This window comes from Gavia stellata, chromosome 1 (genome assembly GCF_030936135.1).
Source record: "Gavia stellata isolate bGavSte3 chromosome 1, bGavSte3.hap2, whole genome shotgun sequence".
NCBI classification, from domain to species: Eukaryota; Metazoa; Chordata; class Aves; order Gaviiformes; family Gaviidae; genus Gavia; species Gavia stellata.
In genome coordinates, this window is record NC_082594.1 from 128,943,039 (window position 1) to 129,087,217 (window position 144,179).

At 45.8% G+C, this 144,179-nt stretch overlaps 2 protein-coding genes across 2 annotated transcripts; one reads left to right on the forward strand and one right to left on the reverse strand.

Moving 5' to 3' along the window:
* Positions 1-30,356: 30,356 nt before the first annotated feature.
* On the forward strand, positions 30,357-35,691 carry UPK1B (uroplakin 1B). The gene is made up of 7 exons (XM_009809540.2): positions 30,357-30,425; positions 30,966-31,166; positions 32,730-32,804; positions 33,555-33,677; positions 33,960-34,139; positions 34,920-35,003; positions 35,641-35,691. The coding sequence occupies exons 1-7, from the start codon at positions 30,357-30,359 to the stop codon at positions 35,689-35,691; spliced, it is 783 nt and encodes a 260-aa protein (XP_009807842.2).
* A 6,633-nt stretch (positions 35,692-42,324) lies between these two features.
* On the reverse strand, positions 42,325-103,068 carry ARHGAP31 (Rho GTPase activating protein 31). Its single transcript, XM_059816320.1, has 12 exons — positions 102,969-103,068; positions 67,297-67,399; positions 66,653-66,797; positions 61,806-61,888; positions 61,069-61,176; positions 59,219-59,361; positions 57,255-57,453; positions 55,359-55,483; positions 52,887-52,946; positions 51,586-52,212; positions 50,940-51,253; positions 42,325-50,065 (listed from the first exon to the last, which is right to left on the reverse strand). The coding sequence occupies exons 1-12, from the start codon at positions 103,066-103,068 to the stop codon at positions 47,600-47,602; spliced, it is 4,473 nt and encodes a 1,490-aa protein (XP_059672303.1). The 3' UTR covers positions 42,325-47,599.
* Between the last annotated feature and the right edge of the window lie 41,111 nt (positions 103,069-144,179).

Below are 144,179 nucleotides of genomic sequence, written 5' to 3' on the forward strand. Positions count from 1 at the left end.
GTTGCTCAGTTTGGGGGTGTAGAGCCTCTGCTGCTCAGATGCTCTGAGCACAGGTTATACAGCTGGCAGGAAGGACACCAGAGAAGCTGGTACTGCCTTTTGGAGGGAAATTGATTAGGATAACTTCTCAAAGTCTGTTAAGGCCTACGCTTCAGTAAAAGCTACAGGATCTGGTCAGGATCAAATCCCCACAAGCAAGCATCGGTAATTCAGGCCAGACAGGATGGTGGATGAATTAGTATGAGACCTGCATCCTGCGCTGCACTGACTTCTGCATTCCAAAACATCTGCTGGAGACAGCAGGAGTTCTGATGTGCAGGAAAGCAGGACTGGTCCTTGATATTCAAACAGTGAGAAGCTCCTAGGATTTGGGCTGAAAAGAGCTCTCTGTCTCATGCAAAAACATTGTAAGACCCTTCACTTCAGTTACTTGATGCAAAATATCTCTGCCCATTGGTGCTGGAGCTGCTAAATTAAGTGTGTTACTTTCTATAAATCCTTCCTGTTGTCAGTGGGTTGCCTCTTAATTATGGCCATTGTCCCTTTTGTTGCTACCAAGGAAAGAAACATAGCAGAGAGCTTTTGTTTAATGAGCCATCACATTTAAACATCATTTGTCTCAGTTGTTTTCCTTTTCTCATCTACCTTTGCTCATTGAACTCCACCCTGCTTGGCTGTTAACAGCATAATCATGGGGAGCAATAGCATCACAAGATTCCTTGTACCAGTGTGATGCTGCTACTCCCGCTGTTTTCCCCCTATTCACCAGCTCTGATGGGTCTGTGCTTGCCTAGCATTAAAGTCATGGTAGCAGCAGCTGCAGAGTCAGCTTACTCCAAAGGCCGAACAGCTGGAGCTATGCTTCCCCATATGGAGCAGGGTTTCGGATGGATTTTCTTGGTGCTGCCTGTGACGTTCACCTTGTCCTTTTGCATGTCTGTCACAGCCAGTCGCGAGCCCCTTGCCTCTGCAGAGGGTGTGGGGTGAGGGAAAGTCTGCTCTGTACAGATGGCATATCAGCTGTGGCAACACTCAAGAGGGACAGGGGACAAAAACAGAAGAAGTGAGGTAGAAGGGTGGTGTTTGTGCCCCTCTGCAGAGGTGCTGCAGGAGATCCTCCAGCATAAGGGTTCTCCTTCCTTCCCTGGCCAGGAACTGCAGCAGTCCTAAGCCAGGCAACCAGGGGAAGCAGCAGCCTCACTAACAAGGCAAGGCAGGTCCTCAAAGGAAGTGGCCATGTTCTCCCATCTGCATCACCATTAGCTGGCTCTGTATGTTTCTTGCCTATACCAGTCAGACTGAGGGTTTGTGTGGGATGTCATCAGAGGCTAAATCAAAGACCCTAGGTCAAATAAACCAGGGATGACTGGCCATGAGGAAGACATTTCTGAGAACATATCATAGCCTCAAATCCCTGTAGAGATGGTGAAATTTGAGGCTTCTTCCCAGACCACTAGTAATGCTCAGCAGACACCATGACCTCCCACCAGTGGGAAAGCTCACATCAATCTCAAATCAAAGTCCATCTGCCATTTCTCCAGTCATTCAACCTTCCTGTGAGCCGAAGGCAGCCAGGTCAGAAGATATGCACGTTTGGGGTGTGCATATACCCACTCTTTGCCAACCCACTTGTGTGGCAACTCTGCCTTGACCCATGGGTAACCCTGAGCATCTTTTCTTGGGCTTAATTGGCCATCCCAACTACAAGGCCCACAAGCAAAAGTATTCCTTTGGCAGAATGAGGAGCCAAGAAGCAGCATTTTTCTAATGGGTGGTAAGTGTGCTTCTTTGTCAGCACCCAAAGCATCCCCCCCCGCCCCCATGCACACACAGTGCTGAGCCCATCTTTCCCAAGGCAGACAGGCTGTGGCTGCTGTCTGCAGACAGCTCAGCCCCAGAAAGTCAAAGCTGAACATCTAATTCTCCGAGGCTTAACCCAGTGAGCTCTACAAGCAGGGCTCAACCTCTTCCATAGTGCAACCCTACTCCACTCTTGCAGAAGGGCAGAAGAGCTGCAGCTCCCCCGTACTCACAAGATGTTCCTGATCTTCATCTTCCCTTTTTTCCACCCACCCAGGTTGGAAAACACTCTTCCAGCCTTTGTTAATTATTCTGTGTACCCTTCCTACACACGGAAAAAAGGCACTTTCATAATATCATGTTCGACACTGGCACAGCAGAACTGATTCCTCTTTTATGAAGGGCTTGATCCAGAGCCAGGGAAGTCTCTCCTGCTCCTCTTTGATTCTTGCTGTCCAGATCCAACTTATTATTTTAAAGCTACGCTCTTTATTCAGCAATATCCTCTAGATTTTGTCAGCGTGGGGAAATTTTACCAGTGTAAACTAGGTTATGAGATTGAAAACTAAGTAGTTTTACTAGCAAATGTATGGATAGAAATCCTTTCTCCTTTTGTTTTACTGATGTTTTGGAAGAGGCTTAAATTAAAACAAAAAGTCATTTATTCTAAAAGAATGCCTGCAGGGGACATAAACCAATAGCGCCTTAATTATTCTTGTATGCTCATTTTGATTGCTTTAATGTTTCTAATTACAGTGGTAACACTTCTCCCGTTTGACAAGCTGGGAAGACAATTTGGCTTAACCAAGGAAGCTGGAGAATGGGTTATGGGAGACGTACATCACCTTCCAAAATGGCTTGCTCCTGCCAGCTTGAAAAGAAAGGATGTTCTCATTGGCATTCTGTTATTTCAGCCTGTTCTTCCTTTGGGGCGCTAATGGAGTAGTGTTTTCAATCACAATGCAGTGGCAATGAAAATGCTGCTAGTGCCACTTTTGGCAAGAAAACTTTGTGGGCATATGCAGAATCATAGAAAATAAAGTTGAAAGAAACCACAAAGAATGATCTCTGCTTTCATTCCAGGAGAAGACAAGATCATTTCAGTGTGTTCATCCAAAATGCTCTACAGGCAGAAGGCCCTGAGCCATTTATTCCTGTGCTTTATTACTGTACCATTAGTAAAGGCTTCTTAATGTCTAACCAGATCTTCCTTCTGTTTAAGCCAATTCCATATTGTCCTATCCCCCAGGAGACACAGCACTGATTATTACTTCAAAGCATGTTAAGGCCAATACAAATTTAACAGTAAACATTGGCCTGTGAGTGAGGTATCTAAAAACTGACACTTATGTACATCTGGATGGAAGCCACAGCCCGGACAATTTTTAAGGGGTCTCCACAGACAGTGTAAAGTGCTAAATAACCTCACTGCAGAGAATTTAAATCCAATTTGTTTAGATGAAAGAGAAGGATGGGAGCTTTTTCCTAATGCCTGCAAAAATGTGTTTCTCTTACATCCAGAAGAATGTTAATTCAGATCCCTTAATCACATAGCCTGAACTATAATTTAATTGGTAAGCAATAGATGATATTTATATCTTAGTAAATTTAATCCCAAGTATCTAACTCCATTTGAATGCTAGAAAGCTTTGAGTTCAGTGCTACCTAGCATCCTCTAGCGATATCCTGAGTAGCAGAATGACCTCTACTCGTGTTCTTTTCCAGCACATCCTATGAAATGGTACTTCTAGTCTCCAAAAAAAGGTCAGTGGGAAGTGGTTACTCCCAGATCTAACAGCACACCAATCTAAAATCTGCTCCTAATTCAAGAGCTGGGCTGGGGCTAACAAACTAGAGTGTACTACTCTATGCCATTCATGGTGAAGCAGATGAGATCTTCCAAACAGTGACCCATTTCCAAAAGTCAGCCTCTGAAAAGCCAGCATTTCCTCCAGTTGACAATCTATTTCTCCCTCTTTCTCCTCTGTGCCACAGATACTGCTCCCGTGTATTTAAATTTGTGTATTATTTCATATGTCCCCACACGCATTCCTCCCCATTACATTAATTCTACAGTGAGGACTGTAGAATTGTTCACACCTTTCAGGAACATGTAGTTGGTGAAGAGCAGAATATGGCTGTACTTTCCTCCTGTGCCCCCCAGCCTCCACCAGTTTGTGAGAAACAGCTTGAACCAGAGCTAGCATCTTCATATTTAAAAAGACCTCAGTGGATTGTCTTCCAAGAATTGGATGTGGGAAGAGCTTCTAGTTTGTCAGCTCCAAGAAAGCAGTACCCAATATTTAGGCACATCCTCATGGCTGGACAAGGGTTTTGTCACCATGTTTTTCACTGCTGAGCCAAGACACCCAACTAAAAGCGCAACAAGGGCAAGAGAAGGGAAAAAAAGGCAGAAGTCAACAGAGTAATGCTTCGGATAAGTGTATCACTCTGTAATCAGCTCAACCCCATTTTTAGTCTTAGACCCAGACTCTCTATGTGCCCAGGTCCAAACACAGAAACCTCTTTATTTCCTTCTGAAAACACTGAACTCATGTCTTTAAAGGTCAGTGGGAAAACTCCTCTGGAGTGCTCTCTTTTCCTGGTTCATTCTCTAATGCTCTCTTTGATCACATCCAGAGAAACTTGCCAGTGTCCATCCTGCCCTATTCCACCCACCATTTTAGAAGATCACCCCTGCCTAGCCACCAGCTCCCTCTGCTCCCAGGAAAGCACATCAGGTCTGATTTCTGTAGGCATCAGACCACTCCTGGTTCTGCAGAGAACAGTAGTTATTCAGAGCCAGGTGGAGTACACACTTGTCCAAGACCTGCAGGCTAGGACGTTCATGAAAGTTAAGGTAAATTAACCAAAGACGTGAAATGAATGCACATGAATTAAAGCTCTGCATGGACATTCGGGGGTAAACTGACCTTGCTTTGCTTTTGTTTAATTGTCACCACAGTGAACTGAGGCCATTTTCCTTCTGTATCAGAGCACCCACACAGAGGTTTAATGCACTTCGACTTCTGCATATTAACTCACACCTCACACTTTATCACAAAGTGAAACGTGTTGGAGAAAACCACTTGCAGTGAATTTTCCCTCAGTTGTGCCTGCAGTGACATCTTTGTCGTGAATTGCTGCAGAACTTCTCCCTCTGCCTAAGCTTGTCTGCTTTTTTCCTCTTTAAAACAGCTATATTGGAACAGCTTATAATTAGTAAAGCAGCATCCCTCTACCAGGCAGATAGGGAACTGTTGGCCTGGTCTTCAGGTAGGGTATGGAGGTGATCCAGGGAAATTAACTGCTGTGCTCTGGGTCACACAGGATATCTGCAGCTGAGCATAGAAATTGTCTAAATCCAGGCCTCTTTTGCCCTTGGAAATGTCTTATCTCCTCCCCCAGTGGATTTTTCCTCCTTAGAAATAGTCGACGAACTTCTTCAAACCTCAGTATTGTGCCAATTGTGTGGGAAAGAAAAAGAGAAAAATTACTGCCATCTGCATGACTCCGGTGCAGGGACAAATCTTTTCCTCTCCCTCTCCTCCTTTTCCTCCATCCCCCCTTTTTACTTAAGAGCAGAAGGAGACCTTCACATTAAGATACTGAACCCATCACAGTTGGAACAGACAAAGCCAGAGTGAGGAGGGAGGTGATGGAGGCTGAGACAATGTATTTTTAGTCATTTCAATGAATTATGAAGACGTGAAGTTGATAATTTATTGAAGAAGGGAAACGGGGGACTCTATGTAAATGTTTTCAGATGAATAATTAATGTGGCTTTCTAGCATCAGGGGGTCTTTAATTAAAGCCTCTGTTAAACAAGGCAAGGCAGACGGGCCGGCTCCTTGCAGCAGCTAATTGCACCTTTCCCATGTACAGCTACGATTCAGAGATGAAGCATCATTTGCATCAATAAAGAAGGACAGATCTTACCTAGGGTGAGTGTCGGGAGGCTGTGGAGACCAGCTCAGTGACCCCAGGGCTGAGGTGGTTTGCATTGCATTTTAGATTAGCTTGGCATACAAGCCAAATGAGGGGGGGTGGGGAAGCGAGGACGGAGGGGGCACTCTGTGGATTACAGCCTCTTCAAGAGGGACTTAGGGATAGGTTGTCCAGGGTCTTGCTGTCACTGTCTGATACATTTGCCTTCCAAAAGCCTGTCCCATACCATGCCTGCCTCCCTGTCCCATGGCAAAAGATGGGTTCACAGCAGAGGGGAGCACAGCAATAACAGCATTCCCAGGGTGGAGTGAAGAGGCAAACCTGTGCCTTCCCACTACCCAGCTGCTATCCTTATCCCCAGCATCCTCCACAAGCACCACTCCCTCAGGTGAACATCACACCTGGACTCTTACTTCCTTCAGGGATTTCACAGCTAATGTGGAGAGGATGGGATGAAGGTTCGCTGTCGAAGTCAGTCAGAACAGAGCATCTGCTCCCTCTGGTGCCATGTGATGGTGAGACCAAACTGAAGCCTTCTCCCTCCCAAGGACCGGGCCTCCCAGAAGGTCTAGGATTATTTCCCAAGAGAATGTATAAAACCGTGATAGTTTCAGGAATTAGAATGGGACAATTAAGGAATGACAGAAGCTGCCCCAGTTAATATCGCTGAGGAGCTTCCAGTATAATCCCACATTTGGCCTATTTAAACTCCTAGGGAACAGCAGGTAAGTTCAAACAGGGGACAAAGTCTCGTTCTCCTGGAGAACATTCTCTAAATTAGACACAGATTAATTAGTTTTGACACCTTGGCAAAGAAGTACTGTCTCACATTTTTCATTCATTTTTATCATCAGTAACATTCATGATAACATTATAAAGTGAGGAGAGAACAAAAAAAGAGACAGCTGAAACTTTATTTTTAATAGAAAGGGTTAAATTTAAAATAGGCTAAACAGGTTCCCAAAGCAAATATTTCCGAACACAGAAGCTAATAACGTTTCTTTCCTGCATTGCCAAAGATGGGGCTGAAGGAGACCTCAAGGGGTTACCCAGTCCATGCCAGTCACCTGTGAAAGAGGTTTGCTTAACCTGGTACAGGTATGTCCCCACTTTATGAAGCCATACTTGAGGCACTCCCTTTTGGCACTGAGCACAAAGACAACCTGGAGACCATCCCCTCAAGAAAGGTTTCTCTGTTCTCCACAAAAACCTTGGTTTTCAGGAAAGCACTGAATCTTCAGGACAGCACCGAATCTTCAGGACTGCACCGAATCTTCAGGACTGCGAGCATGCGTTTTCTGTTCACCCACATCAATGCTCTTGACAGGTCTGACATGCGCCTGCGAGCTCAGCAAAGGTTTATTGCTGTATTTTGTGGAGGCAAGTACTGCAAGAAGGTTTTGGAGGATGCACTCAGAGACTCTGCAAGCAGCTACAAGGCTCTGCTGCTCTCTGCTGGGAAACGCTGACAGAGCCCTAGCAAGAGGCCGTACCGTGCCACAAAACTGCCGTTTGCTCACCAGATCTCAGGAAGGCTTTAACTATGTCTGGCTGCAACTGTGCAAAACCACAGGTCAGAGAGTCTCTGAGCCGCAGCGTGCAGGGAAGCGCGAGGCCATGGCCTCGGGTATCAGCTGGCTGGTGGCAGCCTCGTGGATCACACAGCTGGTGAGCCGGCCGCTCCGGCCAGCAGCCTCAGTCTGGGAGAAAGCCCAAGCCCCGACAGCAGCTCCGGCATGAAGGAGGAGGATGAGTTCCCCAGCCTGGTGCCGACCAGGGCCCTCTGCCCCTTCAAGCAATGATGTTTAATTTTCCAACATGTTTCATCTCATGCATCTCATTACGATTCTCAAGTACCGGATGAGGTCACAGGAGTTTAAGAAGACAGGCATTTTCAGGATTTGGCTATTAGATATATATTTACAGCTCAATAAAATAAGAAGAAATATTCAAAGTGAACAGACTGAAAAGTGATTTGTTTGAACTCTTCACTGCAGACTTGCAAGAAACCAATCAAAAAGGCTCAGGAGTGGTTTGAGCATAATTTATTAACCCAAAAGGGGCCGCATTGTTAACCAACATCATTATTTATAGTGAACAGCTCAACCATCTCTACTGAACAACTGTGTGATACTGCAGGGACAAATGCAATGAGTTACTACACAGATAGGACAAAACCAGCAGTAGATCTTTGTTACAGCTGTTAGAAAAAGTGTCCCCAGGAGACAGACACTGAATCTCTAATGGCTATCTTACTTCTCTGACAATTTATTTAAGTTTTAACTTAACAGCAGGAATGATAGCCACAGTTACACAGTGACTCCCAATAAAGGAGCATATTGCTGATCTGCAGCTGGTGTTTTCTTAATTTATTTCAAAGTCTTTAAGTTCCAGACTTAACATATGGTGCCATATAAATAATGATATAATAATACGTTTTTGCTTTCCATGCGCCTGGATAGAAAAAAAGCCATGTGATTTATGGTGCATAAGCATTGTATATAAGGCATTATTTCGCTCAGAATTTTAATGCATTTAAAATGCATCTTCTGCTTTTTGCAATCTGCTCTTTTGAAAGAATAAACAGAGCAGTGATGTTTATTTAATGGAGCCATTCATCTTACTTCCTTGTGCAAAATCCTAGCTTTCCAGCCCCAGCAGCCAGATCCCTGTAGTAGGCAGTGGGGTTGGAAATGGAGAGATCTGCTGTTTACCAATGAGGCACAGATGAAAAGAAGACAGGGGGCTCAAGATCTACCCACAGCAGGACACTATTTGAAGCCAGCAGGCAGTTGAGAACTGCTTTGTCCCGTCCAGTAAAGGATGGAGAGAAGAAACCCAGGAGAGACATTCTGCAGGGAGTCATGCCGTGGAGAAAACAGCACTAGGATGGCTCAGCACAAAACTACCCATACACACACAACGGAAAGCAGGTGCCTACTTCAGCCAAAACTTTTAACTGCAGTTACTAGAGCAAACACCGTCCCCCTGAAGTATGACAGGGATCTAACGGTTTACAGCTTTCCTTTCAGACCCTCGATAAACTAGCTCTGTGAGCACTACAGCTGTGCAGAAATACCCAGATGCAGGGCAGGAAAGATCTCCTCACTCACACCTCAACTGTTGCTGGACATTGCTGTCTTAGTTTCCAGACTGACTGGCAGCAAGACCTCATCAAGCAAAAACATCTTCACAGCTACAAGGGTTGCAAATGTGAGTTTAAAGATGCACAGATCACTACAGAGTATTTCTAAGGCATGTACAAGACAAACCAGTGAATATTCTGCCTACAAACTTAAGCCTGCTCTGTGGTCCACAGCTCCTGGAGGAAATCTGTCAGGGTCCACAAATCAAAGACTGACAATCCCAAGCACCAGGCAGTATGCTGCACCATGTCCCATCATTTGAGGACAGGATAATCAGCAGAGGTTGAAGAAGTCAGATCCTGAAATCTCCATGAAAGTCCACCCAACCAACTCCCTAAGACCTTTCAACAATTTTACAGATTTTACCCAGCATCTTTCAAGATCTTTCAAAGTGAACACAGATCAAAAAAACCCCTACACTCAAAAAGCCAGAAGTCCCATGCTGTCCGGGACCATCACAGTCACATGGGGAAGTGGGAGAAGCAAGATGGTCTCAGAGGAGTTGAGTAATGACCTGGCGTGCCTTGAGTGCAGACAGCAGTGCTCCAGTGCAAGATGATCTGAGTGGTCAGCGTGGCTGATGATACGGACAACACTGTCATGAACCTAGTACTGGAGCAATAGGGAAACTGTTTCCCTTAAAATGTCAACAGTGTAACCTGAAAAACACACACAAACTCAGCTGCTCTGCATGGAAGTGACATCTGTTAGTCTAGCACAGGTTTTGAAGTCCTGTATCTCCCTCCGTCTCACTCCCCATCAACCCCCATGGCAGTTTCAGTCACTTCAGTCTCAATCCCCATTCTTGTCATGCTGGAGCGTGAACCAGAGCATTTCAGAAGCTGGTTACTGTGGTAACCCAGCACAGCTTTTATCTTTATTCCTTTCATCTCCTCTTTGGGGGAAACTGGCAATCTGTTTATTTGCTTTTTCTGACGAAGTTCATCATGCAGCACACTGTCAGGATCTGTGTAGAAGTGAGGAGAGGAGAAAGTAACTCTCACATAAATGTGCACGTAAACATTTCTCTCAGCGCTCTACTACCCCACCTCTGGCTTCCCTGCTTCTCTTTACAAGCTATTTGCCATGTCCTTTTCCATCTGGCCCTCCGTGGACAGCTTGCCTCTGCCCTTCTCCTCCAGGCCTCCTCACTAGCATGGTACTTACCAACAGGGCCAACAAGAGGAAATGTCTACCGTGGGGGAAATGTCTACCGTGGGCTTTCTCGAGTCCTTTATAGGAGCGTGCTAAGGCTGAAAGGCCACAGCCAGGCCACGTTTTGCCAAAAGGACACTGCAATTCACAGTGAAGTGACTCCGCTCCCTGCAAAACGAAAGGCCGGTGGCAGGCTGGGCTACGGGCAACCCCCAGGCCCTTCCCTCTGCCAAGGGACCCCTGGCTTCTACCAGGCCAGTGGCAGCCGGAGGCCCCCCCAGAGGGCTCGCTGGCTGCTGACACGCACCAGACGACCTCCCTAGCTGCTGCAGGGGGGAAGAATAACGCAGGCGAGGGGGCAGTCGCCAGGGTCAGGCCCAGGGCCGGGCCCAGGGCCAGGGGCCGGGCCAGGACCAAGCGCAGGCGCCGCCGCGGCCACTCACACAGTCACCTCCACCCCCGCCCGGCGCTCCTGCCCCACCCCATAATGGCCGCGCGGCCCTCGCTGCCCACGTGACCCCCGCGGCACCGCCTACCGAGACACGGCGCAGCGGTTTCCCCGGCAACCACCCCGGCGTCTTCCGCCTCCTCTCCTGCCTACGGCGAGCGACGAGCGGCAGAAGGGGCCGGCGCCGGGGGGAGGCGAAGCGCGCCCCTGCCCCGCCATGGAGAGCCGGGGGCTGGTGAGGGCGGGCGGCGGCGGCGGCCCCGGGCCCGGAGACCTCTTCCCCCGCGTACACGCAGCCCCGAGGGTCGCCCCCACGCCCTCTCTGGCAGTGCTGACCTGCGCTGCCCCCGGGCGCCCCGTCCCAGCCTCCCGCGACCCCAGGCCCACGACCCCCGCGGCCTACTGCCCCCCCCCCCCGCCCCGCAATGAAGCGTCCTGCCCCCCTGTCCCCAGGCACAACACCCCTTTTCCCAGTTACAGGGAAGGGCACAGGTCGTGCCCCCCCTCTGGCCTCGCCCCGGCACCCCGCTTTAGGCAACGCAGCTGCAACCGGGAACCCCAAAACTAGCGAGTGGCTGACATGCCTCCTCTGCCCCAGGGAGTATACGATAAACAGCTAGAGTCCCTCTGTGAAAACCAGTCAGTAAGCAAGGATCGGGCACAGGTACACCCACTGCATAGCTCAGACCAGGTCTGAAGGCTTGGGCCTGAGCTTATACGGAGCTCTTGGGCTCGTGGGCAGAGGGTGTGGGTGGGATCAGTCACAGAAATTAAAGCCTATTAGCGCTGGCTGTAAGAGGAGCTGAAGGACTTGCAGAAGGATGCAGTAATCTGATGTATCTAGTCTGTGTGGCTACATGTTAAAAACATTTTTTCTTCTTTATTTGCTAAATATTTTAGCAAAAGCCCAATGATCATTCAGAATCCGAAGTGGAGGAATCTAGCATGCCACCAGCTGCTCAACCGTTTGAGGACCAGACACCTATAGTTGAATCCCCACCATCACTGGATGACTTACCTGGGGTTAAAACACCAGCATCTGCAGACCAGCCATCTGTAGTGGAATTGCCAGTGTCTGCGGACCAGCTCATTGTTGAGAAACCACCAGGTTCGGAGGATCAGTTACCTGTTGTTGAATTTCTCCCATCCAGGGAAAACTCACATGCGATCAGGTCACCTGCGGGTGAACAGCCAGGTTTCAAAGTCAAGATGTACGAGTCCGACTCCACACAGGCTGGCGGTAAAACACCTGGGGCTCCGTCATCAGCAACTGTAGCCAAGCCAACAGAGACTACATGTGAAATGTCAGAGCAGCCAACAGTGTATGAAGACCCCTTTGAAGTCTCCATTGAGTACATGGAGAAACACAATATTCTGCAGATATTTCAGGTGAAATTTCTCTCTTCCTTTTCCCTCCATAGGCTTACTTGAGAAGCTTGGCCTAAAGTTAGCTTGGACTAAATTATCCCTTCTCCGGATCCCTCCTTGTCCTGTGCTTTCTTAAGTGTAAATGTAAGAAAAGCAGTAGAAAAGGACCCTTAGGTCATCTTTGGGGATTGAAACAGATGCTTGCTTTTTAAAATGCAGCTAGGATTGGAGCAGAAAGTGCATCCACCCATCTGTCTAAGGATCAATACTTCTTTCCTTCTGTCTGTCTCTGTCTCAGGAGATCACAGAAAAACTGGTGTACCAGAAGCCTGATGACCCCTTGCAGTTCATGTTGCTGCAGGTATGGTGTCTTGCTGGCGCTCAGCAAGGACTGTCTGTTATGGCCACAGCAGAAAGCCAGGTTTGCTGAGCACACCAGAAACATGGTCAACCCATGACTATTTCTCTCAGTGTGTGTCCGCTCACTTGGGAGGAGAAGGACGGGGCAGAGTGCCCAGGGTGCAAGGGACCACGTGTGCTCTAAAAGGAGAGGGACAAGAGGTGTGGGAGGGTGGATGTGTGGAAGAGAAGGGTGTGGGGGGAGAATGGGGTGGATGTGCCCTGGAGGACTGTTATCTCAGAGGTGAGGGAAGCTTAGGGCCCCTCTGTGTCCCTGTGACCCTTCTCTAGCTCCCTCTAGCCCACACCGGGAGGGAACACTTTTCCTGCCCACACACCCCTATTCAGGAGAACTATCTCTGCTGATCCTGCAGAGTTTTAAAATGCAGGAAATTCAAAGTCAGTGGAGTGAATGATAGTTTGGGAGTGAGTTAGAAGAGGTGTGGGGAGCTCCTTGGGGAAAGGAGGAGGTGAGAGGAAAGAGAGCAGGCAGAGGGTCCTTCCTTTCACTGCCCTCTAGTCAGTCAGGGGAAGCATCACCTTCGTGATTTGCCGTCAGATTCATCCCATACCGAATGCAGAACCTGCAGAGGCATGGCAAGGTCAGTTCTGGGCACCAATGGTAAGGAAATAGGCTCCTAAATGACCCTTTTCCTTTTCTTTTTGCCCAGGTGCAGTCTATGATAAATGCCAGGCAGGCAGAAATGGAGGGAATATTGGAGGAGAACGAAGATGCGGAGGTGTTTCTGGAAGAGGTCCTGTGCACTCCTTTTGGCCCGTACTGACCCTGCTATTGTGGTATTACATGGAGCTTCGCAGCACCATACTTTTGTAGTCATTGGTAGTAATTTAGAACAGGTCTGCTGGTGTCTCTGTTTCCTGATTTTTCTGTTATGTATCTTGTGCTTCCCCTTGGCTTTAAATCCTGCAACCAAGCATTGGTTTGGATGCACAAACTCAAATCTTATAGTGTGCATGGACCTGCATGCACATATGGCACATCTTGAAGAGACAGGTCTGCTGACTCCTATGCGGTCTGTGCATACAAATGCATAGATCCCACATTTAGGCCACCCCATGACTCTGCTTTTCTCTGCAAAGAAAGCTCACAGCTCAGATAATGCAAGCACAAAAGCAAGTAGAATTAAAAAGCAGCCCTGGACGACCCACAGTCTTCTCTTTTTTCATGCTGCATTGGTGGCTTACTGTCTCCAGCTGCGCAGCAGCACCAATACCCATCTAACAGTTTGAGAGGCTGGGTCTGTGGCTTTCCCGCTGCAAGAAGCTGTCTGCCTGCCTCATCTACACACTGGGCACAGCTGTCTCACCCTTAACCATCCCTGCTGGGTTCTGATCACTCTGCTTGTTGGTGTTGCCCTGCTTGTATCATTGCAAATACAGTGTATATTTTGATAAACAGAGCAGTAAAGCAACAGTTGCACGCACCCTCTGTGGCTTTCAGAAGACATTGTCCCTCAGGAATGCGGGAGGTGACTAAAACTGTACAAGCACTGGTAGCCCAGGAAATTCAGAATCAAGGTACACTTTGCATCATGTCATTTGAACTGCTTTTGATTCTCAAAATGCTTACAGTCCTCATTTTCATACTATCCAAGTGCCTGTTTCCACACTGTAAAGAAAGTTTGTTTTTCTTTTTCTTTTTCTTTTTCTTTTCTCTTGCCTGAAGATTATTGAAAATGTGCAACAGAGCATACTGTTATTTTGGCTTCATTACATGTGTATGTGCAGTAGGTGCCAAAAAGTTTTTTGTCACTACAGACTTTTCTCTTTTTTAGGCAAGTGCTCTAATTTCATGACGGATGGTAGTGTATTCCCAAATGACTTTGTCTATGGCTATGAAAAGAGCACCATAGAAACTTATCTTCCATCTATCTATTTTCAGCTAAAACTCTGATGATTAGATTGTGTGATACTCCACAGCAGAGCTTGGGCCCAAAAAGCTTGGGAATAACAGAGGCAAGTGTTTGGCATACAAATTCTGTGTCTGAGAAGAGTTGCCTTTCTATCCAAGGTTCTCAAAAAAGATCAGTTAACTCCTGTGTTTCCAGGTTAAAGGCAGGTAAGCACCCCTGTCATTCATAGGGCAGGAAGGTTTTCACAGTTATTGTGAGCCTAAAGATGGCTCAAGATTCAGAAAAAATCTTCATGGGTTTTATAAGAGGTTTGATGTAGACTTAGGCATCTAGGTCCCACTGAAGCAGTGAGGTGCTTTGAAAGCCCTACTTGTCTTCAGTAACTGGAAGAATTTGACACTTAATAAAACAGAGAGAGTGGTTGTTTTTCAGCCTGATATGGTTTTGATCAAGAATTTATAAATGGCCCTGTACATACCTGCGCTGTGAATGTAAGGGAAGAGCTAATGCACCTCTGTGAAACAGGCAGTGAATGGAAGATGAAGATACTGGCTGAAGCTTTTTCATCTCTATGGTCACTCGTCAGCATGTTTTCCCAAGAGACGGAGATGTTGGCATGTCTTTGAATTTTGTTGTAGAGCAGGATTAGGGTGCTTTTGGGTATAGCTTTAGCTGTGAATTTCCTCTTTCTATCATTTGTGTATTGTATTTTCTTGTTCTCTTTTACTTACGAAAAACTTTTGAGTTGTAATATGTTTTTGGACTATAGGTGTATGCCCTCAACATCATGTCAGCATTAGGGGAGTTATGCAAGGAAAGATCCTTAATTTCTCTCTCAGGTAAGTTGAAGTGAGCTGGAATGTAGTCTTCTTACAGATGACAAAAGTTTTGCAAGAGAAGCCCTACTCAGAGTTCCTCAGCAATATCAAGGCCAAAATTTTCCTTTGGTGGCCTGGCCACATTATCTCATGCTACCAAAATTGCTGCACAGTAGCAAGAAGTCCTCCTCCGTGCATGTAAGAGAGAATAGCTGTCTTCTGTTTCTCAGGGTCAAGGTCCCTCTCCTTTGAGGAGCAGCAGTTGTATAGAAATGAATGCGGCTGCACTCAAGATGGCTGTGTGAGCCTGCAATTGGCTTGTGTAGATGGCAAGAGACTGTGGAAGGCAGTAGGCCAAGGACAACCCTTCGGCTTTCACAGACTTAGGGTGGAGTTGATCAGCTCTGAGCAAGGGCTTTGACTGGAAATATTGGGGAACCCATCATGAGCTGTCTGAGGAGAAATGTCACTTCCTTCTCCTCAGGCCTCTCAGATGATTGAATTGTATTTTGAACTGTATTACTGAAGAAAAATAAATCCAGGAACTTAGTTTTATGAAAACAAAAAAACATCTTCCAGAAGGTGTGCAGATTATTGTGTTTAGGCTAATGCAACACAGCTGTCCTTTTTTATTTGCTTCAGAGTTTTGCTGAAAAATACATCTTAGTTCTAGAAAAATTCTACCTCACATTAAGGCACCACTGCTGTTTGTGTGTGTGAAGGCTTTTCTGTGGTGAAGAAAAGGAGAAAAGTTAGATTTAAAATTGAAACATTTATTGTAGTCTTAATTTCAGAGTGACTGTCCCTTTTCCATAATTTCTTTCCCAAACCATTGGATCCATGTTTCTTCTTCATAAGTGGACATTTATCAATGTGGCATTAAACTGTCGTTAAATTTCTTGCCTTGGGTGCTCTGAAGGAATTAACAGTTCGTTGTGTGTACCCGAAACTATTCCATATAAGTCCTTATAGCATGCAAGTCACAGTATATTTGAACGCCCTCCAGTAGTGTGCTAAGCAACGTGACTAACATCTGTTGTTTGTTCTTTCTCCTCTCCACGAGGGAGATGTCTGTGCACTGAAGTGCATTCTTTTTAAAAGGGTGTTTTATTTTTTCTACCCACACCTGTGTATTGCTGTGTGCTTCTAATGGATAGGGATAGGTCATGGAGTGGAAGGTGGGGAGGTTGGAGATAGTTTGTAGTTCCCAAGGGTGTTTCCTCTGTAGTTTGAGCTGGGCACTGAGAAAGCGCAGTATTTTCACAGGTGAGATATTTTGGTGGTCCATAGACTGGCACAGAAGCATGACATCCAGTTCATCTGCCAAATAGCATGGTCTTATGGTGCATAGACTGTTTCTGTTGTCAAACTTGTACTCCCACAGAAGCAGGATGTGGAGGGGCCAACCGGAAGGAAAGTGTACTCACCATGAGACAGGTGTCTTGGATCAGAACATCAGTTTCTTTTTCTGCCATCTCTGTACAGAACTTAAAATGACTCAGATGCCTCAAGCAATACTAAAGTTGCCTGTGTACTGCCTCTGACCAATTAAAAAAAAAAAATAGTGTTGTAACTGCTCATTAAAGATCCTTTGAAAAGTTCACACAGACTCTGCTCTGCTTCTTAGTTAGGTGGAGGGCACAAGCAGATAGCTCTTCAATGGCCAGCTCCTTAGAGCATGAGACATTTCATTGTGACTCACTGGATATGAATCATTGCTACATAACACCAATTTTAAGCTAGTTTAATGCCATTGATTTCAAAGTTTCACAATCTTGTGAAACTTGAAGTAGGCAGCAGCAACTATTGAGGGCTTGCATGTCTGAAATGTAAGAAATTAACCTCTGTGTAAAGCCTGACAAAGAGCTTAGCTCAAGAGAGCGCTCAAGCTGAAGCCTGGAGAATGTGGGAGTGCTTAAAAAGGGAATATACCAGGACAAATTGATCAATCCCTGTCTGACATGCTTTCAGGTTGTATTCAAGGGAAAGCTCCCCTTGACCGTTCTTTCAGCCAGATGAAATGCAGAAGAAAAAGAAGAAACATTCCCTTAAGGTCAGGCATCAATATCCATGGCTGCATTCCTTTTTTTGGACTGTCTTCATGGACAACATTGATGTAGCAGCATCACCAAAAGTTCACGGCCATGCCTCAACATACACAATTGAAAAGGGGAACTTTGTGTTGTTGAGGTGACATAGGTTCGATGAACAGTCACTTGCCATCTTCTCCTGGGGAAAGGTGGTGGGTTGGAATGTCACTGCAGAACAGCTGAAGATAGGCAAAGCAATCCCAAGAGATTTCTATACACATCATTCAAGACTGGAAACTGACTGCAGACACTGCAGTACTTGTTCTGTATTAGAAATGCCTGGTATGAATGAATGAAGTGGCTCTCTCTTTCTCCCTCAAGGCTATCACTCCAATTCGCCATGCAACTCCTCTCCCAGGTGGGAAGAGCTCACCCTCCTTTGCTGCTGTCATTTCATAAACTGCAGTGAAATAATACCAGGGAAGAAACAAACTATGAGGTGGACTCACTTGCTTTATTTGTTGTTACTTGCTTTGAGACCAAAATTAACCTCTTGTTCATTGTCACTCATTAAAGTGGCAAAAGATGGAGGAACACAGGGCTACACAGAGCCAGATTTATGAAGGTGCACAGCTATCTAGTACAGTTCGCAAAGTAAAAAGGCAGGCAATGTAGCTAAGGGAGTGCAACACCCAGCTTACACTGGCTGTGACAAATTCACTATTAACATAGCAGCCTTTAAGGCAAATGTCTTATTTGGAATCACCTAGTCCAACACCTAAAAATTCTTCTTACACTCTAGGAGCCAGGATCCATATTAGGGTTAGGGAGTTTGTAAGATCAAGAGGTGACCTCTGTCCTTCCTCCTTCTGATCCCTCAGTTTATCTTCTAGTATAAAACAGGAAACTGAGGTGAATAAAAACATGTGGAATAGCACATTTGTTTGTTAATGGGAAAAACGCATGTCATACCAGCCCTTGAAGAAAAAACAGTTCCCACCTTGAGGAACTTGTGGTGTTTGGACAGTTGAATAGACATGAGGGAGAAGGTTATATTAAAATGCAAGCAAGTGGTCAGAGAGCCAAAGATTTTTAACAGTGACTCGAAGTTGCATAAACACCATGAACACCACAGGAGTCGCTCTGAAGAGCAGAGCAATGCCTGCTCTATCCCACTATCGTTTAAGTACCCCCTTGAGTCTAGCATAATATCCTGCCTCTCTGCAAGGAGATTCAGGGAAGGGCAGTGTTGCCAGTTTGCTGAAACCCCACAGTACTGAAAGCAAGTACCACTCATTGGAGAATCCAACGTTTGGCCCTGTTGTTTGGGCATAACTGAGCTATCTTGAGAGACTCCTTGACCATGGTATGATGCCATGTTGCTGATATATGTTTGACATGGCAGATGGTAGTGCATATGGGAGAAGCTCAGCCCATTGTTGGGAGCAACGGCTCCCTACTCTTTGCCCTGTTAGATGCCAAAACATTCCCAAATGAAGAGCAAAGATCTTTAGGAAGGTAAGGGCTGGGGGGAGTCCAGAACAACTGTAGATAGAATTACTTTTTGTAGTTACATTTCAGAGACCTCTTAGAAGTTGTTCGTAAACCTTCCGGGCATTTCAGAAATCGTGTGTTAAAAACCGGTGCTTGAGTCCTAAGTAGGTTAAAAAGCATCTTGAAGAAAACGAAGGGTGAAGCTTAACCTTTCCTATGTGTGCCCATGAGAGGGCAGCACAGACCGGCTGAGCCTTCGCTGAAGGCTGTTAAGAGGCAGGGAGACAGAGCGATGTCCAGGCGCGGAGTAGCTACAAGTAGAAGAGGAAAGGTCCATATGAAAGGGCTTGATGGCCCAAAGCGCCGCTCCTCCATCGCCCACCTGAAACTAAAACCCAGGTACATCTGGGTACAGGGTTGACTGGGTCAAACCCAAGGTCTACGACAGGGTCTGAGTCTCACAGACTTCTCAGGGAAGTTTCCAGCTAGTTACTGAAACTTTAGAAGAGAGTTTCAGAGGAAGAATATTGGACAGTGCCCACAGTTCTGTCAAAGCAATGAGTCGGCGTGAGACATCAACCACACCCTTGCCAAGGCAGAGGCTGTCACCCCAGGAGCTCTATAAACTCGCCCAAGGCATGCATGCTATTTATTTCCATCCCAATGCTCCTAAGCACTGCACCAGCCAACACCCCTCTGCTATTCCCCTTTCGTCCAGTTGCTGAGGCTCTTGCGGTGCAACTTTAACTTGACTGTCCTCCCTCTTTCTCTTGGGTGCTGCAGCCCTCTGGCAAGGTGGATGGTGGAGATACTGAGATAAATCAAACATATGCTTGCAGCACTTGGCTTATAGCAAGCACGTTGGAAACTGGATAGTGACAGGCAACCATATGTAGATGGCAGTGCTCCACTGCCAGCCTGTTACAGCCTCCCAGAACAGAAGCAGCTAACGCAGAGGAGGCAAGCAGAACGGATTTGGGAGGAATGAGGTATCCCCAAACACCCTTCAAGAATTAGCTTTAACAATTCATGTGAACAAATTTCTTTGGCCCCTTGCAAACAAGCAGTAAAGGTCCCCAAACAAGACCTCTTCTTTCTACCACGTTGTGGCTCGTGACTGACAGACAGGATTTTGGAGGAGAGCTTTTTATCCATCGGCAAGAGCAATGCAGTCACTGGGTCCAGACAGAACAGCTTGTTTCCAGTCTGTTAGGTGAAACTCAATTGAACCACCAGCACCAAAGGACCATCACAGTGCCAAGGTAATTCACGAGCTGGGATCACATCCTAATAGATATATCGACACTGATGTCTGCAGTCTTCCAGAGGCCAGAAAGCCCTCAAATTCACAACCAAAATCAATACAGAGACTTTCTAGCAGACCTTCCCTGGACATGGTCAGTCTTTTAAAGGAGACATCTAAAACACAAGCAGAAAATTTCTGTCTTCTTCAAAAGACTTTTTCTCCTGCTATTGCAATATCCCAGGCAATCCTTTGCCCAGGCATAGTGAGATTTCTAGCCTCCCTGTGGTCAGGCTCCTCTTCAGAGTGAGCTGACCTGCCCTCATCTGAGGATGAGATTCAAGAGGAAGCCACGTCCCATTTACAGACCCTTTTGCGCCATCAAGGGTGTTGGCTGGGGAGTGCCACTCTTCCAGGGCTTGGCTCCCCATCCCTGACAGGAGAAACTCCTGCCCATGGGAGGGTAACCAGGGCAGGGCTTGATCTCGGGGCTCCCCCAGGCTCCTCCGTGATTCTTTTATCTTCTGGTCTCTGCGCGTACAAAAATGTGGCCTGTAGGTTGCTGAAAGACCTAGACGAGGTCAGCAACTCTAAGATGCACATATTTTGGTCTGGGTTTTCTTTTGCAGCAATTAGCCTCAGGCCTGCAATGCAGGTCTCCTCAGAGAGTAAAAGAGGCATCCTTAGGGGGAGATTTAGAACCCAAATCTCTCTCACAGTATACAAGAAGGCACTCTGAGGGTCTTCTTTATTAACAGTAGTAGTAGCCAATAGAGATTAACCTTTATAAACATCCACTATTTCTCTAAGCTTTTGGGTTGAGACCACTGAGGAAGGGAGCCACAGCAGCTGCCTAATCGTTAGCAGTGGGCTACAGATGTTTAATTTGTTACTGCCTTTACCCACATGTTCAAATTTCACTATGAGCACTAGTTCAAAACTCCCTAGGGAAGCAATTCCCCACTTCAACCCAGTTCTTTACCAGACAGAGCAGCTTCCTCCAAGTTGTTTGTCCTTTCTGCCTGCTCACTTGTCAGAAGGAGAAGAAATGGTCTGTTCTGAAAGGCTGAAAGTACAGATTTTCATGCAATCACATGATTCCGGTAGCTTGGGGTTTATGCAAACACGCAAAATTGCAAGTTTTAACAACAGGAAAATACAGTCGTGGTTATAAGCTCATGAATAAAACCACCCTACAAAAGTAGAAAAATAAGGTGTATCCCCCTCCCTCCCCAAAATATTAAGAAACCCCAATCCTTGTGTGCTTTATGGCACTCTTCTTAGGAATGAATGCAATATGCAATGCCGTATTCATGGGTGGGTTATGTGTTGCCAAATGCAAAATACCAGGATTACCGGCGTCACAAAGATGCCTGTATCTGGGTTTTCTGTAATGCTCTTCACCAAGGTATCTGAGGTTTTAGAAAGAAGAGACTTACTGCATTCCACATTATACTAAATATATACATACAGTTCTGCTTTTCAGCCTATATGTTTGCAGGCTTAGATGGAGTGGCTAGCCCAGCGACCCGGTGGTTTACCCTAACTCACTATAATTAGCCCATGGTTGTTGCTAATGGTATGTCATTTGTCTCCCCACACTCAGCACTGTTTGGTAAACATTTTCAGGGGCAGAGTTGCTCTCCCCTGATCTCCCTAGGTGGTGTTCAGTTATTTATTCTCCGCACCCCACAGTTATTCCTCTCTCTTGAGGTTAAGAGGTACAGAAGTGGCAAAAAAAGGGCAAAAACATTGCAGAAAGGGGGAGGCAGCTGTAGCAAAAGCCACAACCCAGCTGGGGAGGCAGGAGGCAAGGCTGGCCTGGGGCCAGGCCAGCTGCAAACCCGAGGGGCACGGCGGACATCTGTCCCCCACGGCCTGCATCCCTGCGCAGATGCACCAAGATGGGAGAGGAGGCGACCGTGAGGAATTCCCTTCTCCTGTGGGGAGGAGCTGGCTCCCGGCCACAGCACGTGGAGGGCTTGGGTGGCAGGACCGAGCCTCAAAGCCAAATCTGGCCGAGGGAAGGAAGGTCGAACTGCGGACTGGGAAGCAGCTGTTCGCAGCCCTCCCTGGAATGCAGGAGCAAAGCTGGGTGGCAGGAACTGGGGATGGGGCCGCTGGTGGCGGTGCCCTCAGGGAGAAGTCGCTGGCCTGGCCGGTGAGGTGGGGACTCTGCCGGGAAAGGCGGCAGCCCCTTCGCTCACGGGCAGCACCTTTGCAGCACGCTGTGGCAGGGATGCTTGGCCTTGCCTCCAGCAGCGCGGCCTGCGCAGGAGGGACGATCATCAAAAATGTCCCCCTCCCTGGGACAAACAGATGGTGTGTGTCAAGCTGAACCTGTGCACGGGTGCATGGGCACGGCCAACGCTGCAGGCACACTGCTAGGGATGTGGGATTTCCTGAGCCCTCTTCCTTAACTGTGAGATCTGATCTTCCCATGCAGCATCGCAAATGCAGTTAGCATTTGCATGCTACGAAGAAAGAAAATTCAAAGGATGCAGGAAGGTGAATAACTGTTCTTAGAGGTTAGGAGCAGGGCCAGCCCATTGGAATTACCCACAGCATCTAATCAGCCCTTTTCAGCATCTTTATTCTCACTGGACATCCTCCAGCACCCCTTCCATGCCAATTTTGAAAAGCCACAGCACACGTAGTGACAGGCATGTTCTCACATTGCCCTGTCACCTATAGAGCACATTGCCATAGTCAAGTGATAGATCCCCTGTGAAATTTCATTTTCCACCTCCATCTGAAAATCATCCAGGCTGTGGCCTCAGCATCTGACTGTGCCTCCAGACGAAAGCCCAAATTGCAGCGTGTCTTCACTCCCAAGCCAGCACTTTGCCTTTAATCCCATGCAATAGAGGTGTGCACATATGCAGACCTATGTCTGGATACACGCGAGGAAAGCACATACATGTGTGGATTTGTATGTGTGCATATACATGTGTGTGTACATATGGCTCTGTGAGGAGGTGTGTGCACTTGTGAGTCTGTAGCATTCACAAGTGCAAGAGCTTGCACAAGTCTATGGGTCTGGCTATAGAGAGGTGTTTGGCCCATTCTCATCTGAAGTATGCAGCGCAGCCGCAGACCTACAGGGGAGGTTAAAGCGACTGTAGGCACCTCACTGGAGGTACCCAGCGTGGCACCTGGGCTTCCCACTGCATGGTTCGTCAGTCCCACTGCACTCCCTTGCTCAGGCAAGGTCTCTGCCTGACCCTCTGCTGTGCACACGCATTCATGCAAACTCATAGTCTGACCTTATTAACACACACCAAAAAAAGTGCAAACAAACAAAACCCCCATCCCAACTCTTTCCTTCCCAATACCAAATTTGTCCCCGTATATCAGCAAAAACATTCTTACACACTAAAACAAATTAACAACAAACTGTTAGCAGCCAAATGGTGATTGCAGCTCAGGATTGACCATCATGCTCCCAGGCCTTACCCATTCTTCCAGCCCAAATAAGGATTCATGGTAACATCTGTTTGCAGCTTCTCAGACGGGGTTATGGAGCAGCAAGAGCTCAGCAGCACTAGGGCCTTCTCCCAACAGCCACTCTCACTGTTGGTGACTGGCAAGACCACAGACTTCACTACCAGCTTCCCCTCACCTCTGTCCTCTTCCATAATTTTCTTCTCCCAAAACATTTCCACACTCGCTGCCTCTTCTCTCCTCCCAGGTGAGACGTGGTAGGGTGTCTTACCACGGCAGGCTTGTGTCTAACCACTGCCCCTTGACCTGCTGTGCTGTTATGCTCAGGAGATGCGCTGCTTGTCCTGCCACCGGCTGCTCTCCATATCCAGCAGCAATGATGGGAGCCTGCCTTCCTAGACCCCAGCACACGAGCTGGTGTGAAACACATGGTCCCCAGCACTGCTAAAAGATGGGGTGGTGACTGCACCAAAATAGACTTCACGTGTTGTAGGGAGCACAAATAATGGGCAAGCAGGTCTGAGATATTTAGGTCTAGACAAACCTGCGTCCCTACTCTTGAGCACCGAAGTGACAAATTTCTTGTCCCTGTCTACTAGATCAGGCTGGCTGCAATGGCTGGGTCTTCTTTTGCTTATCACTGTGATACGTCATGCAGATGGAATTGCCAAAAGCACTGTCCTTTCCTCAGGGTAAAATCTCATGGAGATCTCATGGGAGAGCTGGATCTCTCTTCAGTTGTCTCCAAGTACCAAGGGGATCCATAAAACATTAGAACTATTGCAGTTCTCACTAATTTCCCACAAGATATTCGCAAGGATGGCTATGAAGGAGATTATATGTATTCCTTTGATGTTTGCTTTTGACTTGTGAAGGGCTCTAAAAACATGAAGCTCCCATGACCCTTGCCAAGCCCATTTTTCATTTGGCTGGGTTTTGCACCAGCAGATGAAGAACATCAAGCACAAACACCAGCGCTTTTGCCAGGGACTTGCTCAAGGCTCCAGTAACGGGAATCATGACTTTTGGCAGACTTATGCTGGAATGGGTGAGGGAGAGGAAGGTGAGAGACATTCCTTTTCTGCTGTGCTCTTCAGCCTCAACCCCTTCCAGTTCATCACAGGCCAATTAATATATGTGCTTGACTGTACTCAGTCTTAATAAGGCTGAATGTGTTAAAAATTCAGAGGGCCCAAGGAAATGCAATAGTATCCCCACTTTTCATGTTATCCATAGTGTCTTGCAGTGTAGCCAACGCCTACACTTCTGTTTCCAAAAAAAATCCCAAGCCAAATAAAAGGAAAATGGATCCAACCCAAACCACTGGATTTTCCCCATGCCACGTAATTAAATGAAAACTTTAAAATCAATTTACTGTCTTTTTCTAGTCAGTACATTCTTCTTACAGCCATGCTCAAACACTAGTCCAGCAATCCTAATATTTGTATTTATGTCTTTCCAACTTGCCCATCCTCTTTAAAGTTCAAATATCTCGTATGAGTGAGTCATTTGTCCACCCTTTAAAGAGTATAATAGTAGAAATTCTTTAAAGCTTTGTGTTTTCAGCACAACCACATTCCGATCCGATCTAAGGATCACAGAGACACCCTCTGGTCTCACGGAGGAGCGGGGAACAGGTTTGGCTAGAAAAAAGTTATCCTCATGTGATGGGCACCCTACCAATCACATAGCACTTTCCGCAAGCAACCTGGGCTCTTTAAAGCCTAGCGGAGGTGGGAGAAAGGGGCTTTTTTGGCTTTGCAGGTGGGTCAGGATTTCTGCTGGGAAGCATCACGAGAAGGGAGGGGTGAGTGCCTTGCTTTGGTCATTGTCTTCCTCTTAATGAGGCATATGAGTGACAAGTCTCTGTTAGAAGAAGAAGAAGCTTTTATGTTTAATGATTTTTATTTTAGTCCCTGGGCTGTGTTTAGTATGTGGGAGTCTGGTACCTGGAAAAGGTTAACTCCAGAAGATTATTAAGTATTTCATTTTTCTTACCTCAGGCTGTATCTTCTCCATGGATGTTTTAATTTGTTTCATATTTTTTCTCCTAAAGATTGGGGAGGAGGGAATGGGAAAATTAAATCTGTTGCAAATATATCTGAGTGTAAAAAAAAAGAAGAAAAAATGTTCAGAGAGAAATGAATTCTGTAATTCCCCCTCACTTGTGAAAATAGGAAAGGCAAAAAAAAAAATCCTCTTGTTTTGGCTGTGCTGAACTAATGAGGGAGAGAGGAAAAACCTACCTCCCAGCTCTATTTCCGAGGTAATTATGCCTGATGATGATTTAGCAGCCACTCCACTGTTCACACAGGCTTCATTTCATAGCAATCTCTCTCGAAAGGAAACTTAATTAGTCTCTGACCCCTGCTTGATACTGAGCTTTGGTTTTGCTTTATTTTTCCTCCTTTGGTAGCACAAAATAACTGGCTGGCCTTTCCTTTTCTGAGTGTGGTTGACTTCTGATGCACAAGCTGTTCTTTGTCAGACATGGCTGCATTTCTGGGCAGGTAGATAGAGCAATGGGGAAAGTCCGGCAGGGCAGGAGGAGTGTGTGGTTCTGTGTGCGCTGGAGGTGTTTGCTTTAAAATAAGTAAACGAATGATGAATTGATGTTTGTAAAGCATTTGGCTTCTTGCAGCAGAGTCCAAGCGATTCATCAATAACATATTTAATTTCATCCTCTTAAAAACTGTGTAACTCTGAAGATGTCCGAAGCACTTGGAAACTACCTTCTTTTTAAGCCCCTTGGGGCTAAATTTTCCTCTAAAGCCAATTGAAAAAAAAAAAAAAAGTAGGTTTATTGCTGTCTGGACCCTCAAGCCTCAATGCATCAGAGCCCACAGCAGGTCAGGGTGTGGGCAGGTCTGTGGCTCGTGGAGGCTTCTTGCAGCACCAGCACCGGCTCCGGCACCAGCACAGCACCTCTGGCAGTGGTTCCACCCCGCTGGCTTCCCTTCGGCAGCACCCCAGCCCTAGCCCAGCCATCTCACGCCTCTCTGTAGAGACAGAGCCGGGGCCGGGTGAGTGCAGGGCACAGCAGGTGTGGTGCCCGGGCTTCTGTGCCGGAGGGTGTTATCAGCAAGGACCAGGTTTCTGCCGTTGCATGGCTGAGTTTGTTTAGTTGTGCTTGAGGGGTTTGGAGCCCTTCAGCCAAGGCATCTGGAGGCTGCAGAGCCTGTAAGTAATAAAACAAATGTGTCCCTTGTCTCTGCCTCCTTACACCAGGGGATGAGAATGTAACACCCTGCACAGGGACGCTGAAGCAAAGGTGGGTAGCAAGGGGTGAGGTGAAGCCCCTGTAAGCACCACCACCACACTGAAAGACCTCCAAGAGCAGGGTCTAGAAACAAATGATGCTCACAGGGGGTTTTTTGGACATTCCTTGGTCACAGTGTGGTGACTCCACCATGACAACTGGCGCAAAACACAAGGCAATCAAAATGGGACCTGCTTCTGCATGGGGCAATGCCAAACCAATTCTTATCCGTTGGCTTTTTTTGGGTATAGATGGAGTAGGACTAGGCTAAGCAGGGAGCATTTGTCTGTAAAGCTACTGAAATCCTGTCCCAATCTATAGAAAGAGGGTGCGGAGGCTTCAGAAGATCAACCAGCCCAATGTATGTGAGAGAGAATGTATGTGTTCAGAGACTGAACCCTGCCTGAATCCATGCACTGCTGTGAGCAGGGCTTCCTTTAAAACCCTGCATGAGGTTGGTCACCTAAAATACAAAGGCAGAAGCCAGCCTCTGCAGAAAGGAGCTTCCTTTTTGGCTGCCACAGTCATGCTGCAGGTCTTTCAGAGCCCCTGTGAGTAGAGGAAAGGAGGAGAGGTCAAGAAAGCTCTAAGGGCATGGAAATAATAGGTCTGTGGGCAATCTGTGGAGTGCTGGGGGAGGCAGGACTACCACTGCTCCTGGGCTCTGACAGGCTCAGCTGGATCCCCATGAGTGGCAGGAGTGTTTTGGGAGTGTGAGGGAAGACGAGAGGGGAGAAGTTGCAGCCAGGGTGTAAGGAAGGGGAAGAAGGATGTGCTTCAGGAGGGGCATAGGTTTCCGTGATAAAATGGGAGCAACAGATACCTTTCCAAAGCTGCTTGGAGCATGCAGCAAAGTCTGTAGTAGTGATAATTGAATAGCTGGGACCTAATGGGTCACGGCTAAATTGCAAGGTGCCCAGGATGTGCTGAGGAACACCAGGTCCATGCAAGCTCCAGGCTGAAATCCCAGGACCTGGCCACCTTCTTGCACAGAGGTTTTGGATAACGGTTGCAGCTGAAGCTCCAGTTTCCTCAGGAGTTTCCCTGAAGCCCCAGGAAACTGTATTTGGGTTGTAAAACTAATCTTAACCAGCCAGCACAGAAGGCTCCTCTATCTCCAAACTGATTTGTGCCCATAGGCTCGAGCTGCTGGCGCCTGTCTCTCTGGGGGCTGGGAGGAGTACTGCCTACTAGTGTCACAACCCAGGGGTGGTTGTGAGACATACCAGCGTGCAGCTTGCCTCGGGCAAGCCAGCCAAGGTTTGCCTCACGCTTCTGTAGTCATGCACCTGTGCCAAGTGCTGTGCAAGTTGCTTTTGCTTAACGCAGCTTGCCTCTGAGGTGTGAGGGGCAGGCAGCAGGTGGAAAGCCACAGATCTCCCATGGCTTCTCCTCTGGGGCGTGTTGGAGGGTCGGCTCTCCAGATGCATAGATGTTGTCGTGGCCTTGGAGCACCTCCCCAGTCTCTCATCTGTGATGTTGATACTAGACCCTCTATGACAGAGAAGGGGCCAGACAAAGGGTTGCCAGATGTGGCACAGGGGAACAAAGCGGTCACCGAGAAATGGACTCCCTCAGTGCTGATCACTTGGAATCAGAGGGAGAATTCATACTAATGTGGCAACATCATGACACTTGTTCATTTATAGGCCTAGAGTAAAGGCTCTTCCTTCCCTTTTCCCCCTCCCGATCTCTCCGTTTCTGCCCGCCCTGCAATCCCATTGGACTTAGGTAAGGTATTGGAGAGCCTTAAGTTGCCTGGAAGTTTGCCACTCTCCAGTTGATATCTGAGTGGTGGTGACCGTGTCCAGCTTTCCTCCCAGCTACAGTATCCTTGGAGATGGGCTTGCCCCAGGAGAAGAGGCTTGCTTTCTAAGGCTGGCATGCCTGCACTAATACCTGCCTAAGGAGAGGCAAAGGCAAGCTAGGTCCTGCCTGCCAGGGAGGAGAAGAAAGCCAGCTTGCGGGGATCCAAGCACAAGGGCTGGGTGGACAGCCCGCGTACAAGATGTGAGTGCTATCGTTACAGTGCCTGGGGGTCTGTAGGAGAGAAAAGGAAGGAGAAAGAGGTTCCTGCGATGTTAAGGAAAGGGTTGTGACTTTGTTAATCATGCTTGGTGTGATCTGTCATGCAAGCCACATGGCACACTCAACCCTGCTATCCACGTGGCAGCTGGAGCAGACCTGCTTTTCTATGTAGTAGTCAGAGTTCACACGCCTGCATTTGAGCAGGGAAGATTTCCTTGCTTTTTGGACTGCCCTCTGACTTGTGATGTCTCTTAGCCAGCAATAACTAAGGGCTTTTCGAAAATCTCTGGAGCTTGCAGCATGAAGATCCATGAGCCAGGCAGTGGCCTCTACTGCTTTCAAATGAGTAGAGGACCTGTGTCATTCTCAGGTTTGGCAGACTGTGGAGTGTTGTATTGCAGACCATATGTAGCCAAACATCGCCGGTGAGGCAGTTTTATGTGGCCCCTGGGCATGCTGGTTGGTCAACAGGTTTGGTAGGTACAGAGCTTCAGGTTGACCTCTTGAGCCTGTGATTTTCAAGTACAGAGCTGTACGGCTTCAGATGTATTGGGCTGGCCTCCAACAACCTGTCTGGGAATAAAAATGGCTTCTGACCTTCAAAATAATGGCCATCCTTATTCACGCTGTCATGCAAAAATACTTATTGTGTTCTGCTGCTGGTATCACGGTGAGAGCACTGGAGATCTCTCCATGCCTAACCCTCAAACTGCTGCAGAAATGGGGGTAGGAAATTCTGGTTTTCCCTCTGTCACTGTTGGAAGTCCTGACTAACCTAAAAGGGCAGCTGCTGAGGAGGCTAAAGGTGGCATTGTTAGAGAGGTCCCACAATGGTCTGTTCCTCAAGAAACTCCCCTTCATTGACAGATGTGTCTGCTCTTGTTTTCCAACAGCTTCTTTGAAGAATCCCAGAGTCAGTAACCCCAGGAAGAGAAGGCACTAGTGCAGGTACTTCAGCAGAAGAGGGGTGTTCAAGCTGCTTTTCCTGTTGTCTGCTCAAGTTGGGCCCACTTCAGCTTTTCTTTCACAGCTTGTATTTTCTTAACCACTCATCAAACGCAGCTGTCTCAGGGCTGGGGGTTTTTTCCCTCCCCATGCACACATGCACTCCATCCCTTTGAAAGAAGGGCTTCGTTGGTGCTGGCATCTGGGCTTGTTTCTCCAAGAGGTCTCACACCTCTGACTACTGCCTTTATGCTGCTCTCTCTGGAAGGGGATGAATTTGACACGGGGCACCTGGCCCCAGCCTGCAGGATATAGCGCTCTCAGGAATTTGGTGGGAATGCTACTTGGCCCAGTTCCCGTGAGCCAGCTGCAGCCTGAGCAGCTCCCTCCCTCACTCCCTTGCACCTGACTGGGAACGGGGGGCCCAGCTCCAGTTCCCAGCATGGGGGGAGATGGGGCTACCCTTAGCAAGGTGCTGCCAAGCGATGAGCCGTAGGTATGTGTGTGGGATACAGCTAAAGCGTCGTGGTTGCCAGTTTGGTCCCATGGCAGTGCTGGCTGAGATGAAAGGTCCAGCGGGGTGGATAGCATACTCTGGGGTAAAGCTGGGTCCTTTGGAAGAGGAGTGAGATGAGGGTACTGAACTGAGTTTGCATGGGTACTGTTGTGATGATGAAAACCCTACCCAAAAGGGAGCCGAAGACACCAGCTGCCCCCAGAGTAGTCCCAATCTTCTGTAGCTCAAGTATCAGGGAGAGTTTGAGTTACCAGGTTCACACCTGGGGAAGTTTCTCCTCTGAAACTACTATGAAGCAAGGGGTGGTAGGTGTACAGACAGGCTGGCAGGTTCTGTCTATCCTTCTCCTCAGGGATAATTTCTATTTCTGAGTGTAGCCTGTTGTACTGGTCTAACAAAAGACTGTCTTTGTTATTCCCAGGTTACATGAAGAATTAAAGATGGCAAAAAGTGATGATGGCATATGCATCTTGCAGGGTCTATTAGTCTTTGGGAATGTGGTCATTGGGGTAAGTGAAGTGGGACAAGTATGGGTGGAGGCTTCCTTCCAGTATGACACTTCTTAAAACAGCAGTTCCCAACCATGAAATCCCTCTTCACCTGTAAAGTCCACATATAAATAGACCAGTAAAGGGTGAGAGGAGGGGTAAAGGAGAGCTGTGCTAGCTGATCGGTTGGGTGGGGAGGGGACAGCAAGGGACAGCAGGGGCTGATCCACAAGACCAACATGAGTTCTAGGGGAAGAGCCCTTGCTGCTGACCAACATCTTTCCAGCCACCTCCCTCCATATAGTGATGGGAAAGGTTCTGTTAATTCTTTCTTAATATCTTCAAGTCCTAGGCCTGACCTCTCAGGTCTAGGCTGGGTGAGTTTTGCCTGCAATTTTTCTGTGAAGGCACAATACAGGAGTTTGTAGAGTTGAGCAGAGGAGGAGTTGAGTAGCTCCTGTTTGGCAGGAGGCTGAATGAAAGGAAAGCAGTCTCCATCTTTTTCTGTCTCTGCTATTTCTTTGGGGAAGATTGATCTAATTGTTTTCCCAAACTTCTCAGATGTGCGGCATTGCCCTGACAGCAGAATGCATCTTCTTTGTGTCCGATCCCCATGGTCTCTACCCTTTGCTGGAAGCCACAGAAAATGATGACATCTATGCTGCCGCTTGGATTGGCATCTTTGTTGGCTTTGCACTCTTTGCTCTGTCTATCCTTGGCATCGTTGGAGTCATTAAGTCCAACAGGACCTTGCTGCTGGTGGTAAGTATAGCAAAGTTTGTCCACCCATTGCTGCCAAACTGAAAAAAAAAAAGCTGCTTTAGTTTCCCTGCTCACCCTGGTAATCACCCACTGAGCAAAGACAGCTTTTATTAGTGATGAGGAGCCAAAGGTTCTTCTTGACCATGGCTGTGGTCTCCCACAAGGTGAATCCTGTGGGGACACATGCATGAGACGCTCCTGAACCAGGTTGAGGGAATTAATGGTGATAGCCACAGTGGAGGTTTAAGCTGACTTGCCTGACCCTGACCTTACTCTGAAGCAATGCAGAAGCACTTGTGCAATCAGATATAACTGGGATGTGGTTTAGATCTTTGTTTCTCCCCACCCCTTACTGCATTTCAGCTGTCATGTACAATTCAGTTTAGGAGCTGATAAATAATGGCTTCTGTACAAGGCATTAGTATGTGTTAGTATACCAAATATGGGTGCAATTGAGAACACTAGACATCTGCAGGCAGGCAGAAATTACAGGGGTGGGGACAGAGAGCTTTGGATAAGCCAAGGACAATGATAAGATCTGAAGAAATCTCTGTATGATTTCTTACTTAGTCCTTCAGGTTGACCGTGGTGAAACTTAATTGGCGATTGCGTAAAAGATGAGTTGAACTGAAAACTCTGGAATTGGCTCTCTCTTGGATTAATATGGGATGGCAGGGTGTCTGTTTTAAGACACTTAGAGGTCTGAACTCTTGTGCCAGGGAATTTGCCAGCAAACAGCTGATGAAAGAGAATTCCCTTAACTGAATTTTGGTGTCTTGGCTGAAACCCAAGGCTGAGGTATAGGACAGAAGAGACTGTACAAGGGGCAGAAGCTGGGGGAAGAAGAAAACAAATGCGTTGAATCTGAGAAGAACATTATAAAATGTGGGAGGAGAAATAGAGGCACAAGAACTGCGAAGGGAATATGGGAAAGGTTAAAGGGGTTGTGCCGAGAAGGGAAGAGAAACAGTGAAATAAACTACGAGAGGTGATCCTCAGGATCTGCTTTCATGAAGGATCTTTGCTCACAAAGTAGGAGTACTAAGGAAATCTGACAATTCAAAATCAGGAGGATCTGAACGACACCCTAAATTGCACCTTCTGTTTCCCCAAAGTACCAGCTCTCCTGCTAGGAGTGAACAGCTTCTTGCTGAGAAATTTAGAGCTGGCAAGTGGAAGTGGAAGGAGGAGACATGGAACAAGCATAAGTTGCCAATGAGATGCAACAAAGGAAAGGGCAAATGTTATTTTAGGACATATCAGGCTAAGTCTTTTCCATAGAGGCAGGGTGGTATTAATGCCATGATGTTCTGACGAAATCTTGTCTGTGAGATGGAGAACAATTCCAGTCATACACCTTCAAGAAAGCAGATTGCAAACTGAAACAAGCACAGGGAAGGGCTACATGAATGTTCAGGGAAATGGAGAGGACTGAGGAGACCAAGAGAGCCTGGCCTTCTTTGCCCTGAGCAGGGTTTTGGGCTTAATCTTGAAAAATACAGAACCGGAAGAAACTGCTTAACTGTTTCTTCAAGAGCTAACTCTGCTGTCTTTCTCCCACAGTATATTATTCTGATGCTGATCACTTACGCATTTGAAATGGCTTCTTGCATCACGGCAGCGACTCACCGAGACTTTGTGAGTATTGCTGTCCTCATGTATTCTTGTAACCACACTGGGAAATGTTGCACTCATGGGGCACGTGGCTGCCCTGTTCAGCGTAGTAAATGGCCTGTGTGGTGGTACAGTGTAAACTCAAAGGACTACTGCTGAGTTAGAATAAGACCCCAAAAGGAAAGTCTCCAACATCATCATTCCAATCAAGGAAACGACTTTGTTCTCTTTAACATAGTTTTGGTATTTTTAACATTTTACAATGTTTACAACCTTGTAGTTAAGGAAATAATAGCATGGGTTAGCTGAATCATCAATACAGTGTTTAGTCTTTCACCTACAGACTGATTAATCTATCATACATGCAGAAGACAAATCTTCAGCATTGCCCCAGGCAGTGTTACTAGTGAGGGAAAGACTACATGGGTTATTGGAAATATTGGCAGGGGGAGAAATTAACTTGTGGTGCTTTAGTTCCAAGCAAGATATCAAATGTAACCTATAGCGTCTGCTCATCTCCTGTGATCTGACATCCGGTAGGGCCTGCTTAAAAGTCATGCTCAAGTTCTACATCTTTGTTGCTCCTGCTCCTCAAATCCTGCTCTTTAGTCTCCTGTGTCTCCTAAAACTGGGGGAGATGCAGCATTCTTGTTCTCTAGCAGGACACTGAAACAAGCAAACAAACCCACCCAAATAACCTTATATTTGCTTTACATGGCCACTTATTTACACAGTTTCTGCATTCTTCTGTTTTGTTTTTTTTTTTTTCTGTAGCTCACTCCAAATCTCTTCCTGAAGCAAATGCTGGAGAGTTATAAGAAGACAGAGACAGTAAATAACAATGACAAATGGATGACTGAAGGGGTCACAAAGACATGGGATAAACTCATGTTTCAGGTAATAACAACACTGAAAACTCTCACTAATTACTATATGCTCTGCAGCCCTGGAATTTCAAGTCCTCCTTGGGGCCACTTGGTAATAAAGAGGACGGCATCTGCCTTGAACCTTAGAGAAAGTCCTGCCACACTCCCTGTTTTGCTCGTTTATCAAACGGCAGACTGTCAAAGGCAGGCACTTCAAAAATCTCTCCCATAAATCTGTGGTTAATGCCTAACCAGCCACGTGCAGCGCTGTGACCTGGGCCCGTAAAGACCATTCCCTTCTCTCGCCCCACAGAACCAGTGCTGCGGGGTGCAGGGCCCCTCCGACTGGCAAGAGTACATGTCCGCCTTCCGTTTAACACACAGCGACGCTGACTTCCCTTGGCCCCACAATTGCTGTGTCGTGGATGCCCAAGGGTCTCCCATCAACCTTGATGGCTGCAAGCTTGGAGTCCCCGGCTACTATCACAGCAACGTAAGATCCTCTGCACCTTTTCTGGTTAACATATGTTGGTCAAAAGTGCCTTGATGGAAGAGAAGGAAACAGTGAATAGCCTTCCTTCTCCACTGTAAGCTACAGGTGCTCAAAAGCTTTCTGGAGGAGAAGCAATGCCTGTAGGGTCCTGGCCATGTTGCTGAACACAGGATAGGTTGCAATAAAGGCTTTCCTGATGGAGAGAGAACTATCAAGAAAACTCTCCCAATGCCACCAGTAAGAAGCGACATCTCCAACATGTAGAGGGACAGTAGCTAAATCAAACTTAGCCCAAAGATGAGTTCAGACAATATGAGTGAGCAAGTCAGCAGTTCTCCTCCTCAAGGTAGAACTTTTCAGTTCTTCTTCAGACCAGCTTGTCCTTTTCAAACAGATTACTGGGTCATAAGCATCAACTTCTGCGCTAGCAAACATTTCTAGAAGGCGTTCAAGCTTCCAAATTTGCCTGCAGTTTCTTGATTTTGGAGGTCAACTCTGTGTTGGCTGTGTTTGGTTATATATGTACACTTGGCAATTGGATGTTGCCCTTGAAGTTTCTGAGATGGGTCTAATTTGTATTTGGAGCTAGAAACAGGTAAGCTGTCTGCAAGTTGTCAATAAGCAGTGTAGCTCTGGCTTGTGTTCTTGAGATTCTGTGAGCTACACAAATTGCAATAAGAGAGAAGCATGCAACCTCAGTCTCTCTCAGAGGTGGATAAGTGTGTCACCTTGCAGTACAAGCTCAAAGCTGGTGTTGATCCATTCACGGTTGTCTTACAGGGTTGTTATGACGCTATTTCTGGGCCAATGAACACACATGCCTGGGGTGTTGCCTGGTTTGGTTTTGCCATCCTCTGCTGGACCGTGAGTACTTAATATTTGCCTTTATTTCCTTTTCTCTTTTCTTGCTATTCCACACCCAGTTGGGTGGAGGTGGATGACAGGACTGACGCATTTAAAATGTCTGTAGATGATAGTTATTCATTCATCACCAATCTGCCTGTAGCCTGTTCCACTAACAGGGCTACATTTACAAGTTGCCCTCCATTCTGGCTTCCACAGGCAAGGAGCTAGATGGCTTTCCAGCCTGCTGTGACCTGCTGCCATCTCAGCGATACAACACAGCAAACACAGCTTGCAGACACTTGTTTGTGAAGGGTATTGGATCATCTAAACAGTAATCATGACAGATAATTCAGTTTCTAGTTCAAAGACTTTGTATGAGTGTTTTAAGTACTCAGGGTTCAGCAGCTTCGTGACAGATAATCCCCAGTGAGCTGAGTGATTCAGTCAAATAGTTATGGCTGCATATATCTTCTCTCTTCACTGTGAAGCTTCTGGGCAGATAAAAAGCTTTAAGCTTCCTCTGCCTGAATGGACTTTGCTTATCAATAATTTCTGTTGCGCTCTCATACCTAATGGTATGGACTAAATGGCACTGGGGGACAGGTGGGGAGAAGGAAATGGGAAGCGGAGAAACTTATCAGTCTTGTTGTTTCAGTTCTGCGTCCTCCTTGGTACCATGTTCTACTGGAGCAGAATTGAATACTGAAGGCCCAGTGTCCTCAGCGCTGTCCTGAAGCACTGTGTGAAACTGCATTCGTTCGTCTCCTGCTCCATTCTCCTTCTGCCATGGAGGATTTGAAGTTTTCCCACTACCTCTCCCATATATACTTTTGCCTCTCCAAAAACTTGACACACAGAACTGCTGACTCCAGGAAAGAATCTTCTTGTCCCTTCTTTGCCCCTTGTTCTGCATCCTTAATGCCTCCTGGCTGAGGCACAATTCTTCTTTCACTGTGCAAGAAATCCTTGGCGCATAAGATAAGAACTGATCTGATTTGTTCTGTGATGACATCAGAAAGGAAAATGTCCATATATGCTTGCTCCAGAAAAATCTCTCTCTAAAACTAGGTTGAACATAAATCATAATGCTAAAGGCACCAGCAAGGGCTATGTGAGCAAAACTGTAACCTCCTGTGGCCAATAAAGACAAATGCTGCAAGGGAGAAGACTGTAGACCTCTCTAATATATTTTATCGTTGAACTTCTGTTCCTGGTCTCTGTCACCCCTTGCCTTAGAATAAGGCAGATTCTCTAAGAGTTTAAGTGTGTCAGCAGTAAAGACATATCAGACAAGAAGTCTGTTGCTAGTCAAGCCCAATAAAAGGCTAGCTCACTCCTCTGCAATATGCTGCCTATATTGAAGCCTACCTCCTGTCACTGATGAAACTACTGCGTGCGCTCCTACCTTCAGAAGTGCCAGTCCAGAAAAAGCTCCTCTTGCTAACAAGCGACTCCTTCAAAAAGCTGCTATGTACTTCACACAAGATATCACACATCTACGGGCTAGAATTTGTGCAGAATAGGAGGGGTCCTGTGCTGTAGTTGGCTTTGTGAAAGTGGCTGTCCCACGCCCCTAGATCACTATGGTTCTTCCTTCAGCTACCTGCATGTCACATCCCCTGTGTACTCCCCTTCCGCATCCCCAGGTCACGTAGGACAAATGGCAAATAATGGCAATAGGTAACTCTTGTGAAAAATGCAAGCAAGGAGCTAACTGAACCAAATCCAGTCCTTGCATCAGCAGTTACTGTTCTCAGTCAGTTCAATAGAGGATGTTTACTTTGGCCCAGACTGATCTGGTGTCTTTCCTAGTGAACACTTCAGCAGTTACATGTGTCATGTGAAATATGGTCCTGTATAGAGCGTTTTAAGGTGAAGCCTCTTCCAAAGGTGTACTGGTTGGTTCAGGTCCTGACACTTGTCAGCTGCCTTGATTCTTTGTTTTTGTATACTCACCAAAATACTAATTAAAAGGAAGTGGAAGTGAGATTTTTTTCTTGTTCAAGATTGTGTCTTTGGGAAGGAGAAATGATAAAGTTCTGTATCTGGGACATCTGGGGCAGTGCAAAGGCAGGCTTTCAAGTCCTGTAACCCCGTCCTGAAGATCTGAGTGCAAAGCACCATGGATGCACGGTGCTACAGAAAATCTGCATCTGAATAGTCCCTTGCTAAAGTACTGACTGGGGGAGAGAAAGAAGGAGCTATGAGCATGAACATCTTGAAGGAGAAACAGGTCTCTGCAACATAGTGGGGTTTTGCTGTATGAGTGTGCCTTCAAAAATGAAAATCCCTATGGATCAGCCACTCTACTGGTTCAGTGGGATCGTGACTATCTTGGAGATCCTGAACTCTCAGCAATTTCCATAAAGAAATGAGTCTTCAGCAGTTTTTGGTGAGACTCGGGGACATGGATAGATCATAGGGACTGTGTATGAAAGTTGTCTGGGTTTGGTTTTTGATTATTTTTGTGTGTGTGCATATGTTGCTGAAAGCTACAATAATACCTAAATCTAAAGAAATATAAAGAGACTTCATGTCTGCCTAAGTTAGGCAGCAATAGCAAAGGGTTCTCTGCTACTTACTGTGAACTGAAATGCCTGCCAACTGCAACAGCAGAGAGGAGAGAAATGGGGGAGGAGGGACAGTGCAGGCACACAGCCTCTGTCCTTGCTTGGACAAACCCCTCTAATAACTCCTTGGTCATGGCAGCCTTTGTGGATAGCTGCACACCTGTGCAAAGGTCTCTTGCTCGAGTTATTTTTGAAACTCCTGTAACTATGCAAATGGGTGAAACAACTGGCTATGGGACTTTCTAGAGACTAGCGATGCCTTCTGCCTACAGACGTGGGTGGAGATATGGCCTGTAGAAAACTTAAGGGCCACAGAAACAGGTAATTTCAAATAATATTTTCCTCTTCTGGTCTTTTGCTTCAGACCCAGAGGTCTCTTCCTTCCTGCTACATCTAAATGTGGTGTGGTTATAGCACTGCACTCAATATAGAGAAAATGCTGCAGGACTCTGCAGAAGAAGAGGAACTGAGGCTACTTTGAATAGACTATTGCAGTAGTAACTGCTCCAACCGGTTGCAAATGATACCATTGACGTATTGCATAAACAGCAGCTTAAGCCAATTAAGTTTGGGTTCTTCAAATTTGCCTTCTGCTTCCTGAGCCTTTCCTTCACGTTGCACATTATAAGTTATGTTTTACAAAAATAAAAGCTGCAATGAACAAGTGATCTGGGCAATGGTGGATCTATGCAGAAGCATGCAACAATGCAACCAGAAAAACCCAGCTCTATCCGCCTGAACTAAGGAAGAAAAAGACTGGACTGGTGGCAGAAAGATGTTGAGCAGGCTTGTGAAAAATCCTGCACAGCTTTTTCTGGTTTTTCAGCTTCTGAAGGATGATTCCAATCTCTGCAAGCTCCCTACCTGGGATGCCAGGGGAGGGTGAGGAAGGGATGGAGTCCATGACAGGAATGGTGGTGAACTGGTTCACGTGTTGGCTGAAGCTTGTAAAGAAATCCAGTTCATTCTCAGCTGTTTAAATTGCTGCCTGAAGGTATGGATGTATGTGGTCTTCACTGCAGGCTATATGCACGGATGCATAAAAACTGCTGGACTAAGACAGGGTGAAGAAAAAAATTCTCCAGATGGAAGCTGTGCAGTTTGTTTGCAGATTTGCTGTGTATTCCTTCTCTGTAGGTGTGAATATTCACAGTTCTCTGCTGGCAAAAAAAATCATGTTTCAATTCTTCAACAGATTTACCAACTGTATTTTTAGATTATTATTCTGTTGTAATATTCCCAGCTCTGAGAAATCTGAGTCTCGCTGAGAAACATCCTCTGTTCATACTTGACAGAGCAGCCTGGCTTCCAAGCCAACAAGAATCCCAAACCCTCAGCTGCTCCCCTCCCGTACATACACAAACATAACCTGATGTCTTTCATGTTCTTGAATGTTTGTGACTGGCAGCACTGAAGGTCTCTGTTCCTTCAGGCAATGGGGCAATGTGGGCTGCCTTTGGGTACTCCGTGACTTGCTCCCATTTTTCCAACAGGCTTTTCTGCCCCTTCCATCTTTCCCCTCACTACTTCTTCTTCTTCTGCATAAGATCTCTTTGCACAGACTCTCTCAGGCCCTATTTCTCCTTACCTTGATGGTTCATACATGACATACGATGCCCACTATGTGCCATGCTTGCATCTGGCTACCCACCTCACTGTGACAACCGGCACCAGGCTGCCAGTGGCGTTCACTGTCCTCTGACTCAGATGATTTATTTCCCATCCTGCTCACTGTCCTGGCATCTTATTTTTTCACATTCCTTACAACAGGGACTTGTGCCAAGCAAATGTTTATTGGGACCAAGTATGACCTAAAACTAGCTCATAAATGAAGCCTCCTTCTCCCACTCCTTGGCAGCCCTGCCCTCTTTGGCAACTGGGGAAAGCCTCTGCAACTTGTGGTATGCTGGGAACCTCCTGCAAGAACTCTCCCTGTAATCTCAGGCATCTATCTTTAGGAGATCCTGCTGCGTGAGGAGTTGAGGATGACTGCTGAGGGTTTACCCTCAACAGAAAAAAAAGGTGAGGGTGTTTCTGACTGTGTTAACTTGCACGCGAGGTGAAATTCCAGCATAGACAAGGTCATCTGCAGTTCTTGCACGTTCACTAGTTGAGATAAACGCTGCAAGAGAGCTAAATGGTGAGCAGAGAGCTGCTCTGACTACCCAGGATTCTTACTGACTGTAAGTGAATGCAGGATCGAAAACCTTTCCTCTCTATTTTTCCCAAGGCAACTCTCACCTTTAGCAGGGTACTGTGGCTGGCACAGAGGCTGGAGAAGTTAAAGCCAAGCCACTTCAAATAATCCCTGCAAATAACCAGCCTAGTCTTTTTACATGTCTCTTCTGCCTCCACTGTCTGATCCTTGATGTTTAAAGCAAATTATCTCACAATATAAAAAAAAAGATGAGTAAAGCAATTTGTGAGCACCTATATTTTCTGATCTAAACTTCTGCCTGAATCTTATGAAGGAGGAGGGAAAGAATTTACCTGATATTTTTCAGACTGGTTCAACGGTATCTTATGGCTGGTTTGGTTTTGGGGTTTTTTTCCCTTTTTGGGTTTTATTTATCTGGAGACTTTCCCTGTTTAATAACTGTCATGTGTGTTATTCTCCTTTCTCTAGCTCTGGTTGTTCCCATGTTCCTGTTCCTTGTGGTTCATTGTTAAGCAGCTACTAAGTTTTCTTTGAAAACATTTCCTCTCACTGAATTCAAATATTTCCTGGTCTTTTCAGATAAGGGATTTAAATGATAGAGAGATATGTGCTCCCTGTAGCAGATGTGCTATGGGAGAAAACAGGTCCAGTTTTAGGATGTATCTGGACCCAAAGTGCATCACATAATTCCTATGGATTTTCTAGGTTTGCAAAATGTAGTTCATCTCGCACTGCAGTTTGCAAAGAAGACGTGAGAAAATAGCTACCCTTTTTTATTACAGAGTGAACAAAATGCTCTGGTTTTAACATTCATACTGTAACTTTTGGGGGCATCAGGACTTGGCCAGGTCTGAGCTAATTCTTAACTCTGAAAATGTTCAACCTTTACTCTTGTGGGTTCTTTGTTCTTTGAAAAGTTTATCCTGCTCACACGGAAAATGAGCTTGGAGATCTCACTGCCTTTCTCTATCTTGGCCATCATGATCCTGTTCTTTTTGCTGTTGTTGATGCCTTGTGCCAGCTTGGCCTAAGTCTCCCCCACTGGGCTAAATTTCCTTCCCTGCACTGCCTGCCTTCCCTTTGCTGCCAGTTGACCATTAGCTCCATTCAGTGGGATACCCGCTAGATGTGTCCTGTGTCCCACAGCTGCTGGACTGTGTTGCAAGGAGGATGCATGAGACATTGGTATCAAGTGCTCTTTGGCGCTGGGTTAGATTGTTTCCTGGTTAACAGCCAGTTTGGGAACTTGCTTAATCCTGGTTTTAACTTAGCTGAAAGGATCCAAGATGTTATAGCTGGTGCTTCCAATACAACCTACACAGATGTTTATCGTGAGTCAGACTTTCAAACCTGTAGTGATGAGAAAGCAGGCAAAAGGAATTGGATGAAATTGTGTTCAAGCACGTCCACATGTTTCAGCACCCTGATTTAGTGTGCAGTCCCGAGTGGAACATGACCAGGTCTGCAGTGTGCTTTATGCTTGATTTTCATAACCATGGGAATGCTGCGGGGCAGTATGAGATTCTCCTCTTGTTTTATGGCCAAGTCATTGCTAGAGTCTGTGGCACAAAGAATACAAAAATACTGTTTCTCGTACAGCACTAATAATTGGCTACAGCTAACAACAATTCCAGAGTTCAACAGAAATGGTTTTCTCCCTCACTTTGTGTGCCAGTTGCCATGGTAAGCAGGAAGCACAACACAGGCATTTTCCTAAAGGGAAATTGAAGTCATGAAGGAGGTAGGAAAGGGAGTCAAGCCCTGAGTTCAGCTGCTGAGTAGAAAAAAGTATTTCATTTAACCTAATGATTCATCTGCTTTTTAAGGGGAACAAAGAGCAGGCTGAACTGCAGGTATGCCCACTGAGGCCACAACCACAAGAATCCCTGTCTTTTTTTTCCAAGGTAGAATAATGGACAGACACTAATAATATTAACTTCCATGCTACCACTCAGAGATTGAATCAATGATGGCACTGCAAGAATGCAGAGAACCAGGAGGAAACGTAATTTGTAATTTTTTTACGTTCTTGCTTGGCCTTTATAAATCAACAGAAGTGCATACATGATGCAGCAGAGGCTTCATAGATAATTCTCTTGTTCCAGCATGGCTTCCCCTCTACAAGCACTGCGATCCCAAAGTATTCCCATAGTCTGTTCTGCGTTGCTCTACATTGTCACAGGCAAGGCAGAATTCTGCAGGAGATGTGCTAAATGGGAGGACATGGTTGTGCATCACTGAAACTTCAGCCTGGTAGAACTAGAACAGAAAAAAGATTAATTTTACCCTTGGAAATTTTAAAGCATTTCAGATAATGGTAATTCTACAGAAGTTTCCAAGCCCTCACTTCATTTTCAGAGCTGCGGAGCCGCTGCTGCAGCCCTCATAATCTTCAATCAGAAAAGTGTGTGATCAGGCTCTAACCTTCATCCCCACACTCAAAACCCAGACAAACACAGCTTAATGCCCTGGCCACTCACACAACAAAAGAAGGGCTCAAACTCCATGTCAGAAGAAGACAAATGCATTTGCAGCACGTTCATAAACCAAATCCAGGAAAAAGAAAATGTTTCAAAACATCACTAGGGCACAGGTCTGTTTTTATAAAAACTCCAGTTTAATCTCATGGCTGAGACCTGGCAAAACATCTTTTTTTGTGGCTGTTGTTTTTCTTTCTTTTTTTAAAGCAATAAGGCACAAAGGCAGGCAAGTCCACAATGAGAACAAAGCTTAACAAAAAATACAATCCATCAGAGTTAGCAGGAGAAATAATCACAAACCAGGGCCAGTGGGATGGGGACAGTCCTTTTCACAGTGTCTGACTTCCAGCCCTTCCCTTGACCTGGCAGCAAATAGTATTTCAAAGGGGACCAGTGCCTGCAAGAACAAGATCTAAGGTCTGGGCTGCTGCAAGGATCCCTCAGGAAACACTTGCCTCCTGCCATCCTTCCTTTCCAGGGCTGTTAAAGTCCTGCTCCATCTCCAGTTGAACTCAGTGGCAAGCTTTCCTTTCCTTGCTTGGAGCAGAATTAGTTATCATCAAGCCTTTACACTGATTAAGAGCAAGCAAAAGCTAAACCAAATTGGGATCAGCTATAGCTTCTCCCCCCCCCCCCCCAGATTATTTTTTTTTTCTAGAGATGGAGAGAAGCAAAAGGGACAACTGCAAAACCTGGGCGTGCCTGAAAGCTAATGTATGCTCCAGTAGGTCGTTTGCATTTTCAAGGACTGGGGAGAAGCTTGTGGTGGAAAGCTAAATCAGTTCTTGCACTCTGGTCTCCCCTGATCTCATGCCTCCTCTCCCAGGACGTGATCCCACTCAGGAAGGCGGATTCAGGCCTTCTGCCCACCACAGATTAGCCATAATTAATTAGCTTCTCCTCTGTGGGCAAAAAGCCAGGTGATCTTACACCCTCAGTGCAACAAAAGTTGCAGCAGAAAACAGTTCCATGCATCAGCCCAAGTTTCACAGATGTGCAGGATTCTATTTAGGTAATTCCTTCATTTTAATTACATATCCTTTTTAATATATTTATATAGAATGTTCTTTTATATATATATATATATAAAAATTTAACACAATATTCACCACTGCAGGCATTTCAGAATTCATAAAGAAAGAAAAAAGACTTTGATTGCACCATTTGGACTCTGGATGAGGGAAAATGTAGCAGGGCTTTATGGATGCTCTCTCATTTAGACCTAAGTTCCTCTGAAGTTCTAGAGGTGAAAAAAAGAAGTGCTTCAGTCTTCCTGAAGTGATAACATGGGATGGACAGCCCAGAGGAATGTGGTTTATGAGGTAAAATACAATCCTCATTTCTGTTTACCCTCTCACCAATAAGGCAGCTCCCACATGAGTTAACATCATCCATGTCCCTCCTTTTCACCAGGGGATTCCCATCTTTGCCAGCCCAACCGTTTCACTCTGAGCTACACTTAACAGAAGCTATACAAACCCCTTGACTACATGGGAAGAATAAGTGAAATTTAGTCACTGGTCTCCCATTGGTAAAAGTCCACAAGCAACACATGCTGGTGATACCATATCATGACTGAGACTGGGGCCATCTGCAAACTTAGGGAGTGGCCTTTACACTCTTCACAGTCTCCAGGGACTCAAATGTATTGCAGGGTCCCTGAAGTGATCCTTGCCGAGCTGCAAATGACGTGACAGTGCATTTAGGAAGGTCCTTTCCATAATGCCAAGAACAACTGACTTAAGCTCTCCCGTACACAAACTTCAAATTCTGGGCCAGACCCATCTCCCATAAATCTGATCTATCCCTCTCCATAATGCGTCACAGGAAAAAACAAACAAACCCAAAAACAAGCAAAAAACCCAAAATCCTTTCTTAAAATCTCTAGTTTTGCAGAGTTGTGCTGGAGGGCAGGAGTTTGATACCCACAATGTACCACTGCAAAACCCTGAACTTCGGAAGAGCTTCCAGTCTCAGGTTCAGTCTGCTACTGCAGGGTGGCAGAGGACAACCTAAGGGCTCTGAAGCAAAGATGACATCTGCTCTGACCCTGAAGCTGACCTCAGGAATGGCTTAGTAAAATTGGATCTTAGGAAGCTCCAACCACACAGTAAGCACCACTCAATGGGACATGGCTTCTGTCTTCTGGATCTATCCAACTATCAAGCCCTCGTCCTTGAAGCTGACTGCATCAGTATCAACATGGATCCATCATCAAGCATTAGAAACTCTGCAGAAGCCTGGGTCTGGATTTGGGAATGGTGATACCTGTGTAATGGTGCACCTTGCAACTAAGGAAGTACTCCCAGCTCTGCATAATCTGGGGTTTTATCTTATCTCTCTTGAGAGAAGCCCACTTGTGACCATAGAGCTATAGTGATGTGCCTGCATTAAGCCCACTTGGCTAGGCTTTTGGAAGTTTGATACATCAGCTGAAGGCTGCAGATGAAATTGTAGGTAGAGATGGGATTGAGCTACAAAACAGAGATCTCATTACAGAATCTCTGCTTAATTAAAATCCAAGACCTGGATCTGAGTTAAAATTCTGAAACTCCCTTAAAAAGTATATTCTGGATACAGATTTTAGTTGAGGCTGATCTTTAATATTCGTAAAGATTTCTAATGATTTTCTAATAATTTTCTCTTGGAGGAATTTCACCACTTATGCCAAAAACTCTATTACTTAATGGAATGCTGTTAAGAGTTGAGACAGTGTATTGTATACAAATTGCCAGACCTCACTTCTTGTTCATAGATCAGCTTATATGAGAACAAGGAGGGAAAAAAAAAAAAAAAAAGAACGGATTTAAGGCACCAAGGTTTCATCACATTTTCTTTTTCTTTTGATACATTACTTCATGAGCTTTGCTGGCTCTGTTCCAGATGCCTTGGCAGAGAAAACTTCTAGGAACTGAGAGAATATAAATCCGTGCCCAAAGTAAACTATTTTGTTGACACCAAAAAACCCTGGGCATCATTTTCACAACTTTTACTTTCTGTAAAGCCTTACCACAATACCTCATATCACACCTTTTCAAGTCATTTGCCATCAAGCAAGATGTGGTGGTTAAATGCTTTCCCATGAGGCAGTAAAAATGCAGTGCAGAGCTGTGCTAACCATGAGGAGTATGGGGAACTGGCAATCCCCAAGTTTTAATGGGAGGCTGCACAGGCATCTTATGATCTGGGAGGAGGATAATACAATAGTCATGAAGCTGCATATTCTGGACCTGCTGTCCATGGCTTGCCCAGGTAAAGCATAGGCTCAGATCTGTGAGACAACATGGACCCAAACAAGAAGTCCAGGCTTTTGCCTGGTTTAATATTCTCCCTCAACAAAACTGACAGCACAGACTTAGTTCTCTGCTCTGTTCCCTCTCATATTGTGTAATGCATAAGTGAGGAGTACAATGGGGAGGATCAAAGACTGCAGCTGTTGACAAGAAAAAGCCCTCTTGTTTTTTCACACTTCTTTTGGATATGGCAGGAGAAAATTCTGCTAAAGGTATATTCCCTGCATTTGTGGGACAAGAACTTCTCAAAAGTACTCTGGCATCTCTCCCCTTTAGCAATCAAGGAGTGCAGAGAAAGCACTGTACAGACTCTGGGCCCTTCAGCCACAATGACACTAATTAAGTGACATATTCAGTACAGACCAACAGCTCATGGGTAGAGTTTGCTAACAATTTGAAAATTCCAGTACTTCAGAAAAAAAGCCTTAACATATATCCATTAGGAAATTCTGACTGACACTCATTGTGGTGGCAATAGCACCTCCTACCAAACGCTCAGTTCCTGCTTAAATTATAGCCCATAATACCCATCTCAGAGCCTACAGATTCAGACATCTCCATGAATGGTGGCCACTTCATGCACCATTACAGGGACAATCTCAGTGCTGGCAGCAACACCTGTGTTCCCATCTCCTCCATAGTCACTAGTGACATTTGAATTGCAGATACAACACTGGCTGCACCTGACTTTGCAATTGCCCACAGTCACATACCAGGCAATAGATGAGCCTGTGGTTAACGTAGAGTTAGAGGCTTTATAAAGGAAGCTTTAATTATATTCCCGCGGCAGCTGTTGCTTATATGAACATGTATTTTCCTGTAACAATAACAGCCCTCCAGGAGAGAGCTTAATTCACTTAAAATCCCCTTCTCAGGATATTGTTCATGATCTGTTCTGCAGTCCCACAAATCATTCTCTTTACCATACTCTTAATCTGAAAGCACTGAGGGCCAGGGAGGTGACAACCAGCCATGCTTGCAAAGAAACAGTGTAAAATCACAAGGAGAGGAAGTTTAAAGGAGGAAGAAGCACCTGGGGACATGCCACACAGTGGCAATGAAAGACCAAGGGTCAAAGATATGTCAATCAGGGTGCAAGAGGGCAATAGCCCAAGGACATGCAGATGAGAGGATCCTCTCCTTTTCTCTGCTGTTGGCAGTGTGGAGCACAGCTGGAGATACTTGCAGAGGTGTCATTTGGCTTTAAGCAATGATGAAAATGGTTGATACTGGCCTTTGTTATGACCATATCTTTGCTTTCATTCATACCAGCCTGAGAAGTCTCTGCTGCTGGACAGTCAGCTATACACCCATTCCCGAGCCACATGGATGTTGTCTGCCCAAGGAAGGTGTGGCTGAGCACAACAAAACTCATGAGCAGGACTTGGAAGATTAAAAGAACAACCAGGCGTTTCCTGTCCAGCTACTTTGATTGCTGGCACATGCTAGAAAGAGCACATCTTTGATACAAGGAGAGAGCTGCAGACAGCGCCTTCAGGTTGTATGTTTGTCCCTGGAACATCCTTGGGTGTCTCACACTCTGTATGACTTGCTCATGCGAGTTCCACCTTCCTCTTCACCTATCCCCAGTCTCCTTGCACTGTTTATTTACACGGTCTAAATCAGACAACAGAGAGATGGATAGGCATGGTCCTTCACTGGTGGCTGGAAAACAATGCAAGGAGGTCCCAAACAGCTGGACTTACCTCCTCAGCAGATGTTGTGCCCCTGCACCCTGGGCTGCAGTGCTTTGGAACAGTGTTTCCTCCCAAACCTATTTTCTAATTATACCGAGATTTATTTTTCCTTTTTTCCATAGGGAGGATGAGACTTTCACAGGGCTTGTTAGACAATAAGTATGAGGAAATGCAAGTTCCCTGGGACTGGCTTACCGAAAAAAGCAGACAGTGAGGGACTAGGCAGGGGTGAGAAAGGGAAGGAAAAGCAAGACAAAAAGACTATGACCCTCCATAGCAAAATGCTTTGCAGGAAACCATTAAGGATTCAGGTCCATCTTGCACAAAATAGTTCTAACAACAGCAAAACGGCAACAGAGTTGGTCTTGGACACTCCCATCCCATCCACCATGGAAAAGGAATAAGAGAAGCAGTTGCTATTCGATCTGCCTCCCACTTCGTCCATCCAGAATCACAGAGCGCCTCTGGGGCTGGTAAAAGCAGCTAGTAGAGGTCTCCAGTCTCTGGCCATTCTTGGGGATGGTCATTTTGTTCCGCAGCGTCACCCCCTCAGGCGTTGTCCGCGAAGTCTCAGACAGATCACCACAAATGGGGCTTGGAGAGGTGGTCTGAGTGGGGCTCCTTATGGGTGATAACAACACCCTGGAGTCTGCCGAAGAGGAGGGATGGTCCATAATGGGGAAAGGAGGACTGAAGAGAATCAGACTCTGGGGCCTCCCGGGCCTAGATCTATAGGAAGGCTTGGAGAACCCTGATGGCCTCTCCATCTTTGAGGACTGTGGGTTATCTCCAGCTGTCTCCCCCTCAGAGGTGCGCTTTCGGCGCAGAACGGGGACATCCAGAGCGGGGTGATGACTGGACTGAGATGGCTCGAGCGGAGAGCCAAGGCTGCTGTGCCAAGGACAGGCTGAGTCCTTTTGAGCTGGGTCACTGTTTTCTTTCTCTGCTTTGGCTTTCTTCTCTGTCAGTGGGCTCTTGGGGGCCTCCAGGTGGCTCCATGCCACCCGTTGAGTCTGTCTGATGGCCTGCTTGCCTTCTGCTTCCTTCTTCTCGGCCAGCGGAGCAGTGTTCTGAGCTTGCAGGGGCTGGGGGATCTGGGTGTACTGAATCTTGGGCGGTATCACGGGCACCGCTCTAGCCTGGCACATCTTAATCATGAAGGAGGTCCTGACCGCCGGCACGCTGACAGGGGCAGAGTTACGACGGCCGGTGGTAGCATGGGCCACTGCCAGGTAATCCAAGTCTAGATCCACGTGGGCATTGAAATGAGACCCCCAGGGAACACCTTTACTGGCAGCAGGGCAGGCAGTTGGCAGGGATGGGACAGAATCACTGCTTTTTACTTCCTTCTGCCCGCACAAGAGGTTACCAGGGGCAGAGGGCGTGGACAGGCTCTCAAATGTGAAAAAATCTGGGGCTGGAAGGAGCGAATCCAAGTTGAGGGATGATGGCCTGGTCTTCACTTTGCGAGGTGTTTCTTCACCTTTATTACTCAGCTGTGACTCAGTGGCAGAGCACACTTTGGTAACAGTCTCTCGTCCCAGGGCAATGTCCTGAGACATGGATAACTCCCCCTTTGTGTTCTTTGCCTGTGAAGAACTGCCTGGGCTATTTTGGTATGGTAAAGACAGTTCAAGTTTTGAGCTCCAAGGGTTTTCTCTGCTCACATCCACTTTCTTTTCCTCTGGCTCTGAAAGAGGGATTCTGGAGGGTCCTTCTTTCTCAGCTGGTGCTTCCTCCCTGCTGAGGGCATACCTCAGCTCCTCAGGTTTCGAAGGTTCTTCTGGAGGACTTGTGCCATTCTGATCTTGCCTAGCTTTTCCCAAACTAGAGGGGGAGATGAGTTGTGTTTTGGGAAGCTCACCAGTCACTGGCAGAATGTCGCTGCATGGTTGCTGCTGGTCAGTGGCATCTATGAAAGAGAATGGGATAGTCCACAGACTCATCACTGTGTCTTTACTGTCCAGGGAGAGGCTACGACTGAATCGTGGTCTAAGAGAAAGACCTGTCTCTGCTCTTTGGCTCTGTGGCTGAAACTCCTGTATCGTCTTCTCCTGAATGTCCTTAAAGGTTGGGGAATGGAGTGGGCTTGTAACCCACTGGTGATCCTCCCATGGCTCCACAAGTTCTAAGCTCTGCACATTATCTGTCCAGGTATCTTCGTCATCCTGGTCACCAGCATCATGGGTTCTGCTAACAGCATTGCCCTCCTTCAGCTCCTGGATTCCAGGTCCACTCAATGCCTTGGAGGAGAATGTGCCCCTTTCATCAGCAGTCATTATCTCAGGCTTCTCCCTCTGAGTCTGGACTCTGGTAAGACCATCCTTTTCCCTCTGCAGCTGGCAAGTGCTATCTTTTTCTCTCCCTGACTCTGGACATGCTCCTTTGGAACAAGAAAATTCATCACTTGGGGCAACCTCATTAAATTCTGATTCACTGTGAAGCTTCCAGTCCAGGGGAGGAGTGTGACATTCACTCCTGCTGTCCACCACTGGGTGGTGGTTCTTTGGAGTGGCTGTGCCAGTTGGAAGAGTACCCAGTTTTGGTAGGGCTGAAGCACAGCTCTGCTGTGCAACCACATCAGACTGGCAGTTGTGGAGGCTGTCTTGTCGTTCTGTGCCGGTGGCACCAAATAAAGGCACCTGAGTTGTTATCTGTGGTGTTCTGCTTGTAGATTTCTGCTCAGACAATGTTGGACTCTGCCCTGGACCAGAGGAAGAACTATCTATTCGTACTGAAGAAGAGGATTCAGAAATTAGGCCTGTCTTGGGGACAGCTGCTGGCAAGAGCAAGAGCTCCTCTTCAGGTTCAATAATTTTCAGTTCCTGCTGTATCTCTGGCCACAGTGGTTCTAGAAGGGCATTCGCAGGGTCCTCCTCAGTCTGAAAAACAGAAGAAATGTCAGTTCACAACTTACCAGTACATACCCCTCCATTTTCCTCAAACAGCCCTCTTAGAATAGACAGGCTCCTGGATAAGCACACTCATGGTTACAGAAACACAGACATGCATATTGCTACCAGCTCAAGGAAGGAAAGACGTCTATAAACAAGTGGGTTTATGGAGAAGAAGATATGAGGTGCAGCCAAAATGAGGCCTGGACAGATGTACTGAAAGAGTGAGGTGAATGAGTAGCTGGAATGTCTCAGACTGTTTCTCAGCTCTTCCCATTCAGGCTCACTTGGCCTTGCCAGAGGATCTGCATTCCCAAATCACACATGAACTGGAATGAATAATCTACTCGAGGAGCTATGCCAACAGATCTTTAAACTGCTGTCCAGAGATGAGTATCGCTGTAAGAAACTTGGTGAAAAAGCTCTGCTAGAGATACAGAGGAGGCAAAAATAATAATTAAAAAAAATAGTGTGTAGAGAATGGAAGAAAAAAGGACTGTTCAGGCTGTCCAGGACAAATGGGACCACAAAAATAGAAGGGGAATTTAGAGACCATGGGTCAAAATTTGGACATTTGGACAGCCTCACATCTGGAGAGTCTCAGAGCAGACAAATTGTACTGACTGCAATCATATAGTTACAGGAAAAGAAGACCAAAAGGGGACAGTAGGTAGTTGTGTAAAGGTAAATCACCACATGGTGATGTGGACAGAAGTGAAATCAGTATGTGGTCAATTCTTGGCCCTGCTTAGGTCATAGTCTCAGTTTTTATGACTACGGACACACAATGAAACTCTAAACAACCTCCCAGTCACCACCATGACATTGTCCCCCATCTTTTTTCTCATGCCTTCTTCCTTACCACATCTCTTAAGCGTGACCCTTCTTCTGCCTTAGCCATCTTGATCTCCTGCTGGCCACAGCTGCCTTCTGAGGAGACACTCTTTGTTTTGAGCTGTCCTTGCTCTGCCTTGTCTGCAGGGAGTGGCCCCGTACGAACCTCTGAGGCTGGTGTTTGTTCCAAGGTGGGACTCTGCTCTGAGGGCTGCTGGGGGCTGCTGGTGCTGCTTGTGCAACTGCTTTGCCCACATAACGCCTCCTGATTTTCTGCTGCTGGCTGTGGATTTTCTAAGGACTCGGGTTTCCTGGCTGCTACTGGCTCCTCAGGGTGAGAGCCTGGATCAGAAACACAAATGAATGATGTAACTACTTGCGAATGAAAACATATGCCCTGAGACAAAGCGGTGCTGTTTCAACCCAATGCCAACTAACAAAGCTAAAGAGCTCCCTCCAGGCACAACAGGACATTGTTGGGAGGCCACCCACCTCTCCAGTCTCATTACTGCAACAAGCACCAACCTGACCTGCTACCATCAACACCCACCCAGCTACAGCTTGGTCTCTTTCTTGCCACAAGAGCGGACTGGAGCAACCTCCACGCCACCGAGCTGCAGGGCACCTCCAGGAGCCCGACAGACCCCACAGTCCCCTCTTTAACACACTTTTACCTCTGGATGCTTCTGCTGGCAGGGTGGGCCCCAGCTGTTTCTCCATCCACTCCAGCGCCTGGTCTGTCCTCACGTGCGTCCCCACTTCCAGGGCAGAGGGGCTCGTGCTCTCGGCCACCAGGGAAGACAGCTCCTCTAGGCTGGAGAGGGAAAGCTTCTCCTTGGCGGGCACGCGGCAGGGAGTGCTGTTGGTGCTGATGACTGCGGATACCCGGAGGGGGACAGAGACAGCAAAGGGCTCTGAGATGTTCAGGGCTTTCCTCTGGTGACGAGGGGAAGCCTCCAAGGGAAAGAGGCTGCTTGGGAAGCCTGACTTGGCAGCTGTTTCGGAGGTGTAGAACATGCGGCCGCCTTTCGGGGAAGTCTGCTCGTTTTCGGCATCCTCTGCTGCCCGGAAGACTTTCAGCTGCTCCGGGGGTGACTTTGCCTGTGGAGTCCGGGGAGGACCTTTCTCCCCACTCAGCTCTGAGCACCCTTTGGCCCCCACAGCAGATCCTTCCCGCTCCCACTCATTCTCCTTGCTGAGGTCATATGAGCTGCCTGTGCCTCCTGTCCGAATCTTCATCACTGGGACAAAAAACCCTCCAGTAGTCACTGCCCGTTTGAGTCTGCTCTTCTCATCCTCCCCTAGAGGAGGGAAGATATGAGGGAGTCAGTGGGAAGCAAAGCACTAGCAAGCAACCTTCCTCTGTGAGCAGCCCTCCTCCAGGGATGGGTTCTGCCCCAGCAAACACCCACGTTTCCCCAGAGGGATGGGGACAGCAAGCACTGAACACCTTCCAGGCTCCAGCCCTGGGACCTCCTTCAAACTGGGCAGGCAGGGCTGGATAGGATGCCCTTCAGTGGAAATCACCTAAGACTTTTATGAGAGACCCCTCTCAATCAGATGCAGCCAAGTCTAGGACTAACGTGCATTGCCCACAAAGATCACAATTCTGAGCTTTTTTGGTTTATTGCAAGCACTTTTCACTGCTTTATACTTTTCCTTATAAATGGGAATTTTGTGCCCAGAATAACCAAGAATGAAATTGAAGCAATCCCACTGCTAATAAAGGTGCAGCTAGGCACAGTGGTAACTCTCAGGTGCAGGTACTAGCATAAAAGACACAGAAAAGGGTTAAAAATGCATGTACACAAAAGTGAGGGCACATGTCAGCAGCCATGGCATAAGCATACAAAGATACACAACATGGTGACCTAAGCAAAGAAACAGACCACCGCATCCACGCAGGCACAGGGGAAAGCTGAGAATGCAGAGGCGCAGTCCCTCACCCTTACAGTACAGGCTATTGATGTCTCACCTTCCACTGGCAGGGAACACAGCGAGTCCATGCTCTTCGCGGGCCGAATAGTTGCTTTTTCTGTGGAAAATGAGTTTTAGAAACAGGCTTCAGATCCTGCAGCTTTGCAGGTTTCAGCCCACAAAGACCAATACAGACGGGCAAAGCAGGCAGACATCAAAGTTATTTTCCATTTCCAAGCATTCCTCCTCTGTATCCGCACCACACAGCTTATTACCCACAACACTTGTCCACACAGCTGGAGATCTGCTAGCGCTAACAACAGCTTTGCACCTGCCGGACATGTGGAGAGCTATACTTAACCCAGCCAGTCAACACCATCTACGCTGTGAAGCAGTTAAGCATCCCCAAAGCTGTTATGTGCCACTGCCCTCCCCGATCAAGTCAGGCTATTGGTTGTAGGGACTTCTTATCTAAACTGACGGACATGCTTTCTCACCTCTCATTTCTAATAGCAAATGTTAGGTTATTTTTACGTTGCATTCCCAGGCTCTTTCGCTGTCATGGGCATACCCTGCCTCCAGCAAGAACTCTGGGAACTTTATGAGGGCAGTAAGCAACCTATTTTCCCGGTCATCCTCGCTGGACTTGCTTGTCCAGAAACAAGCTCTCATTTGTCGTCAGACACTCTACACATCTGTTCCTGAGAGGTTTTGGAAGCGTTTAGCTGTTACCGCTCTGAAAAGCGGAGATGGGGGGAATGTAGCTGGCAAGGAAAAGTTAGTCTTTGGCAGCCCAAAAAGGGTCCGTGGAGTTCTGGAAAATGTCTAGGAGCAAAGTTTGCTGTTTACAATGTTGCACAAAGTAGGTAAGGCAGAAAGTGAGCAGGCTTGTTGGACTTCATTTGTTTATATAATTAAGGCTTCTGGGACTGACTTTCACATGAGCATAGGAGAAACTTCAGCTACTTTTTGCATTTATATGGACTCCTGGCTACCTCTTATGTTCATATGGCGTGATGTCTTGAACACTCACTCCGCTTTCCAAGAGGAACAGAATTCAAGCTGTGGAGCTTGTGTTTTATGTGACTTGCAGACTTGCGTGAATGGACACAAACCGTGTTAAAATATGTGCTGAGTTTCAACAGCACGTTCATCTGTTTCCTCACATTAGGCTGTAAGCAGAGAGCACACAAAAATACAGCATGGCAGCGCTAAAGCACTGCTTCTCAAAAGCACTACTTCAGTGCCTAAATCTCTGCTCACAGTTGTGCATTTGTGTGTCCTGATGGTGAAAATGTACAGCCTCCTGTCACTCAGTACTATGCTTGGTACAACGCTCGGCCCCCACAATCACTGGGCTCCAGTCATTCCTGGGCATCCTTGCGTTAGCACTATTTTGGGACAGAGTATTCCTTATCAAAGTGAGAAGGTGATCCCGTGATCAAAATAGGGTGGAGAGCTATTTTGAGGTCTGCCATGAGCATTCTATGCGAGGCCATCTGTACATGCAAAACATTGAGGAAGGCAGGGGTCCAAAAAGAGCTGGATTCAGCATTTGGCTTCACACTCACTTCTGATCCAAATACAGCACCTCTTATTTGTGGTGGTAGGTAATGTTGCCAACATTAACTATTTTATTTTAAGTCTTGCAATGTTTGGTAGTGGTCCTCCAAACACCAGCTCCTGGAGTCATGAGATTATCTAAAAAAAATTCCACCTTGATCTTCTTTTTACAAAGTAAATTTCTTGGCTTGATGATACTACAAAAAATCTAGGACATATAAACCCGAAACACTTCTTTATGAACTCAGGTGAAAAAGGGTATGCTTTCTTTTAAAAATTGTGATTACTTTTAAGTCAACTTCATGATTTTAGAACTTGAGTCATCATTTCTGAACGCTGGGAATTGGCACTGCCATGTGATTTTCTATAAGCAGAGTGTTTAAGAGATTACAGCTCAGGAGGGCCTAGAATTTGGGATTACAGCCAGGAGAAAAGACAACTTCTCTCTCGGAAATTCTGCAAAAGTAATAGCTTCCCTCAAAGTGCTGAGACCCAGGAGCCATAGGAACTCCTGGCACCTTATTTTTCACAAAGAGACTGAACACAGTTGGTTCTTTAATGCCCTTTAGTGGAAGGACAGCCTGGAAGAACAGCCATTCACCCACTGCCCATGTAGGGATCATTAGGAGCCAGAGGCTGGCTGGGCTGGAAGAGTGGACTAATCCAAACCTACATAGCATTTCCTAGTCCCCAAGGTTTACAGCTTGACAGCTGGGCAACAGGAGCCTGTTTATCGCATACAAAAATGGAATATTTACTGTAGCTGTCTGGCATATCCTCCTGAAAGGGTGCTTCTCGCCATCACGTGAAAATGAGATGTCCATGAAACCAGGCAACAATCATGACCCCATTAGACTATCTCAAGTCTAATGGTATTAGTGTCATGTGGATACAGGTTGCCCCACGCTATCAATATCACAGGAGAAAGCTGCAGAGAGAAATACTTAACTGAAAAGTGTGTTCTTACCAGAAAGCTTCTGTGCCCTTACGAAGACACTCCCATTTCGACTCAGTTTAGATTTTGATTCTGAGCCAGAACGGCCCAAGTTAAATATCGACTTCCATTTCTTAGACTTGGTAGATAATTTTCTCCTGGAAGGAAAAAGAGATCAGGAATTTAAGAAACCCTAGAGACTTTTGTCTTTTTAATATCTCACAAAAGCCTCTGAGCTCTCTTCCCTCAACACTGTCCCTCTTTTCTTCTCACACCCTTTTTAATTCTAAGGCATACAAGGCATAGCTATACAACCAACTCTTGCTTTTCTGTAAGTGATTTATCCATACTGCTGATTTAACTATGTCATGGATGGAAAGACACCTAAGCCTGTTCTTCAGAGTTGGCTCTGGCATCATGCTACAACAACTGTAATTGACTGAGCGATCAACTATGCTTGTCTCCAGAAAGGAGAGGTTTCTGAGGCTAGAACTATCTTGCAATACAGTAAAGAAAAATTGCCCTTTTAACAGGTTTTAATGATAGCATGCAAGATAAAATCCAAACAACTGATGGAACCCATACTATCGCTTGGTGCACAAAGCTACCCTTTAAAGTCCACATCTTACAGTTTTTATGAATTTGTGAAAATAAAAGGATCCCTTAATACAAAATAGCTATTAATGCTTCTCAGGCCAACATTAATTTAATCAGAGGTGTTACATGATCATATGCAAGTATAATGTACTAACCAAAAAGGAGGAGGCTTAAGGAAATTAAATCAATTTCTCGTAACTGTCAGAGGAAGAGGGACACCAGTTACCTGTGTCTTTTTGGAGATCCCAGCTTTAAACAGAAAGGAGCTGCTACTCCTGAAGCCAGTTTTCTTCTATACATATTACTGCATGAAACTCTGTTTCAGTTCCTTCACATACATTCTGACTCCTCCTTCAATCTCCCCTCTTCTAGAGCAAGAACCCTCTTATCTCCCTGTCTTGCTTTCCATAATGGGCCTTCTAACCCCATAGTTCTGCTTTTCTTTCAGATCAGTACTCAGAAGAGCACAAATCAGTCCTACAAAGAGGATTAATATCCTGGGGATAGGACTGTTCTCTTAAAGTGAGAAAGGAAAAGGCACTCTAGAGGGGCAACACACCCTTTTGTCTTAAGTTGGTTATCCTCCTGCCAGTATTCTGTTAGATGGCTCCTTTTTGCTATAATATATCAAGTGCAAATACATATCTTTGCTCCAGTGCCTTATGGGTCAGTAGATTAATGAGCCTTCTGCTGCAGAGGCTATAACCTCTCAGAAACAGGCAGTAGAGTGGACATACATTAACATATCAATAGACCAATAGATAAATACAGCAGTGCCAACAACTGCAGCAACCTCAGCTGAAACCAGACTCTTCTCCTGGCACAGGCATAGGTGGCACGGGTGCCGCTATGTAAATATCTCTCCATGCTAGGAGTGAAAATTTGCCTTACTTCTTGGCTATGAGTGCAGAGGAACATGAAGAACGATGAAACTGAGTGGGTCAATCCCACCAGGCGTGCCGCGGACTAGCCACCAGCAGGTGGAACTCATAGGAGAGCTGTGTCTGGACCTACTCCACGTTCAGCCCATGTTTAGCCAAATACTGAGCTGACACAAAGATGCAACGAGAATGAATTCATCCTGCAGGAGGTCTGCGAGCTTCTACCCCTATGGAAGGATAAGGACTAGTGGAGCTATGAACCCAGCAACTGCAATGCTTCTCAGGAGCAGCTATGCCTCTTCTGAGAAGGGCACACAATTTTCTCTCAGCAGTGGCTGTAGATTCATGCGTGCAGGTGTGGGGGTATCACGCTAACAAAAGTCTTATTCCCAATCACGTTGGGGATACCTGCACATTTTTGTTTGCACTTTACATTCCTCTTGGCACTTACTTGCTGTCAGGGAGGTCAACAACTGTGTGGAAGAGGGACCCAGTTACAGGGACAATTTCAGGCAAGCTGTTCTCTCTCCTCTCCTTCCGAGCAGGGTGGGAGGCAGACAGACTCCGTGCCTGCGCTTCTTCCAGGCTCACCAGTTTCATCGGCAGGGAGGCTGAGGGGAGGGTCAGACTTTTCACAACAGATGCACTCTCTGAAAAGCAAGAAAATACATTCCAGCCTGGGGTGAGGAGAGACGAGAGCAAGAGCTTCATGTCTTTATTTGACTGGAACATCCCCTGCGGAGGGGGGAAAGGAGCAGCACGTGCAGGGAGAGAGGCTTTTTGTCAGATAAGTCTTCCATCTCCCCAGCAACCTTATCCATCTGAGTGCATTCCCAGCAGGGGCCATGTTCGCCAGCCAAAGGCTGAATTGCACAGACTTGCTGCCTCTGCTGTAGATGCTTCGGTGTGAAAGAGGTGTCTCTGAAAACCACCAGGATTCACACATTCCCCTTTCTCCTCCCTCTTTCCCTCCCTCCCTCCCTCCCCAGATTTTGAAGCAGTTCAGTCCCCAGTCCAAACCTGGTGCCTAATTCTTTCTCTCACTTCCACATCTTTCTCCTTGTCTTGTTCCAGGAAGGGGGACTGTTACAAAAACCAGCATTACTTTACCTTCCTAATGTGTTCCAGGGCTATGGAAAGCAGTGTGACCAATAGCCCTTGGAACTGAAGGTCTCGATTTACATGGGCAGTGGCAAAGTCAACTTCTCATATGCTACCCCAATAACAGCCCTGTCTTAAACAGATCTCCTCAACGTGCAAGAAGGAAGCACGCTCTCTGTCACCCATGGGGGTGCAAGCTGCTGCCTGTGCAGAAGGGCTGGGGGAAGGGGCACTTTCCCACTAAGATATTAAGTGGGACCATCAGCATGTTCCTCTCCTGACTCCTGTTAAAGGCCAGCAGTGTTCAGCACTTAGAAAACTTGGGTCGGTTTTGGGATAGTGACCTGCAGTATAGCCAGAAGCCTTGGAATTTACTAGTCAGTGTTTTGCTGCAATGCTTAAGGCAGTACAGGAGCTGGTTTTTACTCTGTGCCTTCTGCCAGAGCATAAACAAGGGCATGGGAATGGTACCTGCACCAGCAGAGCAGGGATGCTACAGGTTGAGCAGGGCACTGCACTAGAACTGCAGGCTCCAGGGACAAACTAGCAGACAATGCCACGTGTTAAGGGAAAGGTGGATGGGACGAGCTGACACAGGGCTGGAAAGCAGAAAGGTGGCTACTCCCTCATTTCTGAAGGTAGTACAAGTCTTCCCAGTGTGTAAAACAGAAAGATGCATATTTCTGAAATTATGTGAGGTCACTGTGGATCCAAGCCCTCTCACTTCCCAGGCTCAAAAGCATTTTGACAACAAATTCATCACTAAAAAACAAAATCAGCGTCTCTGAAAACTGTTGTGTCCCAGGAAAAAATAAATCTCTTTTTTAAAATGTCCCCAGGTACAAGACATAAGTTTTAGAACACAAGTCCAAGTTTAATCCTGGGAGTGTGGTCTCTGACTTGGGTGGATATGGTGGCTACAGGGCAGGTATCATCGGTATGAGGAATTACAACAGGGGGAGCCTGAGAGAATTGAGACTGTGGCTGATGGGCTTAGAGAGAAAGCTTAGACCAGGACTGAGAAACAATCAGGTGATCTCCCTTTTGTGGAAAGGGTTAAGCCAGGTGAGATCATGCAAAAGATGAGCCATAGGGCAATCTGGGAACACACTGAAGGAGGCTAGTATTCAATAAGAAAATGTTAGAGATAGGGATGAAGAAGACAAGAGTAATGAGGGATTGCCTCAACATGTCTTTGGGGGAGGGGGTGAGCGTGGTAAGGGTTGATGTGCTTGAAATATTAGTTGAAGGGGATACAGTTAGATCTGGAGTACATGGCAAGTGACACGTGGAGTGGTTCAGGGAGGTTGTTACCAATGTTCTCTGCAGAGCTGGCTTTTCTGTTGTTGAAGATCTGATCCACGTGATTCAGGATGAACTCGATCACCAACTGCTGCACTCGCACCTCCAGGAAAGCTGCATCCCCATTGCAGCCAACTGCCTCAATCTCCTTTGACCTGCATGAGGAAAGAGGTATACTAGTAGCCAGCATTGCCACACACAGCCTCTGGGAAGGAAAGACCAGCTTTCTTCCTGCAAGACTTGGAACAGCGATGTTTTCCCTACTCTTTCTGCACCTCTTGCTCTCCTTCCCTCACAGGCCCTCACCGTCTGTCTGTCTTTTCACTCTTTTTAAAATTATTTTCCCTGTTTTCTCTGCCACCTCTGTTATTTTCTTTCCTGCCTGTGTTCTTTTCCCTAATTAGCTTTTACATTCTTCAGCAGTAGATAAAACTGTGACTCTCAAACTCCATTCTTCTTCTTCTTCACTCCTCTTTTAGCTGTTTCAAAGCTGGGCCTGAAGGACAACACAGGAGCCTTCAAACACGGCTTCTAGATCCCTACTCAATGCTTCAATCCTCTCTCAGTGAAATCCCTTAGACCCCTGCTCAGGTCTTCCCCGCGCCAATTTTTTCAATGCTTTGCCGTATGCCCCAGTAGTCTCTTCTCTGCCCCCCTCCACTCCCACATTCTCACTCTTGCTCTCAGCAAAGAAACATTCCTTATCTTGACATGCCAAAGTGTTGCTGAAGAAATTATCTCTGGGCAATGGATCCTTTGTAAAGTTAATGACTGGTGTGTTAGATAATAGCCTGGGACACTGCCAAGAGGATAACCCTGTAAGGAGACTTCAGTTGCAATGCTTGCTCCTTTCTTTTCCTGCCTGTGACTTGCACTTATGAAAGATTGCAAAAGGAAACAGATTTCAGGTTTTTTGACAAGGACAGATGCTAGAATGAAAATGTCTCCGTAGTCAAGGTCCACTTTGTGATATTCAATAGAGTCAACATTTGATTCATTTTCAGAACCTGCTCTGCCTGTTTTGTGATTTTAAAGGGTGAGAGAACTCTTTAGAGAATGCTTTTCAGCCCTGTACCTCTCTAACCAATGTCCCTCCCTCCTGTCCTCTTCCAGCCCAGGGCTCTTCCCACCAGCTCTGCCAGCGCCCTTCTCCCGCCCAGCTGCAGTCCTGTACTCTCTCTCCCTGCATAGACCATTCTTCTCAATACATGGGTATGGGATAGACAGGGAAGGGAATTTCAACAAGATGCAAAATATTTTTTTTTCCTAGATACTATTTTTTCTTGTTCTGCTTAGCTCTACAATGTATCAGCCAAACCTCTACCTCAATCATATTCAAGCCTCTTCCCAGCAGAGTGCCAGGCATAGCAAACATGACAAACTAGCTGGTGATCTTGAGATCTGACACTAGCTGCCATCTTAAGCCCACCAAGCTCATCTGATTTGTGCTCAAGCAGATCTGGGCACAGGCCTGTAGTATTATTGCCCTGTTGCCCTCCCTTCCAAGCCTTGCTGTCTCTCACCACCCCACTACAGAAGCGCTAGTGCTGTCAGAAATGTCATTTCCATTCCACAGTGATGAGCTAACTCCTCATTTTTAAATCAATGTACTCAACTTGCAAATAACAGCTTTTTTTTAATAAGAAACACACAAACCCACAAGCTTCCTTGGATGCTGGCAGTAAGACCTCCGATTATTCAACCTGGAAGAAAGCTGTTTGCTCTGCTCTGCTGTTCCCTTTAGTTGTTCTGCTTTTCCCTGTCTTTGCATTTCCCTCAAGGGATGGGTCTCCAGAATCAGGTGCTGGCACTCCCTTTGGAGCTCAGCATTGGTCTCTGGTTTAGAGGACTCTCTACTGTACCTGAGGAGATTGGGAGCCCACACCAAGGCCAGGTTTCTGGTGTGCATGTTGGTCATGTTGCTGAAGGAGGCCAGGTGAGTCAGGTGCTTGATCAGGTATTCCAGCGTTCTGCAGTGGTTTCACACGAAGAGAGAAAGAAGTGTCAAGTGACCGATGCCTGCCCACTGGGACAGTAAGGCTCAGACTCAGCCCTGGCCTCTTGTCCCCTCCTCAAGGAGGGCAGTGTCTGCAATGGCACAACAGGTCCCATGGGGCAGAGGGGTTACAGCACCAGCATTTACACAGGATGGCAGTGGACACCTGCACGGCTGTGCTCTGGGGTGGCCAAGGATGGGCACGAACCAAATAACTCTTAGCGGGATGGGTGCGAGGAAGATGGCAGACGGAGGGGAGAGGGAGCGGGATGCTGCAAAGGCTGAGGGCTTAACTCTTGCTCAAGTGCCTCCAGCAGGTCATCTTCTCCTCACCACACCCAGGACACTGGCCAAATGTGCCACGGGGGTCATACCCAGGAAAGGAGGATGATAGACTGTGGCAGGGAGAGCCTGTTCAATCTCTAAAAATGGTTTGTTCAATAATATTTAAGTGCCAGATAAATTGTTGTCAGATTTGGAAACGGAGAGTCAGCTTTTGGGAATTAACTTTTGGAAATTCACTCCAGCGCCCTTTCAGGCAATATTCCCTGACAGTGAAGGTCACCACACAGTTCCTCAGCACCTCAGTGGACACATTCTCACCTGTAATGGGATGGGGGGAGCTCCTGGATGACATTTTGAATTCGTGCCAACTGCTCATCCTCGGGGAAGCGTGATACTGCTTCCTGCGGAGATACAAGGAAACAGTCCACCCTGGCAATGGACTCGGGGGAAAAGGAAGAGGGATAAGGAAGGTCACAAGAGACAGCCTGTCTTAGAGGGAATGCTCTCTTGTTACCTTACAGAGCTATTGGTAGAAGAAGTTACTTTGTGTTCCCAGCGCAGCAGAGATTTGCTGCGCTGTTATTTTATGTCTCAGTACATCCTTCCCACATGTTGGGACAGGGTGGTCAATGTTTTGGGGAGAGGGGTGTTTGAGGACTGAGAGTTTCAATTATGAGTTACGTTTCTTTTCTTTTTTTGTTCTTTTTCTCTTTTTTAACTTGTGCAGTGATGGGTGGAATAGAAAGAGAGGGAAAGAAAGAAGTGAAAATAATAGAAAAAAAAAAAAAAGTGACACACTCCACCAAAACTGTGTTAAAAATAAAATAGAACTTTCAAGTCCTGTGTTATGAAAACAGCTGGGATATATATGTTTTATATGTATCAAAATAAGCAATATTTTTGGCTGCCATATGAAGATCGCTATAGGGAGTAGTTTGTGTGATTTTGCATCTTGTGTGATGGGAGAAGCCTTAGCAAAATCACTGTCCAGGTACATTAATAAATTCTTATACTCAGGGTTAGACTAGCTTAGACAGCATAAAGGATATACATCTTGGTCTTGAGCAAGTCTCTACGGACCCAGAGCTTAGAGAGCCACGATAAGCTTTTGTCTGCATTCCTAGGAGTTTACTGCATTGGTATTCATCTGTTCAGTTATTCCCTTTCAATATTTGTACTGTGGGAGGACAAACCACCAGTGAGTTCAAACAATGCATGGCTGTCTGGGAACCTTCTGCCTACCCTACTGCCACTGGAGTTTGGAGTAAGTTCAAAGAAAGATGCTGGGACCCACACTGCCAGCAGAAGCTTTGCCTACAGACAGACGTCAGCACTGCTAGGGAAGGAAGGAAATAACCCATCCCAAACCACCCGTCGCTTAAACATTATGAACCTGAAATTACCAGCCACAACTAGAGAAGCATCTTCTTGTCCTTGCAGTCACTACAACATTCACAATGGTAATGCTGCCATCTCTGTTCTGGTCACTGTCCTTTTCCCAGCAGACCACTTCTCATGTACAACCACCAGCAAACCAAACATTCCCAGTTTCAAGGCCAGAGATGAATATGAATCATGTTTTATTCCATAACACTGGGAATTGAGATCTACGCCCTGTAATTTGAACTTACTGGTGAGATGGCAAAGAAAAACAAGTGAGCTCGCTAGTTTGGTGTACATGAGATGCGGATGCACTTGTTTTGCCCAAATTAAAGGTAGGTTAACTCCTTCTAGTACTTTTTACCCATAACTACAGCTCTTTTTTTTGTTTTGTTTTTTAAAAAAAGCCTATAACCATTAGTCCAGAAATCCTAAGTATAAGAACTCTGTGATCCTCATACAAGGTTTCCAGTTGAATGGCCTTGTCCAAAGATGGAGACAAATACAAACTTTAACTGATGCATCTAGAACACTACATTTCAGCTAGATTGTACACAGTATTTTCTCCCTCAGTTCTGATTTTCATTCCCATATTTAACTTCCACGTCTCAAAGACCTAATGCTTAGACAGCAAGTGAATACCAGCCTCTCTGAGGTCATGACCCATTCCAACCTCTGAGCCACATTTCTGACCCACGCGTGTTGTGCCTTTGAAATCTGAGGCCCTCTCCAAAACTCAGGATTACAGCAGCAGAATACAGAATTCAAGGAAGAACCAATAATTCCATTTATTGCATGTCTGTTAATGTATGAATTCATGTCATTTAAATTTTCATCTTACAAATGGGAAAAGAAGACTCGCAGGATAGCAGAAGGTATGTAAAACACGAGATTTAAAATCTTGGATTTCTTTTTTAGTCCAGTGGTGATTCTGGGAATGTACAATTCACAAGCCCTGGTTAACAAGTGGAATAGAGTCCTGAGAGAGAAGGTAGGCTTGGCCTCCTACAGCTGATTTGCTCTGAGGGAGTACTCAGTCCCTCTAAGCCCAGGTTAGAACAAGCCAAGCAGATTCAAGTTACCTATCCCATGAAATAAGCATCCATCACCAGAATACAAAATGGCAAACTGGAGAGCATGAGAGGGCATCATTTTGCAAAAGTTGATAGCCAGTGAGGTCATGACCAGGATGTTATATCCGTGAACTTGACATAGTAATGACCATAAAGGCCAACCCCTCCTTAGTCATTAAGAATTTTACTTTCCTTAGCCACAAATGTCTGAATCACTCTGGTGACTCAAAGCGGAGCCTATCCCGTCTGAGAGACAGCTCTGACTGAGTCAGGCTGGGATTAGCACGCATCCTTTACTCCTACCAGTGCTCTTCTGCCGAGGCACAGCTGCCACCGTTCCCCGTCCAGCCACCCCACGCATACACACTCTCCTAGCAGTTTTTCTGCTCCTTGGGGAATTGGTCTTTTTCTTTTCTTTCCTCCTGGTATCTGACTGTGCTTCCTGTCAGCTGGGTTACCCATTATAAATCCCTACTGAGCAGACTTATATGAATAATGGATTTTGTGGCTCAGGGGACAAACTAAAAAGCCGGCGATTAAAAAAAAAACCAACCCTTTTAGGTCAATCCAAAGTGATAACATTTTAGGGAGATGGCACAAGATTTTAAAAAACAATTGTTCAAGGCTGACCGAAGCATCACATTCAAACAAAAGTGAAAGAAATGATCGTTTAAATTTGGGGCTGTTTAACCCTTTTCTGAAAGATGTTTTATTTACAAGTTAGATGTGTTGATTTAATGTTGAAACATTTCCTTTAGAAAGTATTTGTAAAAGAAACATTTAGACAGTTACAGAAGTGTTTTCCCTTTTGTTTTTGAATAAAACTATTTACCAAATGTATCTAACAAAAATCTGCAAGTCATCATCCCAAAACTGCACTTTTCAGCAAACATTCTTTCCTAGAAAAGTTTCCATCTAAATCTTCATGTTTCCTTTAGAGCATTTTTCTTTCATAAATCAGTACCGATAGCCAGAAAAACACCAGCCAAATAGCTTCAACAAGAATGAGACTCATCAGTTACTGTGAATGGTTGAATAATACCTATTTATCCTGACTGTCTCCAGTTTAGAAATCCCATCCTATATCTTCAGGATCCCTATATCCTGAAGATATAGGTCAATTTTTCAGATCTACTTAGAATTTTGACTGAAGTTCTGACTATACATCAGACCAATGTTACTTAAAATTTGGCATAGAAACAGCAAGATACCTAACACTATTGCATATCTGTCAGGCAGCACAGTGAGCTGATTCCCATCCTGTGTTCCCCAGCTCAGTTGTAGTCTCTAACAGCTACCTGACTTCTTATAGCAGGTTGCTGCTTGGCTGGTCCCATCTGACTTTTCCCTACAGCAATCCCCCTTGCACAGGTGTGCCTGCCTCTTCCCACAGCTGGCAACAGGGAGTCTCTGGAGAACATCTTATTCTTGTGTGGACCCTGTGGGTCTCTCTCAGTGCCTCCTGTGCCATAGCGCTTGGAAGTGCTTGGTTCAGGATAGAGGCAATGCAAGACCTGAAGCTAAGGTTGCTTGCCACTTCCCATTTCATTCAGACATGATTTTGCAAAATTTCTTTTCTGCAACATCTGACATTTTCAGCGATGTCTGTTCCCTCCACCTCCCAGCAAATGGGAAAGAGTAGGATGACAGAAATTCTTAACAAAGGACGGATGTTTCTAACACTGAGGAAACAATCCTTCCCATCCCGCCCCCCCCCCCCCCCGCCCCCCCAAGTTGTTTTAAGAAGCTGGTGAATGCTTTTAGCTGAAAATTCACACCTCTGGCATGTAAGATCTCAGCCTGAATGACCAGATTTAAATTTGTTGGTGTCATAAATAACGGAAAGTCGATTTAGAGCGGTAAGTAGCATGCAACCTTAAAAACAAGCTTAGCTTGCTGTGCCACCTTTTAATAAAATATTATCTGTCATCAAAATTAGCCAACTCTCTTAAAAATTCAGGATTTGTGGTCTTTTTTTTTGGCTCCCCTGCAGCCTGCTCCTAGGCTGCAACTGTATCCATGTATAATCTATGGTTGTTTTGCAGAATCAAGTTACTACACTTTGAATTATAATCCTTTTAAACAAGGTTAGAGATTTCTGCTTGGCCAGCTGCCACTTTCCTCTGCCATTTGTATTTATGACATGATCATGATGGACCTGATATGCCATAGCTGGCATAACCTGTGTCATCATTTGCGCTCTGACAAACTGTGTGAAAAACGCTACAGTTGCAAAAAATTTGGTGCTTTACACATGGGCTGAGCAATCAGTTTTCACAGGTGTCAGGGACTGTCGGAGGGACAGGGAGGAGGAAACCGCACCCTTGTAATTATGATCACAAGCCCCAGGTGACCCAGAAGACTCTCACTGATGGACAGCAATGAGGAAAAGAAAGAATTAGTAATTCTGGGAGAAGGTGCGCAGCAGGGAGAAAGAGTAACAGCAAGGAAGCAATGCAGTGAGAAAATGAGCAAGATGAAGGGAAGGAAACAACAGAGAAACTGAGAGAAATAAACATGAAATGGTGGAAAGAAACAAGGACAGGGAAAGAGAGTCAGCACAAGACGAGAAGGGAAGAGCACTGAGAAGTGTTTATACAGATAGATGCACCAGAAGCCAGGACATTGGAGTGAATCCCAAACAGCTGTCATGGAGGAACCTGCAGCACATCCACACTGCTGGAGAGGAACAAGAGCAGCAAAGGGTCTCACCGTGAATTTCTTGTAGAGCTCATAAGTGAGGAGAGGGTTGGGCAGTTCTCTGAAGTACAGCTTGCAGAGCGACCCCACGCAGTGGATGTCCTGGAGGTAAACTTCCCTTGTCAGATCCGGGCATTGGTCAGAAACAAACTCTTGTCTGAAACAATGTGGAAACATAACAATGTAGGCGAATAAGAACTGCTAGCATCCCGGTACTCCACCCTAAGTACTCTTTTACGACTAGAGGAAAAAACAACCTGGAAAGCAGACATGTCTCTGCAGCCTGGCCCAGATTGTCTCCCAGGATCATGCCCCGAGGTTTCAACTAGTCTCTGGTTTCCATAACATAGTCCCATGGTTGGTCCTCAACCTGATATAAAGAGATTGCTTTGTCTTGAAGTGAGAGAGAACAACTCAGCATTTGTGCTGAGACCCTCCAGGCCTTTCCCATTAATAGATGCAGAGGGAGACATCTTTTTTCTTTGTCATGAACTAATCCCTGAAATGCATTTCCCTGTTACTGTCTTCAGAGACAGTTTCTCTTCTGCATCAGTGTAGAGCTCTTTTGGCCCCAGTCTATGCCTGAGGGACTAACAGCAAAAAGGTACCGAGCAATGCCACAGAAGCCCTCTGGCACTCAAACAGATTGCCCTTACCTTAGCTTTTGTATGTTGGATGTCACTCCTGAGAGGCGGTAGATCCCATCCACAATGCCATGAGTCTCAATGAACTCTGCACAGCTCTTCAGCACGTAGGGTACTAGAAGAGAGGAAAGCAAGGCAAGATGCCCAATGAATACACACCGAGAACTTCCACAAGTCACCACAGAGGAGACAGTTTCATGAAACAACAGCAGAGGCTCTCTGCAGATGCAGGGAAGGGTACAGCAATGGGAGAAATACAGGGCAAACCAAAAATAAACCCCACAAAGTGGCCATAGCCAATTTGCAAGGTGAGGATGTGCTATGGTTGTGCCATGCCACGGTCATTGACATATGACAATGACTGACCCTGAAGTCACAGAAACATTGTGGGAAGAAATGTAGGGTTTCTCTCTCTCCCTTTTTCTTTTCTTTCCAGAAAAGAAGCAATTTCATTCTAATTGAAAGCATGAGGTAAAGCATGAGGTCTTGGGAACCTCCCCCCTCCCCAAGAAAGAGCTCCAGATTCACTGTATTGTGCCAAAAGGTCTGATTGGCTTGGATAAAAATCAGAAAGGCATTCGCACTTCCATATAAGCCTACATACCCACAGTTTAGTGCTCATAAACTCCCACAGAGGGGGTATAAAGTTCAAATATTGACTAGATCTGCACACTGACAAAATCTGACATTGGCTTCAAAAGAACTCCATCAACATAACCAGCCAAAGACTTAACCAGCCTTAAAGCTAAGAGGAGCCTGAGGCACAACATTGACATCCAAAGTTGGACCCAAAGTGTATGTTTATTTTTTCCCTATTATATAGGTATAGGAAACCCTCATCCTCTTGGTCAGACCAAGCCTCCCTGTCCCCAGTACTATAACAACCCTAGCTATAACAATAACAGTGAGAGAGCCCTTCCTTATTAGGTGCTAGAAACTACTGTGTATTTAACGCAATGCTTCACACAGCCATAAGCACAAAAGTCAATAAATGCAGAAGTTAAAGTTCCCCTCTGTAATGCTGACTCTGCAGCACTGCGCATTCAGAAAGCTGTATGGAAGAAAACAGACTAAGCCACACAATTGACTGGAAAGCCAGGCATAGCAATTACTGCATCTTTGCAACACCACAGAGATAATGCCTCTGGCTGGACCTTCCCTGAGGTCTTCTGCTCGAAATTCAGGACCATTATAACAAACTAATGTGTGCTTCATCAGGCAGGATCCAAAGACAGCACTCCAAGGACAGCCTGAACAAAAAACAGCTAGTACATCATTGTATTTCTCATGGGTGCCACTGAGGCCACAGCCAGCTCATAGGTGGACTTGCAGCCCAGCGCACAGGCTCTGGTGAGGAGGGCTCCCAAGCTGGTGCCTACCTCAGTGACACACTATTACTGAGCCCTGTTTGTCAGGGAAGTGCTACCCTTCTGCCTTCCAACTCTTACCGAGGGACATAAAGATGTCTTTCTTGTGTGAACCTTCTCTTCTCTTTTGGCCAACCCAAATGCAGGAATACACAAAGTGCCAGTGATTACTTGGAAGCCTGAATGATTCAGACTAATTCTCCTCGGTTAAAGGAGCCTCTTCAGAACAACAGGGAAAATTTGACTTTATGGTTTTTTGAGCAGGCATTCATAATGGAGGTTACACTCAAAGCCCTTGGGGAGATTTTTAAGACCCTCAAGTTGTTGGGCTAAGACTAACAGTGGAGCTTCTGGCAGGGGGCCTAGCCTACTACAACAACAATGTTCATGGGAAACCATGAATTCGCCAAGAGAAAAGGTGAAGTCTACACAGTCAAAGCTTTGTCCACAGCAGTCACAAAGTTATAGGATTCTCTCCTCAAGGACTTTTGAGGAGAAGGCACATCAGCCTTCCAGAAGGAACTTGGGAAGCATTCCATTCAGTGCCTACAGCACCTACTTCCTAAGAGGACTAGATGATGTGGAAGGTGACAGAGCAAAAGGAAAGTATTAAATTTCCTTAAAAACCTGCCAAGAAAAGCCCAAGTGACACATCAAGAAAGAGGACCTTCCTATCTCTTAGTAAGACCTTATTATCTGTAACTGCAGTAGGGAACTCAGATCATAAGATGATGAGCATGCTAGAAATAAAAAAAAAAAAAGGAAAGGCAAATTACTTCAGGGCTCTTCTTAATTTCTGGCTGGTCAGGCTGTACCATCTTTGTGGCAGGAGCTATGCATACATGGCATATTAAGCTTTCCTTCTTCGTAGGAGTCTCTGGGAATAAAGCTAATGTAAAGAGCAAAAATGAAAGCTGGGTAGATCCATGTTCACTTCAGATCTATTTGGGTGGGAGAATGGGTGAACCACTCCATGCCACCTGGAAAAAGAAGAATTAATTGAAGAGAAAACCTGTTCAATCAGGACAGACACATAACAAGGTTTGTTTAAAAATTAAACAGTCTTTCACTTAGAGAAACATCATATGATGGTGTCTAGCTGCCACAAAAATGGGATCGATGCCTACAGCACCCTTTATTAGGTACTTTTTAAAACCTAAGTGTTAAGAATAAGCACACCAACTTAAAATGCATATACTGATGTTTGTTGACCTCTTGAAAGTAAGACCTATTAAATCATACTATTTTTTTGCTGAGTTTTAAGTTTCCTTGGGATAAATTAGGTGAAGAGGCCTTAGGCAGGTAAGCAAACCTCTTATATACAAACCAGAGGAGGCTAGATCCATCTGTTGAGGACTGGTAAGCCAAAAAAAGGGGTCTGAGGGAAATAATCTGTAGCAAACGTATAAAATTCAACCCATTTTTAAAAGTGGGTGAAGACTCCACAGTAGAGACAACCAATAGACTGAAGATAGACAATATGTACTGAGCTCTGCCACTATCTTAATCCAGCCCTGCAGTCTTCCCTGCTTTTCCAGCCCTGGGCTTCTCACGTATCTCTGCCAGTGCCCTTCACTCATCATGTACATGATTTCCTTCCATACCAGGTCTTTGGCTCTTATGAAGAGAAACAGCCAGTTACGCCAAAATGTGTGGTGATTTTGTGATGTCAAAAAAAAAAAAAAAAAAAAAAAAAAAAAAATCCCACACAGGGCACATTTCACTTGCAACCAAAAATTACAGACTTTGACCTCAGATCCCTGGAGGTGAAGGGACTGCATCAGCTTCCTGCAAAGCAAGCCCCTAAATGCAGCTCTTGTATGAAACTGGAGCACAATAAATGTTTTCTTTGAGCAGAACCTGCAGCTCTGGAATTCCTGAGCAGCTTTGATCTCCTACAAAGCTGAGTCTTTTGGGCACTTGGGGGAGGTGAGGCTAGAGCGACAGTGAGCAGCTCCCTCCCTCTGCCAGGCGTTTCTGAGATGGTTTGATTATTTCAGACGTGGCTCCCGATGAACCAAAATAAAGGCTGTGATCAACCCTGAATGTGGGGAGGTACAGCCTCTAGCATGTGCTTTACAACGGGACTCTACCAGCATTACAGGGCACACGTAAACCACAGAGCTGGGTCTCTCCTGAAGGAAGATGGGACATGGATGGTGATTTGTAGCAGGGGCTGTGCGTGTGCACGCAGGCACAGAAAGGGGTGGGAGGGGTGTCCAATCTCGACACTTCTATAATTAAAACTGTGCTGGAGGCTTAGAAGTTGGAAGAGGCAGCTGGTGTCACACAGACCCCGCTTGTTCTGCCAGACAGCCAAACTGTCCTCATTTAAAACTACAATAGAAACCAGATGGAGGAGGAGAAGAGAGCATGGAGCAAGGCATCAGTCAGAAGGGAAATTGAGTTATAAACATACTGCACACAAAAGACAATACTTCTCTTCCCCTAGACAAAAATAAACCAGAAGGGCAGTTGCAGTAACTCGTTCCACTCTCACTGGATATCACCTCCGAGCTCAGCGTACGCAGACATTGACCTTCACCAGGGTCTTTTCCATGACTACAGCTCATGACATGCCTTTTACACATGTGCGGCTCCTGCTAGGTCAGGTATCATGCCTCCCTCCCCTCCCGATCCCACTGGCTTCCAGTGCCAGCAATATGCGCTGAGCCTCTCGCCTCCCAGCACTGCTGGGAAGGGGGCATCTTTCCCTCCTCCTGTCCCTTCCCAGCCATGGTACTACCACACACCAAACCTCCTCATCAGTGAGCAAGGTGCTCACTCTTTGCCTGCCTGGCAAAGGCTTCATCTGGCATAGGGCTGAGCATTTTGGATCAAAGCCAGGGAGACTTTTAAGCATGCACCTAACTAAATCACCAAGCAGCCCTAGTAGGAGGGCACACTAGGAAGAGAGGGAGTCACCCCATCTAACGACCGGTGGGAGGAGGATGGCCTCATGGTCTCTCACCAAAGCCAGCAAAGAGCAAGAAAGACCCTGGTCCAACAGGAGATGCAAACAATGCCCAGTAGCCTTCAGTGCCACCTTCCAGAAAAAAATTCAGTCTACAGAAGGACCGCAGGGAGGAGGTTGCCAAGTCAGCCACCCAAACCAGTCAGCGTGAATACTGTCCAGTAAGACTGTGCTTAAAGTTAGCTAACCTGGACTGGGTCATGTATTCAGGGTACACTGGACTGAACTGAACAGCAGCAGGCTTCATTTTTGCCTTTATCCTTCTGTTGTTCTCTCAGAGGGCTCCTTGCAAGGACAAAAATCAGTGACAGAGCTACTCAGTTCCTCCTTAGTGGTTGGCTTATGCCACATGGAGGATATTTCATGTCCTCTCTAATTTTATTTTAATTTTAGTTCAAGTAATGGGAGGATAAATGCAGAACTTTCATTTCACCTGAAACATCAACTTTTTGATGTTTAACTTGCAGGAAATAGTTTGGGGTTTTTCTAAAATTCTCCCAAAAATGAATCCTGTGCCATAAAAAGAGTTGTGGACATTTTTATTTCACATTTTGGTTTTGTTACATATTAGTATTTTTTTAAATTGTCTTCCATTGTCCTCAATAGTAGTGCATGCTTCCTATCATTCTATGTCATTAGCATGACAATAAAGGTCAAAATAGACTCTTGTTTCAATTTAAATGACTAAATTAGGAAATATTTCCTCCTAAAAAATAAGTGTTTCAGTCTGTACTAAGCAAGAGCTTGTTATTTTGTACAAACAAAAATAACAAAACAGGACACATTTTAGAACATACTAGTATATTAACTTGGCCTCCCAGTCACAGGAATTATATAAATGGCAACATACTTGAGAGTCGGTATCTCTGATGTGACATTTTTCTGCATTTCCTGATGCTTCCTACTTTAAATCATGAGCTTTAATGCTGATTCACTAGATTTGATTTTTTTTTTTTTCCCCCTGATCTTGTCTGATTTTTACTAGGTGTAAGGTTGGCAGAGAAACAGATTACAGAGGAGATCAAACTGTGCTCTCCTCCCTGCAGCTTGCCCAACCCCTGGTCCAGCATGACAGTCACAATCCCAGTTTGCATCCCAATGCATAGCCCTAACCCGTGGCAGTTAAGGATAAATTCTGCCTTGCCCCCAGGTATCATATCCCTTGCCTTCCACCAGATCCTTTTCAGTGGTGGCCAGATATGGAAGGGACCACAGCATCCAGAATCACTGCAGAGGATCTCTCCTGCTCAGAGATGAAGTTGGCAGAGCTGGGGATGGGGAGGGTTTGCTCTGCCTGGATGTAACTGCTACAGGGACAAACAGAGGGCTTCAGTCTCCAGGATGTCTATGCATACTTTTCACCAGCACTAAATTCATTTTACAGAAGAAAAAATAAACTGTCTCACCATCAAATTCCAGTGTTTAGTTTGGCTGTTAGCGCTGAGCTACCACAAATCCCCCATGCACACACACACACACCCCCACCTGTGTCTGAATAACATGAGATAGCTAAACAACACCAAACAGGCTTAAAAACAAATCACCTTGTTAGAGTTCTCCTCACCTCTTCCCACTTAGCTGCCATAAACACGGTCAAAAAAAGATGAATAGCTGGCACCGATGTGATCCTGCCTGCATGGACAGCACAACTGAATCACCATACAAGTCACATGCTTCATTTTTTTTTCTCCATCTACTTCTGTGGGAAATGTCTCTGCAATGTCATGAAGGTTAGCACAACAGTGCCATTCCCTGCGATGAAAGCACCATCCTGAATGCAGTTGCAATTCTGCTGGGCAAAGAAGTAGGAAAAACAGATCTGAATCTGTCAGGTGCTGCGAGCCATCACTCTCCATGGCCTAGGTGGGAAATGGAAATGATGAGCACTATTTGGAATGTGTCATGCTGATTTCAAGCAAATACATTTCAACACAGCCTTCAGGCCCAGTGTGAGTTTGAATGAAGACAATGGCACCACTATCAAGGTGGGTTTTTTCCCATTGATATTATACCCAGCTTACATCTCACATATCTAAATAAGATGTGTGGGAATGCCTGATTTTCCAGAGCACATCTGACAACTGTGATGTTCCAGGCAGAAATGAAAGAGCCGGCAGCAGACCTGGCCAGCTCATCGACAACACACATCAAAGAAAGCCTAAGAGAAAGCACTGCACAAGCAGAGGTTGAGTGCTGACACTCAACCTCGGCGGTCACCGTGCCCCTCCAAAATGTGACTAGCACCTTGACTTAGCTGGCAGATTCTGTCATGCATGCACTTTTAAAAAGAGGTTGTACTAAATACTAGAATAATTTTGTTAGGAAAACATCCTGCTGTGGGTTTCCTGCAAGAAAAAAACAGATAACCGAACAGGATATTTCCACTCCTAACTTTTATGACTCTGTGGTACAGCCACCTTGGAAAACAGTGGCTTAGGTTCTGCAGGGCAGGTCAATAAGCTGTGCATGTCCTCAGCTAGCCATTTGAATCCTAACAACTCTGATCCACAGCAGATTAGGGTGGATATTGTGCAGCATTTTGTTCACCACAGCACGAGCAATTGGGGTAATTCATTCTGGAGGCAGGAGTGCTGGGACAATTTATGCTGTCTCAGAAAAGGGACTTGGGTATAAGTATAGAAAAGATCAGAATAGTTTTGAAGCTGCATATAATGACTTGACCTCCGTCTCGGTAAATACCTAGACACTATGAGGATAAGCAGGCTGTGAGATAGGAATTCTGCCATTAACCTCATTTCTGACAACACATACTAAAACCACTACCAAATCCAAAGGCTGTGTCGGTGTTGCCGGAGCACAGGAGTGAGAGGGGCAATGCCGATGCTGCAGGTCAAGGGAGCTGGGAGAAGCAGCCCGCAAGGGAAGAATACAGGTAAGTGTTGAGCGCTGCGATGGCCAGACGGTGATGTAGGCTCCATTTGAAGTCTCTCGAGTGCCCGCTGTCTTTCATCCAGATCAATAAACAAGCTCATGGACTGCAGGTGTCACACTGTATCATGTTTTCCTTCCTTTCTTCACTGTCTTCTTAAGCATGGACACCAATGTAAGCAATAGGGATTCTGGGTTTCTCTTTATAAGGAAGCCTTTGGGGCTGTTAGAAAGAAATTCTGGGTGCTTAGGTCTTGATGTGCATCTGAAAAATACCAGCTACTAATTAAACAGTTTTGAAGTCCTTTGTACTGTGCTTTTCACAAACACCACCTCCATACACTGAAATGTATAGCAACCTCTATAGAATATAAAATTTGTCTGTAGCTTCTGTGCTCTTCTGTCATGCTATCTCACTATTAGAGAGATCTTTAGACCACTTTCGTAGTGATGGCATGCTGGTAACAAAGCAACTATTTCCCAAATTAAGGAAAAATGATGCTGCTGTTATCCTGCTGGTGAAGAGACAGAGTGAAGCGAGAAGCTGGGCAGTTGTCTCATGAACTCTGGTGCTGCAGCAAAGTGAGCTTTTCTGCAATTCTCTCTGCAGTTCTTTCCCAGGAAATTATTGTTGTCCCTTTGAATGTGCAAAGGTAGGCTGGAAGTCCATCAGCACTCATGATTCTCCTTCCATGCTTGCTGCACAGCAAGTCATTCATGAGCATATATAACAGCCATTCCCAAGCTCTAAAGTGCACATCCAACTGTGCCAGGTAATGCAGCATGGCAGTGCCAATGAGCTCAGGTGTGTGAAAGGGAGAGCAGGGGCCAATCACCCCACTGAGAGCCCAGGTTAATGTTTGGTAGCAAGGTACAAAGTAACTGAGAAGCTGGTCCTGGACCAAGCTCTTCTATGGATGAAAAATTGCATGGCTGAATCTCACAGCACATATTTATATCTTTTCTCTTCTTTTTATTTTGCCCTCTGTCACACTAATGGACTGATGCAGACTGACACTAGATTATGCAGCAATGTTCTTTCAGTCAGACGTCTCACTGATCTTGCCTCTAGGGCTCTCCTAGTGAAGAGTGGATACAGCAATTTCCAGAGGTTATTCCAAATGGGCTGTTTTACGGATAGTCAACAACTTAGGGCAAAGAGCAGGGAAAATTGCTGAGGATCATTATATATCACAGACAGACAGATGAGGAGCCTAAATACAAACCCGTAAAGGCTGCAAATGAGAAGTGAAAGGCGAATGAAAACAGACTTTTGAGAAAAAGTAAATAAGTCTTTATAATGTCAGCCTGATTGAAAACAAACATGCGAAGGCACTAGCAATAATCAGTCATTATAGTCAGAAGCCAAGCAGCACAAAATCCATTCCATCTTTGCTCAGTTGCTGAGCATATATTTAGATTGAGTGTTTTCATTGCCAGGCTGTCTGGGCCTGACCCAAAGAACCACACTCATACAAAAAATCCCATTGAATTCAGCAGTATTTTCCACAAGAGAAAAAAAAATGTTTGTTCTGGTCTTTCTTACCTCTTACAGTGGCATGCAAATACTAGCAAACGAGGTGAATGATAGAAGCATTTTCACCAGCTTTACGGGAGCACAAAAATGATGGTGTGAGGTTCAACACAGAGTGGAGAATTAAGACTGCTGCTGGCAGTGGAAGATCACCTAGAAATGCTCCTCCCAGCCCTCCTCAGAGAAGGCTGAAAACAAGTCCGTCTTTATTTGAAAAGCATTAAGCTGTGGGTGACTCGGGTTGCTGATGTTTCTCTGGTGAAACGAGGTGCTGTTCTACCCATCCTAAGTAAGGTCCTGGGCATACGATTGCCACAGCCTGTGGGCTCAGTTTCTGTGTCCAAGCAACATAGAGAAAATTCTGCCAGAAGGAGCACCTGGTCAGACACACATACCTCTATACATAAATAAATTTATATCTATGTATATATCAACATATATATGTGTGTACAGACGTATACATATATGCAAGTATTCTTACATATACAATTATATTCATTTGTGTAGGTATATATGTGTGTGAGAGAGGTTTCATGTGCAGTACCAGGAAATTCTTCTGAGAGAAATAGCTTTTTTCTAATAAGATGTCAATTAAAGCCTAATACCTAAAGGTGATATTTACAGAGTCAAAAGCTGCAGAAGTCTTGCTAGGCTAATGTCATAGGTCTGGGGGATACATCACTACCTATTGGTGCTCTTGCTTGTTGAAGCTTGCTCAGCCAGCCAGAGACTAAGCCATTGCCCCAGACATTTTCCATGCTCTCTTGTCTCAGGCAAAGTGCATTTAGCTAGTGCATTGCCCTGCACGTTGCTACTGTGCTGAAGGCCTTTCCAGGTGAAGTACTTACTCTCAGCCAAGGAAAGCTGTTGCTTTGGGGGTGGATTCCTTAAGCATACATTGATTTCTACATTAGCAAGTCCAGAACCAGTCTCAGTGGACTGGTTTCACTCAGCAGCTTAGTTAAGAAGGGTAGCCCATGGGATATGGGTCATTTTGGCTACACCTTTTCATCTCCAGAGAATGCAGTCCTCTAAAGCATACCTTACAGCCTTGATCACAGGGATCTTATTTCCTTTCCATACACCAGGGAGGGTAAAGAGCCCTGAAAGAAGCTGCTGAGCAGTCTGGCTTCAACATCTGGATGTGGTGCTTCACCATCAGGGCTTTTTTCAGAAACAGCAGGGAGTACAGCACTGCTCCATCTGCCAGACTGGTGGCAGATCAACACTTCACAGACATTGCAAGAGGGCAGCTCACTCACTCACCAAAGCCTGCAAGAATCATCAAGGACAGCAGAGGAGGCAGAACAGCATTTGCAGATGGTGTCACACAGCCTCCCAGCCTTCTAGAGGCTGATGCTGGGCTGGGTTTGTTTAGAAGAAAATATTTCCTGCCATGCTGTTTGCGTCCACTTCCACCCCAGAATGTCGGCACGTAACTGCTGAGATGCACCCAGAACCTACGGCATGGTTTCTCCAAGGCTGACCTGCAAGGATGGCACCTGTGCAACTGCCTAGCAGAGGGGTAAGGATATCAGAAAGAGAAACCAGTTCTGTCAGAAGGTCAGTGATGAAAGGAGGCACGATATTACTTTTACAGGCCCTACTATAAGAGGAAAAGAAACAAAGCTGAATAAAATACTACAGCATGATGCCATCTTCTTATTTCCCCAAACAGGCTTCTATCCCATCACCTAGCAGGGACAAGTCAGGAGAGATACCTGTCTACATGCTACTCTTCTGTCCCCAGCAGGAGCAGTTCTCCCCATGACTTTTCTCCCACACAGAAGATGCCCCCAGTTCCACATGGGATACAAACCTTCCCCTCCCATCATCTCTAAATAAATGTGCATGCCGGGGGTTATCAAGCTGAGGGTCATTCTCAGTGCTAACAATGGAAAAAAAAGCAATATCCAGCTGTTACTAAAGTAGTAAATCTAGTCACTTTGCAATTGTGTTCCTCAGTTTCCAAGCCCCCCAACGGATTCCTGATACATTCCATATTTTGCTCTTTATTTTATTTTCCATTTGGCAAAGGACAGGCTCCAAACCAGTGTGAAGAAAAACAACGGGGTTTTTTTCCTCCTCCCCTCTTTTTTTTTTTCACTGCACTATCTCTGCTCCAAGTCAGGCCAGGTAGTGCTTATCATTTCCTCTGCACTGCAAACACCAGCGTGCATGCGTTTCCTGCCGGCCAGTCCTAAACCGCAAGCTGACATTGTTTTCAAGGCCCCCCTCGCTTGGAGGCAAGAGTAGCTCTGCCTCACAGCGCTTCCTGTTGATGTCAGGACCCTCTTCCTCCCAAAGCAAATGGGCTTCCTGCCGGCATCTGTGTCCTTTTCCATGAGGACTAGCAGGAGCCATTTTCCTACACAGCAGACGAGGGAAAAAAAAAAACAGGTAGTGGAGACAGAGATATAATGGGGAGGAGCAGAGGTGGATGGCTTTTTTTTTCCTAGCAGTGTTGAAGAACATCTGGGGCCCCTCTCAGTGAGGAGGAGAGAGAAGAGATAAGAGGTCAAAACAATAGAGCTATGTCTCAGGGATGCCGGTATTTGCAAGTACCAGAGAAATCACTTATTAGCAGAGAACATCAGAGACTAATCACAGCTGCTGATTTCCCACTGCTAAGGAATGTAAGCTCACAAAAGAAAAGCTACAGCCATGGCCCCCGTGCTCCAGCGGCGCTGTCATAAGCTGCGGGATATGCCAAGACCTTTACACCAGACCATTGCCTTCGTTCTTATTCTTTCAAATGGAGGAATCTCTACCGCTGCCAGCACTGTTTCATCAACAGTGGAGAAACTGGACAACGATTGCAGAACACGGCTTACGCCAAGCTGAAGCACTTCAGCTCCGCAGACTGCAATTGCATGAGCCACTGCCCCAGCAGAGAAGGCAAAACCTAACCAGACACCATTTTGGACTTCCCCACAGTCCATGGCATTCAAGGTTGGCATTTGTCCCATTAAAGAAGCTGATGGACTTGTCCCAGCTCCCATCAGGAGGTTACCAGTTTGCTGCGCAGTGTAAGAAACAGCCCGGGAACGTGTGATTGCAGGCTCCATTGTGGTGGGAACACACAACACAAGGAGCACAAGGAGCACAGTGCCATGGCAGTGGCATTGCCTGTCCTCTGCAGTGCTTTAGCCACATGGCTCCCATGGCCTCCAGCCCAGGGTGAGGAGCTGGCTCGCTTTAGGCCATGTTCCCCTGCAAGCAGAGGTTTCCCCTACCTATGGAATGACTGAGGAAATAAAGTCCCCCACCATTTTCTGTATCACACCTAAAACTACAGCTAAAACAGGTGAAGTGGGGAGGGGGCTTACTAAGGGGTCCCTAGCACTAACCAAACAGGTTATTAGGTCCCCTAGCAATAACCAACGCAGGACCTGTCCCTTAGAGTCTGCTCTAATGGTCCTAATGCTGCTAATGGTCCTCTGGGGATGCGTTTCACGTGTATTTCAATATTGTTGTAATGTGATTTTCTCCTTCTTTTCCTATCTGTTGCCTGGTCACCTTCCTGTGTCACTGTAGGAACTAAGCAAAGGGTCACACTTCCAATCTCTGGGTGTAAATGGCGACACAATTACTCCAGCTTTATGCAGCTGTAGCCAGCAGCAGATATGGCCCCAAGTCTGGCAGAGCTAGCGGAGTTGCAAGAGAGTGAACTGGGGCTTATTTTTCCTCACAAGCAGAAATTCTTACTCAAGGTGCAATTGCAAAATCTTGACGGCTGGTGTGGATGTAAGATGCAAAGGAAAAAAGCCCACCTACATTCTCACAGCAGAAGTTGGCCAGGGCCGCCAAAAGTCACAGCGCTGACATTTAGGCAAGCATTCCCAGCCGCAGAAGATGCATCCTGCATGGCTAAACTCAGTTGGAGCTGTGCCGCTGCTTGTACACAAGTGTGGGACAGGGGACCGGAAGATGACACCTCCCCACACTTTTTAGGGAGCTCCAACCCACAGTGCCAGTGGCTTTTCTGGAAGGTGCCAAGCAGCCAGCAGCGCCAGCTAAAACCTGTGAGCACTTTGCAGGATGGGACCCCATTTCCAAAGCTGCTCTGGGAGCAAAACCGCAATTTGATGGAGTGTGCAAGAGAAACAGTCTCTACTGAGCTCACATTTTCCCGTCATGCTCTCCTTCTCTTTTAGTATGGCTTGCTATTCGTGAATGAATTACCTCAATGCCTCTTAAGCAATGTGCTGACCAGGAAAAGGGCGTGGGGATTATTAACGGAAAAATCCTTGAATCTTTTAGCCCTGTAGCATGGCTACAGTTACAAGGAAAACAGGATGCCACGCTGCATATGGGGAGGAGGAAGAGAAAAGGAGCAGAAACCCTAATGATCTACAGGGACTGACTTGCAAGGAAGAACAAAGTGGCAGTGGTAAATAGGCACAGCTGGCCCAAATTACCAGGAGAGAAACAAACGCGCACAATAGTGGTCTGCACGGGGTATAAACACCACCAAGGGAAAGGGCTTGTTCTGGATGATCAAGGGGTTGTAACTAGGAGTGACTGAATGAAATTACGAGGGGAAATTTAGGTTGAATGGTAGGAAAAAACCTCCTAAGAGTGAGATATAGTATCATGTGGTAGAATTGCCTTCTCAAGGGAGGGGGTGGGAGCCATGCTGCCTGGATATTTAAAATTAGTCAGGAGATTACTCTGAAGGGAACAGTCCTGCATGGGCCGCTGTGACAAAGACAAAACAATCTTGCCAGCCTTCCTATGTCGTTATCAGGCGATGCCTTTTAAGCCAGAGCGAGATCCCCTGGAAGAGCTTGCTGTGTTAATTATAAAGGAAAGCATATAGTGCCAGCACTCACTACAACAAGGGACAACCGCCACCAGCAGCTGGAGTTTATATTGGATATTAAAGCATGCGGGAAGAAAGGCTACTTGAAAAGCTTCCAGCAGAATGACTTTGCAGTGGGAAAGTGTGCATTTCACACAATCAAAATGTTTCACCAGAACGCAGGGATTCAGTTCGATTTTTCAGCCAAAGAAACACTCAAAGATATTGTTTCTAGAAGGTGAAATATGTTCACTTCCATACCATTATTTTCAACGTAGTGTAACCTTTTTGAGAATTTTTATTTAGGGTAAGTTTCTACTTTTTTATTCTAAATCCAGATGAAAGGAAGTCTTGTGGTAGGGGAAGATGGAGCACAGTGCAAAACAGGAATTGGCTCTAATGGGTATCAAGTGATAATCATCAGCAACTGGCTAGTGTTTGCTCCTCTCTGTACACTTCTGAGGATGGTTGCACCATTCCTTGCAAGCTGAAGTCCAGAATATTGTGTCAATATTTCTCGTCAATGAATGAGAGAAAAAGGAGGCAAGTATCCTAGGGTTTGCTTTTCAACCCTCAGGATACAAAAAAACCTCATTTGAAATCTTGCTTGTATCTCATGTCCCCCATTGTGAGGATAAAGTCCCAGCACAGTCTCACAGAATGTGCTTTGCATCCATCAGCAAAACTCTAACCCCTTGGCAAGGAGTCATGAATTAACAGAAGGTAAGTATCGTTCTCATCCCATAGGTACAAAAAACCAAGAAACAGAAATGAGTTGGCAACCTGAGGTCATGCAATGAGTTAGTGGAAGAGCTAAGGTTAGAGCCACCACTTTGATTTGCTCAGTAATTAAACCCCACGGCCAGTTTTCTTGTATCTGAACTCCTTGTAAATAGAAACTTACCTTCAAAAGTTCAGAAGTTGGTAAAGCACACAAGAGATTGCAACTGGTTTATTGGAATCACTAATCCAGAAAGTCAAGCTGAAAATCTCACACAGATGGGTTTTCCTGAGAGAGGCTCAATTCTTCCCAGGCTTCTACCAAACCAGAAAGACCCTCCCTACCCAAACTTCTAGCCAAAATCTGGACACACGGACTAAAACCTCAGAAGGAGATTTGAGTCAGAGATCGCCAATCAGATTCTTGGAGTAACCTTTTGGGTTGGTTGTCCTAAAAGTTAGCCTTGGACCAAAAGACCAGACTTCAGTACCCCTGTGCCTGGGAACGTTTGGAACTGGATCCACGCTTTGTGGCTTGGTCTCACTTCTAATTCTTTTCCTTTTTTTTCTTCTTGAATGGTTCTCTCATAACTAAATACCACAATAATGGCAAGAAGCTACCCAGAGGCCATCTGGGGAGAAACTGCATTATTTCTGATCATTTCAGGGAAGGGAGGTTGGTGGGGGGTGGGAGGAGAGGCCTAAATTCACTGGAAAAGATGTTCTGTCTGTTCACAGATCAGTTATACCAAACTTCTTGCATTCCCTGTCTTCTGACTTCTTCCATCTCTTCAACTATCCATTGGTTTCCTTTCTTTACCTTTCATTTTCATTTGACTGGGCACTCAGTTTTCAGCATAATTTTCCTCCCATGGACACCAAACTCAAGCCCCACTTTTGGGACCTGGACCAAGGTTTAAAATCCCTCCCCAGCAAAAAGGCACCTGGATCTGGCATATACGATTCAGGCCCATATCTTCCAGCTGCAGCTCTAAACTGGATCAAAGACTTTCGTTCCTAGCTTTTGTTCCCAGCTTTTGTTCCCTTCTCTGTTCCCTTGAAATGTCAGCAAACATGATGGCTTTGTTGCCGTCAGGGTGGTCTGACCGCTTCCCACGCTGGGCATGCAGATTGGGTAGCCGTGGAGCAGTCAGCAATTCACTGGGTGTCTCCTCTAGGATGTTGTTGTTCCTCACACCAAGGCAGTGGCCTGAAGCAGCAACACTGCCATGAAATCAACAGAAAACAAATCCACCTCCAGCTGCCCTGGCTTGCACATGGACACGCAGGCTGTTTGTTCCAAACAGGCAGCTGCCGATGCTGCCAGGAGGGCAGAAAACCATGCTGGGAACTCTGGGGTCTCCTCGGATATTGGGATGAACATCCCCCCCTTCAGACATTCCCTGCTTTGTCTGGAGGATAACCCAAAATATATGAGTTACTGCTGCCTCCTGAGCCAACAGACAGCAGGGCTGCCAGAGCTTACAGCCCTCACAGCTGTTCTAGCTCTCTGCTGACTTCCAAGTGGAAATGGCTTCTCTCAAGTCCAAGTGGGGGGACACAGGCATGTCCTACCCCAGACACCTCCTGTCACCTCCCCAGATGCTCCCGGGGCCACTCTGAGATGGCCTGGGACCTCCCTGGCTCCTGGCTGTTCCTTGGTCAGCATTGGCTGCACTGTGGGGTAGGGGCAGACAGCACTGCCAGCCATCCTGACCCATGCCATTCCCTGCAAGGTTATAGGAGAGCCTGTGCAGAGCCCAGCAGGCTCTGCCTGAGCCATGGGAAGTACCCACAAAACGTGTCTGCCTGCTATCACAGCATCACAGGGCGGTTCACAAGAGAGATGGGGAAAAAGAGTCAACTAACAACTATGAGGCTATGAGTCAACTAGCAACCACAGGCTACATTTCTCTGCCCCATCACAGGAATCACTTTTAGCTTACACTGACCAGTAAGGGTTGCCTCAGCATCACTCCTCTGCCCACCTGAAGTGTTTGTACCAAGGGGGATCCTCAGGGCTTCCAGGACGTTTGTGCTGCTCTCTCTGTTTTGCCTGCCAGTGTGCTGCAAAATATCAGCCATGGCTTCTCAGCTGTTCTGAAATAATGTGCTTGGCTTCAGCCTGAAGAGCCCAAGTGACACTGCTCTACTGCACTTCCCTGGTAGCCATCATGTTAAGGATGTCATCGTATTTAGGAATGAGCTGAGACTCTTCCTGCTCTCTGCTCTGCACCTCTCTGGTTCAGTCAATCCTTTCCTACCACAATGTTTTTTCCCACTGCTTATTACTAATTAATTTTCTCCAATTGCAGCAGAAAAGGGCCCTGGCCAAAGAGGAATTTTGCAGCATGTCTTTAAAAAGATCGTATTTGTCTGCAGCTTGGCTTTATTTAAGGAAGGTCATTCTGTGGTCAAGCACTCTCAAAACAGACAATGCCTTGTCTCCAGGTCTCCAGAACCTCCCATCCAGGCACTGTCATCAAAGCTTTCAACTTGAGTGCTCCTCTGATACATATCCAACCTCACCAATACTTTCTCAGCAGTCTGCCCAAGAGATTTAGACCGATACAATCTACTTCTCTTGGAGCTGATGCTACTACCACCATCTTCAATGCCAACTGCAGCACATTACAACAGTGCTACCTGCTGTTGAAAAATCCACCTAAAATTTTATTCTTTTTTTCACTCTTGACACCAGTTGTGTCCTGGTGCATTCCTTGGACTTCCCTGGAGCTAATTCATGGCTCACTGTGGGTAACAGGGAAAGTGTGGATGTTGCGGAAGCACTTTGTCACAGGGTTGATTCGCAAGTATCCACGTCACATAGAGTTGCTTTTGTTCTGCTGTTTTGCCAACCACAATCATAAGCCCCTTTACGGCTAGGAACACTTGCTGTATATGCAGATTTGAAGTACTTCCACACCAGTTGGCTGCAGCAACTCAGAGTTATACTAGTGTCACTGAGGTCAGAAGCTGGCCTGATGCCATGCAGCCTGTGCTTCTGGAGGAGCTCAATGGTAGAAGGCAGTATGCTGAAATGGAGGCAAGGTGTCAGTGCTGCAAGGTGCTGGAAAAACTTTTCAGAGCCACAGTAACAAAATGAAGACACCCTTTCTCTGCCAGCATGTGAATCCCTTATATTTCTTGTGTCTCACTGTGAGAGACCCCATGTGTTGGAGCACTTGAAAGGACACATGGGTTGCCAAGAGCCACATGCTAGGGAAGGCATGTGGTGCAACGTGCAGCCAAGGAGCATGCTCCTAACCGGATCCCTTGGCTTGTACAGCCCTGCTCCATCCAACTTTGCCACACAGCCCTGCACATTCCCTTCTACTCCATAGCTCCATACACCAGAGGACAGCTGGGCAGGGGATAGCCAGTCAGGCCAGCTATGCCTCTGGCCCACCTGAGCAGAGTAGGAAAGGGGCTGCAGGGAAACACATCAATACCAATGCATGAAGCGCAGACACAGCTGTCATGGAGTATATACCCAATGCCCTGGTCCCCTGGGCACAGATGGGCCCATGTAGAGTTAGAGCCTGGTTTCACTGCATGCACAGCACAGACATCTTTGTGCACAGACACACATGCAGCGTTCAGGCCATCCCAGATTTTAGTATGGCTCTGCATAGAGTCAGGAGTCAGCTGTATGAATCCCACATGTAATGCACTACCCTTGGTCTGAAATGATGGGCATAACGGCATGATTTAGCAGCATAGCCTGGTTCATAACTGTCCCCTTCGTTTTGCCATATGCAAGCAGACATTTTGGTGGATGATGTCTTGTTGGACTCAGGCTAGAAGGGGAGATGGCAAAACGGATAGGAATCAGAGTCAGGTGTGTATCAGCAAGTTTGTCCTGCTCAGAAGAAACAAAGGAAATGTTGCAAAAGATAGTGACTTTCCCAGGGAATCCATTTTTTAACCTGGCTTGCCTGGCCACTACCTGAGACTCCTTTACAAATCACATCAGGAAGGCAGCACTGGCCAACAAAACACAACAGCTAATCACAAAATCCAAAGAATATCCATTATGTGCTCAGCTAGTGACATTTTAAAGCCTATAATTTTTTCATCTGTAGGCTCCTGGCCTGTGGTATTCACTCTCCCTTCCCTTGGAGCCAAGCTAGACACAGACACGGATAAAAAACCTGCAGCTGAACACGCTGGATTTCAGGGAAATTGAACTTAGGCGTCTGTACTTCAAATTCAACCCTGATCAGAGCAATCTGAGAAGAATCAATTCAAAATGAGCTGGGCTCCAGACAGGCATCTTCGTCTCCCACTTTGGGCAGGAGACAACAGAGGACACTGCCAGACCTCCAGAGTGTAATCCAAGCAGGCTCTTTAGATATGCAGAACTCAGGTGCAACTCAAGTCAACTTTGTAGACTTACAGACCTGTACAGGCAACAAACACAAGGTCTTTTTCTTCTGATTTCAGGTTTTGTTGGGGAAATTCCTTAACTTTGGTTTGGTAGCACTTGGGTAACCGCAGTCCTCTTTTACACAACAGCCTGGGCATTCCTGACGGGAATCTTTATACAGGGTTTGAAAAAGAGTATTGGAAAAATATGAATTCAGGAAACAGGAATGTTATAACCTTGCTAGCGCAAAGGCAAAAGCCATTGCGTGCACACAAATTTAGAAGCAGCAACAGCAAAATCCTTTGAAGCAAAACAGCAGTGATTTTTATTATTGCCTTATATGAGTTCAGAATGTTGCAAAGTTAAACAAAGCAATTATAAAGCTGGGTATTTAAAAATACTTAATGTTTCACAGTCTCCTTTGAGATGAATCAGGTATCCAAACATCTGGGGACTGCAAAATCCATCAGGAAACACAAACAGATGAGACACATCAAGACAGGAAGGTTCGGGGCTGCCATCGGAGAGACAAGGAACAGCAGGAGATTCCCGCAGATTCTTTTGGGTAAGAAATGTTAGTACTACATGGATGTGTACACTAAACAAAAAGAGGAAGAAAAAGAGAGGGCTAAAAAAGGTTTTTGCAAGTCTCCTGCTGTTCTGTGTCTTTCTCACTTTGCTCTGATCTCTCTGTACATGTCACTGGCTGGCAGTATGACTGCTTCCTGCTTCATGATTTCATATTTAATTCTTTCTATATAAAAGGAATTTAAAGGAAATTATTACAAACAGTTTGGCCACACTGCATCAAGTCATTGGAAACTATTTCATTACCCCTGACGTTTTCTTTTTTTTTCCCCTCCTTTTTTTTTCTCCTTTAAGAGAAAAGTTAGACGCTTTCCTAAATGCTTTCCAGACTTGAGCTATTCACAGATTGCATGTGGAAGGCAAACACAGCCCAGGCCTGGAAGAAAGAGGCTCTCATACTGGACACCCCAGTAGCTTGGGGCGTTGCAGGCGGTGTCCTGGGCAGCGTTTCCTTTCAGAGAGTTGTTGCTGCATGAAAATGCTTTGGGTGTAGCAATCCTGTGCTCATCCCACAGGCACTTCATGAAAGAGGCAACTGTTCCATGTTGGGAATTCAGAGAAACCTCTGGCGAGCAGCGGCTGCTGGAGGCGACCTGATTAAAGCCCCATTGTTTTGCCCTCTCCAGCCATCCTGCTAAACCGCTCCCTGATGAAGCCCCTCTCTGTCCAGTGGTTTAGGAAGAGGCAAATAAGTAAATACGGTCATTGCTGGGAATAACAAAGATTGGGGGAAGCAAGGAAAGAGGAAGCAACACTGCGTTTCTTCAAAGGCAAATGCCAAGGAGTTGGGTTTCTGGGCTGTGTTTCTTTTGTCTTTCTGACTCCTGGATCTTGCTGTACTAAGGGCTTTGAGACACTAACAAACACATTGCAAACACAAGAAGGGGTGTTGCAGGAAAAGGGCGTTGAGATCATACTTAATCAAACTTCCTTACATTTTGATAGCTACAGTACTGCCGTATAAGTCGATCATCTCTTTGCCTTTGCACTTCTCTGCAGCCAACACACTTCAGGCCAAGACCTGTATCCTGATGTTAGTACATGGCTGACGGGTTTCGGAGGAAAAAAAAGTCAGGCTAAGTTCGTCTCCTTGTATAGGTCTATCTCAAACGGGTACGAACTGCATGATCTAAAAGCAGGAACTTATCGGAGACTGTAAAATCAGAGAAGTTTTGATTCACAGCACAGGCTTCCAAAGCAAAGGAAGCTGAGGCACTGCGTGCCCTCATCAGGCAATGAAGTTGAGCACATTTAAACAGGAAGTATTGCAAGCTTATCCAAGCGAGACAAAGCTGCTCTTGCGCACACCCATAGACTCTGGAACTGATCAGAGACTGAAGCTCATTTTAACATCAGTTAGGCACGAAAGGGGGAATGAAGAATTGTAGTTAGCTGATGAAAAAATGCATCACTCGCAATGCAGTAACTCAATGGCATCTCCTTGCACTTTCCAAAACCAAGCTTGTTTCAAGGGCTGAAAGGAGCCAGAAATAATTCCCTCACCTCTCTCCCTGGCTCAGTTTTGGGTAAGAATCTGGAAAAGGAGTTTTGAATAACAAGAGTTGTTGGGACTGTGAGCATCTTCCTTTACTCTCCACTGTTTCTGATGAACACTATTTCTGTCTATCCTCTGGCTGTTAGTACCCAGAAAAGGATCTCTTCATCTACCCTACCCCTACTACCAAAACTGCCAGGACTTCGAATTTTGCTCCCACTTACAGTCCTCTCTCTTCTACCATTCATTGGCAGTCCCCAGTTGTTCCAATACGGTCAGTTTTGCTCTCAGACTAGTTTTTCCAACCTTTCCCTCCTCTGTTTCATGCATATTGGGATTTCCTCACACGCTTTCTCCACTCTACCTTTGCCCTTATTCCCTTTCGCCATTCATTCCCCCTGGTCTCCTTTTTCATTCCTCTGCCACATTTCTTCCCTCCCAGCTGTTTCTTTGGATGCATTATCATTAGCTTCTATCAATAACCTAAGGTTGGGCCTGGTCTCAAAACCAGAATCAATTGAAATTGCTGCCAGTGACTTGTAAAGGTGCAGTCCTTTCCATGAGCCAGTAATGAACGATGTCCCATGGCGTGCAAAGAGAAAGCTGTGTTATTGCATATTCTCCCTTCTAAATCAGAGACTATAAAATGAAGATTGCAGTCTGGCAGAAAGTCTTTGTAGCACTTTTCTTTTGGGTTTGTTTTTTCTTAGGTTTTTTGCAAGATTAGCAGAACTAAAGACAGCATCCTGGCCAAATTCCAGTTTAGGGTAATCTCTTCTGCTATTTCAGATAGATGCTGCATTGTTTTTCCATTTCCGAGACCCAGAGGTTACTTGGTAAATGGCTGTCATATTCTCTTCAAAGCTAAAATGTCACGTATCAGGGCAGAGGCCCCACTAACTCAGAAGCAAGCACTAGCAACCTTCCTCTCTAGGTATGTAATGCCACCCTGGTGTTCCTCACATCTCCCTCTGAGGTATGGGGCCTCCCTGAGATAGGCAAGCTGGGTGAGCTCCATCCTTTTCTGCCCTCACTGTCATTCAATGTGGCACCCCCCACAGCTGCAAGAGCCCGCTTTTCAGTACTGAGACCCTTCACATTTCATAATAATAACAAAACCAATAATAATACTGAGAACTTTGTACCAAAAAGAAGACAATACCACCATCATTTAACCACTGAGGGGAGTAGGATGCAGAAAAAGGAGTGGCCTAAGGTCTCTCACTGAATCAACAAGTGGCCGGAGCAGAGCTTGCCATAGCCTGTGGCATGCCACCGGTGTGACTCCTACCACCTCCTTTGCTCTACGCAGTTTGAACTCCAATCTGAGCAACTCAGCCTTTATTCATGTACAAACAGAGGAATTTAAAGAGAAAAGCAAAAGGTGTGCTTTTAAGCTGCTTACATCTCTGCCAGGTCACCAAACCAGACGCGGGATATATGAAGCCAAACTGGGGGTGCAAAAATCTCATTTCAGAGTTGAACGTCCCTGCTGCCTTTCAGCCACTGGTCACTGCCTTGGCATAGGGCACGGAGTGGACACCACTGCTCAGGGTGCACATGGAGCTCTTCCTGATATTTCAGACAACAGTACCACTGGTAGCTCGCAAAAGTGCTCAGCCAAAACCGCTGACACGTGTCAAATCGCCCAAGCGGTGTTACTGGCCTGGCCAAGTGAGTTTGAGGAGCCATCTGGCCAGGGATGCAGAGCCCACGTGCTGGGGGCCGGCCTCTTGCTCCCTGGGCTGGGATAATTGGACATTGTTCGGCCGCTGAATCGCTGCTCTGTTGGGCTGTGGGCTTGTATCGTAGGGACAAGCTAATTAACATGCAAACTGCCAAGGGAAGGAGAGGGTCAGAGATGGCCCTCACCCCTTCCTCTCCCCCATAATAAACAGGGGGGTTGTGTGCAACCACAACTCCCAGACGGAGGGAGAGGAGAATGGGTGGGGAAGGGGAGGGGAAGGGAGAAGCTCCTTGAATACTTCCCATTCAAAGCCAAATATGGGAGCCCTCGCCAAACATGGGAGAGGTTTTTCCTGCCATACCCAGGTTTTTGCTTGCAGTCGGTTCCCTGCGAACTTGCGAGCAGCACCCAAAGCCACCCGGCGATCTCAGCGGCACGCAGTGCCATGCTTGCTGCCTTCTCTCCCTTGTCCCACATCGGCCAAGGCCTCGCTTTTCACCACCGCAGCCCAACCACAGAGCTGAAAGTGCTGCAGAGACAGGACTGCACTGAATGTCCCAACCGCCACGAGGTAAAGCAAGTAGCACTATTGCTATCAGCCTCTTTTCAAGGAGGAAGAAGTGGGGAAATGGATAGAAGTAAGGCACTTTACAAGCTGAAATATCTTTCCTTAAGCACAAGAATTGATGTCAGGTGCACCTGCACTGTCCCCTGAATCACAACTATACAAAATCTTTTCATATCCTGCAAACATTCTCTGTCAAGAGGCAGGAACACATTTTTCTGATTTTTCCCATTCTCCCAAAGAAAACACGCATGTCTCTTTCCCCTTTTTCTACCAATGCTCACTTAAATTTTCTTCATATGTTTCAAAGAAAAGCCTTGCTGTCCCCCTTTGTCCATCTGCTAAATCCTTCCACCATCCTGCAGTGAGTTCAAATCTGTAGTAAGAGATGCATGAAAAATCCCAAACAGAGAACCATTATTAGGGCAGGGATAAGCCTCCAAAGCCCTTAGGATCCAGAGCTGCAGCTCGCGTCTGTCTTTAATGCCCAAGGGCTAACATTAATAATTTAACGAGCGCCTTACATCCTGAAATATTTCACAAACTGCAAAAACAAGACTTACTCCACCCACCTCTGGGCTGGGAGGTGGCAGCTGTTGAGCTGGGCAGAGCAACGCTACGTGACAGTTTAGGACACTAAGTAAAAAAACAAATCATGGTTCCAGCTGAAATTGCTTCTGGAAAGGGAAAGACGCAGCACAACAAGTACATGTGTAAAAAAGTCCCTATCCCCTAGAAACAAAAGATAAACCAGATCTTTTTCAAAAAGATTGGGGCCCCTGCTTTACACTGTGCCCAAATGGCAACATTTCCCTAAACGATGCCAAGTCAACAACTTGACTGAACTGTTACTACTCTTGCCACCTTCTGAATCACCCACCCCATTCCTGCAGCAGATTTTCTTGGGCAACTCCCATGCAAGCACTAACCAGACATAAACCTGCTTAGGTGTAATTGATGCAAGCACGGCTTAAGGCTGAACAGCAGCACGCTCATTGAGCTGCCATGTTTAGGGGCCTAAGTAGTATCCAGTTAATCTTCTCAAATCTCATTATTGCAGCAGAGTGACAAATGGGTAATTTAGCAGGCTAGAAATGAGGACTAATTAGGACTCCTAGCCCTTCTTTGTATTTATTACATTGGTTCCTTCCCCGCCTCTGAAGCATGTGTATGAGCAGTGCCGGGGGACTGCCTCCACCGCTGCGCCCCACCTGCCACCCCAAGGACAGCGGGTACTGGGACACCTGCACCTGGCTGCTCTAGAGATGGGGCTGCAGGAGGATGTCAGTCACTCCTCATCCAGATTCTGGGGGACCCCAAATTGAAGCTGGTGGGATCTGGAAAATTTCCTGACTCAGATCCTTTTTGTGGCTTTACACAGCAAACCTTGGGCAGCAGTATGTGACTGGCACTCGCTACCGAGCCAGGAAGGAACAATAATGGACTCAATAGATCAAAAGCAGCTCTTCCTATTTACCACTCTTAAGCCCGCCTTAGGCACAGGCGCTTGATGTATTGACGTTGGCAACATGTGCATACTGCCATCCTGGCAATAAAGTTATTGAAATGGAGGAGAGGAAAAAAAAACCCAAATCAAAAAAACCCCCATCTAAGTAAGGGGAACTGAAAACACTTGAGAAAAGGGAAAATCCCCCATGCCCCCTTTGTAACCCTGAGCTGTGGCCTCAGGCCAAACCCCCACACTCCTTTTAGAGGTTCCAGGACATTTGTTTTAACTTTTTTTGCTGCATTCCTCTACCTTGTTTTACTCCTGGTTTCCAGCCGGGACTGGAAGGGAGAGAACAGGATTATAGAAGGAAGTCTGTTGCTCTATTTTTCTGGCTTGATTAGAAGCAGAAGATGCAATAAATCTCACAAGAGAGTTTGTTCTCATTTATCCTCCCATGTATCTGAAACTACCTGACCAGAGCAAAGGTAAGGAAAACGCAATACCAAGTGGAGCACACTAGGAAGATAAAAAGAGAAAGAGCAAAATGGTGAAGCTGTTCCCCTTTCTGATTTTGCATAAGGAAAGAAAGCAATTCGGTCTCACTGACAGCTTATTTATTTCACACAAATTGCAGCATAGACACAAGGGATCCAGAAGGAGGATCACCCTGCCTGATCACACCTCTGAACCTCCTGAGGTGTGACTGCCATCACTACCCACAGCACCATGATGAGAGACGAATAGAAAAACAAGCACTAGCTGCACATGGAGCAAAGGGTTTTCCACATGCTGGTTGGCCCTGTTGTGCTGCCAAGCTGCTGGTCTGCAACAGGACTGACAGTCACATTCGCTGCTGAGACAGCAAATACAGAATACTAACAGTATCAAAAATATCCCAACTGAAATAGTCAGATACAGATAAACAAACCCCTCCCTTTTCTCCCAGTGTTCTGGGTTTGATAAATCAGCATTTTCTGATGAGCCAGTGAATACAGACGGTGAGATCAGGCACAGATCTAGCCTGGATTATCAGCCTTGCATTCCACATGTAGAGAAAGTTTGCGAGCACGTCAACACCTTTCAGAAAAAAAGGCAGTACCAATGCTACTGTGTTTGGTGAAAACCACAGTGGTATCCTTTAAATGAAGTTTGTACTGGGGAATCTGACCTGTTCTCCTGTCTAACGCTCTGTAGGAAACAAGTTACGTTACAAAACATAGTTACAGCAGCAATGTCTCCTGGCCTTTTGAATGTTCAATCCCTATTTTAGAGATGCAGGTATATCTCCTCTAACCATTTCACCATGTGACAATGTTTAATCACATTACAAAACCAAATGCACACATGTTCCCAGATCGGAGAAATCAAAGAAAAGACATGAGACGTAAAGAGAGCTTTGCACTTGGTTTGGGGTTTAGTTTTTGTTCTTTCTTTAACTGTTCCGTGCTTTACAAAACCAAACAAAGCCTCCTGTTCCGGATGATAAATCTTCAAGCTGCTCCTGGCCCCAGAGAGCACAGGAGATAATAGCATTTCCAAAGGCATTTAGTTAGCTGAGCCTTGAGTGTAGAAAAGGGCAGAGAGAGGAGCTGGAGATAAATGGCTGTGAACCCAGCTCAGCTGCTCAAGGCATATTTCCGAGAGCAGCAGCCACAGCTGAGAATCCTGCACAGGGATGCACATTATTTCCCCTCCCCTTGCCCTGTCCCCATGCTGGAGAAGGGCATGTAACACAGCCACCCTGAAAGGAAGAATTCCAGCCACAAGCCCCTGTTTTGGTGCACAGTGCCTTTGAGGGGGGCTGTACAACCACCACCTGAGAAAGGTGTGCTGCTTCACAGAATTATTTGTAGGCTTTCTATTAAGCCAAGGCTCTGCAAAGCTTTCATCAGATGCAGCATATCAGCGTATTATTGAAAGCATACATTAATTTGTTTGAACTGGCCAGCAGCAAGACTGCAGAAACCATTAAAGAACTGCGGCCCTTTATGAAAAGGCAATTCATTTTCAGCATTAACCAGGGCAGAAAGGATCGGTAACACTGTCCCAATTGCCTGTTAGTTATTGACTGAAATTGCCAGCCTAGGCTGGAAGACTGAGGCCAATTTCTGATAGTAACTGTATAAATTACTAGGAACATCAGAAGAATTAGGAAGAATGTTGCCAGCAGGTTGAGTGATATGATCCTTCTCTTCTGCTCAGCACTGGTGAGCCCACACCCAGGGTCCTGTGTCCAGCTCCAGGCTCCCCAGTACGAGAACAACACAGACTTACTGGAGCAAACCCAGCTCAGGACCCCAATGATGAAGGGACTGGAGCATCTCTCCTATGAGGAGAGGCTGAGAGAGCTGAGGCTATTCAGGCTGGAGAAGAGTAGGATCAGGAGGGATCTTATCGATGTGTATAAATACCTGATGGGAAGGAATGAAGAAAAGGGAGCCAGGATCTATTCAGTGGTGCCCATTGACAGGACAAGAGGCACAAGTTAAGAAGTGTGAGGTGCCATCTGAACACACCACTTTTTCACTGTGACAGTAGTCAAGGGCTGAATCAGGTTGCTCAGAGAGGTTGTGGAGTCTCTGTCTGTGAGATATTAAAAACTCAGCTGGACACAGTCCTGGGCAACCGGCTCTAGCTGACCTTGCTTGAGCAGGGAGTTGGTCTACATAATCTTAGGAGGTGCCTGCTGATATCAATAATTCTGTGATTCTGTAACATTTTCTGCTGCTGGTAAGGTAACTCTTCCCATATGCACAGTAAATTACCTAAGTCCAAGCAGCCATCCAATCAACCCAGCATTGCTTGAAACCGGGGCTGTCACACACAGCGTCAACTGCTGGCACCAGGATGGAGGCAGGCTGGTTTGAGCATAGGCCAGGCTGTTGCTCCCAGATGGGAGTACAGCAACTGGGGCAGAGGAAATAAAGGCAAGTGCAAAAAATGTGGGTTTTGCTCTGTCTCTTTTGGTGCACTGTTAAGATCCAAAGTGCCTTGACCAGGCTGAAAATAGGGAATCTAATCCAGCTGCAGGGTTGTGTTCAAGGCAGGAGGGTGAGACAGAAGAGGAGTGAGACTTCCCTGTCCATGTAAGTGGTGTGTGCCAAAAGACTTGTAGCGTTAGGGACTGACCTCCTCGCTCTCGCACACAATGATAGCATTGGTCTGGCACTTGAGTGAGGGTGAAGTTTAGTATTGGTGTCTATAACTTCTTTATGTGCAAGGGCCTAAACATCTGACAACAAGCTAGGTCTCAAGCCCATGTTAAGTACTTCCATATCTGTAATCACAGTGGTGCAGAAGACCAGAGAGTCTGCTTGTGGTTTCAGGTAAATGTAGAAAACAGAGGGTTACATTATTGAATTAAGTATGGAAGTCAATAATACAGTCAGCACAGTTGCCCCACGTTATTTAATTTAACACTAAATTCAATTTATGTTACACTGTTCTCTGTCTGTGTCCATTGTAAACATGCTGCAGATTATTTTTTTTTTTTTGGACAATGCAAAACACATTCACTGAAGTTATCAGGAGAGAAGCTGAAGGCTCTGGCATACGAACAAAGGAGAGCTGGGACTTGAGGCTCTGGGAGTGTATGGAAAGTAGACACTAGTAGGCAACCAGCAACACTAGTTGCCCTTAAAACAACCAGCAGTGGAACCAATTAGCAGCCTTTGTATTGTAATAAGGTATCTGTAGGTTTCCATGTCAAAGCTCTAAGTGTATCTGGCATCCTGTTGGTGGTTCAGGACAGGAGGCAGACACTGGTAGCTCTCGGTCCTTTAATCACCCTCCATTTGTATTTCACAGGTAGGAAAACTGCATCCAGTGCAGATCAGAGATCCAGTCCAAGCCGTGCTGTGGGCAGTCAATCTGACAGCCACCCCACCCCATGCCCTTCAGAGCAGGATTGGGTATACTGTTACTGACAGGCTGTTTTCATTTCCCCTATTACTGTTAAAGGAGAAACACGGCAACATAAATCTTTGGCACAGCCCTGACTGCTAGCAAATGTTGCTGCTGTAGAACTGCGTCATATACGCAAAGCCTGAGTTACAGATGCAAGCTTTCTAGTATTTTGTTTGTGTCATGAGCTTTCCCAACTAGAACCAGGCCTACACCAAAACTTTGAATCCAAGCACTGCAGAAAGTTGGGGATCTCTCAGACTACTTGTTCACCATGTCTGCATCAGCCTATGTTGTACATCCACCCTGTGCAGTGCCAGCATTTCATCCACAGCAGTTATTTCCTTGAACCTTTGAGAGCTGTGATACCACAAGCAGTGAAGTCCCTAGTCCTTGGTTTCCCATGTTCAGATGAAATCAGCTGTTACCAACAAAGAGAAAACATTTGCTAAATCAAAATACGTTTTTTAATCTAGAATCTGCAAGCAAGACATATGATTCATGCTGTTCGCAGGGGGTGGGGAGAAGGCAGGATCAAAGTGGGGCTTAGCGCATGCAAATGACACATGTGCCTCCTGCAGTGCTTTGTAAGGGAAACGTAAAGCAGGAGGCAGCATGGAAGAGCACTCCGCTAATCACACAGCGCTAGCAATGGAAAGTCAATGCAGAACAAGGAGCTGAGCTCGCAACATGAATGTTTAACTGCAGTAACACTGTACCACAGAGACACAAAAATCCAGATCCCAGGAACCAGAAACAGATTGAGGAAGTAACACAAATATCATCCAAAACAAGGAGGAACAGCGGAGTAACAGAAGCAGACAGATGGCTTCTGCTCCCGTTGTTCCCAGTGTCTTGCTGCTCTCACTGTGTTGCCATAGAGGCTGATATCTGGGACTCAGAACGTGATGCTCTGCTTGTGACAGCGGGTGGAGAAAAAGCAACCTTTACGTTATTAATAATTTCCCCCACACTATCCATTTTGGCAGCAGAGTTTCTCACTCCCCTGTCCACTAGACATACCTTGGCATACTCTGAAAGGCCAAGGAGCTGTTTTCCCCCCAACCCTGGCCTAGCTCCTCCACCTGCCATTTCATGTACTCAGCCCTCAGGGCCCCTCTGCCACAGCCTTCCTCCACTGTAGAATAATACAGTCCCCCTTCTTTTGCCCCCAGACTTCAGAGCCCAACTGTCCCTTTTGCTCCTCTCACAAAGATGAGGGGACACAGCCTTAAGTATCCACACAGGCTGCATGACTACAGGATATAACCCACAGAGCACAGGTCATGGGTCTGCTTAGTGTATCAGCAGTGTGAAAATGTAGAGCAGGCTGCAGGAGCACGTCAGATAAAAAAAGAGGACTAATGCATTTGAAGCCAGCCCAAGAGGCTGTTCCTGTCCCCTTCTCCTCCAAGCCCCTGCTGCTTGCTTCCTTGCAGGGAGACAAGTGTTTGCATAGCCTCAGAGTGAGGTAGGTCAGGGAAGAGATCTGGATTGAAAGCAGTCTGGTCACAAAAAGAGAAAAAGGTTTCTTTTCAGCTTGATCAGTTCTTAAGACAGAAATCCCCAGTGCCACAGTTTCTAATTTTGAGAGCGGGATGAACGCAGCTCTTCATTCTTCTGCAGCAGATTAAATGAGCGTGTGGCATTTTCATTTTTCCAGGGGGATTTAAAATAAAAAAAAGGCCTTGTCTTTTTCCTCCACATTGCCATTAATGATCCTTCAGCAGTTTTCCCAGGACTTCCTGCATGCATCGCTAACCAAAAGCACCTACGCAGAAGCATGGACATGCAGTCACTTTGAAACATCAACGCCAGGAAAAGCAGCTTAAAAAAAAATATGCTAAGTGGACACAAAAGCATCTTTGTATGGTACACACTTAGATGTGCTATGGACTTGCATGCACCCTCACGCACATCCCTGCATGTTCTTATCCCACAAACACATGCAGCTGCACATGCAAGTGTGTGGAAGGAAAGACACACGACGCAGAAAAGCTGCTTCACATCTGGGTAGCAGGTATAACGGCTGGCTCCGAAGGGAGCCTGTTCTTGAAGGAAACTACTTTCTTCCTGAGTGACAGATCTCCTCATCCATCTGGGCACAGAGGAGGCAGCTCCACAATGAAACACTTAGCATCCAAATCAGGCAGAAGGTAGCATGCTAAGGGGCTGTACCAAAACAGCAAAAGAGTACCCAAGGCCACCTTTCCTTTGTACAAAGCATATTACTGCTGCATTATTGTTACTGTTTTCCCTCAGAAATACTTGCCTATCCTACAGTAAAGTCTTGACTTACTGCAGCTCTCAAAAGTGGTTTAGATCCTGCTTGGGGAGCCAGTGCAAGCCAGAACTACCATGTTTTTATGAGACCACTAACACTAAATGAAAACTTTCCTTACTCTTTTATTCAAATGCAGTTGTGACAAGGCAGCAGCAGTCACTGCACAGCCACGCAGTGTAGAAGAATATCATGTGGGCTACCCATATTGTTGTCTCCTTCCCTGTATTACAATCCAGGGGCTTGTAAAGGTTTCCTCACACGTCTCCCTGTGCTAAATTTGCAGGTAACAGCTCCCTTTCCCTCCCCAGCCCCAGGGAGTGATGCTGGCCAGCCCTGCTCTCTGCCGTGGCAAGAAGGAGCCTCGAATGGAGAGCATGAGGGGGTTGGTAGCTTCAAAGCTCCTTAAATGAAGCAGCTCTATTTCTACAGCAAATAACAAACAAAGCCAATAAGCAGCATTAGACAAAGAGATAGAAAGTGCTTTGGGTGCCACAGGCTCAGGATGAGAGGCATTGAGGGAGCTGTGGGGAGTGTGGGAGGGGGTTAAGGGGAAAAGCTGATCTCATTGCATCCCAACCAGACAACATCAGGCAGGAAACAGATGTGCAAGAAGCCACAGAGGGGTACAGCAACAGCAGAACTAACTCTCCTCAAATAGGGGAAGCTAGGACACACAAAGCTGAGCTGCACCCTGAGAACAAGGCGTCTAATCTGAGATAGGGCTTTTTGCAGTCCTGGTAGCACCTCCTATCCCAAAGTTTAGACACCATCATACTAAAAATGAAAGTAATGATTCAGCCTTTCCCCAAGTCCTACCTGGCCCTAAACAAATGAAGCAATGGTAGGTCTGAATCTGTAGCGGTTCCTGTGCAGAAGACTGGATTCTTTTTTACCAGCACAATCTAATTTTTATAGATGCTGTGGCTATTTCCATTTTTTTAAAAATGGAATTTGTACCTGGTTGTGTACCTGAAATCCCAGTCTGAATGTGCCACAATTAGAAGCACTGGGAATATTAAACTCCGTTTTGACTTAGTCCCTCTCACTTCAACAGCTTTGACTTTTTCAGCCCACTCTTACAAAGCTTCTGTGATACAACCAGAAGCAAGGCTACTCTTTGTGACTCTTTTCTTAAGCAGTTCAGACTGTCCTGCCCCAGCTAAGGTTTGTGCACAACTTTCTGTCGTCTTCTCTGCTGGCCCATCCGTCGCTAGAAAATTATACTGTTGTTATTACACGAACTGGGGGCCTGACGTGCAGCTCCCATTGACTTCAGTAGAGGCACGATGTGCTTTTCTCCTCTGAAAACCAGGCTGGTTATCAAGAGGCCAAAATACGTCCCTAATGTTTATCCTTCAGGGCTAGTATCTGTTAGATCCATTGCACCCATACAACACTTTAATGAAGTTTGACACACGAAATGTTTTAGTAGAGGAAATTAGCGCCGTCTTCCTCCTGCATGGGTGTCTATCCATGCCCAAAACCTGACACTGCTTTCTAGTAAAGCTCTGACACTCCAAAAGATCACTTACCTCTGTGTGCGGATTCAGTGCTGGCAGCAACAGAAGAGGGACTATGTGAAATCAGATGACTTTTACTCATTGGTGTTGCCAGCCACCATTCTTTTATGTCTTACGTGAGCTTTTCCTCAAATCCACTGCTATTAAAGTCGTTGTTTGAGTGGGGAGGAGGAACAGCTAATATTTCCCCAAGTTTCTAGCCCTCTTGCCAGTAGAAAGACTTGAAAATGTAACTCAGATGCACACTGAAGTTTCAGAAAACAGAAAGCAGAAAAAGAACCCAGCACTGATTTTTATTTTATCTCATGATTTTTGCGGCCTGAGTCATGATTTTAAATGCTTGGGAGCACTGATAGCAGTCTGTCCCCATAAGGAGCGTAACCAGTCTCTGTGTAGAGACTGCCAGCAGGAAAAGGCCAAGTAGGGTCAAATGCGGTAGTGACAGGAACTGACTTGAAATACAGTAAATTCAAACCAGCCACCAGACAGCAACATCTGTCCATCACCACTGACCTGGGTCGGATCTGAAGAATCAGCTGAGGGCTAAAGGCTTTGTATCACTTTTAGTCTCCTGAGCTACCCCACTGTACATGCTATAGTCTTTCCATCTACACCACTCAAATACTTTGTAGTTCTGCTGCAGCTTTTATTGTATTATCATAAAGCTCTTTTAACAAAGCCTTAGGTACATCTGTCTGGTAAGGGAGACAGTGGGATCTTTTCACCCTTCACTGAAACACAGCCATCTCTGAAGTGGACCATAGCAAGTTACTAAACAGTTAAATGACAGGAGAGGAAATGCTGATACCTTAAGCAGAATGTAATTCTCTCCACTGGAATTTGGCAAGGACATAGAGACTAAGGTCCCTGCAGAACGCACAAGCTGCTCTTTAACAACTGCAAGCATGTAGGGACTCAAGTTGTGCATCTCCTCCACAAAGCATCACACAAGTAGTGCAGCACCCCCAACTGTAATGGCTGTGTACTAATCCAGAGGGGAAAAAGCCAAATTGAATTTTCTACACCAGCCTTGGCCATCCCCTATGCTCCCTTTGTCATTCCCAGCACCAGCAAAGCATGGCTCCACTTCTCTTCACCTGTGCGAGTGTGCAGGACCAGCCACACAAAGCGGCACTGCAGGATGGCATAAAGCAGACCTGAGCATGAAAGCACAACTAATCTGACTCATGTTCTGCCTGTCCTACAGCCTCTTCTTCTTTTCCAGTTAACCCTTCTGGGTGCATTTTAAAACCTGCTTTCACAAAGGTCCACAACAAAACGTTTTCTGGATAGCAGCCAAAGTGTTCTCCCCCTCCTCATCACTCCCAGCTATCATGAACAGTCTTACATCTTCACTGCTTCCAAGTAGGGAGAAACCTGAACCTGCATCCCACCAGTTAAACACATAGTACTATCTAAAGCAGAGAGAAAGTTATTGCATTTACGTCTCTACCAAAGCCCCTGCTTGCAGGAGCACTGGCTTGTCACTGGAAATAATTCTTAGCAGGACAATTCAACTATCCTCAAATCAACCGTCTCTCATACCCTAAATGCTCTTCTAATTTTGTTTCATAGTTACAGGTTGCAAGTTTGTGATCTCCTGGTGACATCTGAACCTTCATTTCTTCCCAAGACATCACTTTGGCATACTTGGTCACATTCCTATTGATCCTGAGAGCCCTACTAGCAACGAAATTAGTATCTCTAATACTCTCACTTCTTCTCCCCATGGCCCAACAAATTGAATTGTACCAATTTAACTTACACCCTTCTCAATAAACCTATAACAATTGAGTGTTTCATTTCTGGATCCCACGGCAGTGGGCAATGGGATGTGCTATTCAGCAAATAGCAGTACTACATAAAGGGAAAGGAACTTCATATTCTCCCCCACTGCTCCTCAGCATGGAGAGATAAGTAGGTTGGAACTGTGAACCATCCCACAAATGAGACTCCAGACAATGTCCTTCTTTCTTGTGCCCAGAAAACTATTAAACAAAAAAAAAACTATGGGATTTCTGGTAATAAATTTTGCTGTTCTGGCCTAATTTCAACTGCAGTAACTATGTTTCTCCCTTTAAAATCCCCCTTGCTGCTTCAACTGAATATACTGCCTGTGACGGCCTTCCCTGCGTTGTTTTTCAGTGTTCCTGTAAACAGCTGTAAATTGTTCCTCCACTGCAGCAGCTCATGTTAGCACTGGATGGAATTTATCTATCTGTACCTCATACTGGAGAAGTGGTATCAGTTCATTAAGTCTGTTATTTTTGCTATTTCAATTCAATTGCTGTTAAGGGCTATATAAGTTAAAAGATAGGGTAATTGTTACAGATGACTCAGAATGAAATTGAATGACAGGTTTTCCCCATTCCTAAATAAATGAACATATATAACACTTTAGCTCAGTGAGATATGTACTGTCCTTTTCACTGTGCAACGGAAAGGACTACTGTTATGTAGTCCATCCCTCTGCCAGTCCAGTTCCACACTGTACTTCATCAGCCATGCTCATCAGCAAATGAAAGACCTGATTGTACAGCCCTCCCCAACAAATCTGACGTTGCAGCTAGAAGCTTTTTTTGCTCGGAGTAGCCTGACATTGGTGAAAGTTAGTTAATTCAAACTGGAACATAATGCTAAACCTGGAACGCAATGCTCACATCAGGGATGGTTAACACGCATGTATTTATTTTTCCTCTTGCTAAACTGCAGGTCTTTCTGTAGACAGACTTTCAACTGCTTCCCTCGCCATCCAACCCTCTTTAAGAAAAATCGTTCCGCTCCTTCCCTTATCCAGGATTGACCGTTTCAAGCTCAGGACCCTCTGATCTTATTGCTGTTACCTCTTGTCTGATCTACCATATTCTCATCCGATATCTGGGGGCATGGAGGTCAGGAGGAGGAGGAGAGGAGAGAAAGATAACAGGCAGGGGAGTGAAAATATTAGCTCAGCTGCCCCCTACACCTCACACCCATCCCTACTCCACCCCACCCCCCCAGTCTCTATCCTGTCTCCATCCAGCAGTAAAAAGACAACATGGGAACTGTAGTGGAGTCCAGGAGGGGCAGACGGGACGGTCCCAGTTCCTCCCTAAGCCCTGCAACACTCTCGTCTCGTGGACTTGAGGAGGATTTCCAAGTCCAGGAGGAGGCAACGCTAAGCGCAGTTCTGATTTCCGAACGTAGCTCCCTAAAAGCCTGCCTCCCCTTTCCACGCCAGGCGAATGGGAGAGGGCATCACAACATAAAGCTGGCCACCTCTGTTCACACTCAGGCAGCCTGAGAGCCCTAGCCCAGTCCTTTCCCCACACACAGCGCTACTCATGCAAGGGTCATGCAGACGCGTCACCAAAGCAATCTTCATTCATTGTGAGTAACTGGGCAGTGACTCCACTTCCCGGGGATAAACCAGCTCCAGGTTGTCTAGCCCTCAGCCTTGGGAAAGGTCCGGTTTGCAGTCCTACCAGTAAAAAAAGGGGGGACGCGCGCGCGCTCCGCTCCTCCGCTACCAGAGTGAGAATAAAGAGGCATTTACCATCCTGCCCAGAGCTCTCCAGATACTCCGTCAGGTCACAGCCGAATGCGCTCGCAGCTCCCTTCCTCTTGAGTTTCTGCTTGGCTCCCTTGTTCTTCATGAGTTTAGTCCCAAAAGAGGTTTGCCCCCCCTCCTGCTTTGCCCCCCTCCCCCCAGCCTCACGCTGGGCGACAGAAATCTTGCTCTTCTCAGACCACCGCCCGTGTCCCGCTCCCAGGGAGTAACATCGGGGGTCCCGTACAGCGTCCCGCTGGAGAAGTAAACATTAATCCCCACCAGATGTTGGGCTGCTCCTGTGGCAGAGGAAGGTCAGGGCGAGAGGAGGTTCCCCAGCCAGCAGCAGCAGCGATCATAGCCCAAGCCCGGAAGGGTTCTCATCAGAGGGAAGTGGGTGGTGGACGAGTGCCCACATCGGAGCTGGCAAGTTGGGTGCAGACGATGATGGGGGGTACGTCTTTCCCTCAGCGCAGTCCTGGGACCCTCCACGGCCACCTTCTGGGTTTCGTCAGCCGCGCTGTCGCCACCTCCAGCAGAAAGCCTCCCAATCTGGTCTTCCTTCTCTCAGCTTTCGGAGGAGACTGGAAGTTCAAACGGACTAATGAAAAGGGACAAGGGGAAGAGTCTGCACAAGGCTCCTCTTTGGCTCCCCCCCTTCCCCTCCTCCTGCCTTTGGACAGTTAGAGGAATGAGAAACCAGCTTCCTGTCCTGACTCCCGCTCGCTCGCTCTCTCCTTTCCCCCGTTTTACAAATCCTAGGATTATCCAGCTCAAAAAAATGCTGAAAGGAAGTTAGCTGAGGAGGGGGGCGGAGGACGGATTTTGGCAGTAAAGTGCATATGTGTGTATGTGTGGGTGCGCAAGAGGCTGAGGGAAGGCGGGGAGAGGAGTTGAGGGACGGGGGTGGGCACGGGGGGGGGGGAAGAGGGAAAGCCTGTCCTGACAGTCGACAGATAACGGACTGCCTGAGAGGAAATCACTGCGAGCCGAGCCTAGCCGCAACCCGCGACGCGGTCAGGCGCTTCCTGCGCTACCAACGCTCAGCTCTGTAAAGGCCCGAGGAGGGGCTGGCGAGGAGGAGAGAAACCAGGAGCCACTCCAGTAAATCTCTGCCTCTGTTCATCGAGTCCTTTGTCACAAGGCGCCTTCCTGCCCTCGAACATGACTCTGTCACTTCAGGATTTACCTTCCTCTACAGAGGCACAGGCTGGAGCTACCGAAGTGCAAGAAGCGGGGAGAAAGTTGGGAAACTGAAGAGAGGGGGGAGGAGGGAAACTTTCAGCTCCCTCCTTCCCGGCAAGCAGAAACAGATGCCGTCCGGGCATCTAAGTTCACGTACTTTTGATTCAGCTCCCAAAAAAGGCTCCCCTTGACCAACAAAGGGGTTTAGAGATAAGGAACAGAAATCACCCAGTAGCGCAAGAAAGGAAATGAGATGGGTCTGCCCTGAGTCTTGCCATCCCCACTGACACCTTTCTAGTCTAACCTTCAGTACATGCATATCTCTGCTTGTAAGAGCATTCACTTGCACTTTCTTTGCATTTTTTATCCCAGAAGCCCAACCTCTTTACACATCTCAGTGTGCTAGTGGGCCACACGGGTCACACAGGGAGGCAAACTTAAGTCTGCTAAGGCTTCACTGCCCCCTCTTGCTCCATGCCAAATATACCTGTATGGGTCTGGGTGAAAAATAAACAAACAAATGAAAAACAGGAAATTGCACCAAAAAGCAGACCAAAAATAGGGAGAGTAGTTTGGTTTGGAGGAAAACGGGCCAGACAACGGGGCAAAGGACTCCGTTAACCCACCTCCCTCCTCAACCCTGGGCTCTACACCCTCATGCAGCAGAGAAACCCCATCTCCTCCCACAGACGTCTGCAACCTCACCACCTCACCCCTTTATTTTGACAGAGTCATTTTTCAGAGAAATCAAGCTTCCGGTTGTGATCCAACCGCTGCCAAAAGCAATTCATGTTCTGTCTGTTGGTATGGTAACTTCTTTTTTTTTCCCCTCAAAAGTGTTGGATGTTATCACGTCACATACAAGAAAAAACACCAAGAGCCCTAGTGAAGGACCTTGAGCAATTATAACTCCTATTGTGTAGTTTATCACTGTAATTATCATCATTATCCCCATTTTACAGCTTGCTGGCTGACGGGTTTGAGGGGAAAATGATTTGTAGAACAGTGCCAGAGAGATGTCTGGCCAGTAGGCTCCCAGCCTCCTGCTCCCAGGCTAAGAGGGGAAACTGAGCTCTCGCCACCAGACCGATGGCTGTTCTCAGGGACCCTCAGTGCTCACGAAACACTTAAAACTTCCTTGAATTTATTCTGGGCTTCTCACAGCACCTTGATATCAAGTCGGTGCACGGAATTCCTCCCTGTCCCGGCATGCCGCCAAATCCATCATGTGCCGCAGCACATCCTGCCTGCCTGCCAAGGGGCAGACTTCAAACAGGTCGGACAGACAACAGGATGCTCAGACCTGGATGTCTCACCAGGCCATCCTCCTGCTGCCCGGGCGGCTGGCCGCCTTCTGTAGGAAGAGAAAGCCCTCTCCTTGCCCCCTCGGGGAGGAGGCACATCCTCCTGCACATGCCAGCCCTTTCCCGTGGGGCTGAGCCCCAGTGGGGAGGACCCACTTCGCTGCGGCGAGTAACCACACTGTCTTCTGTAAAGTCCTGAAATCCCCCCTGCAGACACCTCCCTCCCTCCACAAACCAAACAAGACATTTAAACTCCCCATGCTGGTCTCCTCCATCACCCTACATCAGAGGGCATCACTAACAGGGTCTGTGTCCACAGCCCTCGCCTGTCCTTTCTGCCTGGTGACCTGCTGCACCACACTCCTGCCCTCACCTTCATGGCCTCCCTCATCTTAGATACAGTTTCCCCTCTCCTCCCTTGCAAGGCTACCCAAACAGCATGTCTTCAATAGAGGATGGCTTCTTTAAAAAAAATAAATAAATCAGTAGGTAAAATCAACACCTGCATGCATACGGCTTCCAGCGAGGGAGCTACAGGCCCAGGCACAGCGGGGAGCGCCCTGGCATGGCCACCGTGCAGCACCACGGGCCCTCTCCCCTCCCTTGCACAACCCTGCTCCGAGGGCCCTCAGCGGCCCGTGGCCCAGCCCGTGGGTCAGCCCGGCACCCTCGCCCCTCGGCGGGTCTCACAGGCTGGTAGGTGTTTTCAGCTGAAAGCACCATTTCTTGGAGTCAGCTCTGTGGCGGTTCCTTGCTGCTGCTGAGGGAGGCACCATCTTTGGGAGCCATGGTGGTGGGTCCCGCTGGCCGATCAACACTGCAGGAATCCAGCATTGCCATCTGATTTTGGTTATCTGGGGACTGTGCTATGCTGCCCTGACCCCCGCTGGGCTGCGGGAGGGTGATGGCTGCCCAGGGCCAGGCCACAGGACCACCATCAGCCATTGCCACTGGAGTGCTGTGGAGGGGGGCAGGGAGAGACTGCCAGCCCCCTGCGGACAAGAAACAGTGTCTGAAAGAAAAAACAGTATTATTTGAAGCGCAAATCCGGGGAAGAGGAGCTAGAAAGAAAACAGAGAGGATTCCCACTTTCTTCATAGAGTCTGCCTCAGACATTGCAGTTTGCTGCCCTCCAGGAGAGCTCTTGCCAGGCAGGCTGGGCTACGGGGGTGGCTTTCCCCATGCCAGGACGAGGTTCAGCGAGAGGACAGAGGGGAGGTCGCTGCGGGATTGCCAGGGGAGCCCAGGGCCAGGAGGAGGAGAAGGTCAAGTAAGGTGAGCGGGAACCGAACAAGGGAGGCTTTACAAACAAAGCGCTTCATATCGGAGCCTGAAATCAGTGCTGAGCCAGGGGATTTTTCTAAGGGAAAGGGGCGATGTTCTCCTCCGTAGAGGAAAAAAATAAGAAGTCTGGATTTGCGCAGCCCAGGGGGTAGGGGAGGTCTCTGTAATAGTTAGGGTGAGCGGCAGGGCTAAGGAGTAAGCCCATGTCCCTCCTGGAAAAGCTTTCACAGATGAGAACAGGCAAAGCTGGAGAGGAAAAGAGCTCAGGCCAGAAGTGTGAAAAGCAAAAAGGAGTTCAAAGCTGAAATAGCTGGAAAAGAAGGGAGAATTTCTCTCCCTCCTAAACAAAAAAAAAGAAAAAAAAAAAGAAAAAAGTGAGTCTGCAGAATAAAAGCAACAGCAAGCCAAGCCAGAGCTCTCACAGAAGCAATCTCTCTGTAGAGATTACTTCCTAGTCCCCGCCGCCATACAAAGAGCATGATGGCCAGCTGCCCCACGGTACCGCAGCCCAAATCAGGAAGTCGTGGCCCACGACACTTACTTTAATTCCTTCCCTTGGAACCTGTAAAAATAGGTCAGGATTTGAAGTTAGTCACAAAGGCCTCACTGTCAGAGAGGGACGCAGGTTCATGCCGGAAGGTGGGGCACCTCCCCATCCTGCTTCGCTGCTGATCTGCAATGCCTCACCCTTCGGCTTGAGAGCGGGTATGGCAAGCCAGCATTTGTGTGTGACTTAATGTAGGATGGATAATGACTTTACAGTTCTCTCCGTTCTCACGGAAAAGGTATTGGTGATCCCAGAAGCAGTCAGAGAGCCTGGGGAACAGCTTTGGCCATTAGAACTAAGTATTTCTTCCCCTTCTAGGAGCCGGGGGCTGCAGCAGAGGCATCACACAGGCTCTTTCTGGGCACCCATCTCTCCCCTCCCTGCTGCGTTTCCTTCATTGTGTTTGTGCTTTTTCCTATCCATGGCTTTAAAATCTCCACCAATCTGCCAGGCGCCACTCAGCACAAAAGAGGGGGGGGGGGGGGAGTGGAAGACCCAGGGAGGGGGGGATCTGAACCCCTAAAAATAGCCCTGCCGAGTACGACTGTTTTCCTGACACAGACGGTTCATTGTTAGACCCTGACACGCCAGTGCACCCTCCCTCCCCACCCCTCAGCTACTCTCTTTCCTCTCCTGACCCTCTCCAGCCCAGTTTCCTGTCTACTCCCATCCCCGTGGCCAAAGCTGGGAGTGTATTGTGAAGCCTAAAGCCTGGTGTGGAGGCTTTTGTTTCTCTGACTACAGGTCAGATGGCAGACTCTGGGGCTACCCTTCAGCTTCCCTTGTCACAGGGCACCCACCACTCTCGGTTCCTAACTTCACCCCGCTCCCAGCCACAAGACCTGTCTCTCCCGGATCTCACCTCCCTTTCTGCCTTCCAGAGGACCCTCTTGCCCCCCGTCATGACACACCTTCTTCTGTGTGTCTGTCTGCCCCATGCAAGCTTTTCATTAGCTACTTCACAGACCCCAGCACTTCAACTACAAATGAAGGAGGCACCTCACAGTCGCACACTACCAAGCCTCCTTACTGCTGGCTGCATACCCGTGGCACAATGGTATAACCAGGAGGTACAACAGACCCAGAAGGCTCTAGTTATAAGCCTGGATGATGATGTGATGTCATCACAGTGATGTCATACATGGCAACCAGAAGAGAACAAATGGAACAGCCCTTGTACCAGGAAGGTAGTTTTCTCCCACTTTGCTGGTTAGGGCATAGGGCAAGGATCTATGGCGGGAGTACCAGGTGTAGTCACTGACATAATAGGAGCAGACATATACTCCTGCCCATTCCACCTCCTTGGGTATTGTCCCAGATACAGTGAAGTCTGAAGTAGATAAGTAGCCTAATATAGCATGATATTCAGTTATTGACTATACACACCACAACTACAAAGCATGCAACTACATTTTTAGCCAGACTGCCTTCTCTCACTGTGCACAGTCATTTCGGAAGTGTCTTGCGTACAGAAAAACAGGTGAGGAACATATCTCCCTTCCCTTACTTAGAGCACAAACGTATCTGAACGGTGACGGTTGCTTAATCCTGTGTTTTGTACAGCATCTAGCGCAGAGGAACTCTAATTCTTGACTGGGGACTCCAATTGTTCTTTATTTAAACAACATAAAGACCATTATAGAAAGGCTTTATGTCTCCCAGTGTAAAACTCCATTGATAGCGCAATAATATATGATAACTTTATAAAACAAACATTCAGAGAAAACCTCTACCAGACAAGCCACACAGCTAGCAAAAGCTTCCTTCATTTCAGAGGCATGTTCTGAACCTCCTCCAAGCATCTTACCAATGAGATGACCCATTTGGTGAGGCAGGAAGGCCACAAACCTCACACCATGGAGCTGTTCCAAGCTCACAGAGGCCTTTTCAAGAGCATCCTGCCAGCAGCTTTTTGGATAACATGGAAGAGGCAGCTGGCAGCCCTGTGCTGAGTACAAGCAAGATAGCATGTCAGAGAGAGGTGATTTCCTCAACACATTGCCTCACTGCAAATAGCAACAACAAGGATTCCCACCAAACCAGGAAATGTTTTTGCCTCCTTTTTCCGCCCGATCAGGTAACCAAATAGACCTGCAGAAATTAAACAACTTGCTTAAACCTACGTTGTGGTTCTATAGCAAAGCAAAAAGCCAAATCAACAGCACCTTGTGAACTTGGGAAATGCCTTAACCATAAGCCCACTGCTTCTCCTATCTTACCAGCCTGTGAACACAAGCCATAACCAGATTCTCAAGCACAGCCAGGATCTCTAGGAGCTGAGAAAACTTAATTGGGAAGAAAATCCTGAGGAGATCTATCTCTTTCAGATACCCGTTGCTTAGTCACTATGTCCAGCAGCTATACTACCACAGGCTAAGGGAGAGCAGAAGACTTTCAGTATCTGTTCCTCCACATTTGCACCCCACTGGTTTTGTAGGAGTTTCCCCCTACCTTTTGTCCTATGAACACTGTTCTAGCAGAAATGAGAATTCTGTTGAGCCAGAGGCTTATAATGCAAAAAGAGAAACTATTTAGTCTCTCCTGCTCTCAATTCTGCCAAACAGCAGCACTGCTGGTGTACTATAAAGGACCCCACTTGTATAATTTCTAATTAGTCCAGCTCACCACCACTCAGAGGACACTGACACCAACACCCACTTCACTGCCTGTATTTCCAGCTTCAGATGTCCCTCTCTTATTATCCGTTCTGCTAATCATGTTGCCATGGGAGAAGGAATCTGTGGGTTAACCTGTTTGCATAAAAACAGCAGTCCATTGCACTTGCATTATTTTAATGGTGATGCAAGGCTAAGGACTGAGAAAAAGTCCCTATTTTAAGGACTAAGCTGGAAGGGAGGAAAGAATTGAGTTCAGGGGTTCACTCAAGCAATAATCTATTTTGATCACTTTCTGTAGAAAATAAGGGCTGCTTTGTAATAATCTTATTTGTTGAAAAAAAAAAACCTCGACAAATAGCTCAGGGAATGCTGACTATTTTAGGGATAAAAGCTAGCCTGTTATGTGCTATTTTTAGAAGTAATTTAAAACCTGACTTCTTGTATTCTGGGGTTTTCTCTTGATCACTTGTGAGAATCATCTTTTCTATGAGAGAGTTATGTCTTGTTTTAGCACCAGCTTTCAACTCCTTTTATTGTGTCTGAACATCTAGCACCACAAGGAAGAGTTCCTATGAAGAATCGCCAGCTATGATGATGGTCTCCAGCTAGGACAGACTGCTACTTCACCCCTTCTCTCAGTCTCCAGCAAGGAAAAGTATGATTTGGTGGCAGGAAGGGGGAAGAGAGGAAATACAAGTTTGCAAAAGCCACATGTCCCCCTTGCAAACACCTCTACAAGAGGGCTGTCAGCTGTGATGGGTAGAGTGCTAGCAGCTGTGGCAGGCAAGGCCAGGTGTTGTTGCAAGTGGCAGGCTCCGGCACATTTGTTGTTTCTTATTTCTACTCACTGAGCTAAGTCCCTGTAGGGAAGGCACTGCTGGGTCTGCACGAATGATCTCCTATTGTCTTCTCTGTAAGGCTGACCATATCTTCTCTCCCATCTAGGTCTTCTCTTCCTGCCTTACACCACACCCCTCTTCACGGTCAGGTGTGTGCCTAGGTTAAGTGGAAAAACAACTTGCTCTCAAATGCTGAAGGTACCAAGCAGGGAAATCAGCTATGCCAGGAGATTCCTTCTGCCTAAGATTTGAGTGCCCTCTCTCTCAGGATGTATAATATCAAAGGTCTCTGTGTACTCCCTCGGAGAAAGCCACATTTCTCCTTTAACTTTTCCTTACCTGTACCCTGGCTGTTCTAGTGGGAGGTGTTTCCTGTGGGGATGTGCCAGGTTGTGGAGTATCTTTTAAACTTCTTTGGCACATTTACTTTCTCTTTTCCTCCACTTTCAGAAATGTCACCAGCCCTGCAGTGCTGTCAACGACATTATTTAGTTTGAATCCTACTGAGTCTCAACACCTCCAGGCAAAGGTGGCACAAAGTTATCTCCTTTCCATCACAGGCTGAAAGGGCTTGGCTTGCCTTTACTCTGACACCTCATTGTCTAAATCTGTAGTTCAGACTATTTCCTGACTCATGCTGAAGTTATATTGGGTGTGAATTATAGCAGAAAGCACTGAGAAGACTTCAGGCTGAAACCAATAATATTCTCTCTGTGCTTCGCAATTACTTACACAGCTTAACAGCCTGCTTTCAACTTTTATGGCTAGTGTAGCATTGTTGTAGCTGGCCAATATGATTGGGACATCTAGGGAGCCTTCTCCTGTGTAACTGGGGTGCCTATAGCAGAACTGGTGTCTTTTCTGCAGGCTAGCAGAGGGGGTTTGTTATCTTTAACGTAAGCTTTGGCTAAAGAAGCCTGGCTCCCTAATGCTGCCCTGCTATATTTAGACCCTCTTCTGGTGTGCCCACCCAGTGCTGTTCCCCTTGTTTGTTTCCTACCAAACAATGAGACCTGAAAGAATTGCCTGGAAAGGGGCCAATGCTCTTGCAAACGAAACTGTCAGGCGGCCAAGCTTTGCAACGGCCCTTTGTAACATACTGTACTGGGAAATGGGAAGCAATTGTCCCTCTTGCTTCAACCTCCATCATGGGCTTTTTCCCCATGCTAAGAGCTCTGCCGCATGGCCCTGCCCCAGGGACTGTTTTTGCGGAGGTGTCAGAAGACGTGGGGGGGAATGCCAAGGGGCAACAAATCAGGGTGGCAAGGAGCAACGTAAGATCTGCTCTCTGTTCCCCTCACCTCTAATCCTGTATGCCTGCCAGAGCGTGTTTTAGCAGCAGATTGTTCCTGGAAAGCCTTTGCTATCTGCCCTGATTGTAGTAGAAGCTCCTCATGTACATATAGGGTTACAGGTGTGGTCAGATGCCCTTCTCACTCACCCCGTGTTTCTTTTCTGTGCTCTTGGCTACCATTTTCTATGACCTCAGCACTGTAGGGGGAGAAAAAAAGCAGTGCCAGCCCTAACTGGTGAGCAGAACAAGAACCATGTTAAGATTACTTTTGCTTGTTTTAAACAAATAGAGCCAAAGGACAAAACAAAGTAGGAGGGGGAAAAACAAAAAAAAAGCCAGACAGGGAGAAGAGAGAATCAACAGAGATTTCTTTAAGACAGGGGTCTGCCTGATCCACAGCAGCCTAAATGATGAGAGCCTGGAAATTGCAGATTTGCATCCAAAATGGATTTTGTTCCATTACCTTAGGTTCCAACTTTGTTGCTTCTTTTGGCCTCCTGAGTGAAACCCTCTCTAGCCAGAAAAGGACATGTGTATCCCTGAGGGAGATTCCAGGAACATCCTTCAGTTGGATCTGGTTTGGGTTTTTCTTTAGGCCCATAAGCATTAGAGAGGTCAGAGCTTGCAAAAAAAAAAAACCAAAACAAAACAAAACAAAAAAAAAAAAACCAAAACAAAAAAAAAACCACCAACATTTCCAGCAGGGGAACAAAGGTGCTGAGTACCAGAATCATAGCAAAATTCAGGGCAAGCGAAAGATCAGCTAAAAAGGTATCTGCCCAAACCACTCAGGCATCTGCTGGTCCTGCCTGAGAAGAGGGGTGTAAATCTCTTGTGAAGAACAGGGGGAGCGCATGTGCCCCCAGTGCCAGAATGTCATACTCTTACTCCGCTGATCACCACGTACGCACTGTTTTCTGTCAAATTTAAGAGGTGCTGGGATGAATCCAATGGTTTGAGTTATAGTTATGTAGCATCTTTTTTGTAACGATACCAAGTATTTGCAACTTGAAAATGGAACCAACTTTTAAGAACGGCTTAGGTGAATGCATTGTGGCAGGAATAATGCAGCTGGGGGAGAAATAAGTAGATAATATTTTGACACCATGGGCACGCAGCACCAATTGACAGGCATTGTAGGACAGCAGTCTTAGGCAGAAATTGTGTAGATGAGTGGAGAGTACAGGGAGCAGTTCAAGAGTTACAGTAGGCGAATCAGGTAAAAGGGAGAAATTAATGCAGCAAGGAAAGGCTGCATTTCAGAGTGACATCTAGCAGACAGTGTCTATAGGATACGGTAAGCAGGACCATGCACTGTTGCACTTCAACATATCACAGAAGACAACCTGAATAACTCAAATGTCGCCAAAAAACCTGAAAGAGTCAATTGGGGATGGCCCTGTCATAGGAAATAAGGCAGTTTCATATGCATCAGGTTTTCTGGGTTGTAATATTATTGTCATATGTAGCAACCGTCTTAAAGTCCCAGCTCCTGGAGTCAGGGGATTTCTTGTAAGAATCTCAGCTTTCAGTATAAACCAGTACCAAAAAAAGCTACATCCTTCATTAGTGTACAGGGAAATTTTAAAGACACAAACCCTAAAAGCTCAGAAAATTTTGGATGGTGGCCTAAAAAACAAAGGCCCATCTCTATAACAGCTCCTGATTTGGTGCACGCAGGCTGGCGGAGAAATTTGGGATCCTCTTGGTTCATGCTGCAGTAGTAAAGGGGGTTACTTCATACTTGCTGTTTACTGCAGAACACAGATCCACTGTGCTCAGTGACTAAAGATCATTTGTGGAGCCTTAATAGTCAACAGAAAATTATATTCTCATTTTGCCAAATCACTTTATCATGATGCTATTATGAAAAGACTGTTCATCTATTTTAGTGGTTGCTTAGGAGATGTGAGAGGGATTGGCTTGCAGCCACTTCCCTCTTCTGACTTGCCCCAAGATAGCACTGCAGCCCCTTACCTAGAACAAAGCCACTGGGCAACTGCTTGAACAACAGAAGAGATTTTACACTCGGGCTCCTTTTGTGACCTGTTGTGGCAGCAAGGCCAGGCGGAGGAAGTCCTGAACTCCAGCTGAACGGGAAACAGAAAAGCTTACCAGCAGGGAGGATCGGGGAAGAAGGTGAATTAATGACACTCTGTGAAGCTCAGGGATGGCAAGGAAATGGCTGCTGAGGTGGTGCTAATTCCCTGAGGAACCCATGGCAAAAACCTGCATTTGGTGGCTGCATGGTGGACCCTGTTCTGGGAGGACACTCTTGCAGAAACTTTTGTTTAGATGTGAAATGGATTAGGAAGACTGCTGGGGGAGGAATCATAGTTCCTTTTTTTTTTTTTAAATTGTGATTTTAGCCTTTAAGAGAAATGGATCTTCCTTTTAGGAAGTGAAGCTGTTTGTTTGAAAGATGAGTGTGAGATTTTGACAGTGTATTAAAAGCCTTATCTCACACCACCAAAGCGAGGCAAGTCACCAGTACAAAGTCTAAGAGAAATTTGCTGAAGACAAAAAGCTCCTTTCCCTACAATTTGCAGACTTTTCTGGAAGTTCTAGAAGGTTTTCTGAAATTTATTCGTTATTATCATTTTTTGATTGAATAACTAATGTTCTGATCAGCACTAAGAAATTCATAGCAAGTTGGAAATCCAAGGAAGACTAGATTTTCTTTTTTGTTCTCAGTATAAATGAGATTTGAAAGGTTGAGATCTATTAGCTCTAAAAACTTGTAAGACATATTGACCAGAAAGAAACAATTCAATTCACTAGCTACAGATAACAAGTCCTTTCCTTCCTTAATCAGTTTTGATCAACTTGTCTTGTATATCCTGCACAGCTACTGTGTAGCTTCATTATCGAATAAAGAGCAGAATTAAAATGCTGGCTTTCTGCACCTTAATTGAATTCCAATTCTCATCTAAAAATAGCTTGACACAAATCAAAGTAAAAAAAAATAATTATCATGTAAATAAGCAAAGCCATTCACTATTTTCTAACATAACTAAATGCAAATTATGGATCTGAATAAATGTGAGCGATTAGATTGTTCTATTTACATGTGCAGAGAGCCCAGGCTAGCAAAAAGTTACCAAATTTAGTGGAAGGGCTATATTTAGTTTCAAATCAGGATGCTTTAATTACCAGCTAACAGGAAGCAACCTTTTTAGTTTAGTTTAGTTTTGTTTTCTGGTAATTTTCATGAGGTTTTGGAAATAACTACAAATGTGAAGCATAATTAAAATAGATTGCTCCAATCATCCTTTTTTGCATTCTGATATTTTTAAATCCCACCATCTTGAATAGACATTATCACACACCAGTCTTGTGGAAACTTTACAAATGCTTTTCTAAAATATCCCAGTTCATGCCAACTCACAGTTGTCTCCCTTTTAAACTATCATCTGGGCTACCCACAAATGAGTTTGAGCTGGATCATCTCCTCTTTTCAAGTTAACATTTGCAAAAAGTAACACAGTTCTTCATGTGTTTGCTGGTTTTGCTGGCTCTTTACAGCCAGCACAGAAGTGGATAGCCGTGGAGACCCCCGAAATTCCTAAGTCCTCAGCAGCCTCCAAACAAAAGAAAAAAAAATAACAAAACAACACCTTTTCTGTTCACTGTAGTCTAACACTACCTACTTTTTATTACAGGCATGTGAAACCACAGTCACTCAATACCTGAGGCTTATAAAAAATTTTTTAACTTGCTGTCTAAGCTTTGAAGCGCCACTGCATCTGAGTACAGCTCTTGCGTCAGGGGTAGTTAGGCGCCGCATTTCCAGAAGACCTTGGAGTCTCTGTCACCCTTATCAGTCCTCTTGCTCTGCCCTTTCCTGGTACAATGTTTCCTGTACTTCAGCTTTTCATGCCGTCCTTGGGTTCCCAGAGCCCGTTTGTAGGCTGCAGAACAATAGCAATTGCTGAAAATATGAAACGGGAGAAAAGAAAACATCTTGGTAAAACACACACACACTGGGAGTAGGATATAAAAATAAGAAGTGACAGCTCAGCTCTGGGGCCCCAGGATCTATGGGCTGTGGATAAAAACTGCTTCTATTTTTCTCCTGGAGTCTTACCTCTTGTTCTGCTTCTGAAAAATGCCAATAAGGAGACAGATCCTCTTTCTCATCCCTCCTAGGAAGTACATTCCTCCTGTGCCAATACCATCATACCTTCTATTACCGTAACATATTCTGGATCCTTCTCCCTCCTTTTATTTGGCTCCCGGATCTCAGTGAACAGTTTTGCAATGAATTGTTTATTCAGCAAATCTCGCTTCTTTTTCCATTTCTGGAGTATCCCAGAGCAGATTGCAATTTCCTCAGGTTCTTTATTATCTTATGTTATCATCTGGCAAGTTTTTTGCAGTTTCTTCTTCTCATCCATGGATTGACTGTGAACTTCGAGGGAGATATTTGGCCAGTCGTGCTTTCAGGCATATGGGCCAGTTGTGACGAGTGAGACTGGATGGCTTGAGAAAAATCAAGAGCAAAGTCACGTGCCAGTGTTTGACTGCAAAAAGATCATCATTATTACTTTAAGTTGCTATCAACTTTTACATCTGTATCTTTCACTTAAGGAAAGTGAACGTGAAAGAAGGATGCTGAAGGGAGAATCATTTAAATATAGGACAGCATGTCATCGAAGGGGAATAACTTTTTCATTATATTCAGAATGGGATATAGCCTCAGATATAAAATTCAGAGAGAGAAATGACAACTGAAAAATTATATTGCCAAGCTGCCAACAGCTGCTTCATTTCATTGCTATCCTGGGGCACCCTGGTGTTTTCCATGTCCCCGTCCCAGCCCCTGCCAATTTGTTGTTCGGTTGCAGGAGGTGACTCTTGAAGGCAAGCGGAACAGGTAGTCACAGGGGGAAAAAACCCAAAATGATCTTTCTCCTAAACATCATGTGGGTGTGAGTTACCATAGCAAGGAAATCCCATGAAAGGGTGTCCTAACAGTTGGTATAGTATGAAGGAGGGCCCTTGAAGGGAAGTGCTTGTCTTGGCTGACCTCCTGAGTTGCTTGCTGGCCCCACCTTGCTGTAATGAGAGGGTTGGTGGAAAGCACAGGTTTGCTGCAGGCACCCGTCATCCCTGAACTCCTTAATTTACCTTTCCAGTGAGGAAAGGAGAGGCAGGGAGTGGGGAGAAATAGCGACGGTTTCTTTGAACAGGCACTGACTGAGAGCCAGAGTACTTTGGGGAAAAAGGAGAAAACAGGGGAACTCCACCCTTTTACCACAGAAACATCTCAACCACATCCCAAATCCCCACTAGCTACAGAGTCCTTCCTCACATTGAGAAGCAGGACAGAAAGGGAGCCAGGAGAAGTGGGATGTACAGGGACTCAGATATTTTAAAACATGCTGGAGGTCTGGTTGCATAGTTTTGGCCTGGTTTTGTTGGCACAAGGCCCTTTCTCCCCCGGTTTTGATAGATCACACTTGCAGAGGAGGCCCTCCTCGTGTGTCAGGATGAAATTTTCTGGCTGACGAGATAGCTGTGGGGATGAACAACCAGACCCAGCAGCTTTTCTAACTGCACTTATTCTGTAGCCTGTTTGGTTGAGGAGACCCTCCTCTCAGACGTGCTGCTCTGTGCACAAAAGCAGGACTGTCAAGGAGGACCTGCTGCGAGCCTTCAGACAATGTCACAGGTTTGACTGAAGGACTTCAGGCCAAGACAGTCTTTCTTTCCCACATCATAGATTTTCAGCCAGAGCCTCCGTTCCCCATGCAGGTGACGGACCACCACCATGCCGTGCTTGACAGACCTTACAGAGCTGTGCCTCAGAGCCTCTAACTGGCTTGCTGGTGACGGAAGAGGACCACAGGAGATACTGAGGAGCACCAATCCAATAAGGGACATGATGTTGTTTGCACACTCAGCGTCTGTGGAGGATGGACAGGGAAAGGATTGTGGCTGTATGCAGGGAGGGAGCTTGGATGCCTTACACCTCTGAAAAGTGTCAGCCTCTGAAAGGTGTAAGGCACCATTGCTAAACAAGAAGGTCAAAAAGAGGTCATGAAATCCTCCCAATTAGGCTGTGGAGGGAGCACACGCCTGTGCTGGCTCTGTACCTGCTGTACCTGGTCACCCTTCATCCACTGGGAGATGAGGAGGAGGAACTGCAGGCAGGAGGGGCCCAGCCACTTCCCCACGCAAGAGAGGGCTGAGCTGATCTCAGTCCGCGTCACGCTGCGGTGATGTGGTATGTTGTGGTGATGTGGGACATCCTGTGACACAACTTGTGACAAAGCCAAGAAAGATTAAAAGTGCCAGAGAAGAAAAGCCTTGGCATGTTTATTTTTGGTAGAAACAGGAAGGATGTTGGTGAGGCTAAAAAGAGCCCAAGCGGTGTCCTTTCAGAAGCCTACACCTAACAAACTATGTGTTTTCCTACACATGGTAAAGGCAAGATCTCATCCTTTACGTAACAGCTTTCATGGAAGAGGCATTCAGTTAGATGGGAATTTCTTCACCTCCTGCTGAGAAGGCGGCCCATCTGGGTGGGAACAGAGCTGTCATTTAACCACGAAGGTGATGAAAAGAGGCACACATCTGAGAAATCAAACACGTGGAAGGTAATGACTTCAAACCTGGGCAGAGTAACAGGGGCATAGACCTTTCCTGAGGAAGGAAACACAGGACTTCTAATAAATACCCTTCACTGAGCATTCAGTGTTCAGCTCTTCTGAAAGGGAGCACCTCCACCACTTCCAAACTAAGCCACTCGAATGAATCAGCTGCTCTTGCGGGTTTTTTTGCATGCAGGGGGATCCTTGATCCAAATGCTGATCACGACTTTTGTGCTTCACATACAAGTGCTGCTAGAGCTGCAGTCCTAAGCTAAAGGCTCCTCAGCTTTTTGTCTTACTGATTGCGGTTTTAAAGCAACTCAAACTGGCCAAGAGAGAACAAAGAAATGATATAGCCTCTGTTGCTGATAAGTTAACTTTTTCTGTATGGACCTATATTGATTGATTCTTTCATTAATGGTGTGAGCAGGGAGATTTACTTTTTTAACAAAATCATGGTTAGTAGCTGTTAGTAACACCTGAGCCTGCCTTTCTGGGTGAAGTACCCCTTTAGAAATCCCTGTGGCTGCAGTAGGTAAAGCCCTTTAAACGTGTCAATTATTTTCCTCTGAGGAAAAATTAAAATCTACCCTAACACTGTTGCTGAGATGGCTGCAGCAGGAACCGCATGCAGGGGCCTCCACACTTGACACTGGAAGCATTTGTGGTATTTGGGACACAGTTTGACATCTAGTGGTAACATGAGGTATAATCCCAGAGCTCACACAAGAAAGTGCAAGGGTCACAGTCCTGGGTGAGGCAAGGTGAGAGGGGAACCCTCCATCAGCCAAGTACACGCTTGTATGCTGCATGCACAGCCACACACCTTTGTATTATGCATCTTCTTATCCTGCAGTGACATTTGATGAAGGGAGAAAAACAGCTAAGAGGTAAGCCCAGGTCACATTTCGTCCAGAAAAGCGATATCTTTTAAGATTTGTGTTTTGATCTCTTTGCTTATGATCTCTTAGATCATGCTTTTACCATGCTAATGAAGCAATAGCAGGAGGGTCTTAACCCAAGTAAAGCAACAGAAGATGTCCAAATAGTTAATTCTGAAGTCTGCTAGGAGGCTGAGTTTAAAGAAATTTGGGTTATTTCAGCTTCAGGTTTGATTGGTGCCATTTATGATTGCAACCAGGAGAGTCTTGTGGAGTTGATCAGCTGCTAGGAACTGAATAATGAATGCACAGATAGAGCCATCTTTATTAAAAGAAAACGTAGGGAAGAGCAAGGTGATTCAGGTGATGTGAGCAGCAACCCAACCTAACACTTCTGGAGGGTTACAAAGAGATGGAAATATTCCTTATTTTTTTATTTGTCCACATTTCCTACAATCAGAATGGGAAAGTATCATTATCCCTTCAGAAACATGGTTTTAGCACAACCTACACTCAAAATCTCACAGAGAAATCACATGCTCTCAAAAAGTTTGACCAGTTTCTAGCTCTAAGAAACTCAGCTTGGACTGAAAGAATGAGCAGCTCCTCTGAACTTGCAAGATCTGCTTCTTACCACTAAAATCAACCTGTGCAGATAGACGGTAGTCAGGCAGTTGCTCTATCTGTCTGGAAACATCAGATTAAGTATGTATACAGGGATTAGTAGCAATTTACCAGGGATGAATTTGGCCCACTGGGTACAGCTGCCAAAATGAAAAGAATAAATGTTAATTAGAAATTATATTAAGAGTTCTGGAGCATTTAGGCCAATTGTTTTCCTTCTATTTATTTTTAGAGAGATAAAAGAAATATAATGCTTAAATCAGAATAGCAATTGTGGGTTAGAGCTGATGAAATCACATACCCTGTCCTCCAGATGTAGCAGAGTAGAGAGACTCCATTCCCCCTCCTTTTCTGGGAATTAGACCCTTTTTCTGTGTGCATTAAGGCAGGGGGTAGTGCCCAGTCTCTGCAGTATCATTGCATGAACCCTATGTGCTACAGTGCAAACCACATTTGAAGTCCACTCTGGTGCAGTAAAATGATGTTTGCTCCCTGGGGAGCAATTCTTCAGCCTCTGAAGTGTGTTGAAGTGTGCAGTTTTAACTCCGCCCCAGGATGTAGCTCAGCTGGTCACCTGAAAATTGCTTTTTCAGCCTTTTCCTGGCAGAAACAAACCCAAGATTTGTGAATGTCTAACAGATACATGTGGGGATGTTCAACTGAAAAGGCCAAAAGCTTTGGCTGGCTTTATCAGCCTGCCTGCATGGAAGTATTCCTCTGTTTAGTAAGTCAGGCAAAGGGCCTGGCTGGCCGAAGAGGCAGGAGGGATTGGTTTCCCCTGGCAGGTGGACGGGAACCAGGTTTCTCCTCTGACTAAGTCTCTAGATTGCAGAAGTCTCCAGGTGCAAAAGGTGGAAAGGAGGAAGAAGCTTCAGTGAGTGCTGATTTGTGGTAAGGGAAATTTCCTATTTGCCCTGTTCTTGCTCTGTCCCATGGCCCATTCACACACCATCAACAGCCACAAGGTCTGAGTGTAAGAGTATCTCAGTCAAGGCTTCAGACTCTGCTCACAGCCCTGTTATACTCTTCACAGCTGCTTGCTTCCTCAGACAGTCAGATGAGCTGGTACAGTTTCCCTAACGAAACCCTTACTTCTGAGGAGAGATACAGAGCATCCCCTCCCAGTGTGGAGCAGAGAAAATCTGCACAAGCAATTCCCTAAAAGCCTTGCATTTCACTCTTTTCTCTCTGTCATCAGGTTTCTATCTTTCTTTTCTTTTTTTTCTTTTTTTTTCTTTTTTTTTCCTTGTTCCCCCCCCCCCCTTTTTTTTAACCTAGCTGCAGTCAAGAGCTCCTCACGGCAGGAACTATCTCTGTCTATCTGCCAGGAGGGTGCCACAAACCTTTGTGGCACAAGACAAACAACATAGTAGTGTTGCCTCTAGAAACCAGGCACTATTACAGAAAGAGGAGAAAATTTAGCAGTAACAGAAGATCCAGGGCAAAAGAATCAGCATCCTGGCCAGTGGCAGCTATAGTGTTTTCTAGCTGGTAGGGATCTTGAAAAAAAAATTTTGTAGTAGATATGCTTATGCAGGTATAATGTGATAGAGGTTTAAAGGAAGAATATCAGACAAGAACCGTGAAAGATTATTCATAATCAAGATATTACTATCAAGGTGAAAGTATATAGAGTTCTTTTGGGGGTGGGGGTGAAAAACAGCAAAAATGGCCATTACTGCATGAAAGACCTTGTAGCCTTCTCCTACATGTCCCATCTTTGCAATCAGCCTGTGTTGCTGCATGTCCATCTCCAAGCCTGGGGACAGCCAGTGAAATCCCCACTGAGGACTCCCCACAGGAGCACAAATGCAGAACTCTACAACATTTAAGCATTATTTAGAAAGTGTATAAATCTATGGGAACTCATTACGAGTGCACTTAACAAGTTTCCATGGATATATTTTTCTAAATAGCACTTGAACATTTTGGAGAGTGGCAACTCAGATGAACCCAAAAAAGCCTGTGTAGGAGAAAGTTGTAAAGGTTAGTCCTTTACAAAGTAACAGCCATGTCTTCTGTCTTCCAACATGTAACAACAAAATGTTCTTGTCTTGTCAGTATTATCTTAATAATGATAACCAGTGCTGTTCTTGCTTTGTACTATATTGTTCCCTTAAACACCTGTTGCCTTGTGCTGTGACTGTACATTGCATTCAATCAAAATGACAAGGAAAGATTTTAGTGAAATTTATAAAATACTGGTGGGGCTGGATGCTGCTGTCCCCAAGGTAAGAACTGTTCTGGTCTTGGCCTTCAAAACAGGAGGAAGGAATAGGATTTTCATCCCTGCTTCTAGAAGTTTTCCCTTCCCCTTTCTCCTCCCGTCATGTCTCCTCTAACAGCCAGATCTCACAGTCCTCTCCAGCTGGGGAGGTGAAATCCTGAATAATCAGGTAAGCGCTGAGAGGGGATCCTGGTCCTGGTGTTTTACACTGCAAGTCTCTCAGCCTTAAAGGCATGCTGTATTGCCTGCACAATATCAGCTCTCTATGCTGTTGTTCCTCAGCTGACATCTTACATCCTCCTAAAAAGCACAGCAAAGCAAACAACAGTTTATTTGCTATGGAGAAATGGCTGAAAAAGCCATGTATCGCAGTGTATCAACAGCTCTGATGCCTTTTGCAGGGACAACAGAGCAGGGGCTTTTGCAATCCATTTCTGGATATTGTTCCTAATTATCACTAATGCCCCTTCAGCTTATAGCTGTGCTGGCTTCCTTTTACTGCCTCAGGCTCCCCAAGCCCATGCAGGCAGTGCAAAGCATGGAGCCGGGACGACCTTGTATGCAGCAGCTGGTGACCACTACCCATTGTGCTTCCAGCATCCCCCGCTGCGATCCCAGCAAGAGCCCCAGCATCACCGCAATTTGAACACAAACCAAACAGCCCAGTGAAGCCTGCCCACATGTTTCTGGACAACAGTCTCCTTCATAACCCGGACCTCGGACACTTATTCTCTGCAGCAGTGCAGCTCACAGGCAGAGCCCACGCTGAGGTACTCGAGGAGCAGAGCTTTCCATGTCCTCTAGCAGGTTATCTCATTATGCGACACCTTTGCAGAGGAAGTGCCATTATTGCGCTAGCTGGGGCCTGTGCCTGCCATGTGCCCGGCAGTCCTTCCTCTGAGGTCCCATCTCGCCTCACCTTTAAAGAACTAAACTGCAGCAGCTCCAGGGCTGGAGCCTGAAACATTTTTCCCCGACAGATTTTCAAAGGAGCTGTCAGAGGAGGATTCTTCTCCCCCAGCTGTGCAATGCCTACGTCAGAGCTTGTCATCTACAATATCTCTTTTTATGATCAACCGAAAGGAACAGGCACTTGAAGGGCATGGTTCATTTCTTTTTGCTGACTATAAAGGGAGTCCATGATGATAAGCCTAGCTGCAAACGTCTGCATTCAATCAAGCTGAGGGAGATGAAGTCCGTCCTGGTGCCCAAAATTTTGGAGGCTCTAAACGTTTAATGCCATTGCTTAACAGTCAGAAATTATTACACATTTTTTAGGTTGGAAGGATTTCTCTTTTTTTCTGGCAAGCTCAGTCTCTCCCTTCTTGCACGCTTTAAAAAAAACCCAGCATCTTGGCATCATCTCAGACTAAAACGGTGGATGCTAGTTAATTGTCTAACAAAATTGATTGATTAATTTTTTATCTATCTATTTATAAAACTCTTTTAACACTATGAAGTGCTATAGAAATGCCATGTTGTTGTCAATAATTAATGCAGTAACATCTGGTGGGCACAAAGATGGATCACCATCCCACAAATTAAGGTACACTGTGTTAACTTGAACACTATTTTTAGGTGAGTGCAGCTCATTACAAGCCTTCACAGAACAGTTTTGCTGAAAGAACGGTCCTTGCCTCTGACAGCTTTTATTGTTGCTTTTGCTGTGGCTAAAATAAACTAGTAGCCCGACACTTTGTTTTCATCAGGATTATTATAGATATTCTTTCCTCTTGCTCCATTCTGCTCAGTTTCTGGAGCCACCCCAGCAACTGGGATACCTGGTCTCCTGCCAATGCACCACTGAGCATCTGTCCTGTGTCCCTCTCCAGTACCCTCCCCAAGAGGTAACTTCTGTGAGTGTGTGTGTGTGATGGTAATGAGAGGCATGTGGCCTCGTTTGATAAGTCCAGAGAAATGTGTTGTGCATTTGGGTTCCAACCGATCCCTCCTTTTCAAGGCTGCAGGAAGTAAATCAGTCATGTTTTAAATGATCCCACGCTCCAGCTGCTGCAGATTTGGAAATTGTTAATGAATGCTGCTCACAGCGTTATCTGCTTGTGGCCATATGGCTCGGTAGGGAGAAACTTCCATCCTGAAGTATTCTGCGCACCTTTCCGCTGTACTTGCAGCGCTGCTGGAAGGCAACCATCACCGGTCTGGAGGGTGACAAACAAATTGTGTCCAGTAGCCAGTGCATTGCAGCTGGGCATGAGGGAGATTTTTTTTTTTTTATTAAACAGTCTACTGGGGCAATATTTTTGTTTTCTGTGCCAGTGTAGAGCAGACTTTAAAGGCCTTGACTCCTAATGATGTGTGAACAGCATTCTCCTTGGCATACTAATGCATGAAATGAATCCTTTCTGATCGCATATTCTGACTTGGAAACTCTCTGATTCTCTTCTCAGCAACCTTTACAACAAATGTCCATTTCCTTCTCCCTGTATTCCAGTGCCAAATCCTATCCCCTGTGTGTGGTTAGTGTGAGGCTTTATCATATTGATTGTAGACTAATAAAAAAATATGGTTCAAAAGGGACCTCAAACATCCATTTTATCCATCTCCTGCCCAAAAGAGAATTACGTATATCTGGGCCATTCCTGGCAGATATTTGTCTAAGTTTGCCTTGATGGAAACTCACCCATCCCAGACAATCTACTTCAGTGCGTCTCTAGCCTTACCCATAAAACTTGAATGTCCAGCTTGAATTCCTCTTGCTGCAGATCACTATGTGTCCTTTTCCCAGCATAGATATGAAAAAAGAATTATTCCCATCCTTTTTGCAGTGGTCTTTTATGTGTTGAAGACTGTGCATCACATCCTCCTCCTCAGCCAATGCCATCTTCTCTAGATTAAGCTAGCCCAATACTTTCTTTCTTTTCTCACAAATCTTGTTTTCTCGACTGTTGACCTTTCTTGGCACTCTCCTCCTAGACTGCCCAGTTGATCCACAAGCGTTTTGAAGTGTGATGCCAGTTGTCGAGCTGAGTTCGTACCAATACTAGCGCTGAAGGATTACTTCCCAAGTCTTAACAGGAGCCTAGCCATAGTTCTTAGTATGGTCTTACACATTTTCACAACAGTGTGACATTGATGATTCACAGTCTTATTTTGATCTGGTGGAAACCCTTCCCACCCACCCTTTTCTCAAGTCCCTCTATATAGGTCTGTTACATAGATGGCAACAAACAGTTGCTTTTCAGGATCTAAAAGGGACTTGTTTCTCTTTGAATGTTACTGACTTTCCTCCTGGGGGAGATGAAAAATCCCCTGTGGCTCCCAGATATACCTTAGAAGAGCAATCTCCAATATCCTTAAAATGATTACACCAGTTTGCATAGCTGTTCAAAAATAGGCTTCTCCATGTGAGGTCCTTTTAACACCTATATGAAGCTTTCACCCTGTTTTGGCTGACACCAACTGGGTCTTGGCCATCCCTGGCAGCAGAACGGAGTTCCCTCCAGAAATGGGCAGGTCAAGAAGGGCTCGGCTTGAGCTGCAGCATCCCATGAGTATGAACGAGAGTTTTGTCCCCTGTCCTGCTGGAAGGGAAGACTTGGCATAGTTTAGAGGAAAAACACTTATGAGAGCCCTTCGTTAGAAAACCAGTGGCACAGTTAGCATATTGTCTTCTCTGGTTGCTTCATCATGCAATGGAGAGCTGCAACGGTCCCTTTAACATTTCACTGCAGCTTCAAGGAAAGGCCCCTTTGAGTGTTGTTCCAAGGGCTTCGGAGCAGGCCAACAAAAACAGGCAGGGATGATTAAACTACAGACCAGCTGAGGTGAGCTTGACACAACTGCTGATGTTCGGGTCAGCCAGTGCTTGTCTTCTGTCCAGAGGATTTTCCCTTTGACAGAGGAGGGTCCTGCCTCCAGTCACACAGCTTGCTAGGCTGAAAGAGGGAGGCAGTGCTCGGAGAGGAACTCCTCAGTGACCCAGCGGAGGCAGATAACACCCAAAGGGGCTGTTAGTGTGCGTACATGGCTGGAGGTGAGCACTCAGAGGAAGGTCTGTAGCAAACGCTGGCTTGATGGCTGTGTGAGGAAGACATGTCAACGCTCTGCCCAAAGCAATAGGTGGGTTACTCCTCATCTCCACAGTATCACGACACAACCAAGAGCTTCCTACCTGCCTGTGGCCCCCTTCCCCTCCTCCTGTTGCTCAGCTAAGTTCTTTGTCCTCTGTGCTCCCCGCTCAGCTGAGAAGAAAACAGCTCTGCAGCAAGGCTGAGGACAACGCAGAATTGTCAGCCTCCACTGCTGCTGTCAGGGTCAGGCCAGATGGCAGACAAGGACTCATTTTAGCTCAACTCTTTGGCAAGCTGAATGAGTGGTGCTGGTACTGATCACACACAGGCCTGTAGATATTCTTCATGGGCTGGATGCACTGTTCCCAGAGGATGGTGCTTCACACGAGGGTGCTTCACCCTGTCTCAGCCCCTGTAGTTGAACAGCTGGAGTCAGGGAGGCAACCTCAACTGTATGAAGAGACTTCCAGGAAAGTTAATGCCTTACAATGTTTCAAAAAAACCATTTTTTCTCAACAGAAAATCTCTAACTCTTTTAAAATGAAGCTAGTTGCTGATCTAATTCCAAATGCTCTCTGCTTGACTTGAAAGTAATTTCAGCAATGCTTTGATCTACACCCAAAAGCCACTGGGAATAACACCACCTGCTCAAACAGGCCAAAGCCAAGATAGGAAAGGACACCTACACTTAAAAAAAAAAGCATCCTGGTTCCTAGGCCTCCACCAGTTCCACCTTGCACCCAGGCAAATTCACAGGCTCTTGGGAATGCTTCTGTTCAAAAACAACAATACCCTCTGGAAGGTCATCTGCTGTTGGGAATGTTTCCCTTCTCTTTCTAGATCACTCTAACCAGCCTTCTAATTACAGCTGGCTAGATTATTTTTACAAATAAATTATCCGACTAATTCAACCCTTTATCCAGCTCATGAATCATTAGCAAACAGACTTTGGGTTTTGCTGCTCTTGGTAATTATTTCATGAATGGTTCATGCAAATAAACTTCAGTCTGTGGGAGGTGTCTGCAGCTTGCTCCCCTCTCCTGTTCAGGCCATGTAAGTGGCTCCCTCACTGATGTGCTGTGCTTTACTGCTCTTGAGCTGCATGTCAGAATGCTTTTAATTACAAGATTCCTCCTTCCTCATGCAGAAAATACCCCTGCCACAGCTGTGTCCCAAACGTTACACACCAGGCAGAACCCCATTCACACAACTCCTCATGAATAAGAAACAAAAGAGAGTCGGGGAGGAGTGGAGATGAGCAGCTGTGCAGAATCTGAATAAATATTCACCAATTCCCTTTTCTGCAGCATCTGCTGTCTAAGTCGCCTTCTCATGTGCAAATAACACGAGGTGTGTGCAGGGAGTGCTAGGAGACAGTGATATGCCACATTTTTCTAGGGGCTGGCCCACAGAAGCTAACAAGTCCTAATAATGTTTCCAGAAAGAAATAAAGATCCTTCTGATTATTATAATCCCTGTTGCTGCCTCGTCTTCACACCTTATGTTTTACGGAAAACGTTCTGTTGGGATAGGGCTCCACCAGCCCCATCTCCCCGGGGCATGCAGCTTGGCATATCCAAAGGAGCCCGAGGAATAGCAGAAGTTTTCATGCTAGAGCAGCTCTGTTCATCATCTATCATAGTATCCTCTCCTGAAAAATGATCAGATGGATGTGTTCTAAGATGTAGCAAAATAGCTGATGACACATCTCATGTTTTCACGTACACCTTGGAAAGAAATGCCTTCCTGACGGTGGTCCATTTATCCCTTGACACATGACAATTGGCAGCCATGGTTGTTTCAGCTACTAGGTAGCTCTGCAAATTCTGTTCTTTTGCATAGGCTAACCTCTTCCCCTTCCCCTGCCCTTGATTTCTCCCTAATGTACCTTGCTGTTCTGGGTTGAATCCACAGCTGTTCTGGTGAGTGATGTGCATCCTTTGTGTCTGCGTATTATTGCTTGTAGCCGAATGCAAAAAGAAAATGCTTTCTGCCCTTTACAAAAAAAAAAAAAAAACCAAAAAATTTTGAATAATCAGTTCATGCTTAGCCCTAAGGCAATTGTTCACAAGATGCTACGAGCCAGCTCCCTGTGATTCTGTGTTCACATTCTCTGTTTAACGGTGCTCCCCCTTTACAGCCTTTTATCTGCCATGCCTTGAAGTCACTAACAGACCTTAATTGCCCTGGCTGGCTTACCTGGGCCCTCCATCTGTGCACCTTCTGCCCATTAGCCCAGACCTGAGCTTAAATAAAGCTCCTGGGCTATGTTGCCAGTGTAGCTGTGCTCAGCTCTGTCCTGGCTTAATTATTTTTTTTTCCGAAGAGATGCTGGATCCACCTTGTAGAAAGCCTTGTCTTGTTCCCTGAAGGGACCCTGGACTTGACTCGTCACCTTGCCTTGCCTGGGGCTGTCAGTGGACCCTGTCTCTATCAGCAGCCTGCCTGGTGCTGTGGGACTGTGCCTGGTTGGTGAGAGTACCACCTGTGCTCTGATCACCCTTGTCTACCTGCTTGTCCTCCCTTATATTATCCTCCTGGTTGCTTTATGCCCTGAACAGCATACTCCAAGGGGTTGTCATTTACTCTCAATGTTGCACCAGGAGTTCACACTGAAAAGCTGAAAAGATACAGAAACCTGCATATACACCAAAATGTTTGAAGCCTCTGACTTCAAAATAATATGACAACCTCAAACCTCTTCCACTCAAAAGTAACCATAAGTGGGTCCCATCTAATAATGGCTATCTCTTGTGCATGATCCTGTCCTGTTGCTCTTGAGGAACTGTCTAGATCACAAAACTGTCACCATAGTTGTCCCCCTTATACCCAGTCTCATCAGAAGGGATGAAAAGTTGCTGGAGTCTGTCCTACATCTGGAGTATTCCACTCTCCTGTGGAAGATGGGGGATTGCAGTCTCAGCAGTTGTCAGGCTGACATCTTTCAGCAACAATAAACTCGACAAAGAAAGTGAAGGGTGCTATTATAGACAATTAACCTGATTTCAGACTATATATAGCCCCTATATGCATTGCAGCCATTCACAGAGATTCCTGCTATGGTATAGGGATTTCTATCGCACAGTAGCCCTAAGCTGGAGGTGGGAGCGTGTCTTGCAGAAGCAGTGTAGGAGCTTGCTGTGCCAAGTTCATCAGTCCATAAAAAGCCATCACAGGCAGCTATCTGTTTTAAGAGGCTATTTGGCTCTTTTTGCTTCCAAAGGGTTTCATTTATTATTGTGGTTAGAGTGAGCTGCTAATATGTTCATTAAAGGCTTGCTTTTCCTTTTTTTTTTTTTTGGACAAAAACTGAGTTTTCAAAGGAACGGGTGCTCATGAGAAATGTTTGTTCCCTTAGAGATTTTAATTCCTCAGAATAAAAAAAGCACTTGATTCTTCTCCAATTTTTTATTTGTTTAGGCTGAGGAAAGGATATTAAAACAAACAAACAGTTTTCTATTAGAACTGAAATAGGATGAAATTGCTTGATATGACTGAAGAAAGATGGTCCACATGAAATGAAACAGATATTATGATTTAGTGTTCATTCCTAAATAAAACAAAGTTGGGGGTGGGGGAAACTGGAAAAAAATGAAAGCTGTGTATTTGTGGGGGGATGTCATGTGTGGAAAACAGCCACCATATTTTGCTAATCCTAATGAAAGGTAAATGTGTTTAGGTAAAGTGATGGGAGTTTATAGTTACTGTTCATCAATTTTACTCTGACCTCTGGCTGTGCATTTCACAGCCACAGACTCCCTGTTGATAATCTTTTTCTAGACCTTTGGCTTCACTGAATGCAGAATGCTTTCAAAGTGTACATTGCAAGGAGTGAAACTAATAGCAAGATTGCAGTCAGTGAAGAAAGCATGCCAGACTTTGAAGATGTTCTGGCATCAGAGCACTGATCTGGGACCTGGCAACAGGATGTGTCAGATGGCTCTTGCTGAGTTGTAGGCTCTTAGATAATGCAGATTACTCTTGTTCCAAAGAAAAAAAAGGATCATAGAGTAATTTAATTCAGGTTGAAAAGGGCCTCAGCAGGTCATCTGGTCCAATCCTCTGCTCAAAGCAGGGTCAACTATGAGATCAGACCGAGTGGCTCAGGGTTCTGTCCAGTCTGATCTTGAAAACCTCCAAGGATGGAGACTGCATTTGACCTGTCAGATTAATGGGTAATGACCTGAACCATATCATCCTGAACGATATCATCCATTTTATGCATGTTTATCCACCCACCTTCCCACCACAGCAATATATCTGATCATAGCAGGAGAATGCAACGCTAAAAGAGCTGTTCAGAGAGGAACTGGCTCTACCAGATAACTACCCTGCTGACTGACCATGACTTCCCTGCTGTCTCACTGCAGGATTTGCATGCATTCACTGTTATATAATAATATTCTTTTGTGATAAACATGAGCAAGATCAAATGACAGACTGAGCAGCTCTCCATGTCACTTTAAAACGCATCATGTCTAGCAAACTCTCTAAGATGCTGTTTAATCCACAGGTATTTGCATGGAGTCATGACCTGCTTAGACATTACTTTTTTAGATCCATGTCTGTTAATCACCTGTGCTGCTTGCTGACAGGTAGGCTGACATCAAATACGTGCTGTGAGCAGTGTAAAATTCAGAGGCACAACTGTTCTTAATCCCAAAGGTACACTCAATGTTAAAGATTCATATTTCATACTTGCAAGTCCATTATAACAGCTCAGTGTTTATTACAAGCACCTGAGGAAATGTGTAGAAGACCCATCTAACTCATTTGGTGTCACAAGTGAACGGCAAAGTTCTGCAAATTCCTAATGTTCTTTTCTGTCGTCATGGCTATAATGGAGGCTGGGGTTACTCTCCAGGACTGGATTGGTTCTCCACCAATGCCGATAACTTCAGGTGGCTTTCAATAGCCCAAAAAAGTAAATTAGGTGTGTAATTATTCACACAGCTGCCTATTTTTAGCGGGACTAACTTCTGAATAAACTAGCAGACCATGCAGCATGGCTGTACACTGAGAAACTGTAGTATTGGACACTGGAGAGGACAATAGATGGAAAGGTGGGTGCAAGGTCATCTTACTGCCTGTTTCATGATGCACTCTGTGAGACTGGGCTCCTAGTCGGTGAGGGTGATCCTCGTTGCCTAGAATACACTTGGTGATAATGACAACAGTTACCTGTCATTTATTTCTTGTCAATTGGCTCTAGCAGACAGCTTTAGCACATAGCCATATTCTCTTTTATCTACACTGGCATATGCCAAGATAGATATAGTCTAAGTGTCTCTATGTCTAGAATCTTCATCCTTAAGTCCTTCCAGGAGCAGAAAGATCTCAGAGTCAGCAGGAAGGCTGCCAGCACTCAATCCAAAGCTGCCTGTGAGGGTGTCTGCACTGCTGTCTTAGGGACACAAGAAGCCTGCTCCCCCTACTCTTAAAGTCCTATGGCACCTTTTAGGGGTCCAGGAGCTAGTGAAGGGCATGCCAAGAGGTGGCCAGAAGGAATCAGTGACCCTTGACTTCCTAAAAGTTCTTGCTTTTTATTTTCCACAGGATACAGTATTTGTTTCTCCCTGCCTTAAAATGATTTTTTTAGGGCATAACAAACTTTTAGTCTGCTAATGTGTTTCTTCCAAGGACTAGTATATTCATGGGGGTGATTCCTACACAGACAGAAATTTCAGAACAATGTCCCTGAAGAAAAAAGAGGTTTCTAATACCTAATATGAGTGCCTTCGCACATTCTGGGCCTGATTTCAGGAATTCAGTTTTGGTATCTTTTTTTTTTGCCATCATATTTATAAGACATTATATTATAGATGACCCGTATATTTTATATGAAAAAAGAATCCTTTGTTGAAATAGTTACGGATGCCTAATGCTAAAATCCACATACAGAAATGGTTACTGGCAAAGAAAAGTCCTTTAGCATCCCCTTCTTTAACATATCTCAACCCAATAAAAGGTACTCACATGTTCAGCTAACTGAATCCCACCTCTATAAAAAGAGCCAGGTACTTTGAAAATGTGCAGTAACACAATAAATGCAAACTTTCTTGAAAGTCGCACTGAAAGTCAAAAGTTCACCTCTCTGAAAAGCCAAGATGGATGTGCACTTTCTGCAGCACAGAGGGTGTCAGCTGTGTTACTTTTCCAGGGGGAAGGAAGAGATCGTACTTGAGATTTTCCATTTTAGTGCATTTGAGAGACATTTTTTATCCATTTACTCTTCTAGCATCAGTAGCAAGAAAGCGTGTGTGAAAGAGATTACTGAAAATATAAAGCCATTCAATAAATCAATAGTGTGCTTTCACTTGGAATATTGTGTTCAGTCCTAGTCACCAGCCATCAAGCGGTTGCAGTAGAAATGGAAGAAGTTCAGAGACTGGTGACATGAATGATTATCTGCTTGGGAGGCTGCTGTTAAAGAAAGATTGAGAAGGATGCGATCCTTTACTTTAAAGAAGAGACAAATAAGGTTAGGTTAGGGGAATATAAAACAGCAAATGAAACAAGAAAAGTAGAGTTACAATTTCTTGGGACTCTTGCCATTAAGGCAAACACTGTGCAAGTTCCCAGACTGGATAATTTTTGCCAGTGGTTTATTATATATTATTATCATAACTACTGTTTAATACAGCATCGTTTAAAACTGTGTGCTTTATAGACAGACTTAAAGACAAGAAGCACCTACTCAGTGTTCAGACTCGCCATCCTGCACGACAGCTGTAACCACTCTAGGTCAGCACATGGAATGAAAATTCTGCAATCACAAACACAAGTTTCAATAAATATTTCTGCCAACATGTATAGAAGTGCTGTACTCTTCTTTATTCCTCTGTCTGTCTGTTTTCAACTAACAATGCAATGAAGCACAAGTTTTCAATAACCTGATTATTAGGGACAGCTAATTTAGATCCTGTAATGTTTAGGGCTCAGTGAGATGATTCCTTTGAATATGTCAGTGTTCAGCAGCAGAACTTTCTCTGCCAGTATGGCAATTTTTGCCTTTTTTTGTTTAGATGCTTCAAAGTCTTTCATAGTCTTTGGTCTTATAATGTGGGATCCAAGGGAGGGAAGGGTCAAGCCACAGAGCTACTTCGGGCTTGATCAGTTTATAAGCAGCATTGTGGTACAGTTGCTTTTGTTAGCAAGGGCTAGATTCAGTTGCCTTAGAGAACTCTTGCATTCATACATTCCTAAATAACTGCGCATCTAGCTGCAGAATTTTCCAGCTGTCTAATTAGTGAAGTGTGTCCACTATGAAACCCTATAGCATTTTGCCCCATTGCAAGCTAAACTTCTGGTCATACTCCTGGTTCTATCATCGGCTGCAGGCTGAACATCTGACCGATAGGACAGTTTAGTCCTCTTAGTTTCCTTAAGTGTTATCTGCTATTTCTTTTATTCGCGATGAATAATATCTGCTCAGTTATGCTGCTGAAATAAAAAGAGCCAATAGTGATAGAGCAAAGTACAGCTACATGCTGGGGGAAGTGGTGGAATTTGCAAGACCTAGTTGAAAATGCAAATTTGTCATATTATCTCAGAGTCTGGTAGAATAAATCTTGACACTTCAGTCCTGAAGGCATGGAGCACATTTGTACGAGGAGGCTTGGGTTGTAAATCATGCTTTGCTCAGAGCTGTGGTACCCATGTCCTGAGGTGGCTCCCTGCAAGATCGCTCTTTAAGCGCCACCGAGACACGTTGCAATGCAATGCTGTGATTTTTTTTGTCTGTAGACTTCACTGGGACATCAGGACCCCATGATTCTGAGGACCAGGAAAGGTAACAGCCACCTGACACCATATCCCCATCAGCCTAGGGCTTCATTATAGCACCCCCTGCCACCATCGGGGACCCCCAAGCTTTTGTGACAAACGTTTCTCTTCAGCCACACTACTGCTAAACCTTTTTGCCTGTAGCACTGCTGACAATCCAGCCATGATTAATACTGTTCAGATGGGGCTGAGCTCCTCTTCCATTTTATCTTGCAGGCAGCAGTATGAAAGGCTGAGGAAACAGCTGATGTGCCCCTTCCTCTGATGTATTCTCTTTTAAATGCTTCACTCAGCTGAGAGGTGACCAAGCACCTCCTGAATGATTTGCATTGGAGCAGGCACCTGAGCTTTTCCTCAGCCCAGAGTGACAAAAGTGCTGGTACTTGGTGACTTGATGCTCACAATTCACTGAATGTGACAGGGGAAGGGATGAATCATAGGCAGGCAGAGAAGGTGGTTGCAATCTGGGGCAAAGGAATAAGGTACCTGTCCCAACGCATGTTCAATGGCAACGGAAACTATGGCTTGCAGCAAGCTGGACAATAATATCCCACATGTTTTTGCACAGAGACTGTGCTCTAAACATACAACGAAATCAAATATTAGACTAATTGCCATTTTACACCCTGCATTTCCCAGATAAACTGCTCATTGCCCTCTTGGGTGTTTCCTGTTTGTTTATGCTGTACAAGAGCAAGCTGAGGCATATAAGCAAATAAGATCTCTGTCTGGTGTTGCACGTAGTGATAAAAGCATCACAGATTGTGGCTGAGAGTCTAAACTAATGATAAGCATGGACCAAGAGCAAGTTTCTGATAAGGTATGTGTTGTGCTAGGGAGATTTGGTTTTTTCTTGCTTTGGTTTGTTCCCTATTAGCCACTGCTGGAGGAACACCGAGCAGTGTAATCAAAGAGTCCTTCCCTGACAGTGGAGGTGAGGACACTGGCTAGGCAGATGCCCGTCTTGTTCCAGGAAGAACCAACGCTGGCTCTCTCCCTGCAGCCTACTCCAGGAGAAACCGACAAGCCTGCTAGGGGTAGGGAAACCACTTGTCAGTTGAGTCAACTTCTCTTTCCTGGTGATCCCAAGGATTCAAAACTGATGAGTGAGACCTCAACATCTGTGGGATTGGCTTTTTATAAAAACAAGAAATTTTTCAAGGGATTATACTGAAATTTTAATCTATATTATCACTCTGTCTATATGTGTATGACTATCAGCATTGAAAGATCTCCTGTCTCAAATTTATTTTTTGGTACTTGATGTCCTCTGCTGCAAAGATTTTTCTCCCGTCTAACTGTTTGTCCCCTCCTCAGCAAACAGTCCTTGTAACCCACGCTCCAGGGAGGCTACAAGAGGAGACATCCTGTTATGATGGGCAGTTGCTCATCTGCCTCGGAAGTTCCTGCCTGCACGACTTAATTCACTCCCCTCTGAAAACCCTTGGGAAGATGGAGAGATGTCACTGATTCCCAGCCTATTGCTAAACAGCTATGCATGTGACATGGCCAGCACCATTGGCCTAATTTCAATGAACCCTGCAATATTTAACTAGAGGGAGAGCAACTCAGGCAAGCAAGACATTTAGCTGGAGCAGAGAGGGAAATAATCTGACTTGCCTTATGGCTACTAGCTAAGGGACTCCCTGCCCTCCAGAGCAGTTGCACAGATTCAGCTGCGTCCTGGACTCTTTATCTCATCATCTTTGGACCAAAGTACAAGAGGTACCTTTTTCACCAACTCCCCACAAAATGTCCCTGCAGCCTCAAATATGAGAAGCAAAGACATTTTTGCCTTCCTTTATTTAGTGTGTCTTGGCATTAAATATCATATCATCAGCTTGCTGAAGACAGACAGACTTGACAGGTGCCAAGTTCCAATGCAGTAGTTTTTACGGTTCTTGTAGGCAAAAAAGCAAGCCATCTCCAAAGCTAGCCTCTAGCACTGTTATAAAGCAAGGATGCTGATACAATCCTGATACCAGAGAGCATACTCCACACCCTGAGAGTCTAGCCACAGTGTGCAGGAGTGAAAAACTGCCATTGAACTCAGCTCATCACAGATGAACTGCACTGATGCGGCAGCATATATGGGAAGAAATGTTTCAGCTGCTCATGCGGCAGTGCAAAGAGGCTTTGTAACAATCAAAAGAAATTAGAAATTCTCATTGATATAATTGGCATTGCTGAAACCTGGTGGGACAACTCGCATGACTAGAATGTTAAAATCCATAGGTTTAATCAGTTTAGGAATAAGTGAGTAGATAAAAGAAGTGGAGGTGGCAGTCTGCATTAAAGACATCATTACCTGATTTAGAGTTATTGATAATCCAGAACCAAAGGATGTTGAATGCATACGGATTAATGTGTTACCTAATAAAACCCAGGAGGCATGCTGGTACAGGGATGTTCCAGACTGCTAAATCAAACCAGAAAATAAGGTGAGTTATTCTTTAAGCACCTGTCTCTTCTTCATACCTACTGCAGAAGAAAAAAATGAAAGCACTGTTTTAAGGAGCTTTGATTGTAAGGATATATGCTGGAGCTGATAGAGTTTAAAGGTTTCTAAAATTACAGATGATAATGACCATGAGATGATTACATTACATGTGGGCAAACAGAGGGCAGTTGCAAAGAGCTAATTTCTCAACAGTAGAAGACAAATACAAGCGAAATTGATGGAGGAAAAATTAGGCATGAAAGATGAATGAAAATTGGCAGGTCTTAGAGAAGAGTTTGTTGGAAAAAAGTATGGCTTTGCAATCAACAAAAGACATGCTTTGGCTGAGAGCTCATCATCCTTATTCAGCTGCAAAGTCAAAGCAGCAATCAGGAACTGGAAAAACATGTCTGATAAATGGGTTATACTGTTTCAAGAAATAGATGGCAGTCAATAAAAATTAGAAGTTGTGAATATAGAAAATTGATAAAGGAAACTAAAGACAAGACGAAAACAAGGGACTGGTAGAGCTAAGGATAATAAGGAGAATTTTAAGTGTGTTAGGAACTAAATAAATTCTATCAGTTGCATGGGTTCTTGACTAATGGAGATAATATTTTATTATATATTGGAAAAGGGGAGACCTGCTTAAGTACTTCTGGTCTGTATTAAAAAACAAAAGCATCATAAGAGGATGAAGAAGTACTTTCCAGTCCATTAGTGTCTGAAGATATTAAACATCACCCGCTAAGGTTAGATATTTTAATGTTTCCAGATCTGAATGACTTGTACCCAAGAGTTGGCTGTGTTACCTATTGATTAGAGACAGTAACCTACAGTAAACAAATCTTGGCATGGAGGGAAAATCTCAGAAGACTGGAAGAACGCTAATGCTGTGTTAATGTAGCAAAAAGATGCAAGCAGCTTGTTCCAAGTAATGGTAGGTCAGATAGCCAGACGTCAGCTGCTGACAAAGTAATGAGCAGAAATATAATTAATGCCTATCAACATGTTCTTACCGAAAGAGAACATGTCAAACCTGTTGTGACTTTCTTGGATTCGCAAGTTTAGCTGATGAAGATAACCACACAGATTTCTGTTCACTTAGTAGCACATGATATTCTGATGAAAAAATAGACCTGTGATGATTTTACAACATCCATAAAGCACGTCGTAAATGGATTAAGAATGAACAGCTGTAAGACCTCTAAAAAGGGTTGTAAGGAAGAACAACCCTTCAAATGAGTCTCACACAGCTCCACAATCAGAACTGGGCCTGATGCCTAATGATCTGGAAGTAAATAAAAAGTCGCAGCCAGTAAAGTTTATGGAGACATAAAATTTGGCAGAGTAGTAAATACAAGAAAAAAGACAGTCATGGACACTGAATTGCATTCAATAGCAAGTGGGTGCTTACAGACAAAATGCATTTTGACGTGGTTCAATGCAAAGCTAAGAAGAAAGAGCGCAAACCATTCCTACTAAAAGTGCCTCTGTACACATCGACTCTGAATAGGAGGTAGTGGCTATGCCAGACAACAGATGATCACCTTGTATCATCGTATGATAAAGGGGGCTAATAAGAGCCTTGAATGCATAAGAAAAAAAATGTTTCTTACTTCTCTGGTGTAAAGAGGTTATTTTATGTTTGTACAACAGTATTCGTGACACTAAGTCTAGAATACTATCAGTTCTGGTGTTCATCCCTTAAAGGATGCTTAAAAATAAAAAGATGAAAGAAAATAGCCACTAAAATGTTTAGAGGGCTGGAGAAAGTGCCTTGCAAGGGGAATCTCAGTGTTTAGTTGTGACTTGAAGTGCAACATACAAGTACCTTCATGGGAAGAAAATGCCAGCTACTAAAGGGGTCTCTAATCTAGCAGAAAAAAACAGAGTAGGAGTCACTGACTGGAAGCTGAACCTTGACAAATTTCTGCTGGAATTGAAGCATGAATTTCAACAGGGAGGGTGGCTAACCAGGAAACAGCCACAGGCATGAGATACGGACGTCCCATCCCCTGCTGTCCTTAAATCAAGACTAAATACTCATCTGAGAAAGAGATGTTTTCATCAAACACAAGTTCTTCCTGTCATTACAGTGGCAATGGAGTACGAGTGCAAAAGACCTGCAGTGCACAAAAGGTCAGACTGCTTGATCAAACTGTGATTCCTTTTAGCCTGAAACTCGGCAGACCCAGGAATTGCATTTGTGTTCATTTGGTCAAATGAGCCATGCTGTAAAAATCTGATCTCCAAGAAATGCAGAAAGGGTCTGTTCCTGCCGCCTGCAAACTTTTTATTCCCCTCCACTGACTGTCCTCTGTGGAAGTAGATGGGAAGCTTGGAGAATCACAACTAACACTGTGCTGCTCCTTCATCTATCTTCCTTTTTGTTGCCTTTAGAGGTTTGAGTAGCAATCCCTAAAAATCAGCTAAACATGAGCACAAGATCATCTGTGGTGTAGCGTTGTGGAGAGTGTTGAACTCATTTCTCTCATCTGGAAGATTGTCTTTAACCAAAACCCTTTGGTATTTCTCAGTAATACTGTGTTGTGCTATAGTGTAGCAGGGAAAGAATTTGTACAATGCAGGACCAGCTAAAGGCATCCACAGAGCCACGAAAGATCTTTAATTCCCAGGGCAAAACAGCACTGCAGTCCAAAATAATACTTCCAGAAGAGTTTGAGGCTGATTTAGTCATTGAGTCAGACTGGCTACATAGCACAGACCATAGGAAGGTAAGAATTGCCTAGATTTATGGGGGATCTCCACCACTGACACACCATGCACTAGTGCCCACTAGCCGGAGGACACTGCACCTCACCTCCTGTTTGCGGTATGAATGCTTGTGTACTGTTTCTCTGCCTGCCAGCCTGGGGGCTGGCTCCTGCAGGTCCACCTGGCTAACTTCTCCCTCCAATCTGAGCAAAGGGAAAAGAATGGAAAAAGCCAAAGGGAAAAAACCTCAACTCCATCTTGCAGCTAATTATTAATCATATGCAGTTTCCCAGCATTTCCAGAGTAGTTCCTTGTTCCCCTCAGGACTATGCCTTAGCCTTATGAATCAGAAACAAGCTTTTCTCTTTCTCTCTCTTTTGCCACATCTTTTTCCATTCTTTTGCCTCTTTTCCTCTCTCCATCATCACATACCCTTATTCCTTTCTCTGATCCTTCTTTCCCCAGCTCCTACTTTCCAGCTTCTGTGCCCTGTATCTCCTTCTCTTCCATCATCCCTTTTGCTCCATGCTGTTTTCTCTCATATTCTCTCTCTCTCATAGCTCTACAACAGCAGTGCCCTGACACAGAAAAAGCGTTCTGTTCCTATAAGAATAATACAGCTGCAGCCCCGGCCTATTTAATGAAAGCTTTGAGTATATGGCAAGAACGGCTTGTGAGTCCCTGAGGTAAAGGTAATATTTTGTATTAATATTTGATATCATATTTAGAATGCTAAATCAGATGCATGAAATCTCTTGGGAAGAATTGAAGGCAGAGTTCTGTTTAAATGACATAGTGCTAAGCCAAGCTGCTGGACCACCCCCTCTTGTCTTCCAGCCAGACCTCTCTGAGCTGCCCTCATTTTAGACGGAGCACAACCTGCTGTCAGTCTGAGAACTGGGGGAATAGTATTTATGAAGCCGCTATACTGCTGAGGTTAAAACTCCCTGCAACTGCACTGTCCTCCAACTTATGTCTTGAGTTATTTCTTTCTCTGGTGGAGTGCCTAACCCCAAATGCTGAGTCAGATCCCTTCCCACAATACCTTAGATCAAGCCAAGAAGATGACTGTGCGTTTTTTACTCTCTGTCTCACACACACACATATGCAGAGGGACTTCACCCCCCTCTCTGCATCCACATATATGTGGCAGGGTGGATTAAAAAAACCCTGTCACTCACCCTCTCAAAATGCATAAAGCCAAAGTGATTTGGCCCCTGTTGAAGATGAAGAGTTCCCAGCTTTACCCTCAAAGTTTCATCCAATTAATGCTTGTACCCTCCCTCACGGTACGCTCAAAACCTGTACGTGCACCCCTTGCCTTTCCTGCAGATGATTTGGAGAGCCTCAGCTCCAGAGCAACCTCATTCTTCCAGATCTGCTCTTGCAGCTCCTGGCTGAGCTCTTCTCTCCCCTTTCTGAAACCCCGCATCTCAAAGTGGCACTAGCAATAGTCTCCTTCCCTTCCCAAGCCTAAAAGGGGGGGTAGATCTGGGCATGTTTTGTTCTCATTGCATTTTCCTGTACTTGGAGGGGTGAGAGGGAAGGTGGATGCATTCTCTATTTGTCTCTCTTCTACCCCTACCTTGAAAAATATCTCCTTCCTTCCTGAGAGAAGATGATGGGGTCAGAGGGAGTAAGAAACAAGGGGCAGAGGCAGAGCCTTTCGATGCAGCCCTCATTGCCTTTTCTGCCCCAGGAGGCAGGTGAGATTGGGGAAGATCAGCCCTTCATGCCACTGGCATGGCTTGTCTTCAGACAGGCATTAATGCTGCAGGACTTGTAGTCAGACAAGAATCACGAGGCTTGGGAGAAAATGATTTCTCTGGCCTGGAGTTTTGGTCTCAGGAGGTCAGAGCTATAAGAAGCTATGAGCTTTGTGTACTGCTTCTTGAAGCTATCATTCCCACCTACTCTACCCCTGAGAAGCCCTAGCACAACGGTTCCTCTTGTGTGTCTACTACCCTTCACCTAGGCACTTTCCAGTAAAGCCCTACCTGACAGGGCTCCTTTCTTGAGGATGTAGTATCTCAGCATGAGAGCCACCTCAGCAAATGGGGCAGTGGGAGAAGGGAGGTTACCTGCCCCACAAACACCCAAAAGGGCAGTAACAGGAGTAGCAAGGAAAAAACAAGGTTTTTTTTTTCCTTCTGGGCTTGGGCAGACTGACAGGCACAATGAAATGTGTGGGTGTCACTTGGCAGGTGTGAATCGTTCAGGCAAGCTACAGTACACATATTTAGTTGTTTTAAACTGTCTTCATACATCAGACCTCGCCGCCCCTTACGCAGATATATTGCCGCAATCTTTCATTGAAAGGATTAATGTCATCCAGACCTAGCTGCTTTGGACATTTGCTTCAAGGCTGCCAGCCTGGTAGTTGACATTTCCTCCATGGCTGTTTCTTTCCCAAGTCATTTAGGAGAAGATCAATGCAGGGAAGGGGAAATTCTGGCATCCTTCAGGTGAATCGGTGTTCTGTCAGTAAAATAACTCTGTGTGGCCCCTCTCCGCTAATACACAGTGCATTGCCTTGGCTGAGCAGAGAAATCCCACCCAGGGCCTGGGGGCAAGTTTGGAGAGGAGGTGTAGCCAGAGGTCTGGGCACCCATCTGGAAAGTCGCATGTTCTCCTGTTAAACTCTGAGGCAGACTCACTGCATGACCCTTGCAGGCAAACCACCTCCCTTTGCTGAGCTTGTTTTCCTGCGGGTGAGTTAGGGCTGATGGCAGTGACATTGCTAGGTGCAAGATGGGGGGGGCGGGGAGGGTCCTGAACTTACTACTGGGAGCAAAAAATCATTGTTGATGTTGAGCAATTAGGCGTGTTTGTGTGTAGTGTTTGGCAGAGTCTGGTGTTAGATCTGGCTTCATACAATCAGAGGATTTTTATTTTTTTTCCCCGAGGAATAGTGATCAGCTTTATCTCAAAAATAAATCAGAGTAACTTTCCAGTTCTTCTAATTTCCTCATGGAAGCAACACAAATATTTTCCCACCCCAGAGCTGGCACTGCCTTCTCTCTCTCATTCACTGCTAGCTACACAGGAGCCGGTGGGCAATTAGCTTTCTTTTATCAGGCTGCCTGCCAGCACGGTTAACCTACCAGTTCCTCAGCAGAACCATTACGCTTCTGGGGAAGCGAAAAGCCACTGCCACCACAGATAGAGAGCCTTGCATCCCTCGGTCCACGCAGTGCACACCCACGGTGGCTCCCCTACGCATGGATTACGTCCTCCCCATGATTAACCATGTTTTCCATGGCTTCTTGTTTGTTTTTTTCACCTCAGGGCTGCAAAACTGAGTGGCACCTTGTTATATGCGCATCCTTGTCTCTCTGTGTATATAAGCAAGCCAGAGGATGCTGGCCTCTCACTCCAAGCACAGACCTGAAGGCTCTGCAGAACTATGTTACTGCCAGACAGTCTCACTACAGTACTGTACCATGGCTCCCAAGGGCACATTTTCTTCCTGATATAAAATACTCTGTTCTTCATGTCCTTCTCTTGGCTATGGCTCCCAGTCCTATTTTGGTCATATACATTTGTGCTATTAATGGTCTCCTAAAATCAGAGCTTATCAACATTGGCTCAGGGCTTCTTTTATTGCATCAAAGGTGCATTGACATTCTTCCATCTAATTTACTTCTCTTCTTGTTGGCTTTTTTCCAGCAAATTGGTCAGAGGGACATGGTAATAAGCAAAAATTCAAAAATAGAACTCCGATAATAACCTTCTACCCCTAAAATTGTCTTGCTTTTTGGAGCTAGGAATTCAGCACTTCCCTTTCAACTCCAACTTTAGAAACCACTTGGTTTTGATTTTCCCAGTGCCCATCAGATACTTTAGGTATTGGCTCTCTGAACCAGCCAGTGTATGTTTAGCAGGGAAGGTAAAGAAGAAGAAGGCTGATAGTCATCCCCACCGTGACTATTTAGTTTTTGAACTGATTTCACTGGGGTTGAACATTGCTTCAGTCAGTTCTGTAAGGGATCATGTCCCTTAACTGGGCTGTCATATTCTCTGCTTGGGGCTGTAGAAATAAATCCATGAGATGCTGGAAGGCTGCCTGTGGCACCCAGAGTCCAGAGAACAGTGTAGCCTTTTAGAGATGGCAAAGCAGGCTTGCATTTGCATCCCTCCCCCAGGGCAATCAGCCATACACACTGGCAAGGTCTAGTGTGGTAATGTACCTGGCTCTGCTTTGCAGACCTAGCAGATCTTCTAGGTGAAGCAGAGGGTAGCTGGTGCTTCAAAGCAAGAAATTAGCCCTTGGGAAGCACCAAGCACTGTGAACAGACAGCAAAGGCAGTGATTCTGTTAGCTGCGGACACCACCACCTGTGCTGCTTCTTTTCTTCACCCAAGGTTTGGAGGACTGTTTGTGGGGAGAAGTGTGTCTTTGATATCATGCATTGCCCTGCATTGGTCTGCCTTTGCCTACATACGAACACTTTGCCAAACTTGTTAAGGCTGTGAGCTCTTCCCTCTAGCTGTCCCTTTGGCTGCATGTCCCTCCTTTCCTCCCATGCCCGTGTGCTTCCACATACAAAAATTAAAAAAGGGAGGGTTGGTTTTTTTTTTCCCCACTTCTGAAGTACAGTTCAGAGCTTCCTGGGATTATTTCATTCAGTCCAGAGTCATAGTAAATCAACTTCAAAGATTCTCCTCAGACTGCTCCATCCCATAATCTTAACATCCTCCCTCCCCGCTCAGCCCAAACAGCTCTTGCCATTTTGCCAGTAGTTTATCTTCAGTTGCAGGTAGTAGCAACAAAGCTCTTCCTCACTGCCAGTCTGATTAGTTTTATCAGCCAGCCTGCCTTGCTGCTTTTGTCTGAGATTTTCC

Bases quoted from the DNA above. Each gene is read 5' to 3' on its own strand.
- UPK1B (XM_009809540.2), top strand. From the start codon at position 30,357: ATGGCAAAAAGTGATGATGGCATATGCATCTTGCAGGGTCTATTAGTC. The intron at 30,426-30,965 runs GTAAGTGAAGTG...CAAACTTCTCAG, and splicing joins TTGGGAATGTGGTCATTGGG to ATGTGCGGCATTGCCCTGAC. The intron at 33,678-33,959 runs GTAATAACAACA...CTCGCCCCACAG, and splicing joins GGGATAAACTCATGTTTCAG to AACCAGTGCTGCGGGGTGCA.
- ARHGAP31 (XM_059816320.1), bottom strand. From the start codon at position 103,068: ATGAAGAACAAGGGAGCCAAGCAGAAACTCAAGAGGAAGGGAGCTGCG. The intron at 57,454-59,218 runs GTAACAACCTCC...CTTGCTTTTCAG, and splicing joins CAGCTCTGCAGAGAACATTG to AGAGTGCATCTGTTGTGAAA. The intron at 52,947-55,358 runs GTAAGAACACAC...CATTTTCCACAG, and splicing joins AAGGGCACAGAAGCTTTCTG to AAAAAGCAACTATTCGGCCC.